At 32.3% G+C, this 126,253-nt stretch overlaps 15 protein-coding genes and 5 pseudogenes across 23 annotated transcripts; 11 read left to right on the top strand and 9 right to left on the bottom strand.

Annotated features, from left to right (window-relative positions):
* Positions 1-5,552: 5,552 nt before the first annotated feature.
* LOC111288528 (transcription factor bHLH49-like) lies at positions 5,553-10,080 on the bottom strand. 4 transcript variants are annotated; one of them, XM_022879452.2, is made up of 9 exons: positions 9,687-10,080; positions 8,040-8,958; positions 7,725-7,952; positions 7,570-7,635; positions 7,393-7,461; positions 6,941-7,012; positions 6,660-6,860; positions 6,240-6,327; positions 5,553-6,161 (listed from the first exon to the last, which is right to left on the bottom strand). In XM_022879452.2, exons 2-9 carry the CDS (start codon positions 8,952-8,954, stop codon positions 6,124-6,126), a joined length of 1,677 nt encoding a protein of 558 aa, XP_022735187.1. In that variant the 5' UTR covers positions 8,955-8,958; positions 9,687-10,080; the 3' UTR covers positions 5,553-6,123. The 4 variants fall into 4 exon arrangements, with proteins under 4 accessions (XP_022735187.1, XP_022735184.1, XP_022735186.1 ...); XM_022879449.2 differs by having other exon boundaries at positions 9,664-9,995; XM_022879451.2 differs by having other exon boundaries at positions 9,641-9,760.
* Positions 10,081-16,437: 6,357 nt separating this feature from the next.
* On the bottom strand, positions 16,438-17,827 carry LOC111289049 (uncharacterized). The gene has a single exon (XM_022879921.2). The coding sequence runs from the start codon at positions 17,825-17,827 to the stop codon at positions 16,871-16,873; it is 957 nt and encodes a 318-aa protein (XP_022735656.1). The 3' UTR covers positions 16,438-16,870.
* An 18,124-nt stretch (positions 17,828-35,951) lies between these two features.
* LOC111288254 (zinc transporter 7-like) lies at positions 35,952-37,799 on the top strand. The gene is made up of 3 exons (XM_022879069.2): positions 35,952-36,566; positions 37,008-37,157; positions 37,278-37,799. The coding sequence occupies exons 1-3, from the start codon at positions 35,952-35,954 to the stop codon at positions 37,581-37,583; spliced, it is 1,071 nt and encodes a 356-aa protein (XP_022734804.2). The 3' UTR covers positions 37,584-37,799.
* A 7,310-nt stretch (positions 37,800-45,109) lies between these two features.
* On the top strand, positions 45,110-46,686 carry LOC111288200 (zinc transporter 7-like). 3 transcript variants are annotated; one of them, XM_089760088.1, is made up of 4 exons: positions 45,110-45,694; positions 45,749-45,829; positions 45,901-46,050; positions 46,137-46,686. In XM_089760088.1, the coding sequence occupies exons 1-4, from the start codon at positions 45,227-45,229 to the stop codon at positions 46,440-46,442; spliced, it is 1,005 nt and encodes a 334-aa protein (XP_089616214.1). In that variant the 5' UTR covers positions 45,110-45,226; the 3' UTR covers positions 46,443-46,686. The 3 variants fall into 3 exon arrangements, with proteins under 3 accessions (XP_089616214.1, XP_022734721.2, XP_022734720.2); XM_022878986.2 differs by having other exon boundaries at positions 45,110-45,697; XM_022878985.2 differs by having other exon boundaries at positions 45,110-45,829.
* Positions 46,687-61,306: 14,620 nt separating this feature from the next.
* LOC111288305 (basic leucine zipper 43 pseudogene) lies at positions 61,307-62,620 on the top strand (annotated as a pseudogene). The gene has a single exon (XR_016341291.1). The product of XR_016341291.1 is annotated as a basic leucine zipper 43 pseudogene (transcript).
* Positions 62,621-65,001: 2,381 nt separating this feature from the next.
* CPN60BETA4 (TCP-1/cpn60 chaperonin family protein) lies at positions 65,002-71,000 on the top strand. The gene is made up of 13 exons (XM_022878906.2): positions 65,002-65,408; positions 65,520-65,645; positions 66,252-66,389; positions 66,615-66,710; positions 66,852-67,094; positions 67,170-67,404; positions 68,137-68,306; positions 68,842-68,919; positions 69,025-69,096; positions 69,311-69,415; positions 69,715-69,807; positions 69,930-70,022; positions 70,373-71,000. The coding sequence occupies exons 1-13, from the start codon at positions 65,244-65,246 to the stop codon at positions 70,592-70,594; spliced, it is 1,836 nt and encodes a 611-aa protein (XP_022734641.2). The 5' UTR covers positions 65,002-65,243; the 3' UTR covers positions 70,595-71,000.
* Positions 71,001-71,882: 882 nt separating this feature from the next.
* Positions 71,883-72,825, bottom strand: LOC111288139 (GCN5-related N-acetyltransferase 1, chloroplastic-like). The gene is made up of 2 exons (XM_089760087.1): positions 72,117-72,825; positions 71,883-71,932 (listed from the first exon to the last, which is right to left on the bottom strand). The coding sequence occupies exon 1, from the start codon at positions 72,713-72,715 to the stop codon at positions 72,188-72,190; it is 528 nt and encodes a 175-aa protein (XP_089616213.1). The 5' UTR covers positions 72,716-72,825; the 3' UTR covers positions 71,883-71,932; positions 72,117-72,187.
* A 193-nt stretch (positions 72,826-73,018) lies between these two features.
* Positions 73,019-75,723, top strand: LOC111288195 (uncharacterized). The gene is made up of 3 exons (XM_022878974.2): positions 73,019-73,381; positions 73,793-73,886; positions 74,692-75,723. The coding sequence occupies exons 1-3, from the start codon at positions 73,153-73,155 to the stop codon at positions 74,705-74,707; spliced, it is 339 nt and encodes a 112-aa protein (XP_022734709.1). The 5' UTR covers positions 73,019-73,152; the 3' UTR covers positions 74,708-75,723.
* LOC111289048 (6-phosphogluconate dehydrogenase, decarboxylating 2-like) lies at positions 74,857-75,723 on the top strand (annotated as a pseudogene).
* A 461-nt stretch (positions 75,724-76,184) lies between these two features.
* LOC111289047 (uncharacterized) lies at positions 76,185-77,229 on the bottom strand. Its single transcript, XM_022879918.2, has one exon. It carries the CDS (start codon positions 76,992-76,994, stop codon positions 76,512-76,514), a length of 483 nt encoding a protein of 160 aa, XP_022735653.1. The 5' UTR covers positions 76,995-77,229; the 3' UTR covers positions 76,185-76,511.
* A 3,217-nt stretch (positions 77,230-80,446) lies between these two features.
* Positions 80,447-82,460, top strand: LOC111288272 (uncharacterized). Its single transcript, XM_022879093.2, has 2 exons — positions 80,447-80,597; positions 81,336-82,460. Exon 2 carries the CDS (start codon positions 81,366-81,368, stop codon positions 82,185-82,187), a length of 822 nt encoding a protein of 273 aa, XP_022734828.1. The 5' UTR covers positions 80,447-80,597; positions 81,336-81,365; the 3' UTR covers positions 82,188-82,460.
* Positions 82,461-84,078: 1,618 nt separating this feature from the next.
* LOC111288270 (peroxidase 11-like) lies at positions 84,079-85,884 on the top strand. The gene is made up of 4 exons (XM_022879092.2): positions 84,079-84,369; positions 84,477-84,668; positions 84,758-84,923; positions 85,249-85,884. The coding sequence occupies exons 1-4, from the start codon at positions 84,133-84,135 to the stop codon at positions 85,671-85,673; spliced, it is 1,020 nt and encodes a 339-aa protein (XP_022734827.1). The 5' UTR covers positions 84,079-84,132; the 3' UTR covers positions 85,674-85,884.
* Positions 85,885-88,577: 2,693 nt separating this feature from the next.
* On the top strand, positions 88,578-89,889 carry LOC149519383 (F-box/FBD/LRR-repeat protein At1g13570 pseudogene; annotated as a pseudogene).
* LOC111287068 (F-box/FBD/LRR-repeat protein At1g13570-like) lies at positions 89,762-90,740 on the top strand. Its single transcript, XM_022877274.2, has 3 exons — positions 89,762-90,071; positions 90,166-90,324; positions 90,447-90,740. Exons 1-3 carry the CDS (start codon positions 89,940-89,942, stop codon positions 90,738-90,740), a joined length of 585 nt encoding a protein of 194 aa, XP_022733009.2. The 5' UTR covers positions 89,762-89,939.
* Positions 90,741-91,251: 511 nt separating this feature from the next.
* LOC111287067 (protein CLAVATA3 INSENSITIVE RECEPTOR KINASE 6-like) lies at positions 91,252-95,064 on the bottom strand. The gene is made up of 11 exons (XM_022877273.2): positions 94,636-95,064; positions 94,378-94,510; positions 94,128-94,199; positions 93,901-94,044; positions 93,741-93,812; positions 93,580-93,639; positions 93,352-93,449; positions 92,984-93,133; positions 92,537-92,878; positions 91,954-92,333; positions 91,252-91,855 (listed from the first exon to the last, which is right to left on the bottom strand). Exons 1-11 carry the CDS (start codon positions 94,736-94,738, stop codon positions 91,535-91,537), a joined length of 1,875 nt encoding a protein of 624 aa, XP_022733008.1. The 5' UTR covers positions 94,739-95,064; the 3' UTR covers positions 91,252-91,534.
* A 5,677-nt stretch (positions 95,065-100,741) lies between these two features.
* Positions 100,742-102,924, bottom strand: LOC111287069 (uncharacterized). Of its 3 annotated transcripts, XM_022877276.2 has the most exons (8): positions 102,809-102,915; positions 102,393-102,644; positions 102,161-102,293; positions 101,950-102,021; positions 101,739-101,882; positions 101,543-101,614; positions 101,298-101,357; positions 100,742-101,206 (listed from the first exon to the last, which is right to left on the bottom strand). In XM_022877276.2, exons 2-8 carry the CDS (start codon positions 102,577-102,579, stop codon positions 101,041-101,043), a joined length of 834 nt encoding a protein of 277 aa, XP_022733011.1. In that variant the 5' UTR covers positions 102,580-102,644; positions 102,809-102,915; the 3' UTR covers positions 100,742-101,040. The 3 variants fall into 3 exon arrangements, with proteins under 3 accessions (XP_022733011.1, XP_089616212.1, XP_089616211.1); XM_089760085.1 differs by lacking the exon at positions 101,543-101,614 and having other exon boundaries at positions 100,974-101,206; positions 102,809-102,922; XM_089760086.1 differs by lacking the exons at positions 101,298-101,357; positions 101,543-101,614 and having other exon boundaries at positions 102,809-102,924.
* Positions 102,925-103,467: 543 nt separating this feature from the next.
* Positions 103,468-104,916, bottom strand: LOC149519382 (S-adenosylmethionine decarboxylase proenzyme-like). The gene has a single exon (XM_089760084.1). It carries the CDS (start codon positions 104,705-104,707, stop codon positions 103,646-103,648), a length of 1,062 nt encoding a protein of 353 aa, XP_089616210.1. The 5' UTR covers positions 104,708-104,916; the 3' UTR covers positions 103,468-103,645.
* Positions 104,917-107,390: 2,474 nt separating this feature from the next.
* LOC111288368 (choline/ethanolaminephosphotransferase 1-like) lies at positions 107,391-114,931 on the bottom strand. The gene is made up of 19 exons (XM_022879246.2): positions 114,792-114,931; positions 114,159-114,331; positions 113,808-113,817; positions 113,615-113,665; positions 113,290-113,367; positions 113,060-113,135; positions 112,936-112,958; positions 112,757-112,857; positions 112,286-112,380; positions 112,057-112,125; positions 111,119-111,188; positions 110,562-110,625; positions 110,435-110,475; positions 110,257-110,341; positions 109,246-109,308; positions 108,641-108,699; positions 108,479-108,531; positions 107,967-108,039; positions 107,391-107,672 (listed from the first exon to the last, which is right to left on the bottom strand). Exons 2-19 carry the CDS (start codon positions 114,293-114,295, stop codon positions 107,651-107,653), a joined length of 1,170 nt encoding a protein of 389 aa, XP_022734981.2. The 5' UTR covers positions 114,296-114,331; positions 114,792-114,931; the 3' UTR covers positions 107,391-107,650.
* Positions 114,932-118,451: 3,520 nt separating this feature from the next.
* Positions 118,452-120,292, top strand: LOC111288143 (uncharacterized; annotated as a pseudogene).
* Positions 120,293-123,229: 2,937 nt separating this feature from the next.
* Positions 123,230-124,827, bottom strand: LOC111288385 (dolichyl-diphosphooligosaccharide--protein glycosyltransferase 48 kDa subunit pseudogene; annotated as a pseudogene).
* Between the last annotated feature and the right edge of the window lie 1,426 nt (positions 124,828-126,253).

Below are 126,253 nucleotides of genomic sequence, written 5' to 3'. Positions count from 1 at the left end.
TAATTGCAAAGTCATGTATGATAAATAGACGAATTTGTGTTTGTGTAGTTGACTATCATAGAGCATGTTTCAACCAAATGCGAGAATATTGAATGGACATATATACAAACACAAAAACACACAAAATTTTATCTATATATGCATACATACATGCATATTTTGTGTATGTATGTGAATCTCTATGATCTTTCCGTTGAGATAAAGAGTAATTAACAGAGTTTTCTGGCATTGTTGCCTTTGTTATTGTGTAATTAGGTGTGACTCCACAATAACTCTTATTTTAAACCCCAATTACACCTACCTGAGCTACCTCAATCAACCATTACAACTCAACCTTAAGTCCTAAATTACAGCAATAACCACTGTTCACAGAACTAAAACAGCTTCTAAACAGCTTTATCAATCACTTCTTTATTCACTCCAATCCTATTCCATACCAAACCTCATAGAAATCTAATTGCTCTTAACACTATCCATCCTTTTGACCTCGATTAACCCAAGAATTAGTATCAAAACCTTAACTTTGCTTGTTTTTGCTCAACTGCATATTTTCTTTCCAATTGATCTCTTTCTTGTTAATAAGTCACTGTAACATGTAGATTTAGATGAAGAGCCCGGAGGGATAAGAAAAGGAGAAAAAGGTATGCCAGACAAGTAATGATGACAGTCTGAGATGAAAGGAGATGGGAGGCTAGAAGAAAATAGGCAAGTAACTAAAACAGAAAGGACAAGTAGTTTTATCATTTAAAATTATCATCTAGGGTCCCAAAGACGGAGGAACTGATCTTATAACTGACAAAGAAATATTATGGTGCTATGACATTTGATTTGAACCTCATTTCTTGTGATCTTCCAATCCCATGTAAAAATAATACAAAGTATTGTTATAATATATATGAAAAAAATTAAATTTGAATTTGTAAAATATTTTTTATGAAATAAAATTATGATATTTTTTTATTAAAATAGACAATAATTTTAAGATTAGATATGAGTTTTCACAAATGATATTAAAACAGTCACTAATAGAACAGTGATTAAGTGTTACATTATAAGAATCACATTTAAAATATTGTGAGAGCTAAATGTTATACTGTAAAAATCATTTTTAGAATTTCAACGTTTAATGTGATCTAAATGTGCTTTATATTGGGCTTGCTTAGTGTTGATATAATTTCACGGATCTGTGTACTTTGTGTTAAGTTTGACAGGAACGTCAAATTTTAACAGAAAAAATTTGTGATGCTTTAATCTCAAATCTAGATAATTTAAAATTTTATTATAATATATATATATCTAAATCCAATTTTTTTTTGTAAGATAAAATTATAAAATTTTAAATCAAAATAAATAATATCTCTAAAATTAAACGTGGATTCCACCAGTTTACTCCTAGACAAACCCTACTCCGCAGCTCCACAACATTGCTCAATGGTAGTAGAAAACTTATATATTAACCTATTGGTCGACAGAAATCAAAGATTTTGTGCATGTGCACAAGCAGGCAATTCAATCACATGGATTTTGCGCCACTTCAATCACATGTCATGCAGACATGTTATAAGATGTTTGGGAGGCGTTAATGTGGACTTCGTCAATTCTTCTACTTAACTATGGTAGTGCAAGTTACTGAAGTATGAAGCAAAACTAATATCCCATCATGGAATCATGTCTTACCTCTGTTAATTGTAGCTCGCTAAAGATTAACAAATTAATTCCATAAACACTCTTGTGATACTCTGTTCATATTGAAATCAGGAAATCAAACTCAGCTTTTATGTAATAAAAATGCTTCAGGCCTTGAGATAACTGAAGACTGTGACCTTAACTGTTACAGATATGCTAGCAATTCTGGCTGTCGCTTAGCAAATGTACCTTGGTTTTAGCATTACCATTTAAGAAGATGATCTTTTAAAATGAAAAACCCTCTAGTGCTAGAATCATTTCCCACTTAATTGCAGAATCTCTTTTTTATACAACCAATCCCGCGATTTGATAATTTCAATAGTCAGCTAAAGGTTTTGATCTCCTCAACAATATCTTTGGACAAAGAAATCAGCATCACCTGAAATCTCCACATGAGCATGTTCCATATTTGAACATATGGAACCGGACAGCATCTCTTACTAGTATCTCTGTCTGGGTGATCTTAGAAATATATTTAGTTGCATTGTGGCAATCCCCGCATAGATTTTTAGCTATGCGTATGGCATTGTGGCATTGTGGTAATCATTGTGTTATACATTACCACATTCCTCTCTGGCGTTTCATCAAAAACTCGTTTTGCATCTAAAACGATCCCTGCTTTTGAATTCATATCCATCAAAGGACAACCCAAAAACACATAAGATCCAAACCCAAATTTCACAATCTGCCCATTAATCTGCCTACCCAAATCAAGACACCCTTGACTAGATGACAATATCTGCATCGTAGAAAACGTAATCCTATTCAAATCATCCACCCTATCCCTCAACATAGAATTATAACCCTTCACCGTCTCAGTTACCAAACCACGAGAAGCATACCCAGAAATAAAGGAATTCCAAGAAACCTCATCGTGTTTAGGCATGCGATTAAAGATATAATTCTTGTCTGAAAGATTCCCAGATTTCGAATAAGTGAAAAGCATAGTGTTCCATGAAAAGAGATTTGGTAGGGGAATTTTGTCGAACACGTAGCGTGTCCGTACGTGGTAACGAGATTGTTTAATAAGAATGTTTCAGGATTCTTCAAGGTTTTGAGAATGTGACAATGGATTTTCTTTGCTTGGGTTTGGTTACGAGTTTCGGTGCAGATTTTTACCAACGAACAGTAGTAGTTGCGTTCGAAGACATTTTTCTTTTTCCGTTGAAAACGGTTGGTTCAAAGACATTGTTTATTAGTAACCTTCCCACGATGCCTTACCCCCTGTCCTACGGGAGGATTGTTCTCGAAGTATTACAGATTTCTATGAAAGAAAATCGGCTCAGGTGGTAAAGGATCGTACTCTTTAATGTAGAAGTCCTGGAATTGAATCTAATTTTGCAACACCCTCGTTCACATCTCATATTAAAAAAATATGTAAATAAAAAATATATATAAATTGAAATATAATCTAAAATTTATGAAATATTTTTTGTGAAATAAAATTGTAAAATTTTTACATTAAAATGATAATACTCGTAGATTAGATACATGTCTTCATAAATGATATTAATACAGCCATTAATCGAGGAGAACTAAGTATTATCTTGGTCTTGTGGTCGAAAGATTGTAATGCTTTTAATCCCACATTAGCAAAATATATAGATAAAAAATAATATATAAGTTGAGATTTAATTTTAAACTTAATCCCAAAACTTTTGGTTCTGTTGTTGGACTTTAGAATCTCAACGTTTGATGTGATCTTGATCCTAAATATCAGATCAGGAGATTGTAATACTTCTAATCTTACATTGAAAGAATATGTGGATAAAGAATAATATATAAATTGAGACTTAATTTTAAACTTAATCTCATACTTTTGATTCTGTGGTTAAACTCTAAAATCCTAACATTGTGATCTTGGTCCTCAATCTTATATTGAAAAAATGTATGGATAAAGAATGATATATAAGTTGACACTTAATCTAAACTTAATCGTAAACTTTTGGTCATATTGTTGGACTGTAAAATCCTTACGTCTGATGTGATCTTGGTTCTATGTTAGACTTCATTTGACAGAGACGTCAAGTCTTAAAGGTAGAGAGATTGTAATGCCTTCACATTAGAAGAATGTGTGAATAAAAAATGATATATAAATTAAGACCTCAATCTTATATGAAAAGAATGTGTGGATAAGAAATGATATATAAGTTGAGATTTAATCTCACATTGAAATGAAAAGAATATGTGAATAAGAAATTATATATAAATTGAGATTTAATTATATTATTTTATTGAATTTTGAATTTGAATGTGTCTCAAAATCTGAAAAATTCGTGGGAAGGGTCATTTTTGGATCCAGAATGGATAGATTCAAGAAATAAGAGAATTAAGGATAACCACTAGAAAAACTAATCCAATCCATAAAGATGTATCGAAAAATACAATATTTTTGTTACTCAACCAACCATCAGGAGAAGCAAATACAATAGGTACACTAATTAGTAAGATTGACGAAGTAGCAATTAATGCAAAAACAACCAATTGGAAAGCAATAGTCATGTTTCTAATCCTCCGAGCTACCAACAAAAGAACTATACCATTTGATCCCTTTATCATATTAACAACAAAAATTAATAAAATGCGTGGTACAATAGAAGGATTTTACCATGAATCAATTGATTGTATATGACTTATTTCCAACCCTTTACCGCTTTTATTCAGACATGGGGTCGAGGGTGATTTTTTATTTCACGTTCACAAATAGACATGCTAGATCATGCATTTCATATATCAGGTAAAGAGATTGTAATATCCTTAAACTCATAAATCTCACATTAAAGGAATGTGTGAATAATAAATGATATATAAGTTGAAATCCCAATCCCACATTGAAAGAATGTGTGGACTCAGTTTGACAGGACCGTTAAGCTTTAAAGGTGGAGAGATTGTGTAGATAAAAAATATATAAGTTGAGACTCCAATACCACATTAAAGGAATGTGTGGACCGAGATTTACGTCTGAATGATATATAAGTTGAGATCTCAATTCTACATTGTAAGAATGTATGAATAAGAAATATATAAGTTGAGATCCCAATCTCACATTGAAAAAATATGATATCCCAATCTCACATTGAAAGAATGTATGGATAAAAAATATATAAGTTAAGATCCTAATTATACATTGAAAGAATGTGTGGACTAAAATTATAACGCCTTCAATCCCACAAATCATATATTAGAAAAATGTATGAATAATGAATGATATAGAAGTTGAGATCCTAATTCCACATTAAAAGAATGTATAGATAAGAAATATATTAGTTGAAACCCTAATCGAACTCAGTTTGACAAGATCGTTAAGCTTTAAAGGAAGGTAGAGATATTGTAATGCCTTTAATCCCATATTATCTCATATTGAAAGAATATTTGTATAAACAATGATATATAAGTTGAGACTTAATTCCAAACTTATGAGATTTTTTTATGGGATAAAATCGTAAAACTCGTGAAACCTTTGAGTCAAAACAGATAATACATCGCAGGTTGACTGAAAATCTCTACAAACTTAATGTAAAAAAAATCAAGAATTGAATCTAACTAATAAATATCTGTTAAAATTATCTTGAATGTATAACTTTCAATTATCTATTTTAAATTATCAAATATGATATATTTTATTTTAATTTAAAAACTGAACGATCTATCTATCTTAAATTTTTTTTTGTTGAAAAAAAATCTACTTATAAAAGTAATAAATCCTCTAATAAATTCCAATGTCTAACTTGGTCATGCACTTTGACATGCATTGATGTCATGGTGAGAATTTATAATTTCGATGATCAACCAAATAGGGGCGCAAATGATTTTATTCCAAATTAAATTTTAAATAACTTTCTCTTTTGAGAAAAAGAAAAGTAAAATATGGAAAATATTCAAGAGCATTATATCCTTAAAACCTGAAATTTAACTTAATTAATTCTTACAAACAGATTTAAAATTCAATTTGCTACATTTTAACCATTTCCTTTATCCTAAGCCATGACACCTTTATAAATTAAAAAAAAAAAAAAAAAGAAGACAAACTCCTAAATCACAAAAACGTTCCATCATCAATCTGTACATTCAAATCCACCCCTTTCCTTTGAGTAGGACAGTAATACAATTTCCTTCCCATGATCAAAGGAGGGTTCCATTTCCCCCTATATCTCTATTGCTCAAACAAGAGAAGATGAAATCACCTTGAGCTTTCAAGCAAGCCTCAGCTTCGGTCAAATGTGACTGACATTCCCAGCTACAGAACGAGGGCAATAGCATCTTCAATTATTCAATAAGAACTGGGTAGGAAAATGGTGACAACATATGTTTATAATTAATCTTTCAAAGCGCGATTTGTCATGTCCTTGGCTGCCTTCAAGAATGCAGAATAAATATGGTAGGTATAAGGCCATAATGTGCGGCCTGGCATGGAGCCATAGACCCTTAAGAGAAGGATCAAAGTTCTACTTTAGTATGATCTGATGGTAGAGACCCTGCCAAAGCATTAGATAAATTTTAGTACATTTGGCGTATGACATAGGCCACAGGGTGTTAATAAAAAGGAGTAATACCGTTTACTTCTTGGTTGTCAGAAGGAGCATTGGCTCCATAGTTCATCTGGACAACATTGTGGAGGTCATCCTCCCATGCATTCGATACCTAGAACAAAAATGAATAGACACAAAAAGTAAACTTGTAATCCTCATAGATTCATGAAGTTAAGCAGATAAAACATTTTACGTCATTCACATCATGCATTAAAGCCAAGTTCATTTGCACAGTAATATTTCTTTAGCCTGTTCTTTTTTTTTTTTTACACATTGGTAACACTTTAAAAAATATTAAAAGAATAAATAGACTCAAGTCTCAAGTTTATGAAAGGGAAAGGTTTCACAGAGGTTGCCTATTAATTAAACATTTGATGCTACAAATATCCACACACATGCATGAAGTGTGAACTGTGAACTATAAAAAATGAAAAAAAGGAAAACCTGAGTGGGCTCCTTGAATCCTCCAGCCATTGGAGTGAAGTGGGAACTGAGAGTTCCACGAATAACATCAGCATTATTCCCCATGACAGGAAGAGCACCTTGAACGAGTCCAGGTTGAGTCGGATGTAATGAAGGATAACCCACAGAAAACTCAGGAGAAAACCCCAGAGTTGATGAAGGACCTGCTCGTAAGTGAATAATCTGTATTTTGATGTCGTAGTGAGATGGATTAAATGAGACAGAGATATGAGTAGTTGCTAAATCTACGCCGATCAACTTACATCTTTTGGCAGAAGCCCTTCTATATTAAAATCCAGTCCTGGGTCCACCGTTGCAAGTTTCATTGATAGAAACTGCAAAAAGGAAGAAAATAAAGTGACACATTAGAACTTGAGAAAGGTAGCAGATGGTTATATCTCTACGGTATATGCAAATCAGTGAAAATTATTGTATGGAAATTAGATGAGTTCTAGAGATTCAGACTATGATTCTATCCATAAATTATCAGTTTCGAAAGGCAAGAATATCATGATTAATACCATATATGCCCTTAGGTTGTAACAATATATACCTCAATCTAGAACAAGATCCACAAGTTATTTTTTTAGTTTGTGTATTTATCAGATCATTTCGATAAAATTGAAGTGTGCACCATTCTGCCATCACCAACTAAACTAGATTACTAGGATACAACTGGGTTGGCAAAGGGAAGTTTAGAATTCTGCTCCAATACCTCAACCTGCCGCTGAAGTGACTGCACATAGTTAATGATTTCATCTAGCATCAATGCCTTGCCAGTAACCTGCAAGAACCAATACCCTCACAAAATGAATTACAGTAGCTGTTCCGACTACTAATCGTAAGTTAACCGGATTGTATTCCCTAAGCTATAGCATCCAAGAAAACACACCTTGCTGCAACCAGGTACAAGGTCCTGAAGAAGTTTCATCCTTTCACTAATCTTTTCTCTTCTTACCTGTAGTCATAACCAATTAACTCGAATCTAAACAACAAATATGATCTAAATATTGCCAATTTTCAATAAGTTTTCCATGTAAAATTTACCCTTTCTGCAAGACTATGGCTGTTTGTTGCCTGGCCTCTTCGGGCTCTGACATGGATGTATTCTTCTTTTGGTGGATCAGAAGCTTGAGAACCTTTTTTCCCCTGTTTTCCTGTAGTCTTATTGATCATTGTAGTTTGGTTCTGGTCTCCCTTCTGTTGATTTTCAGCACTATCCTTTGCAGCCTCAATAGGTGGTTGGCCTCCCTTAGCTTGATCATCCTCAGCATCCTGCCATAAATTTAGCAATCAAGAACTTAGACTATAAACAAAAAATATATAATGGATCAGGGAAACAATTGGCAAACATTTTTTTACCTGTACAATCCTTTTTCTTTTCTTTGAACTAACACCCTTAGCTGAAGGTTCACCACCTGTACCATCCAATGCAGATGGCTCATCTTGACCACCAGCACCACCACTAAACTCAGCCTTATCAGACTCGTTACCAGAGCCAGCAGTTCCTTGTTTTGCTTTTTCTTTAGATGGAACAAGAATTTCACTTCCCCTTTCATTCTTGTGTGGGCTTTCTTGAGTAGACCTATTTTCAACTTGCAAACAAGCATCTCTAGAAGCTTCAGTGGCATTCAACTTACGTTTCTGAGATTCCATACCAGATACTGATTTCATCCCACTGATTGCAAAAATGTCTTGTGGTCCTTGCATCAAGCCCACACCCCTAGTATAGATATCCATGGATTCAGGAATACCAAAAGGGTTCACCATATCACTAAAATTTCCCCCATTGAAGCTTGATAGCCTGGCAGCACGCTCAATGAAAGCTGAATCAGCTGGCAATTGAGATAGGCTCTGTGGTAGAATCCCAGTCGCATGTGGTAAAAACATACCTCCTTTCAACATTGAACTTGATGCATTCCAACCCATGTCAAATGGTCTATCAATGCTACTTCTCCGAGAGTTTGGACCACCTTTTCCAATTCCTATTGCATTTAAAGAGCTCGCACCATTTTGCACATTAATGTCACAAAATACCAAGTTTTGTGAATTAGAAGGATGCTCCCAAAGGTTAGAACCAAATGAATCTACCCCTGAAGCAGAGGCACAAGAAGAACCAATAGCCATGGGATTATCACTGGGAACCAAGCTCATAGGTGGACTTGTGAGATTGGCACCGCCAAACTGCCAATCAGATGACATACCAGGTGCCTGGTAGTTTATGTTATTCTCGTTCCTCTTTTCTAGCTCGTGTTTATCCTTTTCACCTATGTCCATCCCTCTTCAACAAGAACAGCAGAAGTAACTCAGTCTATCCCTTTTCTCCACAATTATGTTTGAACACGCAAACAACAGATTTGACAACTACCTAAAAATACCCTTAACTGCTCTAAGATGATCAACCAAAGATCAAAGATCACAAAAGAGGCAGGTAGAAGAGAACAACAACAAACAAATCACATGTGAAAGATATCTAATTCTTTGAAATATACTAAAACACAATAACTTTACAATCAATCTTCAAGCTAAGTCCACAAAGGGTCTGAAAGTTATAGTCCTAAAAAGCTGAAATAAACCTAACCCAAAAAAAAACCATAGAAACTGCTCAGAAGAAGTATCAAAGAAAACCCACCTCAATTAATGAACCCCCAAAAACAAAACTGACATTAAGTAGCAAACATCCCCACAGGCTGAAACAGCCACCATTTCCAAAGCAACAACTGCAAATTGGAAGTACCCAAACTTGCACAAAGGAAAAAGCCTTCTTCAAAAAAAAAAAGAAACAGAACAGAGCAGAAAAAGAAGTTCAAAGAAGAGCTGTAAAAATAAAATTAAAAGTCTACTAGAAGCAGTCAATTAATCTAGAAAAGAACATTGATTTCAGTACAATAAAGCCACCCTTCTCATTCAAAACCCTAGTCAGAGTTTACCAGAAAGAACCCAGAAAGAGAGAGAAACTCAACTAAAAGTGGGGAGAGAAAGATACCCATGTTCAGATTCTCTGCTTACTTTTTTGTACTCTCTCTGCTCTCTCATAGTCTCATTCAAGGCCTTTTCTTTTTTTTTCTTTTCAACACTCCCAAGCACACAAAAATTAAAGCTTTTATTGCATTTGAGCTAGTTCTTTTCTTTTCTTTTGTTCGCTTAGCAACAGAACAACTCTGCTACAAAACAATCCAAAAAACCCACAGAAGAAAAGTAATAAAGGAGAGAGTTTTATTACTTTAGAGTGAGAGAAAAGAAATGGGTATTTGTCTATTTCGAAGGGGAGAGAGTGAAAGAGAAGAGTTATGGCAACGGTCCTGCATTTATACCCACGCTTGCATCAAAAAGAGAGCACTTTGATCATTAACCACCGCCACTGCTACTGTTAAAATATTTCGAAACACCCCCTTTCTCTTCCTTCAAACTTCAAAGCTTTGCTTACTTCGTACTATGTGGGAGTATTTTTTTTTTTTAAAAAAATTCAATAAATTACTTTGGGGGTTATTTTTTCGAGTTTGTTTTGGTATTTTTAATTGTTTTTTTAGTTATAATTATACCCATTTGAGCTAACAACTGTCACTGCCAACTTTCATTAGAGGATTTGTTTGGTACATTGTCTTTTGTTTATCTTATTGTATGGTCCTTTTGATTAAAAAAATCTTTGGGACCATTTGATCATCTAACATTTCTTTTCTTTTCATTATGAAGATGCGTTGGCTAATTGATAATCATATTCTCTTGTAACTAAACCACAAAGCTTAAATTTTTTTTCCTCATATAACAAAGAGAGAAACTTTTCCTTCTCAGAATAATGCTTTATGAGGGTGGTGTGAATGTAAACATGGATATGACAAATGAAGCAGTGGTCCAAGTCCAAAGCAGATTGCTCTTGCTGTGGCAACTGGCAACTGTGAAAACGATCAAACCATAGGCAGCAGTATGGCATTAGGTATCAAGTGGATGTGTTGTAGCACTGGCGGCGAGATATGGCATTGATCCTGTCTGCTTGTCAAATTGGCAATGCCTCTCCCCACTACTCGCAAACTCACACCAAGTATGAATTCAATCAATCATCTTGCAACATTGTGTTAGAAATTCTCTTATAGGCACTTGGCCAAACTTTCTGCAAGTTCTTGTACTCGTCACTAGCAACTATATAGCTGCCCTGGAAAATATGAACAGCAAAATATTGCTGGCTAAGTTATGAAGTTCGAAACTCAATCAAATTGATTCATTTAATTATTTTTAAAATTTAAAATTTAATCAATTTAGAATTTAAATCTCAACTCTCATAATTCATTCTTTCCTTTATCACAAGTTATATATGATCTTTAGAGAATCACCTACAAAAGTAATCAAATCTAATGGCTATGTCAGCTTTAGCTGCATTCTCGGAGAGTTGACCAACAAATTAATTTGAACACTTCTTTCCTCTGCAACCATGGCTTCCCTGGAGGAGGTCAGGTCATCCATGAACAATTAAAAATATAAAAAAAACATTAGTGTTTTTTTCTGTAAACTTTATGTGGCAAGTATTTAACTATCTTATACTATATTGATGGACTGTCCCTTTCTCTCTTTCTCTCATGTCATTATTAGTTGGCCTTGGGACTTACAATTCTCAAAGACCTAAGCTTTAGGATAATGGAATCTTTCTCTCATTTTTACTAATTTATGTAAGTAAAACACTAATCTTTGCTTAACCCTAAGCACTATTAAAATACCCATGTAAGAGGCAAAAATGATTTGTATTGATTTGGTTGGTTTTACTAGGAATGTTGGAGAAGAAAACAACAAGGTTTCTACATATATAATCTCCTTTCCAATTAAATAAGAAATTTTTAGATATAAATTTTTACTTGAGGACTTGAGGATATTAAAATTTTAATTTTAATTTTTAAAATTAAAAAAATACTTTATCGACAGATCATATATTTTTCAGACTTTGTTATGTTAGAATTCATAAACAAAAATCTAGAAGGATACGGTCCAAAGGAGAAGACAATGAAAATGAAAACGAAGAAAACCCTATCAAACTATTGATCTAATTAAACAAAAGGGAACCATATTCCCTGGCAACAATTTCTCCAATGAGATAACTAAGGGAAGCCAAGAACTTGGCAAATGGGTTGTTGCCACCTGTACTTTTGTGGGAAGGAAGAATGCTGATCGGTGTCATATATGCAAACAAATTATATAAAATCAAAATTTGCAGATTTGTAAGCAAGTAAGAGTTGGGTCATGCTTGGCAATGGTTCTCCTTCTGGAAAAAGGCAAAAACCAAGCAAACAAAATCCCATCCAAAGCAACATTTGATGGGAGTTGGGGATTCCATATCTCTTAAAACAGAGCTTTAGAATTCTTTAACCTGAATCAAGTACTGTATCATCCATGATTACTCTCTCCCCCTTCCAGATTAATGGCATGGAGATGTTAACTATAAAGTAGTGTTTACATTACGCCAATACATATATATTATAAATATTGAGATTTGAATTTGAAAATATTTATCGTACAAATCTTGAAATGATGCTGATATTCTATGTAAAGCTATGGCATTGAAATTCATAAATGTTGAACGGTAAAGATTTAGATGAATGTCAGTTGAGTCTGAAAAATAAAAAATGACACAAAATCTCCTTTTGTAAGTTCTTATGAATTTCATGCAAGCATCATGGCATAGCATGATGAGATGTAGTTGTTGAATGATAGTTTTCAAACTTTTTCATAGTACCTTTTGGCTCACTTTTTTTGTTTTTTCAAAACCCTAATTTCAAACGATTCACACTTTCGCATTAGATGATGCTTGCCCACTCGAAAATGTTAGGAACTTTCCTCCAAATTTTTCTTTTTTTTCTTTTTTTCAACTTTACAACCAAAGTTAATGTGATGTATATGGGACCCTTTTTCTTTGGTGGAAGGCTTAATTGTGATAAAAAAAAAAAAACTACATGCTATTTCAACTTGTTGTTTGCTCCAAGCACTCGATTGTCCCCCCAAAGATCTTAGGTTGAGATATTGGGAATGTTCCTAAGCTACAAACCTTTACATCAGTATATGCACCCATAAATTGGTGAAAAATGAGACATTTATTTTGGTAGGTAGATGTCATTTTTCAAATGTGCCTAATTTATATATATATAAAAAATTTTAATTGCATTCTCTCGTATAGTTCTACACTCAACATTTTATTTTTATCAATTTTGAATTAAATCTATGTAATATTCAATTAATTTTATTGACATGGGTCCAACATATAATATTAAAATAATATTTAATAAATTTGATATTTATATCTTAACGTTTATAATGAAAAAAAAAAGCAAAAACTTTGAACAAAGCATATCCATGTCTTAGTTTTTTTTTTTTTCAGTCACTCAATGTAAAAAAACTGCCCACTTTTTTTATTTTAATTTTTATCTTTGATGATATAAAAGAAAAGTATAAATGGGATTTCAAATAAAAATTTTTTATTCCAACTTTCAATCCATGAATAGAAAGAAAGAGAGTTGTGAACTTGTCTTCTTCCCATAATTTGTTTCACCTCAAGAGTGTACGTACGTTATTGATGGGCACATCACACTTTCTCTATCCATTTGAACACAATTATAATGTTATGGTGACTTCATGATTTAAGCTAAAGTCACTATATATCTCATCCATGGAAAGGGACTGAACCCTAAAATACAAAGGCTTTTTTTTTTTTTTAACTATGGTCACCTATCATTGGATATTTTGCTAATTGTCTTAGCCTAGATGAATAAAAGGGTCATGCTAAATTGTTCTTAGGAACCACTTTCACATGAATTTAATGATATTTTTTATCAACGAAAAATGTTGATTCAATCTGTAAATAATTTTAAATTCAAATTTTACTAGTAATTTTTTCGTTATTTTTTATTTCGATTGTACAATTTTTATAAAATAGAATTCTTATTTTAACTTAAGGGAGTGAATAAGTTACCTACTATAAAATTTTAATCAACAAAAAGAAAATATCTTTATAACTTTTTTTTTTTTTTTTTTTTGCACAGCAAAGTCTTACCAAGGTTTGGTTTCAATCACTAATGTTGCCATCTTGTCCAAGAAAACTTATATAACCTAATCGTGTATGAAAATTAGTCCAACATATGTACAAAGGTTGTTTTTCAAACCTGTCAATTATCATGGGATTTTGCAAAGATTCTACATGCATTATTGATGGATGATCATTATGGTCTTTGACTCTTGTTTAGTACACTACTCATTTTGTCTTAGTGAACCGACTTTTACCAAATTATGAAATTTTCATTTTCATTTGCATTTTTTTTCTTAAGATCTCATTAAATATTTAAATTATTCAAGCAAAAAGTATTGGATGCCACAAAATTAAGGATTTTTTTTGCCAAAAAAAAAATTAGGGACAGTTGAGTAGTTGACAACCTTAGAACGTTTTAGTATTATGGAAAACAACCTTGTTAATTCTTAAATTTTTGTTGTAATTAATTTCTCTCAAATAAAATTATTTTATGATACGAGTATTTTTCGAAAGTGAGTCAACAAGAGAAACAAAGTATAAAACGAAGTAAATCTAAAATTTAATTTAATTGATTCATATAATTACTTTTAAAAGATGATTTTTAACAGATCTGAAGTTTAATATCCGATACCCTCTTTAACTATCCTTAGACTAAATTCTTTTGTACAAAAAAAAGTACAAAACGAAGTGAAAGACCTAATTGCTTAAGTGTTAATTGTTTGCTAGTGTTCAAGAAAGCAAAATCACCCTAACCAGCTGCCCAGCAGGCACAAAGATAGACAAGATAGTTAAATATCTAGACTAAATTCTCATATGATAGCATGTGTTGGGAGAAAGATCTTTGAAGCCTTTAGTACTTAAAGCCATTGTCTTTCTTATTAAAGCTACAATGGATGGAAAGAGCTTGGCTTGTATACTTGGACATTTTGATGGTAAATGATGGTTCAAAGAAATATCTAGCTAGGGTCTTTTGAGCATGTGTTTGTTGGTTGATTTTAATTTTATTTTTGGCATTCTAAAATTTGTTTGGTAGAGAAAATTTTTTGGCAATGATAGAGATATAAATTGAATCACAAGTCAAATCTATAATATTGGCCTCAAATGTCACATTTTTCACAACTTGGAATTACATTATAATTTCCTACTTTAATGGGGCAAAATCTAGTCAATAGATTATACCAATTTTTAACAAAAATTGCAAGTTATATTTGCTCTTCACACTCATGAGAACTGTTCATCATTGAATTTCAAGAAAATGTGACTAGGAAAATATTTTATAAAACAGTTAAGGAGTTGATAAAATAATTACTTACGAAAAAAAAAAAGGAAAAGTTGATAAAATCCAAAGTTAATTAAGATTTAATATGCCTATATGCTTGAAACGATATAAACAGATAAATTTCAAATTCACCACTAAATAGACATATAATAAATATATAAATTTGAAAATAATTACGATTGTCGTAGTTACATATGCTTTATCATACAATTTATACTAAATTTAAAATCTAAATCCTTAGGTTTTTTTTTAAATTCAAGTTACCAAACGCAACCTAAATATTTTCACAAAGAGAAAACAAAAATGAAGAAAATGAAGAGGAATGTTCCAACTTCAAACTATATACATTGAATTGAACTAAGTATAAATATAAGATAGAAACAGAAGACAAACGAAATCAACCAAAACACAACCTTACAAAATAGGCCCTAAATAAGTATTTTGTTAATATGGGCTAGGTAACCATTTTAATGGGTTGTTGGTCCAAGCCTTATACATTTGTTGTAACCCAAAAGGAAAGTGGTCATTAATTTTTAATCACATCAAAGTTTAGGTTTACATTGTTTGGTTTAATAATATATGATTTATATTGATATAAAAACTTCGGGGAATTTTTCATGCAAATTTTTGGTTATATTAAAGAGGTTGTCAGACTGAAATTAACAGGATTGACTTATATTATTGCAAATTATGTAAATAACAATATTCGTATAATTTGAAGCTTAAACAATACTATACGATATGTACGATTATAATTGGATTTTTTTTTTTTTATAAGCTTGTATATGTTAATTCAAGACATATTCTTGTCACTAGCTCACTACTTAGGATAGAATAATCCAATATTCGAATTTGGTATATCAAATGCAATACCCAATCTTACGTTAGAATATTTTAGGGATCTACTGTGATACTAGTAAAAGAGGCACTTGATGACTCCGTTGGATTGCTGGATGCTAGCATCAATGGTCTGGAGGCAGGTTTAGATTGCCTGTTTAAATGCCTAATCCGAAATAGAGTGTCCTTACATAGTACCCTCACGCCTTGAAGACACAATTGTACACCTCGTTGTTTATGCATGGCATCTGCATTTTAAAGGATTGATCGATGTTCAAGAACAAGAGAACTATATAAGAATCGTGTTGAAATCTAAAGGCACTTTATTCTTTTGTTATTTATGTCTGCCTATATTAGTAGTGTTCAGGGTGCACTGCTTTTACCTGTGAAATTGCCGGTGCAACACATTGAGTTGCATTCTGAAAGAAAATAACAAAAATGTGAATACCAAACATACTTTGCTTCTTTCAATCCCTTGCGATGCATGAGCTTTAGTTTCTCGTTTTAGTCAATGTCAATGATTTCAGGCTTCACTTGGTTTATATTATGTAATCAGTACATAATTTTGGTCTTTCATCATGGTTAAGTTGATTATGTTTTACATTGACTGTCAACCTATCACAATCCTCTTCCTTTATCCAGATTTGGGAGCAACAATGTGACAACACATAGTCGGAGTTAAATATAATCCTACAGATGAAAACATCGTATATAATTTGATATAATCGACTCCAGAGTATGAGATATAAAATTTAGTGTGTTGTTGTAATCAATTTGATAAACGAGTTAACTTGCTTGGCCAGTGAACAACTTTTGCAATGGAGTTTTGGGAATGCAAAGGGGAAAATCTGAGTATGCTTTTCACCCATCAAATATAAACTTTTAACTAGTAATTATTATTGCAAAGTATGGAAAACAAGATAGACATAATGATCACCAGCTAATAGAAAATAAGCACAAATAACCAAAACGATTGAAGTTTAACAGATAAATGAGGATTCCATTACTATATCTTTCAAGTTTCACCTACACTTACCACCATTGCCAAAAAAAAAAAAAAAAAGCTTGAAGAAGTTAATGTGTTGCAGCTCGGTTAAGAACAGAAAATTTTAATCTTGAACTGCAGCTGTCCCAGTAAAGGCCAATTTCATCACCAAGCTTCAGTTCCCTCCTCTTCACAAAGTCCTTGACCCAATTCTTGATGAGCACATTGGCCCCCTTGTTCCCTTGCTTGAAAACCATCTCATGTTCGGTCTTTGTATCACAATCCCACACAGAAACTGGCAACCCTTGCTTAATTTTCTTAAGTTGATCAGCATTCCAGAAGGGAAAAATATGAGATTCTACCAACTCCAACGCCAACAAGAGCCTAGACATGTTGCCGAGGTCACTTTCATAGAGCTGCTTTTTAATGCACCAAGGATCATGGCCAAGCCTCAATTCAGTCACAACGGCCTTACAACTTTCTTCTCTCTCAATTTTAGTTCTCTTGTTTCTGCAGGACGAAACTATTCTTGTACTGCTAGGATTCTCCATTCTTTCTCTCTTCTTGGAACTGCAAGCGTCATCGAAACCCATGTTCAGTTGCAAACAAGGACCTCCAACATTCAGCTTCAGGAGGTGGTTCAGATTATGTTCTTCCCTTTGATATTGATTGCTACATTCACTGGCTTCAAAGCTCTTCTGGTTCCCTTTGTCAGTTGCAGGACTCTTTTCTTTGGATTCCCAAATATAATCCCCTGAAAGAGACAATTCTAATGAAACGCCCTCGCTTTTCTTCTCTACAAAGTTGTTCATCTTGTATTCTTTTCTTTGATATTCATCATTGCTATAATGACTCTCGCCAACTTCACAATTTCCCTCGTAATAAATTTCTTGTTTTCCCTTATCGGTTGCAGCAGTGGAGGAATAACCAAGTGAAAGAGACAATTCCAATGAAATATTGCTCTCTTCGCAGCCTGGGTTTTCTTCTTTTGGCCTGTCTTTGGCCGGAGAGAACAAACCAGAAGCGGTAAAGGGCTTGTAGTCCATTATTGAAACAGGCATGCACAAAGGAAACAAACTTCTCTCTTTGGGGTTCATATGCATAAACCCTTGTTTCATGAAAAGAAAAACAAACGATGGTAGAACCTGAGAAAGGGTTTATATATAACAGAGATGATGCAAATCCTTCACCTGTTAGGAAACTAATTCAGGGGAAAGCTTGTTGACCAAGTAATTACTTTTGTTGGAGTTGATTTAGGAAATTTATCATCTTTTAATTAATTAAAATAAAATTTTTAATTATTTAATCTAATTTATAATTTATTTTAATGTTTTATTATTTTGATGTTGATTTTAATAAAATAATATATATTTTTTACAATTGTGTTGGTATGTCTAGAAAATAAAATAACTATTATTAATGTTGATGTTCATAGGAAGATAAAAAATAGATAAAACATTTGCTTTATAATGGATCGAGTATATGGCATATGACAAATTTAAGAACTAATGTAAAATTTTCATCATTGTTTTATGAAAAAATTATAATTGTCAAGAAAATTTATGTTTGTTTTCCTTGCTAATAAAAAGATGATAACACTATAAGAATAACATTAAGAACAAAATGGAGCTTTAAAGATTTTGGATAAGATGAATAAAATCTTTAACCTAAAATTTTCATAAGGAAAGGCTTTATTTCTTTTAATTTAGATGCTTTATATCAATAATATTTTTGTGTAAAACTTCGAAAATAGTAAAAAAAATGAAAATAAAATTTAAAACAAAATGATAAAAAAATATTGTTCAAAAATAAAGAACCGGAAAATTCAATCAAAACAAACAAAACTAATGTATTTTAGTTAAAAATATATATCATGCACACAACGTCTTGCAATTGAAAAATTAAATGAGTTTAAAATGACACTGTGATTTAAAATTATGAATAAAATTAATCCAAATTTATTTTGAGTACAATTTTATTTTGATTTATTTAAAAATTTAAATTAAAAACTAGTCTTGGTTGATGAAACATACGATGTATTGGACAAAACTTATACGAAGTTTAATAGATGAAGTTTTTGAAATTCTTTATTAAAAATAAGTAAATAAAAAATTTAATAAAAAATTTAAATTGATAAATTGATAGAATTCAATGTAAAGATTAATAATAAGTAAAAAAATATTTAAAATATTATTTAAAATTTAAATTTGATTGATACTTATTTAATGGTAAAAATTCTGTCAATAATTTTATTAAAAATATCTATTTAATAAATATATCAAAATTTTTTCAAATTTTTTAAAATTTTGCACGTTTGATCTATGTGATGAGATTTTTTAATCTATGAATTTTAATTTTTGATTTTTGTTTTTATTTATTTATTTCTAATAAAAAATTTCACAAACTTCACTTATGAAACTTCGTATAAGTCTTTTCCAAAATATATTTATCTTATTCTAAAAGTTATAAATTCACAGCTCAAAATTCAACATTAATTCTCTGAATTGAATTAACTTTTTAATTTCAATTTTTCATTTAATTATAGTTTAAATTAAAAACCATGTCTTACGAATCTACTATGTAACTTGTAATTACCATAAAACTCACCCATGTTTCTTGTCAGAACAAGAAAGAAATTAACAAATTTCACTTCTGGTTAAGAGGATATTTTTCCATTTTAACTCAAATAAATCCCACCAACTTGAAGACAATGGGAAGTCTTCATTCAATTTGGCTTTCTTTGTCATGCTTTTGGTTATTACATCATGTTAGATTCTTTCTTGTCTCGATTGAACACATGCAACTCTTTCAATTTCTTTCCTTCTTTTTTGGTTTTCAATAGGAAACTTTGGTCTGCTGATAGTAACAAAATGGGTTTGTCCAAATTGGGAGATGGGAGTTAAAGTAAGGAATGTTGTTTCCTTTAAATTTGAGACTATCAAAATGTTTGTCGAAAATGCTGGGTATGCATTCGCCAGAACACTTGGTGTAAATACCCCAAGGAAGATCCACCCTCAATGCTATTTGTGTTGAGTTTCAACCTCGAAGAATTCCTAGAAAGGTAAAAAAAAAGGACGGTTAAGGCAAAGGTAGGGTGTATCCTTATGTTTGCATTTCATTGCGCAAGTTAAAAAGAATGAGATCAGAAAAAAAGTGGGAAAGAGAGAAAATGAGTTGAATGTGCTTACCTTAATGGTTCCTAAATCTCTCATATTTATAGGTAAGCTATAGGGGACCATAAAGGGATAATATAGACAATGTCGAGCTGATATGGCACTAAGAATGTCAGATCGACCCGACATGTCAAGTCAGCATAAATGATAGAAATATCCTTAGTTTTTTATTAAAGGATTTCAAGAGAAAAAAAGATCATTATACCTTTTTGACCATCAAATGCCCTTAACACTTTATCCCCCAATCAGGCAGTCTGAGTATTAGGTTGCTAAATGTATGATCGATGCCCCCAGTGTAAAGTAGATTAGCTAAAAGAGATAACTTAGAAGTTTGATTCTTCGAAGCCGACGTTATAAAGGAAGATCAGTTTTAAGAGATGATTAGCTTTGAGCCGTGGTCCGACCTTGTGGTTATCTTGTCTCATGTTTGCGTCTTAGGTTGAATGCATAGTCAGCTTAAAGGTTACTAAGGTAATAATTGTTCGGAATGATTCAAGGTTATGCTAAAGTTTGTCTGGTCGTCGTAAGACTTGTATTTTATTTTAAAAACTTGGATTTGAGCCTTTACTTTAGACTTTGATGGTGGATTGTGCTCTTGGTTTGCTTTAAAAAGTCATCAGGTTTAGTCGGTTTGACTTGGGTTTCATCCAATTAGGTTGGTGTGGCAGCATTAAATGAAGAAAGATGTCATTTGAACAAAAAAATTTTAAGGAGGAAGATAAAAAGATGTCTTCTCTCGTTTGCTCCAACACATAGTGCAATCTATGTTGATTATCTTATCTATGAAATTTCATATAAAGAACCATTGTGACTTTAATTTTTTACCTTTTTGCTTTCTTTACTCTCAATCTGACCTAAACTTTTTGATCTTAAAAGCTTTCTAACCTTTAAAGTTTTTTCACACCTTTTTCGATATGTATTCTTTAACCAAGTCTTCTAGTATGAGTTTTGAAAAGGCCGAGAGTTACTAGGTAGAACTTAGAAGAAGTCAGCTTAGGTAACAAGATGACAATTTGATTCCACCAATTATCGATGGCTGTAATTATGAAAGGATGGCCTACTAGTTCAATCTGATATCCAAGAAAAGGTAGTTACGAAATGAAGATAATGTTTAGGTAAGAAAAAAATGGGTCATAAACACAGAAAAGCTACGTGCTCAAATTGACTTCGACCTACAAAATCCATCACCTTTTTTTTATCTCTCAAGTTGGTCTATCTTTTACGGTCGACTACCTTTATTTTTGGTTATTCCTGCTTCTAGGGTTTAATCTCATCAATTTTTTTCTTTTTTTTCTCACCCCCTATCAATGTTCCTATTGTCACTTCTATTCCCCCTTAGTTATGTCTTGTTGAGATCTTTTCCTTTCATAAAAGGTTTCCATCTCATCTTTTTTCCTCTAAAATTAAGTTACTTTCAACCACTATTCCAACTTGGAGTCAAAGTTAGAGTCTTCTGATGATAAAGATTCTGATGAGAAAGGTTTTGAAGAGAAATAAGAGAAAAAGAGTAACTTGACTGAAAAAGTGATGGCAGAAAAGAAAACCTTATGGTGCAAGATAAACTGGTCAAAGTCCTTGTATATACTCTCTATGACTTATGCATGATCTTTAAGGATGTGATGAGCAAACTAAAAGATAGGGCAAATCTTGAAAACTTTCCTAACATGTGTTCAGCTCATCACATTTGTACTCTAGCTATAACTTTTTTTTTTAGTAAAGGATATAGTATAATAATGCCAAACTCCTTAGATAGAGTTATTGATAGACTGTAGCCATATTGGCTTTATGAGTATTAAATTCCTTCGTGGTTGGTCTGAGGTTTCTATTTCATCTTTTATTTGTTTCAATTTCTAATTCTTATATTTGATTATCATTTAGCGCAATCCTAACTTTATATGGTACATAGTTACCTTAAACATTCTTTGTCAGCATTTAAACATTCTTCCTTCTCTCACTCTATTCATGAAGTTTTTTTCTCTTAAAAAGCACCCCAATGATAGTAGGTGGTACTTTATAACAACTCAGCCCAATATGAAATTACTTGTCAGTTGTTCAAACTCAATAGAAAATTAAAAGTTGTTTTTTCTTTACCTCGAGAAGCAAAAAATAAAAATGATGAGCCCGAGGTCAAAGCTACTCTCAAAGTTAAGGCTTGAAAAATAAAGAGTATACTCGATGTTTTCGTAGATGCACTGGTGGCTCTTTCCCATCTTAGATCTATCAAATCGAAATAAAAGTTTAGATTATACCTATAAGGGAAAGTCATCATTGATGCCCATGAGCTGACTTCCCTAAAAGTAATAAACAAGATGAAGTATTGGGGTAGATTTAAGGTAACCTCATAGGATTTTATTTTAACTTGATTTTTATCTAATTATTAGCTCGATTTTACAGAGACAGCTAGCAAGGACAACTTTGATTTTCGATTATACTAGCACACCTTCAAGCCCAAAATGGGCTAAAAAAAATTTAGCTTAAGACCTCATATTGCGAAAAAGACAAAGTCATCAATACCTTATCGTATTGCTCTCTTACAGCTCAAAAAATAAAAGCTAGGACTGGCTGAGATTTATCCTTAACGTCAGCACTAACACTTTCTCCTCCTACCAAAAATCCATTAGTAGAGGCATTTTATTCCACCCTTAAAAACCTTAAAACTAGGGTATTAAGGCTAGCTCAAAGAAGATCTCTACCAGATTTGAGTACACTCATATTGATGACTTCATCACCAACCTGATCATGGCAAGGAGATTTATCAAAGTCGCGATCCCTTATCTTGGTAAGTATTAACTAACTTTAGCTTAATTTTATATATATTTTCATTTTGCTAAGTTTGAGGTTATTCTGCATAATCCAACAAAAATTTTTTGCTTAACCCCTAGACAACACTAGTGAAACCTTTCACCATGCTTACCTCGCGATGGCCCACCTGTTAGCTACCTTGGCTGAAAAGCGTAAAAGGAGCTCATATACGTTAGGTAATGTCTGATCTAGCCTCAGTATGTCTTATGAAAAAGAAGTAAGTAGAGGAGAAGAATTGACAAACTGATAATGAAGCTAGAAGCTATTTTGATTGACAAAATCTCAACTAACTTAATAAGGGAGCAAGCCAAGCTCAAACTCAATAATGCTCAGGCTGAGATAGTTAAGTTGAAGTCTGAGCTTGAGGATGAGGAAAAAGAGAAAGAAGACCTAAAAAAATGGTGATAGCTAAGTTGAGGTCCGAGCTTGAAGATGAGAAAAAAGAGAAAAAAGACTTGAAAAAATAGTGAAAAAGTTCAAGGCTTCTAATGAGTGCCTCAGATGAAGGTGGAGTTATCTAAGAAGAACATGCTAGGTGCCTTTCAGCTGGCCAAAGATAAGGTGTAATTTAAATTCTTTACCTTTAACCTCAACCTCTCTAATATTAATATCAACAATATCATGTTGATACCTTGTCTAAATTAACCCAAGAAGGATGAAAAAGAGGAAGTAGATGATGAAAATAAAGTCTTGAAGGCCGAATTTGAAAGTAGTTTTGGGGTCTGAACTAAGGTTGGCATCAGGTCGGGTTCGAGCTGGGTTTTGCTCGCCCCGAACCCAACCTGACTTAATGCTTTAATAAACCCGAACCTGACCCTACCTGAAAATTTTTTTATTTTTTCATACCCGAACCTGAATATGATCTGATACTATATAAATCATACCCGACTCGACCTGACTCGAAATTAATAAAATATTATTTTTTAAAATATAAAATATTATTTTTTAAATATAAATATTTTAAAATATCATTATATAAATATATAAATTAAAAATAAAAAATAATTAAAAATAATTTTTTATATAATATTGGGTCGGATTGAAACCCGTCGAGGATGGGTTGGATTGCTGTCCCTAGTTTGAACATGAGGTGGGAGGTTAAGGAAAGTGAGATTATCGCTGTTGCCTTTGTTGATGAAGATACTACTCACACTGCTCTACTACTGCTACTAATGTTATTGATGAATGATTCTTTTAACTTTGTATTTTTAATTTTTGTAAATTTTTTGTTAATGTACAAGGTTGATTTTTTGTAATGACCTCAAGTAGAGACGATCTGCTTAAAATTATTTATTGACAACAGTTAATGAATACAACTTCTTGTTCAGATCAATCTAAACTTTAGCTCAGCTCAACTTTATTATTGTAATTTTTTCTTCATTCATAAAGTTTTAGCATGATTAATCAAAAAAATTTAAGCTTGGTTAACTAAACTGAGGATTTATGTAATCCTTTGGATGAAATTAACTCAAGAATCCATCAAAGTTCTAGGTCAAATTTTATTAAATTGGTATATGTAAGCTCATTAAACATAGTTTGATTTCTGTATTTGAGTACAAATACAAGTGTGAGCTAGGTTTAGATCAAGTTACTGATAATAAACCCTTAAATTATCTATATTTTATATCCTTAGGACTACATCGCCATTCAGGTCCTGTAGTTTATAGGTCATATCATGGACTATCTTTTTAACAACATATAGTCTTTCCCAAGTTGAGCCTAATTTGTCACCGTCGTCATCTACTCTTGAGGCTTCTACTTTTTTTAAGTACCAGGTCATCCATCTCAATATGCTTACGTTAGACATTTTTATTGTAATAATTGGCCACCTTTTGCTAATAAGCTATTATTTGTGTTAAAGCTATGTCCTTTTATTTTTTGATGAGGTCAAGGTTGGCCTTGAGTGCTTTTTCATTTATTTTTTTTTCCTTAATTTAACTCTCAAGCTTGAAAAGTCGATCTTAATAGGTATCACAACTTCTATTTCAAATGTTAAAAAGAATGGGGTTTTGCTAGTAGGTATCTTCACGGTCATCTTTAGGGCCTATAACATTTTTGGTAGCTCATTGACCCACTTCCCCTTTATTACATTGAATATCTTCTTTAGATCTTCAACTATTGTCTTATTCATAGCTTTGACCTATCCATTAGACTGAGGATAGGCAATCAACATGAACCTTAGGTCGATGTGAAGGTTTAAATATTATTTCTTGAACCTCAGGTTTTCAAATTATTTGTCATTGTCTATCATTGTAGATCGAGGTAAATCAAATCTACAGAGTATGTCTTTTCACATAAATTTCTTGACTTAAGCCTTTATGGTGGTAGCCAAGGCTTTGGTTTTAAGCCATTTTGTGAAATAATCTATTACTACTAACCGAATCTCTTTTGACCTGTAGTCGAGGTGAATGATTCGAGAACATCTATTTTTCACTGCATCAAAGGCTATGGACTGATGATAATAGTAAGCTCAATCGAGGAAAGATATTACACATGAGTGAATCTCTGACACTTGTCACATTTCTTTACCAGTTCAGTTCCATCTCTTTTGATGGTAGGCCAACAATAGCCTTGCCTAAACATTTTATAGGCCAACAACTAAGGTTTGAGGTGGTATTCACATATTATTTTATGAATTTCTTATAAAACATAGTTTGCCTTTTTCTTGTCAACACATCTTAAGTAAGGTAAACTAAAAGATCTTCTATATAATTTTTTTCAATCATTGTGTACTAAAAGACCTCTCTCATCAATGCTTTAGCTCAATTTTTTTTCTCGGGTATGTTTTCGTGGTCAAGTATGCCTTGATTGGCATCATCTAAGTTTTTTTTTCTTTGTGATCTGTCCTCTTAGCTTATTTTCAGTGTTTTTACGTATTAGCTTTCTACCAAAATTTGGTCTGAGCTTTCTATTGTTATCCTAAAGCCAACTTAAATAAGGAGTCTTCTAGTGAATTCTCTAACCTTAGTATCTTTTTCACCTTGACTTTATTAAAACCAATGATCAAGGCTAGCACTTTGTTGAGATACTTTTAAATCTTATCTTTCTGAACTTTAAACTCTTCCTTTTTTTGATAGACCACTAGTTGGGAATCACTATACGTGGTTATATGCTGAACGTTTAGCTCAATTGTTAACTTTAAACTAGTTATCAATACCTCATATTTTACCTTATTGTTGGATGCCAAAACTTGAATCTTAAGGCATTTAAGCACTGTAGCCTTTTCGGGCTTATTAGAATAAAGTCAACTCTTTCGCTATGACTCATGACTGATCTATCAACATAGAGTTTTCAATATCTTTATCTGTGGTTTTCTTTTTTCCCTCGAACTGTCTTTAGGGGTATACCGAGGTAAGTTATACGATAAAGTTTGCTAGTACCTATAATTTTATGATCGACTTGGGTAATATGTGTAAGTCGAATCATTGAGCTCTATTGCCTATTTAATTAGCCTTCCTAAAATTTTAAGTTTTTGTAAGACCTATCACAGTGGCTGGTTGATCAATACGTGAATTGTGTAGGCTTGAAAATACAGCATGAGTTTCTTAGCTGAGGTAACAATGGCATAAGCCAATTTGTCTATGCCAGTGTAGTTAGTCTCTAGCCTTGTCAATACCTTACTTAAAAAATAGATTGGTCTTTGTTTTCTTTCTTCTTTTCAGATCAAGATTGAGTTGATGGCTTGGTCTGTGCTAGCTATGTATAGGTACATGATCTTATTGAGTCTTGGCTTGGATAAAATTGGTGAAAAAGATAAAAACTCTTTGAATCTTTCAAAAGCTTTTTAGCACTAAGGAGTTCATTTGAAGTCAGAGACATTCCTAAGGATTTTAAAAAATGGTTTTTTTTTTTATCTAGACATGAATCGGTTAAAGATGACTATTCTACCAACTAATCTTTGTACTTTTTTTACCAAGGTCGGTGTATTCATTTTTTGGATCATTGAACCTTTTTTAGGTTCACCTCTATCCCTTTTTTGTTGATCATATAATCGAAAAACTTACTCAACGTGACCCTAAAAGCATATTTATTCAATTTAAGTCTTACATCATACTTTTTCAAGGTGTTGAAGGTTTCTCTGAGGTTTCAGGTGCTCAATCGAACTTTTGTTCTTAATGATCATGTCATCTATGTATACTTCCATGTTATGATTGATTTGGTGTTTAAACACATTGTTTACTAGCCTTTGATAAGTAATCTCTGTATTTTTCAATCTAAAAGGCATTACTTTATAATAGTAAATGCTTTTTTCAATAAATAAGGACTATCTTTTCCTCACTATTTTCTTGTCTTTTGGTTTGATTATAACCAAAATAGGCATCCATAAAATTGAGCAGGCCATGTTCGGTACTATCATCCAATAGCTTATCTATATTAAGGAGAGAAAAACTATCTTTCAAGCAAGCTTTGTTCAAGTTAATAAAATCAATGCACATCCTTCAATTTTCATTATGCTTTTTGACCATGACTACGTTAGCTATTCATTTAGGGTAATAGATCTCCCTGATGAAGGCTGTTTATAATAATTTATCGACCTCCTCTTCGATAGCTTGTCATTTTTTTGGGGCAAAGATTTTTTTTTTGCCTAACTGATTTTACACTAGGATTAGTGTGCAACTTATGAACGATCATCTCAGTATCAATCCTAGGCATATCAAATGGTGTCTAAGCGAACAAGTCAACATTATCTTTCAAGAATTGAATTAACTGATCCTTATGTTGGAGTATAGCTTCGATTTGCATATATTTTCCAAGGATATTGTCCCAGAATAAAACTATTACAAGGTCATCAGCTGGTTCATGTTGATTTTCATTCAAGTTCGATCTTTGATCAATTATTTTTTTTTGTTCAATTAGATTGAAACCATTTTTTGCAAAAATAGATCTCAACATGATAATCAGTATACCATGGGTAACTTACTAAATATGTATATAGTGAAATTGGTATGTATTTTTCACTTCTAACTATATTTTGGCTAATGTATTAGCTCGATCCAAATGGAATATGGTTGTTGACACCAACTTAAAAGCTTTATCATGTTTGAAGTTACCTCAAAAAATTTAAAAAATATAACAAATGTTTTTTTTTGTTAGAGCTTAAGAGCTCAGAGTGACTTAAGAGCGCGTTTCTGTCAGGTCAGTCTTAAGTTTTATGTTCTCGCTGGTGATTTTTTACTTCTTGTCGATTTTTTATAATTGTTATTTTTTGTTTTTAACCTCAATTTCTGTGAAACTACCCATCTGCTTCCCAATCTTACCCTTTATCATTATAACGTAACACTGTCGTGCTGTGGACTGGTCTCTTCAAACCATTTCAACCCTATTGGGTTTTAAAAATTTTACTTTCAAATAGGGAGCTAAGCTTATAAGCAATATAATAGACTAGGTAGGTCAGCCTAATATCATATTATAAGCTGATGGGACATCTACCACTATGAATTCTATAATCGAAGTGATAGTCTTTGGTTCAACCCTCAAAGAGATTAAAAGCTTGATGGTTCCTTTTATTAGTACCTACTCATTCCTTAACTCCACAAGTGTTATAATGATCAGCTTTAACTAATCTTCACTAATTCTTATTTTTTTCATATAGCTATAGTACATGATGTCAGTTGAACTCCCATTATCAAATATGATTCTTTTGACTACATAGTTGTACACTAAGGTCGTGATTACTATAGATCATCGTGTAGGTGTTGGATTCTTTTAAGATCTTTCAAGCTAAATGAGATATGCTTATCTATTCAGTCTTTTTTTCTTTTTGTTGAGATGCCTATTATCATAACCATGTCTGGGTTAAACTTTCTCTTAGCGGAGGTAAAGCTACCTCTAGTGATCATATTAATCCCTTTAGCAATTAGCCTATTATTATTAGTTTAAACTTTTTCTTGAATCGGTTTATCTTTTCGAGCTTTCTTTCTTCCATATTTTACTATCTTTTTTTACCTCAGATGAGCCATCTTCAGTCTTGCTTGTAGTCTATTCTAAGTTAGTTTTATCTTATCTGTCCCACAAATCTCTTTAATTCAACTCTTTTTATCAAAGTTTTAATCTCATTTTTTAGGCCGATGCAATCTTTAATGTTATGACCTATATCTCTATGAAAGGCACATCTTTTACTCGAATCTTTCCTCATGTTCTGTCTCTATGGCTTTGGCCATTTGAAGTCAAGGTTTTTTTCAATTTGCATCAGAATTTTCTCTTGGGAGGTAATTAATGCAGTGTAACTTCTTTCTTTACTAGAACTTCTAGTCCTATGTTATTTTCTTCTTAGGGGGGATTGTAAAAATGCTTACTTTTCTTAAAATCAAAAAAGAAAGATGAGCCTCTTTCACTTTGGCCATCAAGAAAATAGGATGACCAAGCTACTGTAGCAAAACCAAGCTACGTTTTTCAGTGTAGTAGCTAGGCCTTTGCACATTAAAGCCTCATATGCCCTATGCATTATCCTGTTAGTTCTATAATGTTTCAAATGATCTAAAGGGTCAAAAGTACCATTGCAGGTTTCTAAGGTTAGCATTTTAAACCTTTTGGGAGGCATGACTTTACTGATTTCTTCAGTAAAAGGTGAGGTATCCAAGAACTTAAGCTCACCCTCAAAGGCCACTGTTTCATTTTTAGCTCTTTTTCTATGGCATGCATCTGAACATCTAAAACTATTCAATTAGGGTTTAGGGTTTATTTGTTTGGATTTTTGAGTCGTACCCTATGTTGAATTATGGCAAGGGTAATGGTAGGCTGGGGTGGTGTGGTGTGCTCCTTTTCTTTAGAGGCTAAACACGCTTTTGTCTCTTCATAGCTAGGTTGTTTGATAGTGGCTCCTTGGCCAAGAGTGATTAAGTCAGGCATTTTCAAAACTTGCGATAGGGTTATGGTTTGTAACATTTGCTTAAGAGCCTATATTCATTTAGTTAGGGCTTGGAATTGTTTCATGGTCGAACCTGCCTGTGGTTGGGTCGGTTGGACGAAATGGTGACTATGATGGGTTTCTGTTCCAGTCGAAAAGGCTATCTCTCCTTCCTCTAAGGTTTTCTTCCTTGGCAACATTACTTTATGCTCGGCTAATGAAAGAAAAGAGCCCCTACTTGATGCACCAAATATTGGTGTTGAGCTCCGACTTTATGGTATTCCTAGAAAGGCAAAAGAAAAAGGGTGGTTGAAGCAAAGATAGGGTGTGTTCCCTGCGTTTGCATTCTGATGCGCAAATCAGAAAGAATGATGTCAAAAAAAAAGTAGGAAAGAGAAAAAAAAGTAGAATGGACTTGCCTTAATGGTGCCTAGACCTTTATATTTATAGGTAAGCTATAGGAGACCATCAGGTGACAACAAGGACAATGCCAAGTTGATATGGCACTAAGCATGTCAAATCAACCCGACATGTCGAATCGACACAAATAATAAAAATATTCTTACTTATTTGTTGAAGGATTCCAAAATGAAAAAAAAAATCACTATATCCTTTTTACCATCAAATACTGCTAACAAATGTCATTTTAGAAATCATTGTGGGGTACCAAGGAGCATCAAATTATGATGTGAGACAGCCTACAAATTAAAATAATTAAGGCTATATATAGCTGAATAATTAAATTCTCTCTTTCATTGCACTAGATTTGGGCAAAAGTTGTCTTATAATAGACATTGAATTTGGACAAAATTTCTGATCCATTTTAGCCAATAAATGATAAATATTTGATCCACTAACATCTTCAAATTTGGACAAATTAAGTTGCTGAAGGAATGCCTGGCAATTGGCTCTGTATGAAGTTAAAGCCGAATAGCTTTGCTCTGAGTCCTGAATTTTTCCGATTGGATGCTTCTCAGAGTAGAAATAGATGCTTAAAAATGTAGCAGACAAAGCCATTTCAACTGAACAGGTTGTCCCACCTACTTGGTTGATGAATTCTTCTTCTCAAGGCTTTCTACCTAAGCATGACCCTCCTCCTTTGTCCGGGCTTGGGACCGGCTGTGCCAAAGGCTATAGAACTCTCTCTCAAGTCTCAATATGACACAGGCGGAGTTATCATGGGCATAGCCCTCATAATCGGTTTACCTCAGATTTAATTTAAGTTCAAGGTTTCAAGGATAAGAAAAAGGCTAGCAAGGAAGATGCACAAGCTAGCCAAGAAACCCAAGTGAAATTTTCAGGAAGGAAAATACCAGCCACCATGAAAAACCCAACTGCAGCGATAAGAGATCCAATAGTCTCAATAATACTTGCAGTCCTTGGGTAAGAACCTCTTAGGAAGATTCCACTAAAAGAAGCTGCAAAAGCTATGATCATAGAAATTTTGACAATGTCAAGAAGGAGAAGATGATGATCACCTCCTTGCCCCATGGAAGATGACAGAGCCAAGGCAACAACTACCTGGAATGTTAAACTCATAATTGTCCTACCAAGACTTACTGAAGGCCTCCTTGGTTGGTAGCTTTGTATTTCAATTTCAAAAGAATTGAAGTAAAGCAATCGTTGGGATCTCCAATGAGAAGCAGAGCAAAACCTCATTCTGGTAATGGAATTAGAACTTGGTTGAGCTGGCGATGTAGTAATTGGTAAAATAAGAGAATTAGACTCAGAACAAGGCCTAATTTGGGGTAGGATTATACCAATGTGATGAAATACCTGTCTGATTATGGATAGAATGGAAAAAGGTAGATCTGTTGGTCGCATGATCAAACCAAGACAGAACAGTTGTTATTTTGTGTGTGTGTGTGTGTGTGTGTGTGTGTGTGTGTTTTTTTTCTATACAAGGAAAAGAAAAGAGATCACCAGTGTTAATTCTTAGTGCTCTCTTGCAGTTTTAAAATTTTTTCTTTGTTTCTCATTTATAGAATGGTTTACTGCTTTTTGATATTTCTTTAGAAGTTTGGAGGAAACTGCTTCTTGACCAAGTGGAAATGAATAGTTATGTCCCAAAAGAAGAAGAAAAGAAAGGGAAAGAAGGATGCACTTTCGGTGGGTCAAAAAGCTAAAAGACTAGTTAATTCCTCTTTATTAATCCTTTACTTTTTGGTTTATTTCCTCGGTTGTTTCCCTGTTGTTTTCTAACTCATTTCCCAGAAGTTTCATAAAAGATATCAACCAATAAAAAATAAAGGAATATGTTTTGCATATAGACAACATTTTAGCTTTATAAAATTTATTTCTCATTCAATTTGATAAATTTCATAGAAACCGATAGCCTCATTTACATGGACTTCCTATCTTCAATCAATATAAATTGCACCACAAATCCATAATTTCTTTGCAATTTTCTATTTTATTTCTTGTGCCATTTCTTTGATTATCTCTCAATGATATCAACAAGTCATACATTTTACCCTCACCATGTACCAAGCATTGTCTTACTCAGCTACCTTTCAGGCATTCACAATTTGCATCATTTTTGCTTTCTCAGGTGCATTTTGTGCATTGATGATTCCCAAGAACCCTAGAATGGCAAAGCTTTGTGGGTGTTATTCCATAGCTTGAATGCCTTCAGCTTTGGGTTTACTCATTTGGAAAGTGTCTAGGGGAGATCCTGTTTAAACTATGTTTGCTAAATGCTGCCTTTCAAAACCCATTTGCTTTCATTGTTTGTTTGTGCCAAAGGGAAGCGAAACATGTTAAAAGACCCTTCATTTACGGAGAAGAAATAATAGAAGCAAATCGATCTTCCTTCGGCATTTGGCAGCAAAGATACTGCCACCCTGCTGCATTTATCTTCCATGATGATCAGATATCGAGGTTTTGCTCTAAGTCCTTGGAGAAGTAGCAGAACAAGAATGATTTTACTGTCAAACCAACATGTCTAAAAGGCAAAATCCTGGCAGTTTGAAACTGTTTCGTCCATATATGGTGGTCTATTGTGCTCTTGTTCTATTACCATAATTGTGAGGATTTTCTTTTGCAACACAATTGGCAAGGATATCACCCACCATCTAGTTTATCACTTAAATGCAATTAGGTTACAAAGGTTACAGGGACTAGAAATTCTGCTATAAAAACCCCAATACATGCCACACTTTGTATAATATCAGCTCATCCTCATCTACAGCACAAAATGCAGAGTATTAATCTAATTATTTTCGTCCCTCATTAGCTTTTCAAGACTATCTAGGAAAAAATGACCAAGGCTTCATTCGGCATAAAGGCATAATTTCTCTTCTTGTCATTTTGCTTGTAGTTTCTTGTTAGTAGTATAAAATGTATTTCTCTCTTTTAACATTTTTTTTATACAAAGAAAGTTGGTGTTTGAGGATAGAGAAACATTTCAATTATCATCTATCAGCATTGAGAAAAATCGGTTTAATGAAATATTTAAATGATGAAATTTTGTGATTTGATTTTTAGGTGTATCAAACTCAGTAGCACAATTTGAGGGCACAGAATATTGCTGTGATACAGATCGTGCATTCAAGTGTAAACATGAAGGCTTTTGTGACTCTAAATCTGGGAAATGCAGTTGCTTGTGCACGCAAGAGCAAGCCTCTAACATTGTAATGTCATAATCTTATATCAAGATGATATGAAGTTCTACTATAATATATATGTTAGAGAATTTAAACCCAAACTTGAGAGAAGCTTATTGTAGGATAAAACAGCAAGATCTTTATGTTAAAGCAGATAAAATCTCATAAGTTAGGTGCGAGTCTCCACAAATAAATATCAGAATAATCATCAGTCGGATGTAAACTAAGTTCTACGTCATCAGAGTCATCTCTAAAATTTTGCGAGAGCTAAATGCTACACGATAAGAGTTACCTCTAAAATTTCAACGTCTAATGTGATCTTATGATCTATATGTGTTTTGTATTGAGTTTGCCCAACATTTGATATGTGTTAAACTTGACGAGGATGTCAAGTTTTAATGAGCGAGTTTATAATGCCTTAATCTCACATCAAAATAATTTGAAATTTCACTATGATATATATATATATATATGTGTGTGTGTGTGTGTGCGCGCTGAAATTTAAATTAAAACTTAAGAAGTATTTTTTATGAGGTAAAATCATGAGATTTTTGAGTCAAAGTGAATAATATCTAGCAAGTTAGGTATAGATCTTAAAAATCATCCTACTTATTGATGATATTAATTGCAAACGCGATGCCGACTGTGCCAAAGTTTGCCCACTAGATTGCAAAATCAAGAACTATATCAATGGCACTTGTTTCTGTGAGTGTAGCTAGTGCTTGAAAAAATTGTTTCATCAATTAATCTTCAGAAATGAGGTCCTTCACCACTTTTATATGTTGGAAAAGAAATAACGAGTCAATAATAACAAATGTAATAGAGATTGTTGTGCTCAATTCCATAAGCATTTTCTTTCAATTACAAAGCGAAGTTTATATTTTCAATCATTGACCTGAAATATCTTGAAATATATAAAATTCAATTATAAAATGGCAAAGACTTAATAAAATGAATTCATAATTTAAGAAGTGACATCCATAATTCAATTATAAAATTCATGCGCTTATCTTTAAAAAAGTAACATCTAACATATCTAAAACTTAAATTGAACAGAAAAAATTTATGTTTATTCATAAAAGAAAATTCTATTTGCAGCTTAACTTTTGCACTTCACCACCATAAAAAAAATTCCATGTAATTGCAGCCCAATTCAAGCTGGACATGGAATGGATGAAAGTTCTATGTTCTTTTCATGTAATTGCAGTTTTATTACATAGTAATAGCCAGTTTCCTCGCGGCCAAAGCTTTAACAAACATTTTCAACAAACTTGAAAATTATTTCATCCCATTTAACATGAATTTCACTGGTTTTCATCACCTTCGGAAAAGAATGCATATTTTTCAAGGGTTATAAATTTATATATCTCTAATTTATCAAGAGAATTATTGTTGAATAACATTAGGGTTGGTAATTTAATTCGACTTTGTCGAATTTCAACGCAATCTTATAAGATAATTTTTTTAAATTGAATTTTGGATTGAGTTGGGGTGTTTTTTTTTTTTTTATAAGTTGGGATCAAATTGGGACGAGTTTGTTGAGTTTTAAGCAAACATGCTCCAATTAAGGGTGTAATCGATTGAGTTCGAATCAATACAGTATTAAGTTCGAGTTCGAACTCGATTCGAAATTTGATACTCAAAATTCAGCTCGAACTCAATCGAATTTTATTTTTTTAGCTCGAGTTCAAGCTCGACTCGATATAGAAATCAACCTACTCGAGCTCGCTTGATTATGTTTGATTAATAGGTAAAAATAAACTCGATTCTTATATTCGATAAAAACTCGATTATTTGTGCTCAAGCTTGACCTCATATGCGAGATATTTTATTAATTAAAATAATAAAAATATATTTAAATATAAAAACTCGATTAGGCTCATAAGCTAATCGAGTCAATATAAAATTACTTAAATTTGACTCTATCGATAAGTTTAACTACTCGAACTTGAACTCGACTCGATAATAATCAAGTCGAATTCGAGTTTTATTTGAATCAAACCTGAATAGTTTACAAGTATTAATATATCATTTACGTCTCTAGTCCCAATCCCGATACATATATATAAGATTCTTATTATTTATTTAATTTTATATTTATATATTTTGTATTTATTTAATTTTATATTTATATTAAAAAATAATATTTTATTAATTTTAAATCAATTACATTTTTATACATATGAAAGTCAAATTGAGTTAAATATAAAAAATAATATTTTAATATCAAATTAGATCATATTTGAGTATTTATTATAGAAAATCAAATCTGAGCCAACAAAAATCCATCCAACTCAATCCGTCGCTATCTGTAAATGAGATATTTAAAATTAAAAAAATTCCATGTCAGCAAAAGACAAGTGTCTGACGTGTGCTGGTGTTACAGGAGAAGTCAAAGTCTGTGGTGGGCCACACTTAACATATGCATGGCACAAGGTTTTCTTTGTCCCTAGTTTCAATTGTCACAATACCCCAACTTTTTTATCCAAATTACCATGTAGCTTATACATCTTTTTTCTCTTTTGGAAGACATAATTAAGGGCATTGTAGACATATAAAAAAATTACATCAGCAGTTCAGAAATTTTCAAATCAAAATTTTTAGGATAAAATTTTCTCAGTTTGATAAACATCTAACTCGTAAAGTTGTTACATGCGTGCATCCTTCAAAGACGTTCATGTTTTATACTTAAAAAGCAAACCGGGAAGCTATCATACATTTGTGTGAGTCTGTCTCTGCAGCCATGGCCTCATTGTCAAAATTCCATGCACTATCATTTCCCATTGTTGTTCTCATCCTTTTGACCAGTACCCCACTCGCATTTGCGCAGTGCGAAGCAGAATCAATGCACGGATGCCATGACAAAGCAGAGGCTAAGAAGCTAAAGATCATTGCAATTGTTTCAATTCTGGTGGCTAGCATGATTGGTGTGTGCTCACCATTGTTTTCTCGTCTGGTGCCAGCACTTAGACCCGACAAGGATTTGTTCTTGGTGGTGAAGGCATTTTCTTCCGGTGTTATTCTAGCAACTGGGTACATGCACGTGTTACCGGACGCTTTCAATGACTTGACATCCGATTGTTTGCCTGAAGATCCATGGAGGAAGTTCCCTTTCACGACTTTTGTGGCAATGCTATCGGCTTTAGTGGCACTCATTGTGGACTCGTTTGCCAATGGTATGTACAAGAAACGTTCTGCTAAAGCTCTAGTGGCTAATAATGATGAGATGCTGGAAAACGGGAATACCCAAATAGAGAATTTCGGACATGGACATGGCCATGCAACTGAGAAGATAATAAGTAACGATGGCCAGGACGACAAAGAATCACAAGTGTTAAGGCATCGTGTTATTGCTCAGGTACGTATGTTCTTGAATCTTCAGGTTGAGAGTAAAAATGAAGAGCACCCAAATTTTATCATCTAAAAGGAAAGTTAGCAGTGATTAATTTTCATGGACTTGCAATAGTTAATGAGAATTTAGGTTCACTGCATTTATAGAAGCTTGTTGGTGAGTTTTTTAATTTTATTAGAAGTAAATAGCCCGAATGGTTCACCCACCTCTTTTAGGAGAAGGATTTCTCGCAAAGCTGAGATTCTAGTTTTAGCACTTGCATTTCCTCGTTTGGGCGACCTACTTTGTACTAAAAAATTGCTTTTGCAATCTTATTATCAATCCATTTATATGGCATTAATTAGTAAATCAATGTATCTGATCTAGAATTAATTTGGTCTATGGAGTTATCTTTATATTCTTTACATCATCATGCAAGCAGTCACCATATATATTTTCTAAATGCAGGTGTTAGAGTTGGGCATTATTGTTCATTCAGTGGTTATTGGTCTTGCAATGGGAACTTCTGACAATCCATGCACCATAAGACCATTAGTTGCTGCCATTTGCTTCCATCAATTGTTTGAGGGAATGGGACTTGGAGGGTGCATACTGCAGGTGAGGATTCAATCTCCTTTCATTGTTCTGTTTAAATCTATGTAGTTTTTTTCCCTTTTTTTTTTTTAATCTTTTACTGTTGAGAGTACATGTTAGCACTAATGAACAATATTCTTTCAGGCCGAATATAGGCTGAAGACAAAAGCAATCATGGCGTTCTTCTTTGCAACCACAACCCCATTTGGAATTGTTCTAGGAATTGGTTTGTCAAGTGTATATAGTGAGACCAGCCCAACTGAACTCATTGTGGTAGGAATACTAAATGCTTGCTCAGCAGGGTTGCTGAATTATATGGCTATGGTAGAACTCTTAGCTGCTGAATTTATGGGGCCTAAGCTTCAAGCAAATATGAAGCTCCAGGCTTGGGCATATATTGCAGTGTTCCTTGGTTCTGGAGTTATGGCATTGATGGCAAAATGGGCTTAGTGAATTAATCTTTCATGCACTCAATCTATCTTTTTTTCTTTTTTTTTTTTTTTAAGTTTGTGTTCAACACATGAGCTTTGTCAACCAATAGTTTTGCTACAGGTTAATTTTTTTAGGGGCATTGTGTTAGAAAGTTAATCTTATGTTCTAAATTAGAAGTGCTCAATTTGTTTCTTTTTCTTTTTTGTTTCATAATAGGAGGCTTGTTATCTTATTTTCCAACAAGTGTAATATTTTACAACAAGAAAATAAAAAAAATTATTTCATGTATAATTTTTTATTGAATGGTAAAGGATTTTTAAGCTTCCCTTAGTGTGTGTATATATATATATATATATATATATATATATATATATATATATATATATATATTTTATAACGAATTCATAAAAATTAATTTCTTACAATTTTTCAATATATTCAAACTTAACCAATCAAAAAAGAGCACCTTTTTTTTTTTTTACCATTTAAGCCATTGATACCTACAATTCTTTTTAATACAAAAATTTTGCCTCAATCTATGAATTTCATAACAATTATATATTAAAGTTGATTTTAAGATATAAATAATCATATCATTTTCAAAGACATTTTTGTAGAATAAAATCACTTTCGAGTTAAAACAAACCGTAGGTTCCTATACAACCCATTCAACAAAATTTTATCTTTCTATATCATCTATATATAAAAGTATGATATTCAAAAATATTAACATTAATCGATCTAAATATCTTTATAAATTTTTAAATTAATAAATTTATTCTTAAATATATAATTTTTATCAATTTATTTAAGTTTAGTTTAAATAAACTAAAACTAAAAATAGAGTTTATGCAAAATTAAATTACTTAAAATTCTAAAATTTTAATTTCAAAAATGTAAAAGTGATTGGCTAAAATATTTTTAGTAAATATTTTTATAAATTTTAATTTAAATAAATTTTTTATTATTAATTTTTTTTTAATAATTAGATTAAAAAAGTGTTAAAAATGACTAACTAAAATACCCTTCATAAAATTTTAATTTAAAAAATGTTACCAGTGATTAAAATACCATTAGTAATTTTTTTATAAACTTTAATTTAAATGACTTTTCTTATTATTAGACTCTTTTTTATAAATAGAATGTTTTTTCACATTAAATGAAAATAAAAATAGAACGAGATTGAAGTTTAGTATGCATAAGAATAAAATAATTATATGAAATTTGTTTATTAATTGTTATAAAAACAATTGTATATGTTGTTTATATTGATAAATAAATTTATTAAAAATAATCATAATTAAGTCATTGAAGCATATTTGTTTTTTTTCTATTTTTTTCTTTTCAAAATTTTAATATATTAACAATATATGTATATTAATAATTTTATTATTTATATGTTTTATGAGTTGACCATTTGATCATTAATAATATAATTAAATCTTTTTAGTCCCTTTAAATAATTTTTTAACATATAATTCTTACAGTTTTAATCTAACTTCTATAATTATGTTCTTTCTCTTTTCTATTTTTTCTCTATAATTGTTTAATTGTTATTCTCATAAATAAAAACTAATATAAAATCAAATGTAAATTAATTGCACCCATCCACCAACAATTAGCATAATGTGATTCATTAAAGATTTTAATTGGACTTTTCACCTATAAAATTAGATGCTTCAGGAGATAGTAGAGGCACCAGTAACTTAGGATTGGTTCTTGTCAAACTGCTATGACAAGTGTTCACCTTGATTGAAACAATAATTAATTTTATTTTCTCCCAACTTTTATCTTAATATACATATATATGATTAATTTATATCTTAAAATTATTTAATCTTTCTCAATTGTATAACAACCTAATATGAATTATTATAAGTAAAAAATTATTAAGTGAAGTAAAATTAATTGTTTTTTGTGAATTCTTTTAAGGTGTGACAAAATTTATTAGATCTATCTTTTGAATTTGTTTGTGTCAAAATTAAATTCATTCATGAAAATTATGTTGTTAATACTAAAAATGAAATCATTATAAATAATATAGGTATTACATAATAAATTTGTTATTCTCAGAATTTGAATTTTCTTAAGAAAATATGACAAATGCCAAGATTAGGATTCTATTTTATTTTATTTTTTAAAATTATGTATTTTAATATTTTTTATTTAATCAAAATTTATGTATAATAAAAGATTTTAAATAAAAAATTAAATTTTCAATTGATAGGACGTACAATTATATTCAATTGATAAAAGCACCAATAAAAGATTATTCTAAGCAAAAAATAAGATGAAAAATTGATTGGTTATACATAACTCTATCTTCTCCATATAATAAAGAAGGTTATGTTATATAATGTTTCAATGAAAATATACAAATGTATTGACTTCAATTTTTTTTAGAATTAATATGAAAATTTTTAATTGAAAAAATATTGTATAGTCATTCATTTTCTCTTTTATATCAATTAAAAAAATTTATTATTGTATTAAAAATTTTAAGGTTGCCATATTAGGTAATATTTATTCAAAAGAATTGAAATTTATCAAATTAATTATCATTTTACATCTAAAATAAAAATTATTATAAATTGTAATTTAGCTGAACTTAAAAGTGATTTAAATGTAATCATTAGCAAAATTTATTTGTTAAATCTTTATTTAATTGTATATTTAATATTTTAATCAATTTGAATTTGAATTGTTTATTATTTTGAGTTAGATTTTAGATTTAGGATTAACGATCAATTAGATTGAGTCAAATTTTATCATTTATTTTAATTCATAGTGTACTTAATTATTCACTTGTACACTTAAGTAAATTTGATTCAACAATTAGTACATACTTCTCTTTAGAAAGTTCAAATAAAATAGAAGTATACTCAATTACTTATAATTACAATTTACTTTAGAAATACTCTTAAAATTAATTAACTATTTCAACCACAAAGACAATAAAAATAAAATACTAAAGATTAAGGGAAAATATTTAAATAAAAAACTTTTAAATTGTTATAAAAGATAAATAACTAATATTGGATTTTGATTGGTTTACTATTTCAATTCAAACTTTGGTTATATTCAATCATTTTGAGTTTTAAATAATAACTAAGTTGTTGACTTTTCAAAATAAATTGAAATTGAGTCAAGTTAGTTCATTTTTATAATTATGTGTATTATATTATTTTTAATTAAATTAAAATTTAAAATGAGTAAAAAATTTATTTATACTCAAATTGAGTTTTGAATTGTTTCAAATTTAAGTTGATTAATTCATGTTATTTTAGCTATATTTTTATAACATTGATAAAAAAATTTCAAAATAGAATGAAAACATAATACATTGAAAATAAAATTGTAAAAGTGATGAAGATACTAATTATAATTTTAAAAGAAAATTTATGCCTAAGTTTTGCAAGGATTAAAGGATTTTTTTTTTTTTTGAGAATTTTAAAATTTGTATTACAAAAATGTTAATCTAAATTAATTAGTTTATAATCGTTTATTTATTTATCAAGTTATTGCTATATAAGTTGAGAGAATAATTCAAACTTTTCATTTGAAAGAGATCATATTATAGTTCAAATTTATTCATGAAGATAATATAGAGTCAAATATTATGGAGTTGTTATGACCTCTTATAATATTTTTTAGTCTTTATAGATGGAGAAGTTGATTAGCATCAAAAAATAAAAAATAAAAAGAAGTCATTTTCAATAATGGTAATATGAATGAAGTAAGAATTAAAAATATACCATTTTTTCATTTAGTAGATGAAATTTTTTATAGAGAATGCGAAATATTCTTTACTCTTTTCAAATGAAGAAGTTAATTGGTATCAAAATATCAAAAAAGTTATTTTGAATCATGGTAATAAGAATGAAATAATAATTAAAAAAATACTATCTTTTTGCTTAATAGAAAAAAGTTTTTATGGAGAACATGAAAGTGATTATTATGAATTTAATATTTTTTAGAAGTGATGTTTGTTTAATTTTTATAAATTTTATTTAGTAAATTTATTCTTATTACTTTTATCATATATAACAAAATTTTTATCCAAAATTGTAGACTTAAAAATAGAAACATAAGATAAAGTTTATTACTTCTATTTAGAAACATAAGGTAAAGTTTATTTCTTCCATTAGTGAACACTTCAAAATTTTTAATTTTTTTATATGTAATTGCACTTTGCTAGTAGAGATAAAAATACATATACTAATAATTCAATTAAATCATCAATAAAACTTATCTTAATATGTACTATTTTACTATGAACTAAAAAATTTGAAAAATATTCTAGAAATATTGACTTAATATATTGTACATATTTATTGAATCTTGCATTAGTATAAAAAGTTATAACTTTAACTTATTATTATGTATTAAACAAGGGATAGTAAATTTAAAACATTTACTCATGCTTTTTAAGTCATTTAAACTTGAATTTTTTCTTTTTTCTTTATTTACCTTATAAATTAAATCACCTAACGTACATTATGGTTAATTTCTTTTTGGATATACACAGATCAAGGATAATATATTAGTAAATAACTAATAACTTAGCAATTAATTATTAAAAATTTAAATGTAATCAATATAACTTAGTAGTAAATTAGTAAATAGTAAATAATTGATAATTTTTTAATAAATCAGTAATAATACAATTATATATACATAATATCTAAATGGTAAATCAATTATAATATAATTGTAAATGTATAATAACATAGTACTAAATTAAAGATAACTTAATAAAAAATAAATGAGAACTTAGTAGTTAATTATTGATAATTTAATAATAAATTAATAATAACTTAATAATAAATTAGTAATAATTAATAGTAACTCACTTTTACTTTAATAGTAATTTATTGACAATAGTAAATCAATGACAAATTAGTAGTAAATAATTGATAGTTTAGTAGTTAATTATTGAAAAACTAAAAGTAAATTAGTATAACTTAGTAATAAATCATCAATAATATAATAGTTAATTAGTGATAACTTAATAATAAATCATGCATAATTTAGTAGTGAATCATAGACAATTTAGTGAAAAATCGTTTATAATTTTGTAGTAAATAATCAAAAATTAAGTAGTAAATCATCAATAATATAATAGTTAATTAGTGATAACTTAATAATAAATCATGCATAATTTAATATAAATCTTTAATAATTTAGTAGTGAATCATAGATAATTTAGTGATAAATCGTTTATAATTTTGTAGTAAATAATCAAAAATTAAGTAGTAAATCAATGATAGCATAATAGTAAATATATAAAAAAAATATAATAGTAAATCATTGATAACTTAATAGTAAATTAATAACTAAGCAATAAATCGCTAATAATGTAATGTTAAATTACTAATAACTTAGTTGTAAATTTGAGATAATTTAGTAGTAAACTAGTTAATCATAGATAACTTTTTAATGAATCATAAATAAATTAATAATAAATCAATTATAACTTTATAATAATTATCAATAACTTAGTGATAAATCACCAATAATTTAATAGAAATCATTCATAATTTAATTAGTAAATCATTCATAAATTAGAAGTAAATAATCGATAATTTAATAATAAATCATTTAACTAATAACTTAATTGTTAATCATTGATAACTTTTTATATTTGAAGTTGTCAATGATTGAACCGTAGTTACCAGCAAAAATGAAATCAAAACTTTCATTTTGAAGGTTAGTGAAAATTTTTAAATTTGAATAAAACAATAGCGCTATTATATAAAAAAAAAATTATCTCATATATTATTAGTGGACTTTTTAAATTACATGTTTCATAGTTATTAATGCACAACAATGTATTAGTAAATCAATCATAATAATAAAAAACAATTAATAACTTAGTAGTTAATCATTAATAACTTAATAATAAATCAATGAAAACTTAATAGTAAATTAGTGATAATTTAGTAATAAATTAATTTTAATTTAGTAGTAATTAATTGATAAATTTAGTAGTAAATCATAAATAATTTAATAGCAAATCAATGATAATTTAATACTTAATCATTGAAAATTTAAAAGTAAATCAATATAATTTAGTAGTAGTTAATCATAAATAGCTTAATAATTAAATGACTTAATAGTAAATTATGGATAGTTTAATATAAATTAGTGATAACTTAATAATGAATTATGGTTAATTTATTAATAAATTTGTGATGATTTTATAGTAAATAATTGAAAACTAAGTAGTAATTCAATGATAATATAATAATAAGTGCATAATAATATAATAGTAAATCATTGATAATTCACATATAAATTTTTTATAATTTAGTAGTAAATTACTAATAATTTAATTATAGATCAGTAATAATTTAGTAATAAATTAGTTAATCATTGAAAATTTTATAGTAAATTATCGATAAATTAACAGAAAATTAGTTATAATATTATAACAAATTATCTGTAACTTAATAGTAAATAATCAATAATTTAGTAGTAAATCATTCATAAATTAGTAACAAATCCATGCTAATTTAGTAATAAATCGTTGACAATTTAAAAGTATATTATTGATAGTTTGGTAATAAATTATTAATAACATAATCATAAATCAATAATAACTTAATTGTCAATTATTGATAAATTTTATTTATACTTAAAGTTGTTAAGAATTGAACTTTTGTTACTTGCAAAAACAAACTTAGAAATTTCATATTAGGAGATTAAAATAAAACTACAACGAATTTATTTCATAAAAAAATTTAGCGAAAATTTTCTAAATTTGAATGAAACAATAATGTAATTATATAAAAAGAAAATTGTCTTATACTAAAATTAAATTCATGGTTTCTTATGAGAACTCATTATTAATAGATGATGACACAAATTTTATCAATTATTACTAAAAGCATATCATAAGTTACTATAACATTAATTACTAAAATTACATCAATAGGTTACCAAAATTATATCATAAGTTACCAAATTAATATTGAAAATTACCAAAATTAAATCAATGTTATTAAAATTTTATCAAAAAGTTATTAAAATTATACGAAAAGTTATTAAAATTTACTTATATTGTACCAAAATAAAAATTAAATTATTATTATTTATTATTATTATCATAGTATCAAAAATTTTATTTATTAAAATAATTATTTAAAAATAAAATTACATGTGCGTCACGGCTAAAAATTAGTTTATCTAAAAAATAATGTAAAAAGAATGTCGTGGAGTAATTTTTTTTTATTTCAAAGACAAAATAAATAGAGATTACTATAACATGAAATAAAATATTTCCACATCAGTAAAATCCTGACGCCTGACCTGTGCTCTAACGATATTAGAAAAGTCAAAAGTCTAGAAGTCTGACGTGGGTCACGCAGACGACGCGACCAGCACAAGTATTCTATATTCCAGTGTAAGCTACCCAAATACCACAATTTTCTCATTAAATTTACCATGCAGTCAAATGTTTCAAGTTTCAACCCAAATTTTGTAAGAGGAAGTAAGGATATTATGGACATTTGACACATAACATCATCAAAGCAGGCAAAAAAGGTATTCATTCCCTATAAGGTTAACCAGCTCACACCTCATAATTGATGCTAAGCAAATTTGAAAATAAATTCCCAAGGAACCAAACCTAAACGTTACTGTAAATCTTGGCTGCAGCCATGGCATCATTTCTGAAATTCCATGCACTCTCAACATTTCTTGCTGTTATCATCATCTTTTTATCTTGCACTCCACTTGCATTGGCAAAATGTGAAGCGGAATCCGAAAATGGATGCCATGACAAGGCAGAATCTATGAAGCTAAAAGTCATTGCCATTGTCGTAATTTTATTGGCTAGCATGATTGGTGTATGTTTACCACTTTTTTCTCGTCTAATGCCAGCACTTAGACCCGACAGGGACTATTTCACTGTGGTTAAGGCATTTGCTTCTGGTGTTATCCTAGCGACCGGATACATGCACGTGTTACCGGATTCTTTCAATGACTTAACGTCCGACTGTTTGCCTGAAAACCCATGGAAGAAGTTCCCTTTCACAACCTTCGTGGCTATGCTGTCGGCTGTGATGACTCTCATGGTGGATTCGTTTGCCATGAGTATATACAAGAAACATTGTGCTAAAGCTTCAGTGGTGGATGCCAGCGATGGTGCGAGACTGGAAAATGGGAATGTACAAATAGAGAATTTTGGACATGGACATCACCATCCACTCGAGAAGAATGAAACATCATCACAATTGTTAAGGCATCGAGTTATAGCTCAGGTATATATGTTTGAATCCTAAACAGTTGGAGGATATTCTTATAACTAAAAAGTTATTGATTTTTGCTGTAGGTATTAGAGTTGGGAATTATAGTACATTCAGTGGTGATTGGCATTGGAATGGGGGCCTCTGACAATAAGTGCACCATTCGATCACTCATTGCTGCTCTTTGCTTCCATCAAATGTTTGAGGGAATGGGACTTGGGGGATCCATACTACAGGTAATCCAACTCTATTCTCTTTCAAACACCAATTTTTATAATCTTCTAGTCTATCTATTATAGATGAACGCTCTATTCTATGTTAGGCTGAATACAAGCTCAAAATGAAGGCAACCATGGCATTCTTCTTTTCAACCACAACTCCGCTAGGAATTGTTGTAGGAATTGGTTTGTCAAGGGTTTACAGTGAGACCAGCCCAACTTCACTTATTGTGGTAGGACTACTAAATGCTTGCTCAGCAGGGTTGCTGAATTACATGGCTCTGGTAGATCTCCTGGCAGCTGAATTTATGGGCCCTAAGCTTCAAACAAATATGAAGCTCCAGGCTTGGTCATATATTGCTGTTTTATTTGGTGCTGGATTTATGTCTCTAATGGCAAAATGGGCTTAGTTATTTCTACATGTACTCAAGGAAAATTGACTTTTTTCTTTCGTTTTTTAACAGCTTTTGTCTCAATAAATCACCGATTAATTTTATTTGGATACTGTTGAAGAGCTGTTCTTAATAGATTCTGAAGTCTGAACTAGCACTGCTACATTTGTTTCATCGTAAACACGTGGCTTTTTAACTAAGTAAATTTGGTTACATCACAATTATTCAATCATCACCAACAAAACCTTGACAGCAATTTGATTTTGACAACGATCAATGATAACATTTGCCAGGATTCAGAGAATTTTGTAAACGGTTGCAATTTGTCAAGGTTCCCAACTCACTAGTGGCCCAAGAAAGCAATTTTGGCCTATTTGATTTTAACCCTGTAGCTCGACAGTAAAGTGTCAAGAAAGTGGAACAGTAAATTTCAGAGGCTTCGTTTCAGAGCCACATGCCAGCAACCAAGACAAATTACCACATGGAGGTAAGAGTTGAAAAGTTCCGAAACTTGGCTGTTAGTGCGACATTTCAATTTTTTACGAGAATATGATATAATACATAAATTTAAATTTAAATTTATGAGATATTTTTATAAAATAAAATTATAAAATTTTTGGATTAAAATATATAATATTTTATAAATTAAGTGTAAATTTTTATAAATAATATTGAAGTAATTATTAATCAAGATAAAAATTAAATGTTATATCATAAGAATAATTTTTAAAATTTGATAAAAGTTACATTTAAAATTTTAACGTTTAATATAATTTTGATTTTATAATTTTATATATATTTTGTATCGAACGTGACGAAAATATTAAATTTTAATAAAAAAAATTTATGACATTATAATCTAAAATGTTTTCAAAAGATCTCTTTTATAAAATAAAATTATAAAATTTTTGAGCCATATTAAATGCGAATCTCTATAGTCAGCACGAGAAACGAATGGAAAAAGTGCATGCCTACACGCTTCTAATGGCACTCAGTTCTGCTGCAAAAATAACAGCAATAAAACCAAAGATTGATCTTATTTCGTCAGCTCCTCTTGAAATTACGAGTGGATGCTTGAACATGGACCTATTAAGTTCGTTTTATCGATTTGTCACTCCTTTATTACTGCTTTAATGATGACAAATCGCACGGCTAATCAGCAAGTATGTGTTTACAATCATTCCGAGTCCATAGCGAATATCAGAAAAGTTTGCAAACTTCAATTCTGTCAATATCATTATAATTAAAATCGTTTAATGTTACATCAGATATAGTCTGATAGATGTCTTTTAAACCAAAGCTTATCTCCAGAAAGTTTCTTTGGTGCAAGAGTGGGCAACCTGGCAAGCTATCAAGAAAGAATTATGCTATAAATAAATATAGAAATGTTTTATAAACCCCTCTTCAAAACGATAATATTGACAGGATGTGCTTTTGGCATCTGGAAAATGTTGATACGGAGCTAAAACCCTAAAACCATATGCGGAAAAAAGAGAGCTATTAAAAATAAAAGTTAAGAGTTTTTTCGGTGTTTGTGTGCCGATATTTAAGTCAAAAATCAGTATGATAGTTGGAAGGAAAGAGAAAGTACTAAAAGCAAAATAGTATGAAATATCTAGATCATTATATTTATAATTGAAACTGAAGAATTTTGAAGCAGCATAGGCTGCTCATGGTCAGTCCTGTTATTAGGATGTTAAGCTGACTTGAACGTTGATTATCCATCCAAAGAATAACAAATCACTATAAAATAAGATCCTTAAGAGAAGTTGATGAGATGATCGAACCGATGTAATATTGTACATATCAAATTAGGTTGACATGTCTGACAATCTCTAATATTAAAAAATATATATTTTATCTTTTGAATTAAAAAATGTCTTTAATAGGAAATTTTCCTTTCTACCATTTACCATCTAGAGTTGCCGATATGCCTTGTTGTCGTATGTTAGTTGGTTAACACACACCTTTTGCTAGGCCAAAATAAATCGTAGCTTGACTTTAATCCCTCAACTTATATACATATATGTTAGACAATCTTAACATGCCAACTCAATACACATCACTTGACAAGTACCTAACAAGTTTAATTACAATTGCATAAAAACTTACCAGAATCATCCATAAGTGTCACGCCTGAGACCAAGACGCAATACGGTTATATTACATTGAAGTAAATCTCAAAGTAATACGAAATCTTCTTTCTTAATCATTATAAAATTTTTTAATAAACTGATATAGTTTACAAAGTAAAATTCATATATTTAATCTAACTAATGATACATCTTTATATATCCAAATACAAACCAAATAAACATACAAAACCGTTTCATAAAATCTCATTGGCCAACATTATCTCTGACGACTAAGTAATCTTTCTCATTTGATCTTCTAGCTTTCACAAAACTAAAAAAACTTATCACTTACTCATCTGTAAAAAAAAAGAAGTAAAAAGAGAATGAACAAACCACAACTCAGCAAGTATAGGCTTATACACCTTACCAAATCAAATATTTTTTTCATACATATCATATAGATCATTCAAAACATTTGTCAAATCATATTATCAAAACATTTCAAAGATCATCTTTCTATCAAACATTTCGTAAATTCATAAATTGATATAAAAACATGTCAATTCATAAGTCATTGCAAAATATGCTACCATTCAAATATAGTAATCAAACCAAATCATGGATCAATCATTAAAAATCTTTATAAATCATCTTTATATACAAATTATGGATCCATCTTTAAAATCATCATAAATCATCATTATCGTTAGTTTTTCATTAGCTATGATCACTGCTATAACCTGTGACATTGATCGTATCGACAATTTCATCATCATGATCATTGCTAACTATTATAACCCGCTAACCAGGGCCTTACGCTAACTACTATAACCCGTTAATAGGGCCGTATGATTATGTCTATGCTAACTACTATAACCTGTTAGCTAAGGCCGTATAACTAGTTCTGGTATCGATGATCTCACTTTCTAGGGATGTAAAAACGTAGCTATCATAAAATCATTCTTTAAACATAAATCATTTTCTCATTTCATTCATAAGCATGATCCATCATTTACATAGCAAAAACACAAAATAATCATATGCTTGATCCTATTTTCATATATCAAAAATAAAGAAATAAAACATTTGCTCATTTGGAAACATACATATATACATAGGTTCGAAAATAAGTAAAGTGTGTGAGATTCTACTTACCTCCTTCCGATTCCACCACTTAGTTTTTCCTTCAAAATAATTAATTACCTATTCAAGATCATTTCAACATGACAGTAATTAATCAACCCATTTGAGATTACTTATACTAAAACAACTAAGTTAAACAAGAAATAATTCAGGTAACTAATTTTGGCAACCTGTGCTACTTTCACTAAAATGACTATATCTCAAGATATCCAACTCATAATTAAAATCTTTTTAATGTGTTAAAAACTAGACTCGATAAGCTTTCTAATAATATATGAAACATCTCGTGATAACTTGTGGATTAATTATAATAATTTTTACAATTCACGTCAAATGTTACTATTAGACAGCCCGTATATCTTCTAATAAAAATTACGTATTTATTCATAGGCAAATTCAATTTCGTTTGTTCTATTGGAAAGTCAACTCGATATGCTTTTTAAATATATATGACTTAATCTGTAATTCTTTGTATAAAAATTAAGATAATTTTTTAAATTCAACCCTAATGTTGCTACATTACAACATGTATATCCTTAAGTAAAAATGAGACAACTCTTCATAAAAAACTAGAATTTCACTTTCGTTTATTTCATAAGAAAGTAGATTAAACATACTTTCTAATGATATATAATAATCATAGCAATAATTTATCCATTAATATAGATCCTATTTTAATTTACTATTATAGATCATAACATCTTATCTAAAAATAAAATTTCTTCTTTAATCTTTAAAAAAAACTCAAATCTTTACTTTCAACCTTTAAACTCCATCCAATAATTATCAATAAATCTTAATAACATAAAATAAACAAAGCCCAATAATTTAACTAAATAGATCATGAAGATTAATGAAAGATTTCATAATTTTTTTTTATTTTGCTCTCAAAACTTCAACTCCAAATAATAGCAATCAACTTGATATTTCTTTTTAAATAAAAAGAGAGCATATACTCACCTTAGAGGATTAACTTGATTGCAACTTTTGATTTAGAATCTCTAACTCGATCTTTCATGCTTTCTAACCCTAAAGAAGATGAAGAAGAAGAATTATAATTTTTTTTTAGTTTCACAATGGCTAGGTTTTCTTTCATATAATACTTCAGTCTTTTTTTTTTTTACTAATTAATCTCTTAATTAACTTAATGGGCTTTAGTAATAGTCTAGCCCAATTATTATTTGGGCTGGGGTATTACATTCTCCCCTTCTTATAAAAGTTTCGTCCTCGAAACTTGATTTACATCCACATTTTATTTTTTTATTTTTGCAATCATTTTTCCTGTCGTATGATTGTCTTATTAGACTTTGACAAAAGTAATCATTTTGCCTCAAAAGCTTGTTTTTTCCAATCAACCATGCGAAAAAGATATTTTCAATATGTTAAAGCTTATATCATCTTGAATTTTGAAATACTCATATCCAACCACATATCTTCTACTAAGATATTTTCTTAACATAGATTCATTATGTACACTAAACATCAAAGGTGACAATATTCTTTATTTTAAACTTTTTTCACTTTACCAAAAACTTCAAATGTCCTTACATAATACAAACTTAACATTTCTTACTTTATAATCCTCATAACGAGTATAAATAATTGATCGCTTAAAGCTATAAATCATATCTCCAAATTTTGGTATAATTCCTTTGCTTACTTTAAACCATTGCTTAATCAACTAAAATTTATCAGTAATTTATTTCATAAATTTAAGAAATAAAAGTTTTTCTTTTTTGTCTTTATGCCAATAAATCTAAGACTTAGATCTACTTCCATACAAAACCTTAAAATGAATCATTGAATAGTTATCTTATGATTATCGTTATAAAATATTTCTCTTCAAGTCATGACATAGGCATTTCTTAAAAGAATGTCAATCAACGATAAAGCCTCAAAAACATAAAAGGAACACAAAATATTTTTACCAAAAATTCGTTAGTCCTTATTTATTAAAGATTCATCACTTTCTCCACTAACAATAGTATAAAAATTTAGAACTTAAAACAAATCAAGCTTCCACTGCGCACTCTAATATTTTCTTTCGATAAAATTATAACAAATTAACTTTTATAACTTTATTTTGTAACAAGAAAAACATGTGTCCACAATATTCCTTGTAATCTACTTCACATCATGTGTTCATAACCATAGCAACCTTGAATAACAATATCAATAAATCATTTTGTCACTAAAAAGATATCACATAGTACTTTAATTTTCTTTTCTTATCCACCTACAATATAAAATTTTCTATCAATTAACCATTATAAAATATATGAAATCGATGTAATAAATCATATCCATAAATTTATACCATGTAAATTCAAACATAAATCTTTGGTTACCCAAGTTGTCTCTAATTTTGAATATTATTTGTTCAATTTAATAGATCAATTATCATATAACAATTGATTCTCTATAATCCTCACAAACATCATAACGTTTCAAAATTTCTTTTTACAAAATATATTGCTATCATCTCCAAGTCAAAGTCAAAACATATGCATCATAATTCATAAGTAAAATTCTCTTATGGAATTTAAACAATAAAAACTCCAAGTACTTGAATTTGTGGTGAAATATAGTTATAAACAATAACTAAATGTATCACATTATTTCAGAAGTTCTTTCAAACTTCTCTAAAATCGAATACATGCTCAACATCACAAAGTACACAAAATCAGCACTTGTAAGATTTCAACCAATCTTTTGCCCTTGTAAGATTTCAAACAATTATTATTAGCCAAAACATATATATTTTTCTACAAATTGATCACTTCTTCAAAACCAATTTCCTTACTAAATCATCTAAGCCACAATTTTAATTTTTATCCACAAATTTAATTTCTTGCTAAGTACACAACCTTGTACCACAGGTACATAACCTTGTACTACTATAGGTAATGTTCTATACAAATATAAAATTCAAAGGAATTCAATAGTATACATCAACTAGAAACTATAACCACAAATTAATCACTTTAGCCATTAAAAAAAATTACTACACCTCAAATAAAAATTTTAATGATCAAACTTCAATTAACTATACAAATGTCCTACTCGCATGATCAAACCTTAAATACTTTCGCAATAAAAAATGTAAAACCAAATCAAGTGAACATCCTTCTTTACGTATATTAAACTATTTACCACAATTATCACATTTTGGACTAAATCCATTAAAACAAATTCTCAAACATTATAACCATAAATAATTACTTCAAAATTTTAAAACATTATTCCATTCAAACTCTAATATTCTATACTTTTAATTTCAACAATGTACATTCATATTCCAATCTTAATATATGATTAAGGATTCACTTTACACTTATCAAATAATTTCAAAACCTTATTAAGTCGAGGGCATTTTTCTCTAACCCATAGGATCTCTAATGATCAAATCGTTCTCTTGAATAATCCTTTAACTCATAAAATATGTCCCATTATAAGTCGCATCAAAAATCTCTTCAACTTATAAAATCACACTATATCAAAGTAACTTTACTTTCTCTTAATTATAAGATCTAAAAGAAATATGTAAATATCAACCAAAATAATTACACTAAGAATTCATTGAATTATTGATTCCTCAAAATTCATTAAAACTTTGACTACTCCAAAATTTATCGAATCATTTACTTGTACTCACCACTATAGTCTATGAATCCAATTTATGTCCTTGAAAAATCATCACATTATCCAAATGTGATCATCTAAATTCTTAAAAATCTTCATATAGTATATGGATCATAACCATATTCATAGAATCTCTTTCAACCTAAAAATCATAAGCTACATTCTTAAAAAGTCACCGTTAATCTAATAACCATAATTTAACTTCTTAAAAATCTCCAAAGATCATAATTGTAGTTTTTAGAAAATTTTCAAAATCATAATATAAGCTCTTTAACATCTCACAAAATTTAAAGATCATAACTTGAACTCTTAAAAAATCTTTAAGAAACATAACTTAGGCTTTTAAAGAAAATCACATCATAATCTAACTCTTAAAAATTCTTCAAAGATCGTAACTTAAGCTTTGATATCACTTTATGTCACATTCTGAGATCAAGACGCAACACGGTCATATTACCTTGAAGTAAACCTCAAAGTAATACGAAACTTTCTTTCTTAATCATTATAAAAATTTTTAATAAACTGATATAGTTTGTCAAGTAAAATTCATATATTTAATCTAACTAATGATGTATTTCTATATATCTAAATACAAACCAAATAAAAATACAAAACCATTTCATAAGATCTCATTGGCCAACATTATCTCTGACGACTAAGTAATCTTTTCCATTTGATCTTCTAGCTTTCACAAAACTAAGAAAACTTATCACTTACTCATCTGTAAAAAAAAAAGAAAAAAAGAATTAGCAAACCACAACTCAGCAAGTATAAGCCCATATACCTTATCAGATCAAGTATTTTTTTTCATACATATCATATAGATCATTCAAAACATTCATCAAATCATAATGTCAAAACATTTCAAAGATCATCTTTCTATCAAACATTTCATAAATTCATAAATCGATATAAAAATATGTCAATTCATAAATCACTACAAAATATGCTACCATTCAAATATCGTAATCAAACCAAATCATAGATCAATCATTAAAAATCTTTATAAATCATCTTTATATACAAATCATAGATCAATCTTTAAAATCATCATAAATCATCATTATCATTAATTTATCATTAGCTACAGTCACTGTTATAACCCATAACATTGGTCGTATCAATAATTTTATCATCATGATCATTGCAACTATTATAACCCGTTAGCCAAGGCCTTATGCTAACTACTATAACCCATTAGCAAGGCCGTATGATCATGTCTATGTTAATTACTATAACTCGTTAGCCAGGACCATAGAACTAGTTCTGGTGTCGATGATCCCACTTCCCAATGATGTAAAAATGTAACCATCATAAAATTATTCTTTAAACATAAATCATTTTCTCATTTCATTCATAAGCATGATCCATCATTTACATAGCAAAAACACAAAATAATCATATGCTTGATCCTATTTTCATATACCAAAAATAAAGAAATAAAATATTTGCTCATTTGGAAACATACATATATACATAGGTTCGAAAATAAGTAAAGTGTATGAGATTCTACTTACCTCCTTTTGATTCTACCACCTAGTTTTTCCCCCAAAATAATTAATGGCCTATTCAAGATCATTTCAACATGACAGTAATTAATCAACCCATTTGAGACTACTTATATCAAAACAACTAAGTTAAACAAGAAATAACTCATGTAACTAATTCTAGCAGCCTGTGCTACCTTCACTAAAATGACCATATCTTAAGATATCTAACTCGGAATAAAAATATTTTTAATGCATTAAAAATTAGACTCGATAAGCTTTCTAACCATATATGGCTCATCTCGTGATTCCTTGTGGATTAATTACAACAATTTTTGCAATCCATGTCAGATGCTGCTGCCAGACAGCCTATATACCTTCTAATAAAAATTATGTATTTATTCATAGGAAAGTCCAAATTCAATTCTACCTGTTCTGTTGGAAAGTAAACTCGATATGCTTTCGAAACATTTATGGCTTAATCTGTAATTCTTTGTATAAAAATTAAGATAATTTTCGAAATTCAACCCTGATGCTGCTACATTACAACCTACATATCCTTAAGTAAAAATTAGACAACTCTTCATGAAAAACTTGTATTCAACTTTCATTTATTTTATTAGAAAGTAGATTAAACATGCTTTCCAATGATATATAATAATCATAGCAATAATTTATCCATTAATATAAATCCTATTTTAATTAACTATTACAGATCATAACATCTCATCTAAAAACATAATTTCTCCTTTAATCTTTAAAAAAACTAAAATCCCTACTTTCAGCTTTTAACTCCATTCAATAATCATCAATAAATCTTAAGAACATAAAATAAATAAAGCCTAATAATTTACCCAAATAGATCACAAAGATTAATGAAAGATTTCTTAATTTTTTTTGGTTTTGCTCTCAAAACTTCAACTCCAGATAACAGCAATCAACTTGATATTTTTTCTTAAATAAAAAGATGACATGTACTTACCTTTAGGGGATTAACTTGATTGTAGCTTTTGATTTAAAATCTCTAACTCAATCTTTCATGCTTTCTAACCCTAAAGAAGATGAAGAAGAAGAACTATAATTTTCTTTTAGTTTCACAATGACTAGGTTTTCTTTCATATAATACTTCATCTCTATTTTTTTTTATTAATTAATCTCTTAATTAATTTAATGAACTTTAATAATAGTCTAGCCCAATTATCGTTTGGGCTGGAGTATTACAATAAGAGACTTTCAGGGATTGACTAGGGTCAAAAGCTAGTCTTAAATAACGACAATGCTTCTTCTGTTTTTGTTTTTGTCCATAAGTTCAAATGGATCAATAGTAAAACTGTTTAGAGCAATACTCCAATCTTGTAACTCTTGTTAGTTTCTGAAGATGAAAATGGACCAAGTGACTAACATTAATAGTGACCACAAATCAAAAGAATCATAAAGAAAAAGAAGAGTAGCAGAACTATTGACAAAGTTGATAATGTGTGAGAAAGGAAACATATAAGGCAAAGAATTTTGTCCTATTCAAAAATGGTGGGAGGCCAATAGGCCTAAGGTGTCCCCTCCTGCAATCAAAATGCACTCATTGCCACTCAAGACCTTTCGCATATGGCTTTGGCTCTTTGTGAGTGGCTTTCGTATACCTGTAAATGAGAACTTCTTTGCTCCCAGATGACTTTTCATAGAGAGGATGGGGAATCAGCTATAATGCAGGAGTGTGTTTCCCGGATCTTTCTTGAGAATATAGTCAACACCAAGTATATCTGCAGTATAAATTCTAAAAATCTCCTCCAAGTACTAGAAATATGGTACAGAAAAAAAAAAAAAAAACTAGTAAATGGCAGATATATGTATCAGAGATTCCAGTACTAAGTACAGGATGCTCTACAATGAGGCAACGAATTCAGTTGCAGTACTTAAGCAGCCATCCTGCTATTTGACACTTTTTTTTTTTGTGTTGCTCCTTAAACAGTGAGATTGACAATAATGAGACTAAATATACAATGAAATTTGAGCCATTTTCTAATAGTATTACTTTTTATTTCTTATTCTGAGATAAGGAACAAGCATATCTTTGTACAATATATGTTAATGCTGTACATAAGCATTGGAGGACAAATTAACAGGCAGACATAATATCTTAAAGAATCTTGGACTATAATAGATCAAGCAAGGTCATAAATGGGAATTCATAGTTGGATATAACTTGCTCTACTTCACACACACACGCGCACACATACAACCATGGTTTAGTTAACACCTACTTCGGTTCGTAGACTGTAAATTGTTTGAAACTTGAGCTAGTCCCATGATGCAATTTACTTGCGAATGGAGACACCAAAGTATAGAAGTTTTCGTGCTTACGCCACTTTTTTGTTCAGGTCCAGAAGTGATGATGATGAGAAGTAAAGTATCGCACATCTCCACAAAGCCGGTATGAGCATATTGCTTATGTATGTCAATAGTAAATTGGCCGGTTAAATGGGGCTAATGAGGCTTGTGGCTCAGGGTACTTGAAGAATCCCCTTAATCATTCCTATAGGAATTCAAATAATATGCGTTAAGACTTAAGAAGGTTGCGCGTATCAACCTTTTAATGCTGATTCGTTTTCAGGAATATGGTGTGAGATCACTAAGCAAGGGACCTATCAGTTTACAGCAAAGAGCTTAGGTCTTTCCATTGGATCAATTGCAAGACAAATTTACAAGAAATGTGGACCTTCATCATTGATGAATACTCTGATAGATAGAGATTGATCACTTTGGCACGTCTAATGGTTGCAAGTTTGGCAACACTGTAACTTTAGGATTATACTAGGAAGAATATGATGGGACAACAATCCTTTCATGAACAAAATATCCAATGATTGATGAATGGCTCCTGTAGGAACCCTTGGAGCTGTCAAAGCTCAACACAAAGCACCATTAAACCAAAGGCAGAAGGATAATGAAGATATAGTACTGATTTATATAATGTTGAGATCACTAATTAAACTAAAACATTCTTTAAAGCACCTAGAAAACTTTACCATCCACATTGTTAGTGGATTAATACCTAAATAAAGTTACGTAAGTGCTAGAAAACAAGCATGCTTGAGGCAGTAATATTTTAAATGCACCATCCACCATTTTTATTATGAAACAAACGAACTATATATGTGTCATTGACAACAAGGCAATGTGAAAATTTTGAAAATTTTCAGTTAAAGAAAAAGCCGATTAAATTGCAACTTGTCTTTTAATAAGATGTGGGGAATGGGGATCATGGAATTTAGCAGAAGAGGAAAAATGGCGATGACCTTATCCTATTTGAACCAATCACTGCAAAATGCGATGACCGCACGAAAGAAATCAAAAGGGTTGTTTAAGTGGGGGGAAAGTGGAGACAGTGCACATTTGGTATAGGTGATGGTACCAAAATTTTCCAATTCCATATTGAAGAAGTCTTAAAAGGTTTGAAAGCAGATGCTGATATGGTAGCCTGTGTGACCATAGAATTTCCAACAGACTCCGACCACTACTAAAGTAGCCAACTGTTTCAGACAATAAATTTTTCAGTGGCAGTACTAAAAGTAATGTATACCTTATATTGCATAACCGGTATGCTTGATGGATGATTGTTTGCCGACATGCAAGTATAATGCAGGCATTGTTTGCCGATATGCAAGTATAATGCAGGCATTCCTGTTACTTCATTTTCTGTTTAATGAAGATTTTTTCAAAACATTACATAAAACTCACTAGCAGTGAAATATAGTAGTTATCTTCGATGTCCATAGGATTGTTGAGTGTGGGAAGCTTCCTTGCTTCCATTACAAACAAAAGTTAAAGTATGGACATTTGTTTGTAATTACTTATTTAAGACTTTAACATGCACTGCAATGTTTTTCTTAACATGTATTAAGCCTTAGTTTCATTGTGAAACTAGATACAGACATGTTAATTTGAGGACATAGGCACAAAGTGTGCCAGGGAGAGAGAGAGAGAGACTTCATATATTGGGTTGAGTTAACCGGCTGTGCAATTGGGTGCAGGAATGGGGCACCAGGCACCAAGGTGATCCACTTGGGCACAATTATGTGTTTCAATTCAAATGTTGCCCTCTCGGATAATGTTTGGCACCAAAGATTAGGTGTTCCCCCTCCGTATGCATCACTTCTTTCACATTTGTGGTGCCCTTTCTCCTCCTCTGTCTGCATACTAGCTATAGCAACATATTAGGCCAGGGATGTACAAGGATAAAGAAATTAAAAGCAATTATCTAAGCCATTATAATCCCCTTTTATTCTTCTTATACTTTTCAAACTTTTTTGTTGTTTTCTTTAATTGGTAGGACCCCAAAAACTTGGCTCATCTCCAATTTGCCAATGATTAATCACATCAGGGCATTTTCGTTTATTGAAGAATGAGGTCCAATTTTAGGCAGTACATTGGATAAATCCTGTATGGTGTTTGCTTGATGCATGTTGTGATTCAAAACGTGTTTGCATATTCATGATTTGGCTTTTCAAAAGGTGTTTGTACATAGGATTCATGGTTTGGCACAGTTTTTCTGGCATTATTGCTAATTGCTATAGATGGCATGCCATGATCAGTGCTCTGGTGGATTAAATTATGCAAATCGCTATGGACTGCATGGCACGATCAGTGTTGTGAAGGATTAGAATTCCAGGCCATATTGCATGCCATTGCTACCTTTACCACACCAATTTAAATTAGTGAAATTGCAGGTTTCGATGGGGGAGCATCAAATTTTCAAAAACTGTAACATTTCACATACTTCATTCCTTTTATCGGTTGCTATCACAAGTTCACTACCCACAGTGATTGATGTTCCCTGGCAGAAAGAATGTGACTGATACCACCAACATTGATAAACAGGACAAAATTAATATTACATCACAGAGTTCAGTCAAATTGTTAGTGATATATGTCAGTTGCTCATATTCTGCACCTGAAATCATGGTTGAGCAGCCTATTTGCCATTCACCTTCCACAAATAGCATATACTATGGTACCCACAAGTTATCAGGTTGTAGGAATGACCTCTCCCATCTTTATGTATTTTTTTTTTCTACCCACAAAACTTACTATCAGTCAATCATGTCTGGTCCAACTCCTTTGGCAGCTTTAGTTTTTCAGATGTTGCTCAAAAAGTTTGGCTTTGATTCATCTTTTTCATATCTGTGGAGTATAATACATATTCATATGCATGAAAGGTTTTTGAACTGCTTCCAAATTTCCCATTCATGAGATATCACAAATCTTTGCATTCTCCTTGTCCTTTCAGATAATGGAATAAAGCAACCTCTCTTATTCTTCATCGTTTCAATGATCAAAGGAGTTCTACTCTTGCATTCATGCACAGACATGAAGATCTAATGATTAATTCACATTTTTGGAGCAGTACAGACTATTTTCCACAGAATTTCCAAATATTATTTTAACTAACCTTCTTTGGATGTTTTGCATGCATTGAAACATGTTCTCCTTTTTCCTTCCCAACTCCTATCTATTCTTTTTTCTAAAGAAAATTTAGTTTTAGTGGGGAATCACCTAAGCTTTGTAGTGTTACTAAACATGACAATGAATTAGATGTGGATAGAATATTGTACTCCATTAGCAGAAAACAATGCGTTTTCAAGTTGCTGCCAAGATTTTTTTGATCTAATCTTCTTTGAAAGTGGGCTTCAATGTATATTAATTAATCATCCATAAACAATTGATTATGTACTGACAAAGATGCTGCAATTTCTTAGTTCAATTATAAACAACATTACTTTAGAAATGTATTTTAGGTACTTTGATGGTAAACGTGCCAATCGATGATGTGTCATGAAAGAATTACAAACCTGATAACTTGTCACAAGGCACTGAACTATGAGTTTTTGATCCATAACATATCAGATAGAAAGCAATTCAAGGCAAGTATTGTACCATTAGGATGGAAGACTATTTCTTTAAACCAGTGCCTTGGTGTACTAACACTTTGTCATGACAGATCAAAACCGAGAAGGGGAAAAACAGGGAGGATCGAAGAAATCAAGCATAAGGAATCGCGAGCTTTGACAAGAATCATAATTAAAATTTTCCCAGTTCAGTTCAATGAAGGACACTGAGATTGCTGGGATTTAGGTACCTGATGTTAAACTATTTAGATAATTGCACTCTTATAGGACACTCAAATCTTAAAATTGAGGTGCTGAATGAGTCATCTGATTAAAATAGAATTTTTATTTGCTGGTTTATCTTTTAAACAGGACTTCATCGTGTCGTCAGACACGGCCTTATTCCCTGCTGAAGTTTTGAATATTGAAAAATTCTCCTGAGATTGACTTCAACGCCATTTCTCTATTGCCTTTTTTTTTTCTTCTTTGAAACATTCCTTGCTCAAATTATTACTCTCATCAACAAGTTTTCTCTGGTCTAAGCATTATATTAGATGCCAGATGATTATCCAAATCTGAACTTTCTATAGCATGTTCATACACCTAATCTCATGCATGCATAAATTAATGCATACATGTATACATACATACATAAGTTTCTTTAAATCATGGCTGCAACACATAGAGCAGCATTGTTGCCATCAGAAATAATGTATGTAATGCAAAGCAAGTGGTACATCTGCCATCACCGCAACATTGACATTAGTGAATAGTGACAAATGTTTGCTCTTGTAAATTTGTAATCCCTGATACTGTTACACTTGTTGGTGAAACTGGCCTACCTCAAAAACCATTTTCCTCCTATAAAAACCTCCCCATTCATTCCATCCTCTCCTACCTTCAAAGGCTCAACAATCACTGCAACACATAACCACCCTTCAGCTTCAGGGATCGACTTCAGAATTTAAACCATGCTTCCTGGTGAGCTTACAGGACTTCACTACATAGCACCAGAAAACCGGATCCTGATTCCAGCAGGCATGATGCAAAATAGTATGCCAGCTTTTCATTTCGATGGATTCTTAAGCAGCCTACCCAATTCCCACATCCTTCAGCCTGCTCATGAATTCATTGCTCAGTCCTCAAGTATCAGCAATAACTCAACTTCAGATGAGGCTGAGGAACACCAGCTCAGCATCATCGAAAGGAAACAGCGAAGAATGATATCTAATAGAGAATCTGCTCGTAGGTCAAGGATGCGGAAACAGAAGCACCTGGATGAACTTTGCTCACAGGTAATCAGGCTTCGCAACGAGAATAACAGTCTCATATACAAGTTAAATCATGTATCAGAGTGCCATGACCGAGTTCTTCAAGAGAATGCAAAGCTCAAGGAAGAAGCCTCTGATCTTCGCCAAATGCTGTCTGACCTAAAAATTGGCAGTCCTTATTCTCTTGCATTAAGAGAGCTGGAAGAGGTGCCCTGCAACACTGCTTACCTGAGAGCTGAGTCCACAAACCAATCTATTGTTAACTCTGTAGATTTTCTTCACTGAGATGAGAGTTATCTTGCCATATATAACTATTCTATGTTCCTCAGTTTGCTACTGTTGTTAATCAAGCCTTTGCCATGGTTTGAGCTGCATGAGATTAGAATCAAACCATACAATAACATCTTTTCTGATCATTTGATCCTAACTCAGCTTAATGGTCTATTCACGTCATGTAAACAATCCATGGTTTGAAGCAACTGTTTGCAGCTCTTCTCGCCACATAACATTCCAGAGAAGAATATGTGAAAATGTTGTCTGCATTCTGCAGTGGTCCATCCGAAGCAAATCAAACACTCGATCATGACTTTTATCTATTAATCATTTTATGAACCCCACCAACTCTTGTTATATAATTTCACCTGATATATGGATAGATTAGAGAAAGAACAGCAAATAGCACTGAGATATTAAAAAATAGAAAATCCTAACGCATAATTAGACAAAAAGCCCCTTATCAATTAACCATATAAGCTATCGGAAGCAAAATCAAACAATTAATCAGTTACATATGAGATAATAATTTAATATGGTTTAGCCTAATTGACTTACATCCACGAATGAAAAAAAAAAAGATACATTAATTGATCAAATCAAACACTCATAACTAATAGCCATAAAATCTTTCAATCTCTTCTATTGTTATAGAGTATTATCAACCTAAACAAATATATATTCATGTACATTCTTTTAACATAAATAAATACATACACATATATACCCATAAATCATACATATATGATCATTTCAATCTCCTCTAATCTACTCATAAATATTTAAATATATACATCCATAATACATAAATCTTCAGTACTTGGATGTCTATTTCATAAAATCTTATAATTCTTTTATTTTTTTTTTCATACCTAATTTTATAAAAACTTCAGCTATTTATAAACATATAAACTTATCTATCAACAATTCATTTTTTCTTAGAATTCTTCTTTTACAAATTTTCATATCCATCAAATAATATCTAATTAATTCTAAACAAATTTGCTATGAAATTTGAGGCAATATTCATGACATATTTTTGACTAATTTTACTGCCACAAAATGAAGTAACATTTTTTTTTTCTTTTTTCATTTGTGGTATAATATTGTTAAGAAACAAGTTGCTTTTAGAGAGGTGGCCCTTGTGTGAACAGGATCCATTCATGCCACGAGGAAGCCCCATAGCCAGTCCAATCCCCAGTGTTGCTCACAATAACAGGGGCAATAGGACAAATGGTGGTGGAGGTGCTGCTAGTAGTGGCTCACCATACAAGAAACTACTATGCCAAGCAAAACATTTGAAAAGGCTATCCACTAACATAATCCAAAGTAATATTTTCAGCTTTATGTGAGAGCATCAATTTGCCTGTCTAACTTGGGTTCACCCCTAGCTTACCTTGTTTTCACCAAAAAGAAGCGACATCAAAGCACAGCCTATGCTTCAGCTGCTGCTTGAACAGTTCCCTTTTTCACAATCCCAGATTCCACTGCATTAGAAAGTCCTATATATCCATTCTATCTTGCTTTCTCGTTGCTACGTGTATGATCGTGCAATCCATGCTTGCTCCTATATGTTATGGATCTTCTTCGAAGAGATGGCGCCAGCAACCAGTTTCTGCATAAATGGATACACCTGCAGGCTTTTTTTGTTAATGCAGAACATAGTTTGACACTTTTTTTGTTTATGCATGCTATTCCTCTAAGCATAATAATTATATTGTTAAAATGTTTAGTTATATTTCCTTTCCTTGAGCTATCTGTTGACTGAAGACTCCATAGCAGTTAATAGATCTGCCATATCTCGGGAGATTGTTTCAGACCTGACCAAAAATGGTTAAGTTCTGAAGAATCATTGATTCTCACATAACAGACAAGCACAGGTACCTCCCACATGCATGTATATCTAATGGAAAATCTGCTCTTTTTGTAAAAAAGCAGTCAGTTCCACTAACTTCACGGACCCAATGTCAACATCTTTTTTCTTTTCTCGTTTTTGATGGTTCTTGTAACCATTTTTCCAAGTAACACATCAATATGAAAAGAAAGAATACTGATTAAGAAACACTTCTTAAGAGTTAGGGATCCGGTCATAAAAGCACGACACATTGGGAGGGACTCCCACCACGCTGCAATGGGACTATAAATGCATGAACTTAAATTATTGATTCTATTTACTAGACAATCAAATATTGTGTGGTTGATAATGATCCAAGAGAAGGATTGGTAAGTCAACATATATCCATTAATAATCCAATTGAATCGTAATTTTATGATGGTTAACGATAGTTTAGTGCCGAAAAAAGATGAAAAACTTAGACCCCTTACGAGGGAAGAAATGGGGAACTTTTTTTTTAGAAGACTTTAGTTTTTGGTCATTGAGTAGGAAATTATCCAAAGAAAAATATAATTGCAAGAGTTGACGAGTTGTGTTGGTTTCAGAACCTCAGCTCTAAAGATCACTGAAGCCCAATAAACTTTAGGGCCAAGCAACTAATTGACCCAAGGAAGAGCTTGGGACATATTATCAGAGCATGCATTTCCTGTTCCACCTATGTGCTTGGACTTTGGAGCCTTCGACCATGGCCTCTTGGCAAAGTCCAATTCAACGGATTGGTGCCAAACTTTGGGTGTTGAACGAACAACTTGTAAAATTTTCCTACGGATAGAAATTTGACAGACAGATAAATGCACTGTTTCAAGGACAATCCACCACCTTCAACCCGCCATGCTCTTCCTTTTTACTTATCGCACTACAAAAGACATAAAAAAAAAAACCTTCTCAAGAGCCAATATTTGAAAATCAAAGCCCGTATATGAGAGTCTAAGATTACATTTTAAGGCCTTACTTGAACCTGTCTAAAACCAACCCATGAAAATATCCGATTCAACAAGCAGGCAGGCAGTTCTTCTAGCCATGGAATAGCGACAAAAACAACTGCCGAGATATTTTCCCGTTATCTTTTTTACTCCTTTGTCTTGTTATGATGTTTTCCATTTATCGGAATATCAACCATTTTTCAAAAACTCTCTCTCCAGAAACTCAATCATGGCATGTTCACTAGCTCCATTTCCTGGGATATCTTTCAACAACCCAACACTGCCCAAAGCCAAAAGGGCATCAGCTTCTCATTATTCCACCCTGAAAAAGCCCAGAGCCATGGCCAAAGAGGTTTACTTCAACCATGATGGTTCTGCCACTAAGAAGCTTCAGGTTACTTCTCTAATCATAATAGATTATATTCGACTGACTCTGATCACTAGAATCTTACACCCAGATTTTTTTTTCTCCTTTTTCTGTTCTTTCCTTGTTGGTATGGTGCAGGCAGGTGTGGACAAAGTGGCAGAGCTGATTGGGGTTACATTAGGTCCAAAGGGGAGAAATGTGGTGCTTCAGAACAAGTATGGACTTCCCAAGATTGTTAATGATGGAGAAACTGTTCTCAAGCAGGTATTCCAATTTCTACTTGGACCCATCACTCTACTTCTACACTTTGTGTCTTGCCTTTATTTTGATATGGCAATTGGAGCCTTCATTAATACCTGAAAAAATTATGGTTTTTACTTTTTATATTCTTGAATTGTCCATAAATAAGGATACATATTCAGAGCTATTCATGATAAACACTATAAATTGCTTGAAAATAATGGAATGTCAGCAATTGGTGCTTCAGGGGTTTTTCTTGGTGTGTTCATATACTATTCAATATTTGTTTCACATTCTTCATTATGATTTGTTTAGTGCTAGAAGCAATTTAAAAGGAATCACAGAAGAGTTTTATGAATTTATTCTTTTTCAAGTTGATATATTGTTCACCAGGGTATTCTACCAATATGGATATGTTCTAAATCGATTCATATGATTTATCATGAAAGGTCCTTAATATGTACTAGTAGTTAAGAATATTCTTAAGTTTGTTTGTGCATTCCAGAAAACTTATTGATATTTGAAGATGCATTTGCACAACTGCATAAGCTAACATCAAGAACAAAGAGAAAATGGCCCCTTCTATTTCAATTTGGTATTTTCTTTCTAAATTGTATCTTGATTGTTTAGATTGAGTTGGAGGATCCGTTGGAGAATGTTGGAGTTAAATTAGTGAGGCAAGCAGGTGCAAAGACAAATGACCTTGCTGGTGATGGTTGCACTACATCTATAGTTCTCGCTCATGGTCTGATTACAGAAGGCGTGAAGGTAAGAATCACATGCTGAGATGAAGCTACAATGTTTTCCCTTGTTAGAACAAACCCTAGAAGATATAGCAGGTGGAAGCTTCTTTTTTGAAAGGCTTTTTACAATGTCAGTCTGATTATGCCTTGCAAATGTATTTCTGATTTCAATTTAAGTAGGCTTCAGATTTGCATATCTCTGAACAGAAGTTCTGCCAATCTTTATAATCAATAACTCTTTTTCTTCCAGGTAATTTTAGCTGGAATGAATCCAGTTCAAATTGCTCGTGGGATTGAGAATACGGTGAATGCCCTTGTTTCTGAACTCAAATTGATGTCCAGAGAGGTGCATAACTATATTATCTTTGTTAATGATAAACATTATTGGTCCAAAAAGATGAAAATAATAATGATATTTCTTATATGTGCTATGGAGTATATTTGAACTTATCTCAATCTTGCCTGAAGTGCAAATAACATATTGCAGGTTGAGGATCATGAACTCGCACATGTTGCTGCTGTTAGCGCTGGGAATGATTATACAGTAGGAAAGATGATCTCTGATGCTCTTCAACAAGTGGGAAGGGGGGGCGTAGTCAAAATTGAAAAAGGAAAATGTACCGAGAACAGTCTACAAATGGTGGAAGGAATGCAGTTTGATCGAGGATATTTGTCTCCTTATTTTGTCACTGATAGAGAAAAGATGATTGTTGAGTTTCACAATTGCAAGGTATAAACTTTAGGTTTTAAACCCGACATGTGTTGCTATAAAGTGATTAGAGGGTATGAAATTCTTTGGTTTCAGTTACTACTGGTTGACAAGAAGATCACAAATCCAAAGGAGATGTTTAAAATATTGGACAGCGCTGTTAAAGAGAAGTATCCAATTGTTATAGTTGCAGAGGATATTGAGCAGGAAGCTCTTGCTCCAGTGATTAGGAACAAACTCAAGGGTGTGCTGAAGGCAGCTGCTATTAAGGCTCCTGCCTTTGGTGAGCGCAAGAGCCACTGCTTGGACGATATTGCTATCTTGACTGGAGGTAACAAAAACTGATATTCTTATTCCCGCGTATATTAAGAATGTCTATGTATCGGTTCCATCAGCTGGAAAAAAGTACCAAGTGTTTCTGTCACTGCAAATGAAATGGCTAAATATCTTTTAGACTTTCACTAGATAACATCTTCAGGCATAAAGTAACTCTTTAGAATGGAATGAAGATCTCAAAGGGTACAGAGATAGAAGCTTTACCCAACAACTAAGTACACTAGTTATGACAATTTCCATCTTTATAATGCTAAATCATTAAATTCTTTTTTATGTATTTATTTTGGGTTCTGCAAATGAGGTCTTATTTGGTGCTCTAAGATCTTTGTGCTAGCAAGTCAAGTCCTACTCATTAAACAGTTTAGAATCCATTTACCCCCATGGATATTCTGGCTTAAGAAAGGACTATAATGACCTATTGCCCTGTAAGGAAAAGGTGCTCAGGTGCTAGAACTTGAAACTTGTAGGCCCTCTGTTTTGTTTATTTTGACAGGATACAAGGTATAGTGTTCAAATTCTGGTTCAAAGATTGAGGATACCTTATTTCAGGCTCCTTTGGTTATTTGGAAACTTGTAGTGTTCAATATGAATCCTCAATAAAATCACTTCAATAAGCGAATAAAAGTGCCATCATTCTCTCTTGGAACTTTTGCTTGCTAAAACTTTTGCTTCATCGCATTACTTTATATTTTTCATTGTAGCCTTGTATATGTATCTTTCATTTCAGGCACTGTGATCAGAGATGATATGGGTTTGACTCTAGATAGGGCTGGGAAGGAGGCATTGGGTACTGCTACTAAGGTTGTGATAACTAAGGATTCTACATACATGGTTAGTGATGGGAGTACACGAGAAGCTGTTCAGAAAAGGGTTTCTCAGATACGAAGTCTGGTTGAGGTGCACATAATAATTCCATGTCTCTTTTTTTTTAACAATTAATGACACAACACGCTACACAAATGAAGATGGAGGGATTCGAACCTAGGACAGTAGGACCTCCCTACACCTCAGCCTGTCCTTTTAATTGGACGTAGGCCTCATTTGTGATCTTTGTATATATTGAAAGTTCTGCATTGCATTATCAGCTATAACACTGAATAATTACCTGTCCTTTGTACACAAATCCACACATGACTTTGGTTGTCATGTTAAATGTTATTACTGCAGCATCACATTGGTCTTTAGATGAATTTTTCGACCATATAAACAAAACTAAATCTAAAAGAGCTAGTAACCTTATCTAGCATACTGCAAAATTTCAATCACTGAAGGGAAACTCTTAAATTTCACCTTCAAGTTGGAAAATCCGTAGAGAATAGGAGATGGTGTAGGAAGGATACATCTTTTTCCTAAGTTATGCTGACAAGATCTTGAAGAAATTATATGTCTAGTTTCTCTGTGAAGACCAATATAATTATTTCTTCTTTTGCAGAACACAGAAGAAAATTTTCAAAAGAAGATACTCAATGAAAGAATTGCCAGATTATCGGGAGGAATTGCTATTCTTCAGGTGAACTAATATAAAAGTTGCTAGCATGGAATACCTCAATGCTCGAGAAATCTTGAAAGACTTCCATATGAGCTAATCTACTTAATTTCATCAATTATATGATAGGTTGGAGCACAAACCGAAGTTGAATTGAAGGACAAACAACTCAGAATTGAAGATGCTTTGAATGCAACTAAGGTACGGATTTACAAATCTAGTTATCTGTAGAAGTAATAAATATTAGCGTAGAATAGAGTTATGTTTTTACCTCTTGTAATTTTCTAACAAAAAAATCCAGGGTCATGTGTGAATACTTCACTTTCTCATGGGAAGGTTTTCCATCATTACCTCAGCGTCTCAAGTGATTGATTTTCAATTATAAAAAGCAAGCTTCTGACTTGATATGATGCAGGCAGCAATCGAGGAAGGTGTTGTAGTTGGAGGTGGCTGTATCCTCTTGCGTCTATCTGCAAAGGTGGATGGAATAAAAAAACTGTTGGATAATCAAGAGCAAAAGGTATCTGGGTTTTCTTTTAAAATATATACATACATATATTTATGTATATATATACAAATTTTCCAGTTATTCGTTGTAAAAATCAAAAGCACAAGAAAAAAATTGAGTGATCAATGCATTATCAGCTGTTACTTGAATCATGAGTGCATGATCCATATCTAATAAGTACGTTAGTATGTCCACCTCCATATATCAATTTTGCATAATTTATGATGTATATCTCACTGTTGCTATCTGTCTGACTGTCTCGACTCTGTACTGACAAAAAATTATGAGCTTTTGTTTGCAAATGAGAGCAGATTGGAGCTGAGATCTTCAAGAGAGCATTAAGCTATCCAACAAAACTAATTGCCAAAAATGCTGGTGTTAATGGGACTGTTGTTGTAGAGAAGGTTGGTCTCTGAACTTCAGTATATCATAAATATTTGCATGATTATGTATTGGAAGAATTAATGGAGATATAAAACATTTTGGAGGTACATTCCTCGTTATACTTCACATATTCATCTTATAGGTCTTATCCAATGATGACACAAGATATGGATACAACGCTGCACGAAACTCTTATGAGGATTTGATGAAAGCTGGAATTATGGATCCAACAAAGGTATTGTCAATAAAATCGCTATTCATGAATGCACCTAAAATTAGCCTCTGGATGTAGGATTGTTAATTCCTGTATGTTTATGCTGTAGAAAGCCCTTACTGATCTAGAAAGATATATCTAACTGCTTCATATTTAGATCACTGTAATGTCTTCGGTAAATTCACCTAATGAGGATTTAGGCTAATTAATTTAGACTAAGAGCTCCGAAAACAAGAATAAGGCCAGTTCCAATTTCTTAGGCTTAGGCTCCAACCTCATGCATGGTAGAATGAGTATAAGTTTTCATTCTGTGTGTTTCAAGAATGCTTTAGCTACTTTAAATAATTTGTCTGTCACTCTTATTTGAGCAGGTAGTTAGATGCTGTTTGGAGCATGCAGCATCTGTTGCCAAGATTTTTCTGACATCCGATGCTGTTGTAGTAGACATAGTAGACAACAAGGATATCAAGTTCAAGCCCATGCCAACGAGAAAGCAAATGGGAAACTTAACTAACTCAGTCTTCCCTAAACAATTACTGCCCACGTATGGGAAAATGATGCACAAACAGTCGATTCCAGTGGGACAAAGATAATATAGGAGCCATGAGCAGAGCAGTTTCCATTGACGTCTTTTAAACTAGGTCTGTTGATCAATGCCAGCTTTTCAGCAATCTGGTTACAGTTCAGTTCCCTTCTCTCCTAGGAGCAGGTGGCTTCCATCAAAGAAATATGGAACTGATTTGATTTTTGCCAAGAAGGCTTCTTTGAAGTGGTAATGCTGCAAACTTAAGGGTTGCTTGGTGTACTTAAGAGTAATCGTTTTCCATGTATTTAAAGAGGCTGCAGCCACAAAGAAACATGGTGAAAATGTTTGTCTTGTAAAAATGCCAGAACAAATGTACAAGTGAACAAAATTAAAAACATATGATACATTTATAAACCAGTATTTTCTCAATCTACCACATACAATAACAACAAACTAGGCTTTGTATCCTATAACCTTGGGGTCAGTTGTATGAAAGATTAAAAAAAAATTATATTAGATTGTAGTTTTGAATTTTCTTGTAATACTTATTTCTATAAAAAAATAATTTTTTCATTTATTTTTTTAATTCTCGTATCATCTCTTATTATTTGTATTCATGTCTTTCCTGATTTACTTTTAGAAGTTTTGGTTTCTCTCAAATTCATAAATTAATTTCTCCTAATTTGTGTTCATATAAGTTTATATTTCACATGAACAATCCATATTAAATGGCCATCTCTTTATCTTTTTTTCAATTTGGATTATCCTTATTTTATTTTCTAATTTTATCATACATCCTTCTAAACATTTTCATCTTTGTTACGTTTATTTTCTTCTCATATTATTTTTAAACGGTTTAATATTCAATCTTATATAATAATGTAAGTCTTACAATTATTTTATATAATTTCTCCTTTAATTAAAAAGATATGTTACGATCACATAATACATCGATACATTTCATCATTTCACCCATCTTACTTCAATCTTATGATTTATATTTCTTTTTATATCAACATCGCTTTAAATAATTAATCCTAAATATCAAAAATAACTATTTTTTAATACTATCTTACCATCCAACTTAATCACTATAACTCTTGCTTCTTTATAACTACTAAGCCTACATTTTACATATTCAATTTTAGATTTATTTAATTTAAAAGCTCAAGACTTTGTCTGTTTTCATAATTCTAAATTCGCATTAAAATTATCGCTTATTTTAGCAACTAAAACTATATAATCGTAACAAACACCATATATGTTCAATAACTTCTCCATTAACTAATGACAAAAAAAATGAACTTACTGCAATTACGGCCATAAACAAACATACATTGTTGAATGTTGAGATCAGAGGCAACTTTCTCATAGTATATATTGGTATTTATCTGTTCGTTTATCCCTGCACAATCACATTGGCAAGACCAAAAATTCACCTATATAATAGTAATAATTTGCAGCAACTTGGAAGCCGACAAAGCAATCAGAACTCCCAAGTTCAAAATCAGATGTCTTCACTAAAACTTAAAGCAATAAGCCAGAATTTATTCTATTATGAGCTATTTTGAGTATGGATTATTTCTTACACACAAGATGCTGGAATTTAGACTTTTACAAGCTCTTGGAGAAAATGAAGAATCAAAAGATGACTTGAGAATTATTTCTTCTTTTTCTGCTTTCTAGAGTAAACCATGCCTCGGATTCCACCAGGGTCAGCCACAAAACCAAGAGGCCGATAAAACCCCAACACCCTTGGCTCCGAGTACAATGCAATGTTACAAACACCCTTCTCCAACAAGTCCTCAATCAACCGTTCCATCACAGCTTTGCCAAGCCCCATTCCCTGGAATGAAGGGTCCACCACCACGTCCCATATTATTGCATTGAAAACCCCGTCACCAGTAGCTCTGGCAAAGGCAACGGGTTTCTGGGTCTTCTTGTACTCAACCCAAAGCATGGATTCCGTGTGTTCCAGAGCCAGCTTGATCTTTTCTGGGTCACGCCTAGGGAATCCCACGGCTACGAAGATGGAGTTAAGGTGGCCGAGGTTAAGGTCGGAGATGGTGCGGCGGACGAGAAAGCCTCGTGACTCGAGGTCTTGGTCGGAGATGGAGTATTTGCATGTTGTTCTTGGGAGAGGGAGGGTGGGGGCTCGGAAGTGGGAGATTATGCCACGTGAAAGCATAGTTTGGGGGACAATGGGGCGAGTGGATAATGCGGCTGATGTTCATTGTTCCTGTTTTGTTTTAGATCCGGTGGCTGTTAATGGCGGTTGGTTGGTTGGGTCTTGGGAAGTGAAAACTAATAGGATTGGTTGGAAATTGTGGGCTTTATTTTTTTTGGTAATAAAAAATATCAATTATTTAATATTTTAAAAAATATTTATCATATAATGCATTATCTTTATCAAAATAAAATAAAATAAAAGTAGTAGCAATAATTTCTATTCTGTTTTGGGAATTTGGGATTGCCAAAAGGCCCAGATTTTTGTTGAAATGGCATATTGTCCCCAAAGTAAAAGTTTCCTATTTACTCAACTGAATCCATTTGTCTATTTGTTTGAAATTCTAATCTTCCGTGCAAATAGTTCTAAAGGCCTCCGATTTGATTGCTTGTTGGTCCATGAACCTGATAAAAACAAAACCACCAACTCCCATAAAAATCCAACCAAACCAGGAAGTAAAAAACACAACAATTCAATTCCCAAAGCTTAAACCTCTATGTGGGACAACTTCACTCTGCTCACACCGAACATTTCCTGATGTTATAAAAACAAGCAATTTCCAGTCAGATTCTTCTCACCTGTGCAAAACCCACTTCAAGTTTCCCATACCTTTGGCTGTTTTTAGAGGTAAAAGATGCTTGCTTTATCTTTTATTATGTGTACGCAAATGCATATTTTCTTGAATCACTTATCTGGGTTGTCATTTTTTACATCTTTTGATCTTAAAAAACATGTCTTTGATAGGTTTGTAATGTAATAATGCACATATCTTATCCTCTTGTTAGTATCTTATTTCTCAAATGTTTAGGCTGATGCTTTACAGGTTAGTGCTTCTTTGTTATGGAACCATTAAATTTAAAACTTGTGATAAATTCTTCTTAAGACATTAAAGTTGATGTCTTTCCTTTTGTTTCTGTAATGAGAATCACAGTTGTGCAGAATTATGCATTTGATGTTAGAATTCGTATCCTAGTTTCTTTCGAAACTTGAAGCTTATCCTATGATAGATTCACATCATTTGATATTGCAATGATGCAGAGGTTGAGTTTAAGGAGTTTTGTAAGTTCAGGATATCCTCGCCCTTCAGCGTAGGTTATTCATTTGGAGCCTGGGACATTAGAGGCAAATACAAGTACGCTCTTGATGATAAATTAACTGGTCCTGATACCATGAGGTGTTCACCTAGGATACAAAGAAAGATTGTAGAACTTCTGCCAAGGCTCTCAATTTTATTGAAATAAACATAATAATAATAATACTGACTTGGATACACATAAGATAATGATATATATACTAATTCCTGGAACAACCCTCCAACTATAGACAGAAACTTAAGAATGTGATTCCACTTTGAAGACTGATCCTAGCTTCTAAAGGACTTTAGCTTAGATTTAATTACCATTTAATCACGCACATAACACATGTGAAAATAAAATTTGTACGATTTTTATAAAAGGGCTATTGAGTTATTCAGTCAGCCTGGTCACTTGGCTCTTAATATTAATAACGTCATCTAGGAAAACTTTGGTTCATGTCTTTTTGAAGCACAGAAAAGATATGTAGAGCTTCCTGATCTTCTATGGCTCGCATAGTGATTTGCTCTCAGTCAATATGTTTTGTTTTGAACTTGGCTTAGAAACCAGATTCTACACTTCTTCCACTTGTGTCATTATTTGTAGGTAAAAATGAGTTGAATTACAAATTTGTTTTAAGACAACTGGTGTCAAAGAAACGGAAAATGAAACTAACTGCTACTCCTAAATGCAAGAAAATAAATTCTGCCTGTGAGTCTTTTTCCAGAAGTTTCAAAGCTACCTCTTTCATCATTGTAAAGTAGTGTCATCTGTTGAGTTGTGTCATTGTTACTGAATCTTATAGATGCATAACATTTATCTATTTTCTTAATCTGTTTTGGCTGGCTTCAATTTGTGTTGTAGGTCTGTTGTGCAATGAGAATTTGTGTTGTCATTACAAATCTATGTTTTGGTGTATCTATTGGAGCAGCCTTTACATTTCAGTGTCCCCACGTCTACAAAGAGTTGGCCTCAATCCACATGCAAAGCTTGTTGTCTCTTTAATTTTGTATATAGATTCTGTGAATAATTGTATATAGTTTCCATTTAACGTATGATGTTGAATTTTCTTATCAAGTAGATTATAATGGTTGCCCTACTAGAATTGGCCTTGCTGTCATGGGCCAAAATCTTGCCCTAAGCATTGCTGAGAAAGGATTCCCAATTTCTGTTTACAACTGGACCACTTGAAAAGTTGATGAGACAGTAGAAAGAGCTTAACGAGAAGGAATCTCCCTTTATATGGATTTCATGATCCAGAATCTTGTGTTCGTTCAATCCAGAAACCACGTGTCATAATTATGCTTGTGAAGGCTGGACCTCCAGTTGATCAAACCATTAAAACTTCATCGATTTACTTGGAGAAAAGAGATTGCATCACTGATGGGGATAATGAGTGGTATGAAAACAGTGAGAGGAGAGGGAAAGCTATGGCAGAATTGGGACTGCTTTCTCTTGGAATGGGAGTTTCTGGTGCTTAAGAGGGTGCTGGGCACGGACCTTCATTGATGCCTGGAGGTTCCTACGAGGCTTATAAATATTTAGAAGATATCCTTCTTAAGGTTGCTGCTCAGGTTCCTGACAATAGTCCATGTGTCACTTAGATTAGCGAAGGAGGATCTGGCAATTTTGTTAAGATGGTTCACAATGGGACTGAATATGGTGATATGCAGCTGATTGCGGAGGCCTATGATTTACTGAAATCAGTTTGGAAGCTCTCTAATGAAAGGCCTATAAAGTGATGTTCGTAGACAGTAAAAAATCTAATAGTTTTCTGTTGTGGATTGAGGTCAACCTGTGTCAGTGAACCACTGTCATTGAACTTGTACTGCTTAATGGCTCAAGGACCATTGTATTTCATTTTTGTTATCTTGCAATGATATTAACTTAATTCAATTGTTTGCACATAATCCTATCATTTATTCTTTTGTTCATCTACCTGTTCAAGTCCTGCTGGCTTACTCGTACTTTAATTGTCTACCCCCTTCCGCAGAATAAGTGCTTTTACATTTTCCTTCGGTTTTGAAGGGTGCTTGTTGAGAACTGAATCACTATTATACTTCCTCCTTCCACGGTATATGTTGTTGAGTTTCCATCGGTCTACAACCACCACTCTATAGACATTTTGTACGTGCAGTAGTGCTTGTGCTTTATAACGTGGAGTAGGCATTCTCCAATTTTTTCGGAGCAAGAGTTGAATTCTATTCATCTTGTTTTCATGTATATCAGAACCTGACTCAGAATATTAAACAGAAGAAAACATGGAAAGTCTAGGCTTTTTTTATGCTTTACTGGGTTATTGCTCAGGAATTCATTAGTACATATGCATATACATATGCATATACATATACATATACATATACATGTATGTCACATCCAACATCTAGCTCTTTCAATTCTCATGCAGCAAAGGAGAATTTAATACACTAAGCAACATTCACAATGATTATGAAGACAAGAACAGCAAAAACAATTATCAAAGTTCATATGTTACATAGAACACAATAAACATCCTGACATATGTAATATGTTTCATCATAAAACAACTATGAGATTCTCAAGACATTCATTCACTTTCAACATTCATACTGGTTTTCTGAAATCCTACAACAGAATAATCAGACATTCTTTGCTAAAAGAGTGCTGGGCAACATTCTAAGATGACTGGGAAATTTGAGACATACCTATTCTTTCAGCCTCAAATTGTTGGTTATCTTCACTTTGTCTCTGCTTTGAGCATGACTAGCAGCACTAAGTGCCTTAAGCTCTAATTTTTCCTTCCCAAATTTGTTTCTTCTTTGGTCCCTTTTGATCACCTGTTTGTGAAGTTTTTCTGCTGAGAAGGACTTAAAAGGTTCATGCTTGTAATAATCCATCCCCAAATTTTGGTCACTGCTGGATGGAAGTTGGTGAAGAATTGGGCCAGAAGAGGCGTCTGAAGCCATTGAGTCATCACTCTCATCATCATTGTGGCCATTGCCATCATACTTGGGACACCGATTCTTGTTGTAGCCTTCTACCTGCTTAGAAGTATTATAACTGTACTCACCAATGAAATCGTAGTGATCATTTTCATGGATGGAGGAGCCAATATACATGGTCCAACCAGACTCACTGCTGCCATGTTGTTCATCTTCCAAGCCCCTGGTGTTGTGAGAAGCCTCCATGGCAGCGGTAGCCCCTAGAGCCAGCGGACAGGATGGAGAGCTAAACCAAAAAAGAGAAAAGACTTGGGTAAGAAACTTGTTAAATATTTCTATTACAAAGTGGACTTATATCTTTGTCTCTCTTTAGTCGTGCCCTTCAAACAAATACAGCTTTACATACATCGGTCGAAGGAACCTAATCCTGACACTGCTCACACAGCTTTTGTGATCAATGGCTAGAGTAATCCTAGCATCATTACTTCTCTGAATTTAATCACTAGAAGACAAACTTTTGGTGATAAATATGTTACTGCATCTCTTAAATGTGATAAAAATCCAAGTTCTTAAACATGGAAGAAGTAAAGAACAACTGTAATTCACTTGGTTACTTAGATGGAAATGAAATGAGAAAAATGAGCCCACACCTAACAAATTGTTGAGCTAAAAGTCTTCAATCTAATTACATTAACGAAAATAAAATTAAATAATAAATTAAATATACAAGAGATAATAATTTAACGTAATTCAATCTAATTGACCTACATTCACGGATAAAAAATAAGATCCACTAATTGTAGAAAATTATAAATATACTCAAATAATCAACCTCACTCAACAATCAATACTCATAAGACACTTTCAATCTTCTCTAGTCTTATGAAATATTCTCAACCCAAACAAACACAAACACAAACCCAAACCTTTGTGCACCCTTTCAACATAACCAAACATACTCATATGCTCCCATACATTATACTTATGTGAACCCTCTCAGTCGTTTCTAATTCACTTACAAACAAATATACACACCCATAAGACATAAAGTCACAAACAAACATACACACCCATAAAACATAGAGCCCCAATACTCCTATGAGTGTCTATCACATAAAACCTTACAACTCTTTTACATCTTTTTCTTATATCTAATCTTGTAAAGACTTCATCTATTTATAACCATATAAACTTACCCATTAAGAATCCTTCTCCTTTTAGAATTCTTCTCTTGTAAGTTAAATTTACCTATTAAAAATCTTTTTTCTTTTAAAATTCTTTTCTTGTAAGTCAAACTTACTTATTAAGAATTTTTTTCTCTTAAATTTTTTTTTTACAAATTTTTTTATCCATCAAGTAATATTTGATAAATCTCTAATAAATTTTAAACAAATCTCTTATAATATTTGAGTCATTATTCTCGACACAAACAAGGAGAATATTTGGACAATTTTCTTAGATAGGTTAGAACAGTACCTCTTCGTTATTTCCTCAATGTTCACATTATTCACTCCTTTTTAATTCTCTGTCTTATCATGAACAAGGACCTGCCTTTTCCTTTAAAATATTGCAAAGAACCCAACAGCGGGATTTTGGCACTTTGTATTGCATGGGAGTGTATGATGTTCGCAAAAGGTTGTTTCAGCTTCTTGCCTTCTGTTTGTCTTTCCCAAAAGCAGCCTCATGTCTTTTTGTTACTTGGGAAGATGTTAGTAGCAGTAACTTTTCAAAGGGCTGCAGCTTATTAATAACATTTATAACATCAATACCAAGCTTTAGAGATGCAAGTAGCTGTTGTAATTCTTGACTTTTATAAAGTGTTTGTCCCTAATTCATCTAACCATGTTACTTAATGAGCATGCCTTGCTCATCATTAAGTTGGAATCCCCATGTTTTTCTGCCTTTTTTTAATCCTTTCTCAGACTTGTTTGTGCTTAAGTTGGTCTAGTGAGGGCCCTTGCTTCATTCTTGCTTTCTAATGCTCACCTTTTCGGGGATCCATGTGACCATAATTCTTTGGAGGTTCCCCTTTTCCTAATTAGACAGCATGGACCCAAACAGGAAACGTTTCTCATTAATTTCATCTTGACGTTTGCTTTTGAACATCTGAATATATATGTTACCACATTTAAAACAATGCAAAAATGAAAAAACTGTTGATTATTTATTGTTTTTCTTGTTTTCTTGATATCTGCTGTTTACATATTGATCATAGAATCACTTTTACATTTGCCAGAGTCCAGGGGTGCAAGCCTGTCTAACTGAGATCAAGTCCAGAACCTTTCCAGTTTTTTGGAATATTGCTGGCTGCAAAGATTTCAACTGAAGTATCTTAAATTATAAATCACATGATATGTGATTTAGAATGAAGTATGTTTGTTGGTTGTATGAAAATGAAGACATTCACCTAGAAATAATGGCTTTCAATTTCACTTGAACAGATTAGACAGGTGATCTGAAGACCTGTTTCATAATGTGATTAGTCATTGACAAACTGCAAGAGATGATTCACTCAAGGCCTGACCTGATCAAGCCATTCCAGGTGAAAATAATGTAAGCTGCTGCATTTTAAACTTCTTATAACCATGAAAATACAGCATAAAATTTTCTTCAGAAAGTCTCTCTCTAATTGCAGTTCTCCAAGTATCAATTATTTATTAGATAAATTTGGGATTGGGGTGAAATTCTAAGGGACAGTGGATAAGTGGGGGACGGCTCTATGCAAGAGGGGCTGAGGGAGTCCCCCTCACTCTGCCATTTTTTCCATTTTGGAGGTAGGGGACCTCTCAATTCCCCTGCCGTTGCAAATTGTCACTAATATCTTCTTTGGGAGATGAGGGCTAACTGCTAAGATAGTTAGATGCCACGCTGATTTTTTACTCGAATTGTGGTATAGCTTTTTTCTTAGGTTTTGCTTTGAAGCCTGTGATTAACCAACTTCAGTTGCAGCCAGGCATGCAAAATAATTGAGCCGCATTGCCGATTATCCCAAACTCAACTCTACTCTGGAAAGGGTGAAAGAAACAAAAATTATACTGAGAAAAGAAAAGAAAAAAAAACAAGTAGCACTTAGTGGTACTGAAATTGTTATTACTCCCATTACTTGCCTCTAACTGCCACTATCTTCCAATCTTTCAGCTCTAGAGCGGTAATGGTGATTTTAGCAGCAATTGGCCAATAAAAAACTGATTCTATTATTGTATTCTTGGACAAGAAATGTTATGAGAGGTGGGTAATTTATCTTAGGAACTGGCATTCATCAATATCCTGGTTCCTCCAATGAAACCTGTTTCGCATTCTAGACCAATATTCATTGAAGAGGAACATTGAAGGTTATTTGGAAAAGAACCCACGTTCGATCTTCACAAAGTTGAGGCTTAAGTTTCCATATCTAGCAAAGCCCAATTCAAAAGATTCCTAGTCCAGAGAGTAGAGAGACATGATTTTTGACCCAATGACCATGTTCCAACTTTAGGTTGGATCATCTATGGGGCCAGAATTTGATCCCTGACTCTGCAATGTCAAGAGGCCAAGAAGGTGTAGCTCTCATTTAAGGCCATCAAGCAGTGCAGAGAAAAACATGGGGAAGAATACCATTTGTGAAGCACAACTGCTATCTTAATGTTTTCAACGTACACCAGTCTTTTTCTTTGCTATCTTGGCTCATGTAATTTTGGGCTGGGCCAAGGCCTACGGTTGGGGAGTGGGAGAAACAAAAAGGTCTAAAAAAAAAAAACCCCAAAAAACCTAACTTGGCCGAGAGGTCACTAGCTTTTTTCTCCCTTTTGGACGAAATACTGAGAGAGGCACAGAGCCCCTCTTCTGAACGAAGTCGCCGTTTAATCTCTGGTAGGTTCTTTTTCTTCTGCCTCCTTTTTCATCGAAACTCCAAGCAAAATCTTGACTTTTTTTCTTTACCTGTCTTAGTTTTTAATTCCTTTTTCATCGCTTCCCTTTGCTTACCCTTCAGTTTTTAAAAAGAAAAATCTTTGCTTTATTTGAGGGTCTGAACGTAAAACAAATCAGTGCAGTTATTGTATAGATTTCTTGTTTAGACAGATAAACTTTTCAACTTTCCTAGTCAAAAATATTTGAGAAAATGATAAAAGGAAAAAAAAAAAATTTTTTTGCATTGGAGGGTTGCATTGTCTGGGATTTGAACCTTAGATCTGTTGAATGTCACCTGGTTACATGAACCAACTGACTTAAGTTTCGGGTTCAAAACTGCGTTTCTTTGAACGAGGGGGAAAAAGGGTGATTTAATGACTGTATGGGTGAAGGTTACCTTCAGGGTTGCTTATGGAAGTAACCCATTTTTAATTTTTAATTTTTTAGTGGTTTAATTAGGTGTACTATGAAATTTTATTGATTTTGGACTATCCATTATTCCGGAAATGCTGAAAAGATAATATTCATAGTTTATTCTAGTAGAAACCAACAAATTTTGATTCTTAGACATTTATAATCTTTATCGAAAATTGGATTTTTTTTCAATCTCTTATACTTTAGCTGGGTGACTTGGTCCAACTGTCATTTTTGAATTTGGAGATTGATGCTGATAATGTTTCTGTTTCTGTAATTTGGCAGTGCGCAGAACTTGATTTTTAAATTGTAACAATGGAAGATGTCATAACAGAAATACCCCCACCTTCGAGATTCTTTCAGGAAGATCTTAACAACTTTGTACCTCCATCTCCATCTCTTCCGTTGCCCTTCCTTGTGCTTTCTAACCCCAAGCCTAATAAGCCTCTTCGTCCATCTATCCTCATCATCGCGAAATCTTCTCCATCTTTGTTTATCTTCCACCGTTTGTCACCTAAGACCTTAATTGGAAGTCTTATCCTTCCTGAGATCCCTTTCTCTGGCATCTCCGTCGAACCCTCCCTGGGAGACAAAACTTGCAATATTTATTCCCTCAATGATGGGGATAATTCTACCCTGCTTGTATCAGTTCAACATGGTGTCTGCACAGAGAGATCTCACCTTGTTGCAAGGTTGCTGATAGGTGAGGATATTGTTCCTGAGAGGGTTCTAATTTTGGATTCAATTCAGAGCCAGAACTTCAGGGGCAAGCTCTCACCAGATGAAACATATGCTTTTAAGCTGGAGACATTAGCAGAAAGAAAAGCATTGGGTGGTGTCAATGTAGGTTCCTCACTGCTAAAGGGTTTAGAGTATTTTCCATCAGGTAGTATGATTGATGGCCTGGCTGCTGCTCTGTTGAGTCGGTGCCAATTGAAGAACATAAAGGGAACGTTGTGTGTTTCATGGCCTGAATTCGGTAGTTCTGTGGTGGCTCTGATTAGATCTCTTCTGCAAAGGAATGTGCTGCCTAGCTTGGACTTGAGCTTGAAGGGAGAGGTGAAGGTCCTGCAGGATCAATATGCAAGGTTCAATCGAATTAAGCATCAGCCTTATGATACTGAATTGTATACATAGTGAAACTGGGATTATCCATTCACACACACAAAAAGGGGGGATAGCTTTATGTTTTTATTCCTTTCTTGACATTTCTTCTCCCTGTTTGACATGTGCTGTCAAAAGTTTTTCTTTTGCATAAAAACTTCTGAACTTATTTCTGTTTGTCCTTTGTCTTACATGTAATGACCAATGTGTGTTAGAATTACATTGAAACAATCTGACGCCTATGGAAAGCAGTCATCTGCTTTACAAGTCATAAGAAGTTAAAATCTGATTGCACATTTGCCTAAATTATTTGTTGTTGATGTTGCTCACTCTATTCCTTGCTAATTTTAATAAATATGCTCTTGTTCCAAGACATGTTATGTCAGTCTTGAAATTATCAGCCTAAGATTAGGCCTTTTCCTTTGACATTAATACGTTGGATGGTCTTACTTGGTTTGGAACTGAGGATGCAACATTTTCTTATTGAGTGGTCTTTTCATGTCTCCTTCAATCTTTGTCGAATAATGAAGCATAGAAAGCTGGGTTTTGCCAGTAAATTGAAAGCATTAGTTTCCTATGGACCTGTTTGCCATCTGGAGAAAGGCCTTTTTGCCTGGATTGAGGACCTACTGTTACAGTTGCACTGCCAAAGTTTTTGCTACAACTTGTGAATATCATTCAGTTTATGGCAATTCCTTTTCTATGTCGGCAAAAGGCAAACTAGAAAGACCGGAAGACAAGCTGAAGGATGAAAGTGGGGCGTGTATGGTGTAGTTCCATTTGAAAGGAATCTGAAAGCAAACTGCAAAGTTTGATTTAGTCTTTTTTCTTGACACTAAATCAAACGAAAATTAGGTGTAAAAACCAAACACTCCCAACCAGTTTCTATTCTTTTTGCACTTTCATTTGAGCTGTTGGATCAAACAAAACTAGCTAGAAAAAAGGGTTTTATGGATTAAATTTTAATCTCTTTCATATTGTATTCAATTTATGAAAACAAAGAAAAAGAATTCAAAAGAAATTGGTGTGATTTGGTGTGATCTCTGCATTCTTGCAATACTGGGATACTTCGAAGACAAAGTCAATTTTGAATGATAAGTCTGCACAGAGTTGATTATTAATCTCTTGCACTTCAAGAATTAGGATCACGATTTTGGATGCATTTTCTCTCCCATTCTAGATTTTTATTCCCACAGAAAAGCAAGTGAAAAATGAAAATACAAGAAAGAGTGTTCTTAAGTATTATTCTTGTTTGTGAAACAAGGCAACGGGCAATAACGTGTAAATTGAACTTTGATGACATTAAAAAACAAAATCTTGTTCAACTAATTAAGTCTATGTTGTATAACGGAAACAAATTTGATTAGATCATCACATGTTTTCCTTTTGTCAATGTAGATTATGTCGACCCTTTTACCAAAAGGCTCCAAATTGCAAGATAATTATAAACAGGAGACTGCTGCTTTCTTTTCTTGAGTAGTAAGGGTTCTTGGGTTAATTCAAATAAACTTATTTATGTTGGACCTAATGAATTCATGAAAAATTATTTTCTCATAATCTTTTAACAGACAAGAAAGAGTATAGCACGCTTCTTTTTGTCTCTTGAGCCAACCATCAGCTGGTAATAGGAGACTGCAGCTTGTTTGAAAGTGAAGTAAAAAAATTATTGTAAACATTTGCTGTTATCAGTTTATGGTTTGGTGGCTGGCCCAAAAACCTGTTCAAGTAATTTAATTTGAGACAAGGAGGACGTTTTTGAATCTGTCAGAGTTGTAACTTTTGGTTTGAGAGCACTCACCAACCAGGCCAACATTAGTTGCATCCTCTCTTGACTAATTACACTCAAACGACTATGGCAAAAGGAAAAAGCTTCAAAACTTTCCACATTCTTTCTCCCTTATATATCTTCCAGTCCCACCAATTTCTCCTCACTCGATCTATCCATTGATTCAAGAAAAGAAATCACAGCAACAAAAGAATGGCGTATTGCCCTTCCCTGATCAGTCTGCAATGTTCCATGGTTTTGATTTGTGTCTCCATTTTCAGCTCTACCATTTTTGCAAGTACTGACCCTCCCTTGACATTGGATTACTACAGATCAACATGTCCGACTGTGTTTGAGATTGTGAAGAAAGAAATGGAGTGCCAAGTACTCTCTGATCCTCGCAATGCAGCATTCATCGTTCGATTACATTTCCACGATTGTTTTGTTCAGGTTACTTGAGACAGATACACATTTCAATGAAAATATTCTCAAATTAGTTGGAGGAAGAGAAGCAAAAATGAAAAAAACATTTACATTTATGAATATGATTTGTGCAGGGTTGTGATGGGTCAATTTTGCTTGATGATACAATAAGCTTACAAGGAGAAAAGAAAGCTTTAGCAAACGTAAACTCTCTACAAGGTTATGGAATCATTGACAGGATTAAGAACAAGCTTGAATCTGAGTGTCCCGGAATTGTTTCCTGCGCTGATATCCTCACCATTGCTGCCAGAGATGCTGTGATTCTGGTAAAAACCTTTTTACAAGTTAAAAGCCTGTACACTGAATTTTCTAAGTTCTCGAGTTGGCCTCATTTTTTTGGTCTAATTCTTTCCAGGTTGGTGGACCTGACTGGGATGTACCAGTGGGAAGAAAGGATTCAACAACAGCTAGCTATGATCTAGCTAGTGAAAACCTTCCTTCTGCTAATGAGGATCTTCTCAGTATCATATCCAAATTTCTATATCAAGGTCTCTCAGTGACTGATATGGTGGCTCTTGCTGGTAAGCTCTTATTACAATAAAAAAATACTCATTTTCCTCAAGCAAACTCTATAATATGTATGTATAAAACCAAATAATAAAATCTGGAATTTAACTTGGTTATGTAGCTACCTTCTCCCTATCCCCAAGCTATGGCCTCTTTTTACCATAAAAAAACAAATAATAGAATTGTTGTTGGATATGTATGTATAAAACCAAATAATAAAATCTGGAATTTAACTTGGTTTATGTAGCTACCTTCTCCCTATCCCCAAGCTATGGCCTCTTTTTACCATAAAAAAACAAATAATAGAATTGTTGTTGGTTCTATGCAAATGACTTCCAGGGGCTCATACCATTGGCATGGCACGTTGTGAGAATTTTCGCGCTAGAATTTATGGAGACTTTGAAGCAACTTCAGGGACGAATCCATTATCCGAGTCATATCTTAGCAACTTGAAATCCATTTGCCCTGCAACTGGATCAGGAGACAATAACATAACAGCAATGGACTATGTTACACCAAATCTTTTCGACAATTCCTTTTACCATGTACTGCTGAGAGGGGAAGGATTGCTTAACTCAGACCAAGAAATGTACTCCAGCATTTTCGGAATCGAAACGAAAAAACTTGTCCAGAGATATGCAGAGGACCCTGTTGCTTTCTTCAATCAGTTCTCAGATTCAATGGTGAAAATGGGAAACATTGCGAATTCGGATAGCTTTGTCACTGGTGAAGTAAGGAAGAATTGCAGATTTGTCAACACTTGAAGAGCTGCAAAAACACCAGTATTTGTTAATGAATTATATTGTAGAATTGTTTGTTTGTGTCGAGAAGAAAAAATAAAGTTTTTATAAGTTACAGTTTTCATGAATTGTTGAAAAAAATCGTTTCCTTTTACAAAGAAATGGAAATTGAAGTTTCTGTAAGATTCATTCAAAACCAACTATATATTAAAAAAAAAAAGTGATTCTCCTACTGAAAATTGCTTCTGAAAAGTGATCCCTTTAGCCACTTTGAGCTAGGTGGATGTATATAAAGATTTTAAATTCAATGAACTGTTAATGTAAAGTAAATCGATTTTAAGATTGAAGGTTTAAATTCGAACTCTAATTGTGGTTCAAAAATTAAAAAAAAAATTCAATTATATTTTTTCATGCCTAAGAAGTTTTTAATTTGTAAATAGCTTCACATAAAATTTTTAAGTTTGGTTTAGTTTTTTTTTTTTTTTTCTTCTTCTTCTTCTAAACAAATATGCAATGCATTTGGCCTATATTAAAAATGTTTTTTTTTTTGTATAATGATAAATTTGACTCTCAAATTATGCAAAATGAGTCATTTTAACTCTTTTATTTTTATTTGAGTCAATTTGATCCTCATGCTATTTTTTATGATCAATTTGATCTAAATTTAAAGAAAATTTATTACATGCGAGCAAATCAAAATCAACGATAATTGAGATCATTCTGGATCATATAGAGATACAAATGAATAAAAGTTTTGACAAACTGATTGTGAATATATTTAATTTTTATTTTTTTATATTCATTTATTAAATTTAATAAAATGAAAACCTAACGTCATGACATTGATTGGGCTGGACCAAACCCTTGTTCGTGCAAACTAGACGAGAGAAAAAGAAAAAATATGTATTTTTTTAAAAATGTGGATGATTATTAATTAATCGATATTATCAATTATTATTAATCTATATTTTTTCAATACATCGTTAGCCAATTAGTATCATGTATAATCCACATGATTTCAGCTAAAATTTAACTCAGAATGGATAAATTTGCAGGCAGAAAAATTAAAACAATACACAATTTGGTAATTGGATATCAATATAAAATTTTTTAGAGATTAAAACCCAAAATAATATTTGAGCCTTAGTTCAGTTCAAGAACCATTTGTCTTTATTTAAACAAATTAATACATATATGAATTATGAAATATATTTATGTAAGATATTGGTCTGACAGATTGAGAAATCATGGTTCAATCTCCCCGCTCCTCGCTGCCAACGATTGTATGTTTGGTTTGGAGGAAAAAAATATTGGAAACAGACACAAAGACTTGGCTTCCAGGATTGAGTGAATGGCACCTAACATTTATTTAGTTAATTGAAAGTTATATTAAATAGCTTTCTCTTTCTTCCTTTATGTGAATCCATTCTCGGGAAAGTTTTTCACTTCGCAGATTCTCTAGAATTCCCAACTTCCCAGAAAAAAAAAAAAGCAATCCAGGAAAATAACATTCATTTCTATTCCGGGGAAGGAAACGAGAGAAATAGAATAACCAATTTTGAATATTTATTATGTATGGAGAAACGGTGAACTCAGTGTGACTCAGTAACTACACTCGTCATCAATGCCAAAAATTTCTTTTTTTTTATTAATTTGATTTAATTTTTAATTCTAGAATCTGGGTATTGCTTGTTTTGCCATTCTGTAATCTGGGTAATCATTATCTTTTGGGGGGTAAAGGTGGTTGTTTCAGATCCAAATAACGTGTTAGAATAGAGGTTTTGGTAGGTATTTTTCTTGTTTCTGTTTTATACTTTGTTAAAAATGGTGTCATTTTTTTCTTCTGAATGGGAAAAGTTGGACACTGTTAGGCATGGATTATATTTCCATTCAGAGCTAATCTTGGTTCTCAAGGGTCTGAAATAATTCTGAAGCATCAATGGCTAGGAGCTCGCAGTACTGGTGCAATTATCCTATATCTGCTCGAGTATACATTTATTCTTTTGAAGTTTCGTAGCTAGTTGATTTGCCTAAAATTTTTGTGCTCTAATGTCCGATGAAGCAGATTTCTGCTGTTGCATGGGGACAACGACAAATCATGCGTCGGTTAGAAAACGTTAATAATCTCCAGCATAAGAGACTTGGAGAGAGGTCTCAGCAAGCAAGTAAAAGAAGGAAAAACATGGTTGAGTGGTGCAAAGCCTATTAAAGTTCCTCGAGTTTTAACCACAGTGCAGTAAAACTTTCATCGCCTTCGATTGAATTTAAATTTAAATTTTAATGAAATACATTTAATATAAATTTTTATTATTTTTTTTAAATCACATCAATAGTAATTCTTTTTTTTTTTTCAAGCACATCTAACTTTTATTATTTTTTTAAAAATCAATCTCACCTCCCATCTAAATCAATCCTAGAAATCTTCCTAGAGGATTTTTAACCCGAGACTGATTCAATCCTCTGGATTGCTTTTCACATTCCATGTCCTTTTAAGATTTTCTTTTGTCCCACCAAGTCTTTTGCTGCATTGTTCTTCTACTCGGGAAAGACAGTGAAAGCCGAATCATTAAGAGTTACTGGGAGCAAACAACACAATGCTTTCAAGGTTCTCTTTGAGGGTTTGGTACCGAAGGGTGCTCTGGCAATTTCTATTTTTTTTCACTTCATGGGGATTTCTCCCCAGTCAAATTACGTGTTAGGACTTGATTGGGGCGAGATCCAGGAACCTTCTCAAAATTCGGGCACTGGGTCGGGAGTCTGGGAGCCGATTTCGACTTAGATTGCTGGCCCGTTTTGGCCCTTCCTTTAAATGCTCATCATGTTACTCTTGATCTGCACACAATTGACATTTGTTATTTGTTATCCTTTTTAATCAGAATATTTAACAAAGCATGCTTAAGAATCATTGTTGAGCATTATTCATTCAGGATGAAGCTACGATTGCATGGCAAGGCAGCAGGTTGGCTCGAGATGTAAACATTGCATATAATGACACAAGCCTAATAAAACGATTGGCCTTCCTTTGTGAAAGAGAGAGATTAGAGATGCTTATAATGCTACCAAAGTGAACAGATTGCACAAAATTTTGATTTAGTAATAATGGGTGAAACTATCTGCTACTATTAAGTCAACAAGAGAATGTTATAATAACCGACTAAATTAGAGTTGACATCGGATCAAGTTCGGAGTGGGTTTTGCTCACTCCGAATCTAATCCTACCAATTTTTTTTTTTATTTTTTTCATACTTAATCTTGATCCGATATTATATAAACTATATTCGACACAACTCGAAATTAATAAAATATTATTTTTTAAAAATATAAAATATTATTTTTTAAAAATATAAAATATTATTTTTTAAATATAAATATTTAAAAATATCATTGTATAAATATATATAAATAAAAAATTAAATAATTAATTAAAAAATAATTACCCATCACTGATGGAATGAATTAGAAAAATCCCATTTTTTAAATCCTAAATTTCCCAAAAAAATCTTATGTGTTTGAAGCTAAAATTAACCAGACTTGAAGATTTTCTTGAAGTATCAATATTCTATAGGCTACATGTCGAACAATTGATTGATAAATACTTAAATTATGCAGATGGATGATGCTTTGAGTCCAGATTTAAATAAGTGATTTACCTCAAAACATTATAGAAAGTATCCTCACGCGTTTACTAATAAGGGATGCTGTGAGGACTAGCATTTTATCAAGTAAATGGAGGTATAAATGGGCAACGCTCACTCAACTTGTATTTGATGAGAAATGTGTGATTTCTTGGAATGATCGATGTGAAGTTGAGGGTAGTCTTGTAAAATTTATCACTAGAGCTCTTTTTCTGCACCAAGGTCCGATTCGCAAGTTCCAGCTTAAAACTAGGCTCTTGCAATGCTGCCCGGATGTTGATCAGTGGTTACTTTTCCTTTCTAGGAATGATATGAAAGAGTTGGTTCTTGAATTTGCAGAAGAAGAGTGGTTTAGAGTTCCTTCTTGTCTTTTTAATTGTAAAAAGTTGACCCGTTTGGAGCTTTTTCGTTGTGAATTTGATCCTCCACCTAGTTTTAAAGGATTCTTGTGCTTGAAGAGTCTAAATCTTCACCAGGTTTTAGTTTCCCTGAAGCAATTGAAAGTCTTATATCTAGTTGCCCTCTTCTTGAGAGCTCCGCATTATCGTACTTTGATAGTTTATCTCTTACTATTCGCGCTCCAAATCTCAAGTATTTGTGTCTAGAAGGTGAATTTAAAGACATTTGTCTTGAAAATACCCCGCTTTTAGTTGCAATGTCAGATACTATGTATATGACTGATGACATAGCTGAACACTTTGAGCAAAGTTCAAGCTGCAATTTTAACAGGTTTCTTGGTGGTGTACCTAACCTTGAAAGGCTCATTGGGCATATATATTTCACAAAGGTAAAATTACATTACATTTCTACTTTGGTTTGTTAAGTTGATTTAGTTATACTTGTTCCATGGTACTGTCAGTTATATTTTCTCTTTCTTTAAGTATTTGAGCATAGGTGATGACCCTGGAAGACTTCCAATTACATATAACCATCTAAAGGTAGTTGAATTGTATCGAGTGAGTTTTGAGGATAGGAAGGAGATACTCGTTGTTCTTCGCTTGATTACTAACTCTCCTAATTTAAAGGAACTTCAAATTTCGGTGAGTGTTGTAGTTTTATATGTTCATTGGTGGTTCATATTGTCGCCTAGTTCTACTTTATACACTACCTTATGTTGAATCATTCAAGATCCAACCGGTTCTCTGTGCATTGTTTCCTTTAGGGTTCCTCAAACACATTAGCTGCTATTGTTGCACCTGCTTTGGATTTCTGGGGGGAAGAATGCCCTTCAGATTGCACATTTGAACAGCTCAAAGTTGTGAAGATGACAGATATGTCTGGTGCGCCTCATGAGATGGAGTTCGTCAAATTTCTTCTTGCAAATTCACCGGTGCTGGAGACAATGTGTATCTCACCTTGTGTATATGTCATGGATGGAAGACTGAATATGCTAATCGAGCTGTTGAGGTTTAGACGGGCCTCTGCTCAAGCAGAAATTTTATTCATTCAAGATTAAGCATTGTCTGTTTGTTAACAGAAAACAATTAAGTATTCCGCCCTTCCATCTGCTAAGCTCTTTTCTTTCTTTTGGAATCTCAAAGAACTCTTGGGTTTCAAATGCATATTTCGGTGACATTTTCTTTTGAAATGTGAATAATAATGTTATTGAGCAAATTGATATAAAGTTAAAGAAAAGTTTTTTTATCTGGATATCATGCATTTATAGGAAATCTTGGAAATAACCTGAAGAAAGGCAAGCTGTATATTTATGTCTACCATATTGTTTTGAGAATATGTGATTTTCTTTGAGAATCATGTGTAGTTCTGTTAGTATTTCCTCTTTTAGACTGAAACTTCTCTTTGTAAATATTATAGATGCCATCCCGTATACATGCATGCATAGATACATGCACATATATGAACTTACTGTTGTGTGTAAAACTTGAAATTTGGGATAGTGATAAGTACCACTGATAACTCTTTAAACTTCCTGTCCACGGCTGCATTAAATTTTAGGAGCAAACAGATTCATTTGAATAGGATTTTTATTACAAGTAACTCACAGTAAAACATCTCCAGAAAAATTCTTCACTCACCAGAAGCAGAAAATGTAACACTCAACCTAAATTTGTCAATTTTTGCTTGAATCCAAATCTTTACAATCAGAAATGAGACAGATTTAGAGTTTCCAGTATTACGATACTATACAAACGTTCATTTCAACACGTTCCTGTCATGGCTCATGAGATTCGTTTTAAGCTTTTTCTTTTAGACAATTTATGATTCTTTCTCCCCTTTCAAAGGTGCATCTCATCTTGGTCCGGAGAGCTCCATTGCTTGAACCAGCAAGGAAGAGTCATCGGTAAGATCAGAGTATCTCTCTGAAGAGGAGAATTCATTGGCTCTTGACCTGGTTGCTTCAGCTCTCTGAGATGCTTCCCACTTCTCAGCAAGTCCATCACCTTCTAGCATCCGAACCACTTCTGACATCTTGGGTCTATGACTTGGAAGGTATTGAGTGCATAAAAGTGCCACCTGAACCATTTCTTCAAGCTCATTCCTATCATAGTTGTTCTTCAGATCCTTGTCAACTAGCATCTCAAGTTTCTTTTCTTGGTGAATTTTTCTTACCTGCATGTAATAATAATAACCAACTACATCAGATTTCTGTAATTCGATACATTGTGAGAATAGTCTGACAAGTAAAATTTTTTTTTCGATTAGCTCACCCAGTCAAGCATGGCTCCTTTCTGGTTAGCCGTCTTCCCGAATTCGAGAGCCCTCAGTCCAGATATCAGCTCAAATAAAAGAATACCAAACCCAAAAACATCTGTTTTCTCAGAGGACTGCCCAGTTGATAGATATTCCGGGGCTATATGTCCCACAGTGCCCCTCACAGCTGTTGTAACATGTGAATCCCGGTGATCCAAAAACTTTGCCAATCCAAAATCTCCAACTATGGCCTCACAGTAATCATCAAGAAGTATATTTGCTGCCTTAACATCCCTGTGAATTATCTTTGGGTCACACTGCTCGTGCAAGTACAATAAGCCCCTAGCTGCTCCTAAAGCAATTCTTTTCCTTGTCCCCCAATCCAAGGCTGGTTTGGCTGCAAAGACAGAAGTTACAACATTATTCTCCGGTAAATTCTGGCTTATTTGGACATTTGAGATTGGTGACAAAATCAACATACATATGCATCTAGTGATCTGCTTCATTGCAATGATTGTTAGTACTTAGACTCCACAATTCAGGAGATTAAATCTCATCGTCTGAGTTATAAAGGAGAAGCAATTATTGCTGTTGCATTACCTTTGAGGCGAGTTGTAACACTTCCATTGGACATGTAGGGGTAAACTAAAAGTCTCTCCGTTGCTGTCATGCAAAATCCGTAGAGCCGAAGGAGGTTGCGGTGAACTGCTAGGCTTATCATCTCAACTTCAGTTTGAAATTGGATTTCACCTCCAATGGCATTTCCATCTTTAAGCCTTTTTACGGCTACTACTGCTCCATCCTGGAGATACCCTTTATATACATTTCCAAAACCTCCTTTTCCAACTAAGTTCTTGCTACTGAAGTTGTTAGTAGCTACCTGAAGTTCCTTGAAATGGAACCTCTTCAAGTTTCCAAGGCAAACTTCTTCTTGATGTTGTTCTGAGATGTTCAAAAGAAATGTTTTATGGAGACAAATTAGCCCTTTTTCACTAAAAATGTGCTTTTCTCATACAAGTACATTGATTTTTTTCAGTTTTCACTAACCGTTAACATCAAAGAATATTTGCTGGTTATGTCTTTGCCTCCACCAAAGAAGGAAACCAAAGCCAAGAATAAGTAGGCAGATGCAGCCTAGGCTTGAGCCAAAGGCTAAAGCAATTTTGTGTCTCTTGGATCGTCCAGAAAGTTGTGAGTCTATACAGAACAGAAATGTAACGTAATTTTTAAGTAGCTGTTAGGATACATATAAAAATCTTAAATTCTAGATAGGCTGACTCAAATCATGAATTTTACGCTAAAGTCAAAAGGTTGGTAGTTAATGGTTAGAAAAAAAAAGTAACACAACTTTTTGAACAGAACTTCAAGATTTGGACAAAGTGAAGAAACATTCAAGAGAATAGAATTGTTCTTACTTTGAGAATTGTTTAAGGAAAAAGACATTGGCATTGGTCTTGTTCTGGAGCAGTCTTGCTCAGTCCCCGCGGAACAGATCAATGGGTTTCCGATAATGCTGAATCAACTAAAAAATATGTAAGCAAATAATAAATAGACAAAAATTGTACTAAAAGCTATATAGTTAAATTTCTTGTTTCAGAGAGGGTAAACACAGGAAACAGAAGCTAACTCTAGGAGTAACATACTTGAATGTTTTTGCAAGCAACCCTGGCATTGGACCACTCAAATTATTGAAAGACAAGTCCCTGGAAAATTAGACAGATCCCACATATTGTTATAATCCTTACTCAGATATGAATCACTTTGGAAATGAAATAACTGGCATTCATAGGATTTAGAGAATTACAGGAAAGTGAGCTGAGTCATGTTTGCCAAGGCGGAAGGTATTGCTCCTGAGAGACTGTTATTATTCAGCCTCCTGATACAATTCAAAGGAAACCCCCCAACATCAGATTCAAACTGATTTAAGTAACGAACCATAGCAATATTTCAATATTTTTACTTACAGGTATTGCAGGCTTTTTAAATGGGTTAGAGTGCCGGGAATTTGACCGGAGAAGTTGTTGTTGGAAAGATCAAGTGTTTGAAGCTTCGGCAGCTTCCCTAATTCCGATGTTATATTTCCTGATATATTGTTATTCTGTAGGAGCCTGTAAAACTTTCCTTGAATAAGGCATTCTATCTAGCTAGAAACTATAAGCCACAATTTGTCTGATGAAGATTTGATACTCACACAAGCTGGAGATTTGTCAAGTTTCCGATGGTAGGGGCAAGAGTACCAGACAAATTCTGGCTTGGAGCTCCTCTGTAACAAAATCATTTCAACCACATCAGATGCTGTATGTCTGTATGTTCCCCTAGTCTTTGCCTGAAGTAGTAGAAATCTAACTATTCATCTTTTTCTGTGTATTTGTCAGTCATTTCAAGTTTGAACGAGTGTATATTGTGTTTGTGTTTTTATCTTTTACTAAAGTACCACTTACAGGCCAACGACTAGACCATCAGAAGAGCAAGTGACCATATCCCAGCTGCATGGATCAACAGCAGCGTCATCCCAATTGTCAAGAGCCCCATGAGGATCAACCAGAAAAGCTTTTATGCCCATTAAAGCTTGCACTGAAGAAAAGAAATTTCAAAAAACAACAAAAGGATCATTTCCTGTTTAAAAATTTCCTTCTTTACATACACTTCAACAGACAACCACCATGTGGTTCTTCCCAATGAGAAGCAAGTTCAAATACCTTCAAAGTTAACACCTTTTGGTGAAAGCAATCCACATGCAGAAGTCCACAAGCAGAGCAAGGCAACACAACTCAAAGCAAACTTCTCTTTTCTGAATTCCATTGCTTCAGTAATTGGAGCTCCAAGAAAGCAAGGTAAAAAGAAAAAAAAAAAAAAAAAACAAGCTTCTTTTGTATGAAGGGCACTAGGAAGCAGTAAGGAGCTGGTAGAAGTTTTGTAAGAAAAGATTCAAACGGAAGTAATGCTCAAGTAGGATTGTGTTGTTGTTTTGCAATGTTTACATCAAGCAGTGACAGTACCCATGGTTCCTATAAAAGAATAGAATCTCCACTCACTCTCATCTTCCTGTCCAGGAGCCAAGGAAAACCAGAGACTGATAGTTTAAAAAAAAGCCACTAGGAGAGAAGTAACATGCCTGTCACTGGTTCAATGAAAAGCAGAGAAGAAAGAATATATAAAAGCTAACATTCACCAAATCTAGATAACATCAAAAGCTGATTTGATAAAGAAAATTTTCTTTTAATCATCCATTTAATACCCCATTATTAACTGTTAAGCACTGTATATTTTAGTGTAATTAGATTCCTAATCAATTTTTAATTTTTGTTTACTAGGTGGGGTTAGGCAGGTTTTTCGTGTCAGATAGAAAGAACAAGTTTTGGGATTGCTTTGATTGGATTTGCTAACCTTCCACTGTGGCCTGTGGGGAATCCAACATTCCCTCAGGTTGACCATTTTCTGTTTAAAAAAAAATTAGTCAGAAAATTCCATCTCCTATTTTGCTTTATAATACTTATTAGTATAAAAAAGGTGAGAATCCCGAGGGGACTATGTAATAGCTCCTCGTGATATCTTTGTTGTGTGAATTATTTCACTCATTTTACTTTTTACTTTTTCTGTTTTTTTTTTCTTTTTTATGCATTGTTTTTGTATTGGGTCTTGTTTTTTTGTTTCTATTACACTCACCTTGTCTCCACACTCCACATTCAAAAGACTGCCCCATTTAACAATCCAAAAGCACCCAACTTTATAAAGCAAAAGCTGCTCTCCCTCCCCCTTTCTATGCATACATATACCTTTATTACTCCAATACTTGTTAAAATTGTTTGATAATTTCCATTTTTTTTAATATGAAATCTGATTTCTTAAATTTTACTTAAATTTCAACAGATGGCAATGGATCTACATCCATTGGCATCTGACGAAAAGCCAAGGGTGATAATGGTGCAGCCTGGAGTTGACCATTCTTGCAAAACAGAAATCATGATAGTCGAAGCAAAGGTTGATGATTGCTTATATTGGGCCACGTGCAATGGCTACCCACAGTGTGGTTGACTTGATCTTTACAACATTTTTTTTCTTTTTTTCTACTTCGGGCATTAAAAAAAATAATCTAGGTGAATGCAATTTCATGATCATTTTAGCAAAAGCAAATTTGATCGGATGGTTATGAGTAATGATCAGACACAAAGGTTTATTAACATAGAATTAGAACCTGACAGCTTTTACTTGAAGAACAATGTCACAACTATAAATAATGAAAAAGTCTAATTCAAATCAAACATCAATCCAATATTTGTATGAAAAGTTTACTGATTGTGCGTTTTTACCCAAATGTAAAGCCAACAGGTAGAAAAACAGAACTTGGACAGCAGGAGTTGGGGTTTGAGTACAATTTATGCCATAGATACTAGCATTTTACCACCACTGCAACACTTCAATCTTGTGTTGAAATAAAATTATAAGATTTTTTTATCAAAATGAACAATATTTTGATGTTAGGTGAAGGTCTCCACAATCATGAACCTCTGGGATACATGAAAATTGCATTCCAACCACAAAGAAAATGTGTGACTTTGACATGAAGATTCAAGTTAGATTGAAGGGTTCAGGATTGGGTTCCACATTTTCTCCCCACCTGACAAAAGGGACAATTACCAATTTGATTGAACATCTTCATTTTGTTGTCCTTACCTTAATAAAACCAGTGAATTAAAGACACAGTTGCAGTAGTTGGATATATATGTCTCTCAACCACTGAATAAACATTCCTCTTTGATGGATTCTTGATATATATACATATTTTTTAGTATGACAAAGATACTGGGTTTTTTTTTTTCCTGTCATTTCCTCTCATGCTTTGGCTCTATTTCATGCACTTATTTTCCTACCACTGTTTGCTCATTTTGAGCTCTGTCACCTTGGGTTAGGAAAACCTTTGGATCTAATCAACAAAAGAAATTCCCAGGCATGGGTCATTGAGCCAAAAAGGAGTCAAACAAGTGAGATTAAATCAAAAAAGAGGAAGTTGACCATATGATCCAAAATGAAGAGGATAACCCAAATGAGTGGGAAATAATTGCTTTTTTTTTTTTTACCACTAGGGTGTGTTTGAATTGAGGGGCTGCAACTCTCTTTTGAACAATTTGTACATACCAAAGTCACATGAATTTGTCCCTTAAAAGGCAAAAAGAAGACAGCATAAAGCCTCCAAGATAGTTGACACGCCATAACCCCACCTTGTTTCCCCTCAATTCACCCCCCCTCCCAACTGAATTTCCCCCTTCCATCTTCACTCTCCATTTTTTTGCACCTAGTTCAGAGAATTCGTCATATCGACCTTTTTTTTTCGAAAAAAAGTAACCGCAGTCCGAGAAGGGAGTGAAATCAGCTTTATTGTCTTGTATGTTCACTGCCAAAAATATAACTTTTATTGATGAAATTTTCTACTAGTAAAAGTTAATTCTTCGTCAATAATATTTTTACTAACAAAATTACTTATGAAAAAATTTCGTTAGTAATAAGTAAGTCGATAATGTTTTTCATCGGTAAAATTAAATTTTTGTCAGTAATTATTGACAAAATTTTTTGTTGATAAAAAATCATCGGATAATCTGTCAACGGTGCCAATATTTCTATTAGTAATTTATCAGTAGTAGCAAAGTCACCTAGACAACAGAAGTTAAGTTCTTATTTCAACATATCTCAGAACAAGCTCAAGCACTTCTTATTTTGTGAAATTTCAACCTAATCGATAGTATTATATCAACAAATTCAAGAGACCCCCAACTCCAGGAGTTATGCAAAGATTCATGTACAAAGGGCAGAGTGATCAAGTGCAGAATTTACTAGTTCTTCTCTATTAGAAAAGTTGGGCCAAATAGAATAAATTCCATCTCGGAAAGGCGCCCTTTAAAAGCTTAGGATGCCTCACGCAAGCCATACTTTTTTCTCTTATGGTTCAGGCATGTCCTTTTTATATTCACTAAATTCTTAATACCACCCAATGTAAAGAGAAGAGAAAGCAACGGTCATCTGCCACAGCCACACCCCATCTAAGCGTGTACACGAAGCAAATATGAACAAATTTTGTTATCTTCGTATTTGTTTGTTTAATTAACGAATTCTTAAATATTGTTGCTCATGATCATTTGTTAAATTTAATAAACGAACAAAGACTGATCTTATTCACGAATTATTTATCAAACGCTCTATTCTTGTTTGGTGACTTAGAATGTTATTAAGAAAAAGGCAAAGCAATTTTTATATGTAAACTAGCTAATGTACAGCCATTGCAGTGGTAACAAGAAGTGAAAAGAAGGCAGGGTTAGGGAACATTTACTAATATACAAGATTGGTCCCATTTATAGCCATTTTGATGAACAAAATTGGCAAGACTCCGATACCAACCGGACACTGTTGAGTCAAATCTATGTTTCTGCTGTTTGTTAATTAATCTGTTTAATTTCTTGCTGGGAGTTCACTTGAGTTCATTTGAAAGTAGGGATGGCAGTCTAAAGATGTCTTGTAGACCAAATCACTGTTTGTAATGATTTGATTTAACCTCTTTTAGAAGCATTAGGAAAGAAAAAAGAGTAGCAGCATCAAGATGCAGACAAAAATAATTGAGTCATAAAGCAAACAAACTGATAGAAAACAAAGATCTTCACTACATATAATTAACAAATGAAAACAGTTCACTGTTTATCAGCAAAGGATAATGGCACCCTGGAATCCATTTGTCATCTTCCAATTATAAAGAGAATCCTGGAATGGAAGTACTGCAGCTGATGGAGTTACATGACTCGTGTAATCCACAAATTTAATTTTATATGGATTTTTTGTTGATTCAACATTAAATTGATGTAACTGGTAATCCGATTTAGCATCACTAGGGCACATATGAAAGTTGCCCCCAGTGGCCTTTTATGAAAATCGCTTAGAATTCTTGACAAAAACAGTGAAAGTAGATCTGTCACCGTTGGAGAAAATTGAGTAATTGACGCCTAAGACTGTGATTGAAGTAAACTTTTTTGTATCAGATTATTAATTGATCGAATGTGGAACACAACTGTCAACAATCACAAATCAATTAGATCTCCTTAGATGTGATATAGTAATATTTGATTATAATTCAGGGACCATTTTTGACATTATCCTGAAAAAATTGTTCAGAGATGTTCCAATCTTGATAATTTGAAGGGAACCCAGTACAGAGAATGATCTACCAAGCTTTTGGCTTCCAGTGGTTTAGCTGAATAGATTGATCCATGGTTATATTTTCCTATCAATGCAAGTGAAGCCGCAAAGATTGTCCAGATAATTGGGACACAATTTTAAAAGCTAGACGGTCAGTCCAGCATGGTGGATTCAGGTTCCTTTTGAAATGCCATTCTATTAGCCAAGTTCTTCTAATCCAACTGTGTCACCACTCACCTGCTTCATAATTCTCAGGTCATACTGGCTCCATTCCACATCTGATCTTGCAAAAACTTCATATCAAGGAGTAATGGTGCCTGAATTTGGTTCAGAAATACGGTAACCACGATTGGTGCATCTAAAAGGATATGGACAGCCCCGATCCTGAAATCACTGTCTGAATTTAAGCCAGTCTGGTCCAAACTTATAAAACCTAAAGGTCTCCTATTTGCACATTCAAAAACAAGGGGTCAAACACCCAGTTGCTTTTCACCAAGTTACTTTGTGCTGTACCAAGCCACTTTCTGCCCAAAGCCTGTTTTGAATTAAACTACTCAATATCAAGCATGTCATCAATCTGAATTGCTTTCTTTACTGTATATGTGAATAAAGCAGCATCTTTCCCCGGTCCCCTCAACGTCAAAGGCAAGAAGATGGACAGAGGGAAAAGATTATACTCTTAGTTTTGATTAGTCTAAGAAAAAGCAACGCAACAAAGTTTGATTGGTTCAGATTTCAGATACTTCTCAAATTTTCCTCATTCTTCCTTGCCTAAGACACTTTTAGTGGGTTCAGTTCAGCCAGCATAAACAAACAGGAATGTCCTGATACCTCCAACACTGGTGAGATCCCAACTTAATCACTGACCAATGGCATTAGCTTGAAGGGGAGATGCAATTCTGAACACGTGTCTAAGGAACATAAAATGGAAATGAATTCTATAAACAAGTTCACACACAGGAAAGATCCAACTAAGACAGAACCAAAAGGCTGTCTTAATTCTCCCATAGTCCTATAAGTTCTAAGTGATTAGTGAACTCGCATAGTCTTACACAAATGTGACATTTATGACAATTTCCAAAATTTCACATCTTCAGCCATGTACAGAATATTTAGAAACTAAAAAAGCATCATTCTGCAAGGACTAGAAAAATGTAGCGCACAAGCTTAAACGCAAACTTAAAGCATGCAGAATCCTGAAAACCTTATTTTGTTGGGGGAACACACGCAGAAATATTGGCTTCAGCACAGAAGATTGGAATGCAATTGATTGATTGGCAAAATATTTTTAGTTACCAGCTATGATTCATATCCTGAATTCCTGCCTAGTCAAAATATTAATTTTGGAATCCCGAGTTTTGGTAGGTCAAGAAGTTTTCAGCAAGAGTTTGACATGGTAGAAGGCTACAATACATGAACCCTAAACCCAATCAAAGAGAATGGCATCAGGTTTTTACTACTGGATTCAATTTTATATGCATTAAAGGTAGATGAGATTATGAAACAAGAAAAGTCGAAACAGTGGTAAAATGGAGGCACCAACTTCCAACCAGAATTAAAATGAAATAAAACAGTGGATCTATCCAAAATAAATAAATAAATAAACAAAGAAAGGAGTATATGTAATGCTAGTTAAAAGGTGTTCAGCATGCTTTAATTTCTTATTCATTGTTGGATTGAAGAATGGATTGTGAAGGACACAAATTTCAAACCTGACCCTAGCCCAGATAGTCACACACACACACCATTCTCCTCAACCTCCTGATCTTCAGTTCCATTATCTAACAGTGACTATTCATGCCTTTGCAGCTTTCACCAGTACACTTTCTATGGTATGATTCCATTTTCATATGGTTGGTTACTACAATTCCAGATTTATTTACCTAGAATGAACATCTCAAGAGTAGTTAATGGTGGAGAATACATCAAGAGAATAAGAAGCCAAGTATTACATAAAAAATTCCAGAATTGTATATCCCTGATGGGTAAGTCAGTTTGGCCTTGCTACTGCTGGGCAATGATGCTGTATCCCTATCTGCACATCCAACTTTCTCAGCTCCATCGGTGCAAATATAAGGGTTTCCTTCAATGCTGCATCAACCAAAAAAACCAATTAAGCAACTAAAATAATAATAAAAAAAATTATATGCTAGTTAGCCAGGTTTCTTGGAGTGAAACTTACTTGAACATTTTGTCTGGGAATATGGGCACATGACCACTAAAATTATTGAAGGACAAGTCTCTGTAAAATTAAACAAAATCTATATAATCTTTACTCTGAATATGACACCCTAAAGAGGTGATATCGAACAGGTCTGAGATTCAAATCCCAGCACCTACAACTTTTTTCCTTATCCCAAATTACGGCGTGCTAAAAAAATATAGCAAATTCAATATGGAAAGAAAACTATAGGGTGGAGAGATTACATAAACTTAAGCTGCATTAAATTAGACAAGGAAGCAGGAATTTCTCCAGAAAGACTGTTATTATTCAGCCTCCTGAATGGCAATTCAAATCAAAAACCAATCATCAGATTCCATCTAACGTTTAATTGACTATGACTTCAGAAAACATATATAACAAAGAAAATAAAAAGAAAAAGGGTCAAACAGCAGGACATACAGGTATTGGAGGCTTTGTAAATGAGAAATGGTGCTGGGAATTTGACCAGAGAATGTATTGTTAGATAGATCAAGAGTTTGAAGCTTAGAAAGGCTCCCTATCCCAGATGGTATATGTCCTGATATATGGTTGTTCTGTAGAAGCCTGTAGAAAATTTCATTTCATAAAACATTCTGTCGAAAACTATTGTGGTTAGAATATGTATACTTACAAATGCTCGATATTGGTCAAGTTCCCAATGGCAGGCGCAAGAGTCCCAGACAAATCCTGGCTTGGAGCTCCTCTGCAACAAAATCATCATTTTTACCATATTTACTCCCCTATTATAATGTATATGTGCTCTAAATTTGACTCACGTAAAGATATAATCAATTCTCAATTTATGAGTATGAATATGTATGGTAATAATGTATACTACTTACAGGTCAACAACTAGGCCATCAGGAGAGCAAGTGACCATAGTCCAGCTGCATGGATCAGGACTGGAGTCATCCCAACTGTCAAGAACCCCATGAGGATCAACCAGGAAACTTTTTATGTCCATTAAAGCCGGTACTGAAAATTTTTCATAACAAAACAGGAAGATTCAATTCATGAATTTTCTTCTCTTACATATAGATTTAGAAGACAACAATAAGAAGGACCATCAGTTACCTTCGACATGATTTGATGAAACCAATGTAGAAGTCGACAAGCAGAAAAAGGCCAGACAACATAATAAATCAGAAATCCCTTTCCTCATTTCCATCGAGTTGTAACAACAAAAGATAATGTAACTAGAAATCCCGATCACTAGACACTTTAATTTAAAGACCCCAAAATGCACAGTAATTACGTCCATATTCAAAGTCCATGTTGGCCAGCTTCAGATTTTAATGGTCCCTTTGGGATAGAACAAATTCCCTTCTGAAAAATGCAAAATGCCCTTTATAAAGTCATATTCCTATTGTTTGGTGAAAAGAACATGAAAGCAATTTAAATGGATGCAACTTGGCCCAAGTCAACCCTGGTGGGATCAGACAGAACAAGAATATAAAAAAAAGTATTGGTTCTTTAGGATGAATTGGAACCTCTTTTGTAGCTCCAGCAATAACAATATCCTGAAGACAACCAATAAGCTGGTAATTGCTCCGAGTCTGAATAAGAATAGTCAGCGAAGTATTCTTCAGCAAAGCAAATTTAACGGTTCAAACTTCAAGCATCTAACATATGCTAAAAGCATTCAAAAATGATAATATAGTTAAGGTTGTATAAACAAAAGAGGTTGAAACTAGCAAAGGCAGCGCCAGGCCACTTGCTACTTAGATACCCCCACGACTGATTAGTTGATCAACACTGCTAAATTGATCAACATATATGTCTGATATTGTGTTCCAACAGATATAAAGAACCTAAATCTTGTCTATTCAAGCCTAAGTTCATTGAATCGAAAGAGATTTAACAATGTTAGCGAATTTGCCGTTTGTAATTTGATGGTGAAAATTCACTTCTTGGAAAGCAAACAGAATGGTGAATATTAGAGAAATGCATCATAAACCCCAAGCTTAGTTATGAACCAACAGTTTTAAAATTCGAATCTTAACAATTACAACCCTTCCCCCTATCTCCAAACTAAAAGGATACCCCAGGAGGAGCAGTGATAGAAGCAGAGCAATGGTCAGCAAGCATGCAGGCCATCAATTAATTCTTTGATTAAAAGCAAGAACCACAGAAAAAGAGACGGAAGACATTGAATAAACGATGTTTGATAGAAACTTAAAACCCTGTCATACAGATGATGGCAAAATGTTCGAGTTGACTGTAAAGTATGACAAGGTAACATGCCATACTCTACCCAGGCAATGCCTGAGGAGCAATTTATTTAATTGAACCAATAAAAACTACTATAAAGGAAATAAACCATTGAACTATTCTTCCTCTTCTTCCTCCTTCCAACAGCATTTCAAAGTTGATCGAGGAGACCCACAGCTATCAGGGCTGTTAAATTTCTGGTACATGATTGAACCACCAATTCCAAGCTCTTCAATGCTGCTCTCCCTGCAACAGTATCCTTTCACATCCAGCAGACAGTTCTGCTCAAGTGACTCACCCGCAACATTGGCGTGCACCGCTATAGAAAAGTCATTTGGTTTGAAGCAAACCAACACCCTTTCCACCAACTGCTTCAGACTCATATCTTTCAGATCATAGCCCACAGCTTCAAAGCTTGCATAGCTAAACCCATCTTCTGGTGTAACATGGATAGTAGAAATTGCAGCCCCTTCAATTGCATTCATTGAATAACCACAGGGATCAAAATCAAAATCACATATCTCAGAATCAGGAAGGATCTTCCTTATGCCAGAATTAATGGTCATCACAGCTGCTGTGCCTGATTGGTCTTTGTAGAAAACTGAAGCCATTTCCCTGTCCAAACCAGTCAAGCACATCTCTACAGTGTAAATAGGGCCATTGGAGATAACTGATTCGGCAGAAGCAGAGTACACATGCCAATTCTGTTTATCCAGGTCACCCATAACATAGGCCTTGCTGCCAGCACCAAGCTTCCCAAAATAGCTATCAAGGGTAGCAACTTCTTCAGAGAAGTTACGGTGAGGATACGGCTGAGCACCAGGGGAGATAAAACTCCCACGAGTATATCTAACAGATTTAATCGCAAGAGAAAGACTCCCAGCCAACTGCAGAATGGGTGGGATTGCAAGAAGCAACTTTGTTGTCCCACAGGTTTTGATGATGATCTTGTAAGGATAGACAAAAAGGCTAGACTCAGAAAGGACATAGGAGTCCACATGCTTGTTCAACAATGAAGAAACAATGGTGCACTCAGCTGGACCTAGAATCTCATCTAATTGTGCTTTCGACAATGATCGAAGACCCTTTCCTTCAGGATCAACAAAGAGGCCAGGCTCAAAAAATGAAATTTCAAGCCTCTTTTCATAACCCTCAAATCCAATTGCAGATACTGCCATTGCGATGTCAACCAAGAGATACCACTACAGCTTCAAAGTTTCACGGAATCGAACAAAGTACACGGTTTGCCAATCGAGGAGATCGCAAGTGTAAAGAAATAACAGTAACAAAGAGAGAAGAGGAAGAGGAAGAGGACGAAGAAAAGATCTAAAACTAACTAAAGAAAATAACAGTTGATTGACCACTACAAGTGGTCAGGCAGCAGACTTGGGTATATCAGGAGGGCTTGCGAGCGCACTGCAAAGCAAGAAAATAGAATGTCAGCATTATATGATTCATAAAATTAAAAGGGCAATGGCCCTCTTCATGATCAGCAATATTCAAAGATAGGCCACTACTTACGTTGGAGTACGCAGCAGATCGGAACTTCTTGATTCCACCGTTTGGTCGAACGTCTTCAATGCTGTAACCGAGAGGAGCTTCGTAGAACAAGGATTTACTACTACTAGACTTCTTTTTCCCTTCTTTGGACTCCATTAGATCATTCAGACACCTACATTACCATTAAAAACAAAATAAAGATATCAGATACAACATAATATCAACAAGAGATTCAATAAACCAATAGAAATTTCGTATCTATGCTCTGAGACAAAGACCATAAAAATATTCAAAATTCCAGTCAGAAAAAGTTTCAAAAAATGCATCTTTCTTGCTTTTTGAGTACAAAACAACATACTAATGTCTATATTCAAACGATAATAATCATGAGCTCAGATCCTCCGACACAATTACAAGATTTAAAAAAATCTTTCAAGTTTCAACACAAAGAAAAAATACTTTCAAGCAATTGGAACAACCAATACTATATATCATCCACAATATCTAAACTTTTTTTAATACTGTCCAAGAAACATGAACAAAACATTTTTATTCATCCAAAAAAAAAAAATCAAACTCAATAAAACATAAAACTTTTCTGAAAGGACAAGATTAAAGCCTATATCTTTCATCTCCTCAAAGAATATAAATTTTAATTCCAATACAAAACCAATCAATCTTAGATTAAGTCCCATGCAAAACTATAATAATAATAATAATAATACTAATAATAATAATAATAATAATAATAAAATCGCATCATCAATACGAAAAACAAATAAAAAGATTGGAAGGATTGACACTTACGATACAAAACTTGAAATTCTTGAATCAACCAATGACGAAAAAATATTTTATTAACCTCCGCTCAGATCCTAAAAGGAAAAACAGAAACAATACATCAGTATATAAAAAAAAAAATAAGAATCGATAATTTTTAAATACTAGAACAATATAAAGATAAAAATAAAGAAGAAAAAGTAATTACCAAAATATTAGATTTCATGAAAACGAATCGAATAATGAAAAACTTTTGGAAAAGGAAAATAAAAGGCTGCGTTATAAAAAGATTCGTGAGTTTCGTAATCCTTGCGGCTCACGCAAAGAATGAGCGTATGATTTTGAGGGGTGGGGGTCCTATTTATATGGGGATATAAGGGGAGGGAGGGCTTTCTTTAAGGAAAAGGATGCCCCTGATTGACGAAAAAATTACGATCTTGCCACTTCCCGTTACCCGGAGCTCTCCCGTGCTTTTGTATTTTTTTGGTTTACTTTTATTAGACTAATCTGCCCCTGGGCAAGTTGTTAAACGAACCTGGTCGCGGACAGCGGGATTCGCGGGGAATATGAACGGTTCACGCATATTTACGCAAGCTGGCCATCCAAATTTGTGGAGCAAATTTCTAAAAGAGCGGGAGGATATTTCAGACATTTTACGTGCCGAAAGAACCGCCAAAATTTTTTCCATTATTCCTAAATTGAGAAAGTTTGACTTTAGTTTAGATTGGGGCACCTCATTTATTCGCGGTTGCAGAGTTTAAGAAAATTTGGAAAAATAAAAAATTGAAAAAGATTGATTCGTGTCCGAAACGGTTGGAGATTGTTTTATGTCTGATCATTATTTTAAATTTTAATTAATTTAAAATTAAATCGATCGAATTTTATAAAAAAATAAATTCTTTTAACATTTATTTTTATTATTTATTAAATTCAGATTCAAAATTTTATTTTAAAAAAAATATAAATCCTTAAATCACTCGAGTGAACTAGTGTTGATTGCTTTTGTCTTTACGATAATGATGACAAGATTCCTGTTGGCCCATTCTTCTGACACGTACGTGACTTTGCGTCTTGTAATTTTCTTTCTCTGCTTCTTTTCTCTTGTTGGCATCTTTTCCCTTAATTTATTACTGCATTTTGGAAAGAGCTTTGTTCTCCACGCACGTCACACATTCTTGCTTGTCTGCTTTGCCAATTTGCACTTGCACTGATAAGGGTGCCTAAAATGACAGAATTTTTATGATTCTAATGGGAATAAAAAAGATTTTAAAAGAATTTTTATTTTTGATTAATTTAATTTAAAAATTAAATTAATTAAATTTTAATTAAAATACAAAAAATTTAAATATAAAATAAATTATTTTATTTAATAAGTTAAAATTTTTAACATAATATTTTAATATTTAAAAATTTTATTTAAAATAAAAAAATTTTTAATTTTAATTTAATTTAAATATATTATTATTTAATTAATTAAAAAAATGAGATATCTGCTTATGTAATTAAAATTTTACATTAATAATGTATCAAACACTAACTCTTTAAATAAACGAGGTTTTTTTTTTTTTTTTTTTCAGTATATGCTTAAAAACTTTGATTCTAGATAGATGGAAATCTATTCTCAAACTCTGGAAAACATTTATAACAATGTTGATAAGCTGCAATGTTCATCAATGCTTATCAAAAAAAGAATTTGCCAAATACTGAACCATTACGGCAATGCTTCAACCTTCCAAGGGAAACAAAAGGTATGTTAAAAACCAAGTTTATAGCAATCTCAAGCTCAGCAATGGCGGTTAGGAATGAGGAAACAACAAACTTTGGATAACCATCACCAATGTTCAAGCCTCTTTCCTTGTTACCCTGTCAGTTTAAGCAAGGGATAATGATTAGAAACGATGGTCTAGAAAACGTAACCCGAAGAGCAATAACTAGAGAATAAATGGACCTGGTCCTGGAAACTTGCCTACAGAACCAAATATCACTTCATACAACCTTAACCAAACCCGTTAATGGAGTTAATCAACCTAAGTAGCTCCCATGTCTTGACCACACTTACATATTATTGCAGTCATAGTACTGAATCTTTGAAGAATTGGACCAAAACACATTAAAGCAAAGAAATGAAGGGATCAGGGGGTAATACAACTTCCTCACCTGAAGCAATAAATCCCCAAAGCTGTCGTAATTTCATGAATGACTGATATGGCAAAGTGTAAGTAGAGTGATGCTGTTTGACAAAATGAGAACTATCAGGCGAAATATAACAGCATACAAGTAAAATGATTGCGCTATGCAATGAACTGACAGAGAGATAAAGATGTTAACTTCTAATAAAAATTAACATTTAAAAAATAAAAAGATCTCATTCTCAACTATAAGGGTATAAACGAACAGTTTGTTCGACAAATAGTTCATGAACATGTTCTGTTTTTGTTCATTTATTAAATTTAACAAATGATCACGAACAACATTTCAAGATTAGTTAATTAAACGAACAGGTCACAATCATAGCAAAATTTGCTCATGTTTGGTTCATTTACACCCCTACTCAACTACAGAATTAGTTCAAAGTTAAATTGATTCAATAGATGTTGGAACAAAGTTGCCTAGAATACCATAGTTGTACACTCCTTAACTAAAATAACTAAATAAGGCAGCAGTCATACCTGTAAATACACAGTAACCAAGAAGAACCCAGAAGTCATCAACTAAAGGAACACTGGAGAAAAAGAGGGAAAAACAACTATTAGTATTCATGTCCCTGAGAAACAATAGCTAAAATGGTATGGCGATGTATCAGGTCAGAAATCAAAAACTAACACACATACCCATCATTCAGTCTAGCTGTAAGAGCATTTGCAATTGCCAGTGGAAGATACAAGAGTGACTGCAAATAAAACATATAAAGAATGGAACAGTTAACCATTTTGTAACCATGTAAACAATTCCATCAAAAAGTAGTTACAGATCAAAAAAAGAAACATTCTTTTCCCTTTTAAGACAAGAATCACTGCTCCTGTAAGTAAAATAACATATAACTAAGAACAAACACAAAAACCTTATGCATGGAATCAGAATAAAATGTAAAGCAGTAATTTTTGAAGGGATAAAATTCTACGGCACTAGTTTATTTAACTCCAAAAGAGGTAAAGGAGGGTGTAAGAGCAAAAGTGACAAGCTAGCTCGATGCAAGTTTAATAGAGTACATATTATTTAATAAATTATTTAGTTTAAATATATATATTCTAACATAAAAATTTAGTAGGATCCTTATTTAAGAACAAGTAAATTTTTTCAAACTCAGTTGAGTTTAATCTATCATCAAGATCATTCAAGCTCAAGCTGACCTTGACAAAGCTGTCGAATCAGATTGAGCTTGATTAAATATTTCAGAAGCCAAGCCTAAGCTGATTCACATAAGAATTCTACATACCATGCACATGTTAGTTTTCAATCCCTTGTGTTCATCACACAAATGAGCCAAAATCATCCGTCCCTGTCAAAACAATTTTCTGTTAGTAACCACGTTAATACGAATTTGTCTTCCTACCTTAGCTGCGCTCTATTTAGAAGAAAATATATGTATAGGAGGTGGAAAAATAAATAAAGAAAACAATAAATAGGAAGCAAGATGGATTAAAAGATACACACAAACGTCATATACATAACACTTAAAAACACCTTCATGAATACTTGCTCACTGAAAGAAAGATCTGAAACCATTCAAAGTTTATAAAGGGAGCAACAGGGAGTAAAGCCCAAGATGGGCACCAGCGTTAATAATAAAACCCCTCATCAACAAGGTTGTTGGAGCAGAAAAAAGGTTAAAAAATAAACGAATGAAAATTTTCATTCGGTGTGCAAAAGCTTGTAGAGGTGTGCTAGACAAAGAAAATCATCAATGCACTTTGAGGTGATGAACACAATGAAACAGTAAAGACTAAATCATATAAAAAAAAATCAAGGACTTGCTTAGGTTTAATAAATAGAAATTATTAAAGAAAAGATGAGTGAGTGAGTGAAGAGAGAGAGAGAGAGAGAGAAACAGAGAGAAGAAATAAGGAAATAGAAAGAATTTTCCTAGGATTCAACAGCATCCCATATTAAAATCATGTAAAGTTAGAAGGTTACAAAGTATTCACTCTTGAATGAAAGGTAAAATAAATAGCATTGATTCATTTTTAAATATCCAAACCACTGGCATACAAGCAAGCAAGGAATAGTCTTCAGTTTTTAACAAAAGCAAAATTATCTACAAGATAGTGTTGCGAACATATTAGAATCAGAGTAACCAGTTTCACTTACAGATACTGACAACAGTCACAAAGAGGTCGTATGACGCACTAAAGAAATTTAAACTACTGGATATCAACTAGCTTTTATTTTTGTAACAATCTAGGACTTCAGAAGTATTAGAAGAATCCAATAAACAAGAAAACCTTACCACAAGGAACCCAAATGCAAGCCCAGTTCCCAGTATAACTAAATGTGTGTAATTTCCTATAATATCGGAGGGCGACAGATAATCCCTTCACAGTAAAAAAAGTAATAAAGTCGATGTAAGGCCAATATGCACAAAAAAGCCAACAATTTAAAAAGAAAGAAGGACAGATTCAATTTACCAAACAAGCACTCCTCCCACAAGTAGTACAAAAGGGTAAAGCTGACAATAAAGAACAGAAAACATCTATTAAGCAATTAAGCATACAAGGAAGGAAGAAAGAAACACATAAAAAGTTACAGAATTACCATTGCTAATGCAAGTAGCATGCTTCCTTTTCTTGCCTGAATGACCTTAAGGACACTGCTTATACTGCAAAAGAAACCATACAAGCGCATAAGAGAAGCTAATGCTCACATTAACCAAAAAGCAGCAGGATCAACAAAATAAAGAACTCTAGACTGACACCAGATGGTTTATGCATAGAAACCTTGGCCTCTGCATTTCACATGGGCCTGGGAAGCTAAAATCTCTTGGCAGTCATCAAATATTTGAATGTTCAAGGCTGAGTTGGCATAAAAAAATCATCAATGATGACAATGCAAATAGATCATGTAGCTCAGCCTAATAATCCACAGCTCTAGTGTAAGGCTACAAGAATGCCAAAATGAAAGCATGAGAAGCTCCAGCTGACTAAAACTGGCTAAAGAAAAGCAGACAGTTTTGTGAAGGGTCAAAGCAAATGAGCCTAGTGATCCACAGCTCTAGTGTAAGGCTATAAGAATGCCCAAAGAAAGTATGAGAAGCTTCAGCCGGGAAAGCCTGAACTAAATTTTAACCATTTAGCATGCATATAACCCCTTACTTGAAAGTGACGGTAGGTAGAACACCTAATGATGTCATTAAATACAGCGCAGCTCTGTATGTTGGGATTTCTAAAGCCAAAAAAAAGGAAGAAAAGGTAAATAAGCAATAACAATAGTTAAAGAAAAGAATGGCAAAAGCAAACAAGCCAATGAGATCCAAAATTCAAGGACAACATAAATAATAATAATAATAATAATAATAATAATAATAATAATAATAATAATAAAGAAAGAAAGAACAATTTCCTGAGCTTGACTTACATTTCTTAAGACAAAAGAATGATAAAAAATAACTAATCAAATATCAGATCCCTATACAGATAATGCCATTAGCAGCTAATGATTTAAAAATGCATTCCACCATTTACAACTAGATTTGGACAACCTAGAGACAGATATTTGGAAATACCAGATACATCGAACGGCAAAAGACAAAGAAAAATAATAGCACAAGATTGTAGAATAGGGAAACTGATAAAACAGGGGCACAAAAAGATGAGGTATTGAAAGAAGAACAAACATAGCATACGGTGGCAATCACATATTGAGGAAGTCAAATGAGAAGCAATCTCATGACAAAATCTAGTGAATCCATCATAAATTTGTCTTTGGCAGCTCAATACTACCACAATGATCAGGTTTATTAATCTTTTGAATTTGTTTTATCGCAATCATTTCCATCTGCACTGATTTACCCTTCATCAATTCTATTAATATAACCAGCATGAGTTCTCCATTTGCATTTTTCCCAAACATAAATTGTCATCTTGCCATCATGTATTGTCCATCTACTGTTTCTTTTTTTCTTTTTGTGTGCATGTGTTTTTTTTTTTTTTTTTTTTGGGGGGGGGGGTGTTTGCAGTGTCAACTATTAAGGCATTAGCTGATAAGTGTTCAATTGCAGAAAAATGAAATTATCACATAATTAAAAACTTACCATTAAGAAAAGGTACCCAACTGAACATGGGAATGGACTTCCCAAATTGCTGAGCCCACCACCGGGCACCTTGAGGGGAAAAGGGGGAAAAAAGATAATGCAATCAAAAAAGTGATAAAAAAAGAACAGAGAAGAAAGATATGCAATAAAAGTGACAGTCAAGTAAAAGATAGGTTTCACAGTACAGGTTGTCAAATGCACAAATAACACATCAAATGAGGAAACATACCAACAACTGCTGTAAAAATGTGGCTTGTATATATCAGGGCAACACCGTCGGTTGCCCCATTAATTACAGGAAGGATAAGTGTATTGGTGAAATAGCTGCAAGAAAAAAATGGAAAACAACAAAAGTATTAGCTTTGCAAAGAACCTTCAACTGAATGCTACAAAAACCACTTTAGAAACTAAAAGGCCCTTCTAAAATTTTACATAGCAATAATGGAGACATGCAAGAGAAAAACATATCAAACGGTACAATCAAAAACCTCGAATACATATCAAGATGTTATCGCAAAATTTTCTTGACCCAATTACCTAACAAAAAGTGGTGAAGGTAGCTAGACAAAGAGCAATTGAAAACAAAATTTATGAGGCCTTAATAGAATAATCCAAGTAATTGAAGAATTGCATAATGTATGGCCTGGTTTCTTACTAGGGAAACAAAAGACAAAAACAAAGCACATTTTTTATTACTTACTGTTCCCATGTAGCTCCATAAAAAGCAACAGCTGCAATTACCCAAAACCAGAAAGCATCCCTTCCACACATGGAAGTGCTCCCATAAGCCATGATTACAAGCTGTAAAAAGAATCAATCTTGTATAATGGAGGAATTTTATTAGCCATTGTTATGTAATGCAACAAGTTAAACACATACCGCACATGCAAGCGCGTCACAACCTGTAATATTTCAGGACCACCAAAACATAATTATTCCATCAGAAGTTGTTTTAAATTTAAGTAGCAAAGGATGGAGAAAAGATATGATAAATTGAAATTACCATGGTCAAAAAGTTCTCCAAGTGGACTAGAGGAGTTTGTTCGTCTGGCTTGCTTCCCATCGATAGCATCAAAAGTCTAGCAGGTAATTACTAATATGTCAAAAAAAAGAAGCCATACTGAATATAAAAAAGTAAAACATTCACACACTAATCCCCCTTCCTGAACACACCAAGGGAATAAGAAGAAGATAGAAGTTTGAATACATTGCCGGCAAGGAGGAGGTGTAAACCTGATATAAAAATAGAAGTAACCCATGCGCAAAATGAACCCATCTTGGTGGGGGTGAATCCAAGTGTGGTGAATAAATCTGAAACAGTAATACAAAAAAAAAAAAAATTCATGGAATAGAATTTGCAGATCAGTCAACTCCAGAGTTATGGGATATAAGACTTGGTTTATTGTTTTTTGTTATTGGAATAGAATTTGCAGATCATCAGTATAATACCAAAATTTCCAGAAAATTGATAACATCTTGAGTCAAAATAAGTTTGACTTTAGGATTCAAAAAATCAAAATAAATATAACATTGAAGAAAGACAGAGTTTCAGACTCACATAGGCAAGCATGGCAGATGTAACCAGGAACATAAATCCTGTAAGCGTTATCTTAAGAAACAAAAGAATAACAAATTAGTAATCAAACAAGACAGGTAATACATGCATATGCACTCCGTGGGTGCATGTATGTGTATGTGCAAGCTTGTATGTACAATGAAAATCACAATTTAGAGTAGTAAGCATTACATACCATGTTTGGTCTGGAGAAAATGCCAAGCCGGAGTCATACACATATACAAACATAAATACATTAGTGCCAGCAAATATCACTTATAAGGGCAAATACTTAAAGTTCAATTGAAGCATGATGTAGTGATTAAAACTTAAACTTTGAACAAATATAATTTCATTTCCTTCCTCTAAGCTTAGCACTATATCAAATAGCACAATCCAACTGCGTATAAAAGTTTGAAATAGTAACATTCATAAATGTATAAATAGAAAGACTTCTTTAAAACAAATAACGGACGCAAAAAGCTGACAAAAGCAAGCATCAAATAAAACTATGGATATTCAAAGCATGAAAAAGTGAAGAACTTACGGCATCCAAAGAGGGAAGAAGTTGACAAAGCGGCCCCACAAGGGTTGCAATACATATTTAGCAAGGTAAGAGTTATCCGCACCACTGTATTTGTATCTACGCAAAGTTGCTACACCATGTGCCCCTATATACCCCATTCTTCCTTGTCATAAAGTTTCTGAGACCTGCTAAAACTGAACAGAAAACTTATGTGATTTCAGTAATTCAAGCAAGCAATTGGGTATTGATGAAAATGTCTCAAAACAAAAAAACAAGAAAACCCAACATGGAAATTAAGAGAAAAAGGTTGAAAACCTCAATGAGATAAATTTAAAGAAATCCCCATGTTGAATTTTCACTCAAAAGGTTTACTTTTGAACCAATAGTTGTAATTTTGGATACAGGGACTGCATAAAGATTTCATTTTTTCACTAGCTGAAACTTTAGGAAATCATAAAAAAAAAAAAAAAGAGTATAAAGAGATGGGTAACTATATATCACCAAAAAAATGGATTTTGAATTAAAAAAAATAAGGGAAAAAATTATCAGAAAATGAAAATTAGAGCAGCCCTGCTTTCTGGGACTTAAAAGAAGCTAGAAAAACAGAACAAGGAAAGAAAAAAAAAAAAAACAAAGAGAAAGGTTAGTGTATACCTGTTTGAAGCAAACATAAAGGGAGAGATTAATTTGCAAAAAAAGAATTTCAAAAACTTCAAAAACCAAATTCCCAATCTCATAAAGCCTAAGCAAATTCCAAAGAGTTTATAGTGGTGGTCTGCTGCCATCAATTGGTGGGTTTACGAGACTTGTTACGTCGGTTTCGACGAGAATGGATAAGCTAAAGGTGCACGGTGGAGATCGCAGTAGAATAAAGAGTGGCGGAGAAGAGTCGACAAATTTGAATTGGGGAAATTTCAAAAAGGGTTGTTTTAGCAGAAATATTTTCTTTGTTGACTATGACAAAAAATATTTAATGAAAAGGAAATAATTATAATAAAGTTTGGATTAGGATTTTAGGGCTTGATTTTATTACTTAGAATTCAATATCTGGTTCATTTTGACATATTTTTCAAAAAGCGTGTTTTAGCAGAAATATTTTCTAAGTTGTAACATGACCAAAAATATTTAATGGAAAAGGAAATAATAATATATAAATTTTGGATTAGGATTTTAAGGCTTAATTTTATTACTTATTCAATCTCTATTTTGGTCCATTTTGACATATTTATCGGATTTTTTTAATTATTAAAATTAAAATTTTAATATTCTATCATTAAACCTCATAATTATTAAAAAATAAATAAATTTTATTAATAACTTCATATCATAATAAATCAATTTCATTGATTTCTAAATTTTATTTATTTTATGGGAAAATATCATGTCATGTCATCACAAAATAAAATCTTAAGTTTTTATCATAAGGATGACTCATTAAATGTATGAAAATAGTGATAAAATTGTTTTAAAGAATATATAATATGTGAAGTTGTTGTCAAAATTACTAATTTGATTTGACTTTCAAGTTTCAATGGAAACACACAATTTTGTGGTTGCAGAGATGGACAAATGGAGCCCAAATCATTAACCAACTATGGCTTTCATGATTTAACAAGGTGCTTAACAATAACATTGTTTTGTACCAAAAAAGATAACAGCAAAAGTTGAAATATGTGGACAGCAAAAATGAGAATTGAGTCTATTGAGAGATATTAAAATATATAAAATTTTGATTATTTATATCATATATTAGTAATAAAAAATTAAAAATTTTAATAAAAAAATATTATTCATGTTAATTAATTTTTTATATAATAAAATAGTATTACTCATGTTATTTCAAACTTAATCGAATTTGTATTTCAAAATTCATATTTAAGATTCTTGCAAATCGGGTTCAATTTGAGAATTAAAAGATAATACGATTTATGAACAAATATATTTAAAAAGCTTCTACTATCATTTTCATGCAAACATCCAATTTGGTGTATGTCTTTAAGGCAGGCTGGCTTCCACCAAGACAAAGGTAGGCATGATAAAAGGAAAAGGTATATAGATTGACCACATGACAAGAATCATCATTCATTTTTTATCCCCTAAATTTCAAATTCAGAAAAGAAAACCATGAATTTCTTAGAAATATTTGAATTGATGAAAGAGCCCTAAAAGGGTTCTTTTTTTTTTCTTTTTTTTTTGCATTTGGGGTTGATGGGTCCCTAAGCATGTTAGATAGTAGATGTAATGTTTGGAAAATGTTCATAATTAGTAAAGATTATGGGGCATTTCAATGTCTTACATGGGCCAAAAAAACTTTTTTAACTTTACAATTCCAAAACCCTTATAGAATTCATCAAGTACAAGATTACAAAATTTTTAGTGAACAAAGAACGATGGGACATCATGATTATCACCATTTCTAACTACAGAAAAATAAGTTAGACCAGACAATATTACTTGAAACAATTATTATTTATTTGCCTCAATGATGTCTGTGGATCTGGCATGCGTTGAGCATGCCGCCTCCCCATTATGTCTCACCATGGCCAAGCTTGTTAAGCTTGTAGCTATAACAAGCTTTATTTCTTTTAGTATTTCTTTTACAAACTTTTGTGGCCAATTTTTCTTTTTCGGCTAATCTTTTTGTATGCATACGCAAGCCTGTTATGCACAATAAAAAGCTCATTAAAGTTAAGAAATTCAACATATCTAAAATTCAAATCTCAATGTTGTAATTTTTTTTATTTCCAAATTATGGCTTTTTTATAATGACAAAAAGTTAAGGTAAAAAAGAAGCAGCTCAATCTCTTATATATGATGAAAGTTTAAAATTGCCTTGCTCTTACTAAATAAGAATAAAATGGTTTAGGGTTAATTTCTGGCTCGTTAGTTCGAGTTAAATTATTTGGCAGTGAAAAGATTGAATGGGAAGCTGTTGTTGATGAAATGTGACAAAACATAAATCCTAGTTTCTATATTTTTGAGGTTTTGGTTGCATGGGGCATGTCTTAAATTGTTTCATACTTCTCATCACAAAGATTACCCATGTAGCCTAGCCTATCAATACAGTTGATTTCCAACAGAAAATTGTAGGAATAAAATGCCAAAAGAAGTTTGGCCTCCAATCGTCCATGTATGGGGGCCATGAAATGGATCTGCTGGTGGAACACGTGCTCAAGATCTATATATATGAAAAGAACCATGGCGACAATAGCAAAAGAAAGTGGACCAAATTGATATATAAATGCATTCTTAACTAGTTCTTTATGGCTTTATTTTTTCCTGATAAGTAACTTTCATCAATCCAATAATAGAAGAAATGAAGAAATAACAATTCTAATTGAGAAGAGAGTTTGTGTCAATCACTTAGCATTTTGATTTGGCATGGGAAAAAAGTCAATACTCAAGAATGAAATGTAAAGAAAATCCGGGAAAAAAGTTGACAAAACACATGACAGATTGATGGAATGGGACCTTATATATATATGTTTCAAAAGACTTTTGAAAACGGGACTCTATAGACAGAAAAGAATCTCTAGTGCATGTATATCACATGATGGTGAGGTAAGGGTGTAATCGGATCGAGTCGAGTCGAATAGTGAGAAGTTCAAGCTCGAGTTTGAATCATAATTCGGAGTTTGATATTCGACTCGAGCTAGATCGAATTTTATTTTTCAAGCTCGAACTCGATTCGTGATCGAATTCGAGCTACTCAAGCTCGTTAGATTAAGCTCGATTAATATGTAAAAATAAGTTTGATTCATACACTCGATAAGAGTTTGATTATTCATCATCGAATTCGAACTCGAATTCGAAATATTTTATTAATTAAAATAATAAAAATATACGCGAACTACTCGAATCGGATATAAAATACTCGAATTTGGCTCGATCGATAAGTCAAGCTACTCGAACTTGAGTTCGACTCGATAATAATCAAATCAAATTCGAGTTTTTTTCGAATCGAACCCGAATAATTTACGAATACTAATGTATTATTTACACCCCTAACTGTGAGCAACATTGGAGAGTTATGCTGCTTTAAATTTTTATTTTTCTTGAATTATTTGAGTTTCATATTTATACACACACGTGATAGCTATGAATGCGGAGATTCGACTCTTCAAATATATGAAAAACTTAAATTAAAAAAAATTAAGCATACCCATGTCAAAGACATGCTCATATATATTTGATGGTCATTTTCAAATTCGAAAAATATAAATATATCTGTATCGAAATACATACTTATATATATATATATATATATATATATTCGACACTCACTCCCAAATCCTAATAACATAGGCGAAGAGAGTGTGCATGGAGTTTCAGAATTAATTGGGAAAGGGAGCTTGAGCTTTGGTCTAGTAAGAAGATGTAAACTTGGATTGTTTCAGAGTTTGTGTAACTTTACTCAATTTGCTGTTGCATTCCCTACACAATCATACATGTAGGAAATAGTGCTTCTTACATCACTGTTTTTTCTTTGTCCAAAGAAAAAACGTAAAGGTAACGCCTCCTCCATGCTTTTTACTATTCATCAACCTACCTTAAAGCGTCAAGGTACCTTGCATTCTTGAGAATCTTGAGAGTCTTTAGCTTTTCTAACTCTGCTATATTCTCTCTTCGATTTCCACTTTTCCTCCCCAAATTTTGATCCTTTGCTTGCTTGATCAGCTTCGATATATGTATGCCTGTTAGAGCAAGCATTCGATCTGTATACCCTTTTTCGATTTATGTGTTTTCTGTCTCCTGATAAGCCAATCTTTCCAAGTTTGGAGTTCCATTTTAGTACATAATGAAGAGAAGCCATGAAAGAGAGAGGCAAAGCGGTGGAAGTATGCAACAATATTGATTTTTTCGAAGACTATAGCACTTCATCAGACGTCCCATATTGTAAGAAACATCCACAATCATCTTCAGTTGGTGTATGTGCGTATTGTCTCAGGGATCGTTTGATCAACTTGGTTTGCTCAGACTGTGGTGAACAACGTCTCTCATCTTGCTCATGCTCTGAAATCTCCTCCAACCCTCGAACTTCATGCACTGGTGAGGTCGGCAGCGTTGGTCGTGTCTCATTCTTGATAGAGAATGAAAACAAGGATCAAGTTCCAAATCCAAATTCCAAGCCTAGAAACAGTAGCAGTGGAAATAAATCAGAAGAAGTTTTCTTGCTCAAGAGAAGCAATAGTAACTGTGTTGAGATCAAGAAAAAGAATGGATTTTGGAGAATTGGAAGGTTGTTTAGGAAGAAGAGAGACAAAGATGCTAATTGTGGTAAGAGTGTTGGTGGGGTTGATGAGAAAAGTGATTTGTGGGTTGTTGACTACATGGGAGTGTCAAGGTCAAGGTCTCTTTGTAGTTTCAGGGGTGGTGGGTTTTTTGGATCAGAAGATGGAAGTGACTTGATGAACTTCTCAGGTGCTAGGAGCTCAATTTCAGCTGCTAGGAGTTCTGGTGTCAACGGTGGTTGGGTTTTTGATCCTGAAAGGAAAAGTGGTTTTGATTGTGAAAGAAGAGACAGTACTTTTCTAGAGTCTGATATTGCAGATATTAAAGCTATGAGAAAAGCTGCTGCTGGTTGTGGTCTCATGGATGTTGATGGTGGTTTTAATGGTGCAAACAGGCGGGTGTTTACTCTGAAAGAGAGTTATTTTACAGGTGGGGATGATTCAGGCTTCATAGACTTAAAATTTGATCTTCAAGCAGAGTCTAAAGGGGATAATCCAGCTGTGAAGAAGGGTGTTTTGTCTGCTTTTGGCAGCATGAGGGAAAGTGATGAATTTATGCCATATAAACCCGGTAGTTCCATTAAAAATGTCCAGCTCGGCGAAGGGGCCTTCTTGAATGGAGATTCCTGTCGGATGACAGTGGATGAAAGAGGAATCAGAAAGAGCAGAAAGAGTTTCAAGGGATGGCGATGGATTTTCAAACCACCTTCCAAATTGGACCAATCCAGAGAAGAAAAATGAAGATCTTACACTCCATCACTGAGTCCCCTCACAAGGGTTAAACTTGAATAGACCAATCTTTCAAATTTCAGTATGTTTTTTTTTTGTTATTTTCATTTGTATTTTTGCTCACACGCTTTTTCTTTGTAGCTATATGTCTATTAAGTAATGAAATAAAGAGGATCACTGAAATTAACTTTTTTATGAATAGTAATTAATTAATAAATATAGATCTAAATTTGAATCTTGATGATTTCAAATAAAAAAATTAAGAAATATCATTTGCATGTATTATCTTTATAACATAATTATCTTTATAGTTATCTATAAACTAGTTCTAACTAGGCTTACTATAATTATCTTTATAATCTTATAATTATATCTTCTCTATCAATGGTAAATTAATACAAGTGGCTATCAATTGTTTCTCAATTTTATAAAATCGACCAAACAAGGAAAGAAACAATTTTCCTTTTTTATCTTGTATCTTTTGTATTTTTTTTTTTTATAATATTTTTCATCTTTTCTCCTTGTAGCTAGTAGAATTCTTTTTTTTTTTAAAGTATACTTGTCTATATTTCATTTTTCTCTTATTATATATACTACTTTTATTCCACGTGCTATGCACGTGGGTGTTAACCAAATTATAATTATAATATAATATAATAATTTTGATATTTTATAATAATAAAATTAAAATAATTATTATTATACTAAATTAAATTAAAAATATAAATTTAAGTTTAAAAACATAAATATAACAAAAAATTAAAATTTCAATAAAAATAAATATTTAATGTTTCCTTATTTTGATTCTTTTTTATTTTGATTCTTTTTAGAAGTTTTCTTTTAAGTTTTTTAGGGTTAAGCATCATCCTTCATTCTTTTTTTTTATATTTTTCTTCTTTTTTTAATTTTTTTGACTATAAAAAATTACCTATTATCACAATCAAATCAGATTTTGTATTTTTCTTCTTCTTTATTTTGTGTTCTTTCTAGAGCTTTTTAAAGCTTTTTTAATAGTGGATTTTTATTTTCAATTTTATAAATTTTTTAGGTAATTGATCATTGTCAAACTCATTCAAAATAATACTTTTCATATATTTGCCATTGAAAATTTAAATTCATTATTTTGATTTGAAATCAAATTGTTATAAAGTTTTTGTTATTTGAAATAAAGTAAATATATAATTTTTTTATCACTAACTTTTATTTTAACATGTACTTATTTATGTAATATAAATCATTTTGTAATTTTATTTTACAGTAAAAATGCATACTTACATGAATTTTACTAATTAAAAATATTAATTTGTAAACAGATTCTAAAAAGGGATATGTAGTAATAAAAAAAACTATTAGTATCTCGATGTAATAATCAATGATGTTTATTTATATATTTATATGGGATATTGATTAAAATTACTTTTAGTATCGAATACTTATTTCTTAAAAAGCAATTAAATATACATAACTTACTAAAATATATTATATACTAAGAGTTTAAATAACAAACTTTACTTAAAGATATACCTTACCCTAATCAAATAGTTTTTTATGTTGTTCTTTAAATATTCGAATACTTTTTTCAATTAACTTTGGTTCAATGTTATTATTGTTTGCTAAATAATGAAATATCATAATTTTAAAATTAATAAGATATGATCTATTTTAGACAAATATCAAAAGATATATTTTGAATGTAAACTAGTTTTAAATCTTAGACTTTAAAATTGATAGTGAATATATTTTTAATATTTGAACTCTTTTTTAATTAAAATGAAATAATTTCATTATTCGATGAACACTTAATTATATATGCAGTATAAGTCATACAAAAAATTTATCATTTAAACGAATTATTATAAAATTATAATTTATAAAATTCATACCATTATTAGTATTATTAGATCATATATTTTAATTTAAAATATTATGTACATGAGAAAATAACTAATAGGTAGCTTTTCTATGGTATTTTTCAATAAATTTAGACTCATTATTTTTCTATTTCATTCTTAAAATATTTTTAAAGACAAAAATTTTTTGTATAATTGCTATCAATGTTATAAATGATTCCATAAAACACAACAATTTATTTTAGTAAAGATATAGCATTAATCTAGTTACCATTAATATACTATCAAATAGGCAATCAATGACATATAAATATAAATAAAGTTATTCCAAATTTTCACTTCAAAGTTTTTATTTTTTAAAATAAAAATATGTTGTTATAGTAATTGGTACATGAATATTGTTTTAATTATTTATATATTTGTACAATGTCATAACGGATAGATCCGGAGATCTATCGTTAGACATTAGCTTTAGGAGTCGCCATCAATCTTTTTTATCTAGGTGCGATTGACCACCTAAGGAATCTATCCTTTTAAAGAACACATAAGCCTAAGGATCCCTAAAAGAATAGGTTCAAGTCTACTAACCAGAACAGAATTTGGAAGTACAGTTATGTGTAAGGAAGGTTGTAGCACTCTCACAAAGCCCATCGAAAGATGGTACCAACTTAATTTTGTGTTATCCAATAAGCCTTAAAAAATTTTTCAAGTAATTAATTATTGAAAATTATTCTCAATTGACTCTAATACTTTTAGCAAAAAATTGAAAAAATTCTCTCACCTCAAAAGTATGCAAGGAAACTACTGTTTTACTTACAAATGCTCTATCGTTAGATTTTTTAACATTAAAAAAAATTCAAGAAACAAAAAAGAAAAGAAATAAAAAAAATGATTCAGCTTTAGATATAAATCCTTTTCTCTTCAAAAACTCATTGCTTTTGTATAAGAAATATTGATACTTTCAACTTTTCTTCAAAATATTTTTCTGAAACTTTAATTTCGAAGAAAATTGATACTTTCAAATTTTCTTCAAAAAAACCTTTTTTTAGAAAATTATTTTTAAAGAAAATTTATACTTTCAACTTTTTCTTGAAAATATTTTTTAGAAAACTTATTTTTAAGAAAAATTGATACTTTCAATTTTTTCTTAAAAATATTTTTTAGAAAACTTTATTCTAAAAAAAATTAATACTTTTAATTTTTTCAAAAAAAAAATTTACACAGCCCGACTCAGCTAAAATCGACCCGGATTGAGGCACGAAAATAACTTGTAAGAGCGGCTCGGCTCATCAGCAGATTTTAGATTATAACATATGTGAATAGGCAATCTTTCATCAAGGTCATCCCCTCAAAAAGGATGCTGCTTCTACAACTCCTTTCACAGTCTGGCAAAGCACCATGGTAGAATTCTTGAACGTGGCTTCACTAGCCCACACATAAATACCCACTACTTTGATTCCACCCACCATCATTCTTGACATTTGGCGAGCATGTTCAATGACCCAATCCTTGTCAATGACCAAAGAAAAGGAAGAATCAAATATCTAAAATTTAGGTTTCGAACCATTTTTCTTATTGTCTTTAGCTGGCTCCAAAATCGAACAAGCTGGTTGTCCCAGCATCGTTTTGAGGAGTGGGTATTGAATCGAACACAAAGCCTCGGTCGAGAGTTGAACTGAGTTTCCCTATCATCAGACCAACCTGGGCAGGAATTGAAGATTGGGCAAAACGATCCTCAGCTAGCTGGAGTTGTGTTTCCTTTCCAACCATAGTTTTCACCATGATTTCGAGTAAACAACAGATCGAACTACTTCGAATTCAAGTGCCCCATTTCATGGAAGACCCATTTGCTAATTTCTATTACAAACTGCTTATTACCTAATTTCTCAAATTTAAACGGGCCCTCAGCATTGTGCGTAGCAGTTCTAAACAACTGGTTACTGAACAAATCTAGGGAACCGGTGATCATGATCCGAACATTATTTTTAGCTTGCACAACTGAGGCCAACGAAATGGCAAATCTAGTAAGCAATGGAAGCCTCAACAATTTGGATTTCGAGTTAGCAGAATAAGCTGAAGAAGATACAGAAAGCACCTTTAAAACCAGGCCATTAGCCATATTTACTGAATGTGCAATCCTTTTAAAAAGTACTGGCACCTCGATTTTGGTTTTTCCAAAAGTAACATCAGATTGGATAAAATCATCACTGGCAATCAACATATGGTCACCCTCAGTTCCAAAAATTACATAGCTTTTATGATTAATAACCATTACCGATGAATCCTCATCGAAATTAACTCCACATTCAGTAGTAACATTTTTAATCAAATCAGATACAGACACATCAGTTGCTACTATCAAGTCATGACCTGAGTCAACAAAGTCAATTACCACTGCCAAATCCAAAGATCCACCAAACCTTTTTGTGGAAGAAAAGAAGAGAAAGAGATGAATCGTAGGCGAGTTTGAATTCGAGGTTGAAGCCACGAGATTTCAGGGAGCTGAAGAAAATGGAGTGAGATTATTTGAGTGAAAAACTATCGAGTAAGACTAGAACTCGACGATCCAATAGAGATTCAAGATTAAAAGATAAACAAAGAGAGGAATAAGACAGACCCCAAAGATGAAGAAGAAACAAAGGTTCTTCATTTTCACTCCTTTCTGCAGCAGCGATGACTTTTTCTTGGCTTCTCCTCAGTGTCCCTTCGAATTTTTTATAGTTTTTTGCTTTTGTTTTCTGTGTTTTTCCGGTTGTTCCCGTGTTCTGTTGTCGTCCTTCTTGCTGTAAATTGCAATCATTTATAAAACTATGTGATTGAGTTTTAGTGCAATTCTGATTCTCACCCGAAGCTAAAAATTAGCACTAATCCTAATCTCATTCTTTCAACTTTTCTTTTTTAAAAAAAAAATTAATCAAATAATGGAGAAAGAAAAGAAATTAAACAATAAATAGATCATAAAAAAAATAAAAATGATAAATAAAAAAATAAAAAAATCTAAAATAAAAATGAATAAAAATCCTTACAATCGAGCCTAGATTAGTCTCAATTGACAAAGAACTTCGGACAAAATAAGGTGTCTACATACAATATCCACAAATATCGTAACTCAATACCTTAGTATTAAATGGCAATTAGTATAATTTTTTAAAGGAATTAAATATGTTAGGTATATTAAAAAATATAGCTCTATATCAATATTTAACCAAAAAAAATTACTAAGTTAGTAGTGATTTACTACTACATGTTATTGATGATTTGCTGCTAAGTCATTTCACTAATTTATTATCAAAATATGAATAATTTACTATTAAGTTATCCAGACTTTACTACTAAGCTAAAACTGATTTACTTATAAATTATCATTGATTTATTGTTATCACTAATTTACAACTAAATTATAAGTGATTTAGCGTTTAGTTATCAATAAATTATGATTAAATTAACTCTGATTTATTATTATAATTAATTTATTACTAAGTTTTTATTTCACTCTTGTTAGTAACTGGAGTTTAATCCCTAAAAACTTCAAATATAAAAAGCCTTATCATCAATTGACAATTAAGTTATTATTGATTTATTACTATATTATCAGTGATTTATTATTAATAATTTATTACTAAATGATGAATGATTTACTACTAAGTTATTGATGATTTAGTACTAAGTTATTAATAATTTATTATAAATTTATAAGTAATTTACCATGAAGTTATTGATAATTTACTATAAAATTAGCATTGATATACAACTAAGTTATAAGTGACTTATTACTATGTTATTAGTAATTTACTACTAAATTCATTGATTTACTATTATATTATTATGCATTTACTAATTATCATTGATTTATTATTAAGTTTTTCAATAGTTAGCTATTAAGTTATCAATTATTTACTACTAAATTATCATTAAATTAATACTAAGTTATTTATGATATACTATTAATTTTATCAATTAATTACAATATATGAGATAATTTTCTTTTTATATAATATAACATTATTGTTTCGTTTAAATTTAAAATTTCTTTACTAAATTTTTTTAATGAATAAGTTCATGGTTGGTTTATCCTAATCTTTTTCTCTTTCTAGTAACCAAGGTTCAATCATTAGTAACTTTATATACTAAAAAAAATGTTATCATTAATTAACAAATAAGTTACTACTCAATTATTACTATCTTATCATTGATTTACTACTAAATTATCATGATTTATTACTAAGTTATAGATAATTTACTACTAAGTTATAAACGATATATTACTAAATTATTAAAAATTTACTATTAAATTATTAATAATTTA

The sequence above is a fragment of the Durio zibethinus genome, chromosome 4 (genome assembly GCF_047325235.1).
Source record: "Durio zibethinus cultivar Kanyao isolate XHJ-2024 chromosome 4, ASM4732523v1, whole genome shotgun sequence".
Classification (NCBI taxonomy): domain Eukaryota; kingdom Viridiplantae; phylum Streptophyta; class Magnoliopsida; order Malvales; family Malvaceae; genus Durio; species Durio zibethinus.
Note: the sequence above shows the minus strand (reverse complement) of the source record. Positions and strands in the feature narration are given on the sequence as shown.

Coding starts and splice junctions, on each gene's coding strand:
- LOC111288528 (XM_022879449.2), bottom strand. CDS start 9,713: ATGAGAGAGCAGAGAGAGTACAAAAAAGTAAGCAGAGAATCTGAACAT. Junction 7,462..7,569: donor TTGTACCTGGTTGCAGCAAG/GTGTGTTTTCTT, acceptor TGGTTCTTGCAG/GTTACTGGCAAGGCATTGAT. Junction 6,328..6,659: donor GATTCAAGGAGCCCACTCAG/GTTTTCCTTTTT, acceptor TTTTTGTTCTAG/GTATCGAATGCATGGGAGGA.
- LOC111289049 (XM_022879921.2), bottom strand. CDS start 17,827: ATGGACTACAAGCCCTTTACCGCTTCTGGTTTGTTCTCTCCGGCCAAA.
- LOC111288254 (XM_022879069.2), top strand. CDS start 35,952: ATGGCCTCATTGTCAAAATTCCATGCACTATCATTTCCCATTGTTGTT. Junction 36,567..37,007: donor GGCATCGTGTTATTGCTCAG/GTACGTATGTTC, acceptor TTCTAAATGCAG/GTGTTAGAGTTGGGCATTAT. Junction 37,158..37,277: donor TTGGAGGGTGCATACTGCAG/GTGAGGATTCAA, acceptor ATATTCTTTCAG/GCCGAATATAGGCTGAAGAC.
- LOC111288200 (XM_022878985.2), top strand. CDS start 45,227: ATGGCATCATTTCTGAAATTCCATGCACTCTCAACATTTCTTGCTGTT. Junction 45,830..45,900: donor GGCATCGAGTTATAGCTCAG/GTATATATGTTT, acceptor TTTTTGCTGTAG/GTATTAGAGTTGGGAATTAT. Junction 46,051..46,136: donor TTGGGGGATCCATACTACAG/GTAATCCAACTC, acceptor ATTCTATGTTAG/GCTGAATACAAGCTCAAAAT.
- CPN60BETA4 (XM_022878906.2), top strand. CDS start 65,244: ATGGCATGTTCACTAGCTCCATTTCCTGGGATATCTTTCAACAACCCA. Junction 65,409..65,519: donor CTGCCACTAAGAAGCTTCAG/GTTACTTCTCTA, acceptor GGTATGGTGCAG/GCAGGTGTGGACAAAGTGGC. Junction 69,097..69,310: donor ATGCTTTGAATGCAACTAAG/GTACGGATTTAC, acceptor GATATGATGCAG/GCAGCAATCGAGGAAGGTGT.
- LOC111288139 (XM_089760087.1), bottom strand. CDS start 72,715: ATGCTTTCACGTGGCATAATCTCCCACTTCCGAGCCCCCACCCTCCCT.
- LOC111288195 (XM_022878974.2), top strand. CDS start 73,153: ATGAACCTGATAAAAACAAAACCACCAACTCCCATAAAAATCCAACCA. Junction 73,382..73,792: donor ACCTTTGGCTGTTTTTAGAG/GTAAAAGATGCT, acceptor GCAATGATGCAG/AGGTTGAGTTTAAGGAGTTT.
- LOC111289047 (XM_022879918.2), bottom strand. CDS start 76,994: ATGGAGGCTTCTCACAACACCAGGGGCTTGGAAGATGAACAACATGGC.
- LOC111288272 (XM_022879093.2), top strand. CDS start 81,366: ATGGAAGATGTCATAACAGAAATACCCCCACCTTCGAGATTCTTTCAG.
- LOC111288270 (XM_022879092.2), top strand. CDS start 84,133: ATGGCGTATTGCCCTTCCCTGATCAGTCTGCAATGTTCCATGGTTTTG. Junction 84,370..84,476: donor TCCACGATTGTTTTGTTCAG/GTTACTTGAGAC, acceptor TGATTTGTGCAG/GGTTGTGATGGGTCAATTTT. Junction 84,669..84,757: donor CCAGAGATGCTGTGATTCTG/GTAAAAACCTTT, acceptor AATTCTTTCCAG/GTTGGTGGACCTGACTGGGA.
- LOC111287068 (XM_022877274.2), top strand. CDS start 89,940: ATGTCAGATACTATGTATATGACTGATGACATAGCTGAACACTTTGAG. Junction 90,072..90,165: donor GGCATATATATTTCACAAAG/GTAAAATTACAT, acceptor TCTTTCTTTAAG/TATTTGAGCATAGGTGATGA. Junction 90,325..90,446: donor TAAAGGAACTTCAAATTTCG/GTGAGTGTTGTA, acceptor TGTTTCCTTTAG/GGTTCCTCAAACACATTAGC.
- LOC111287067 (XM_022877273.2), bottom strand. CDS start 94,738: ATGGAATTCAGAAAAGAGAAGTTTGCTTTGAGTTGTGTTGCCTTGCTC. Junction 93,640..93,740: donor ATGACTCAGCTCACTTTCCT/GTAATTCTCTAA, acceptor CTAATTTTCCAG/GGACTTGTCTTTCAATAATT. Junction 92,879..92,983: donor AATATTCTTTGATGTTAACG/GTTAGTGAAAAC, acceptor TGAACATCTCAG/AACAACATCAAGAAGAAGTT.
- LOC111287069 (XM_022877276.2), bottom strand. CDS start 102,579: ATGGACGTAATTACTGTGCATTTTGGGGTCTTTAAATTAAAGTGTCTA. Junction 102,294..102,392: donor TTCATCAAATCATGTCGAAG/GTAACTGATGGT, acceptor AAAAATTTTCAG/TACCGGCTTTAATGGACATA. Junction 101,207..101,297: donor TTCCCAGACAAAATGTTCAA/GTAAGTTTCACT, acceptor TGGTTGATGCAG/CATTGAAGGAAACCCTTATA.
- LOC149519382 (XM_089760084.1), bottom strand. CDS start 104,707: ATGGCAGTATCTGCAATTGGATTTGAGGGTTATGAAAAGAGGCTTGAA.
- LOC111288368 (XM_022879246.2), bottom strand. CDS start 114,295: ATGGGGTATATAGGGGCACATGGTGTAGCAACTTTGCGTAGATACAAA. Junction 108,040..108,478: donor TGGTTACTGTGTATTTACAG/GTATGACTGCTG, acceptor TTTGTCAAACAG/CATCACTCTACTTACACTTT. Junction 107,673..107,966: donor TTGGGGATTTATTGCTTCAG/GTGAGGAAGTTG, acceptor TTAAACTGACAG/GGTAACAAGGAAAGAGGCTT.